Genomic DNA, 125,735 nt, shown 5'->3' on the forward strand with positions numbered 1-125,735 from the left:
CTGAAGTTATGAAGTTTTATTATGGCAAAAATCTATATAGGAGACAAAACCATAACTATGTACCTTGAAGAGAAGTACTTCAGAAAGGAATATTCTCAAAACCAGGTTTCTGTATTAGTACAGTGACAAGGGTGGCAGGGGAGAGGAGGGAGGAGGCAGTATTGCACTTTGGTTTGAGACCAGTAGGACTGGCAATTCCAAGGGGGTCATTGTGCAACATGATGGACCTTTAAAGAAATTCATAGAATCCTCCTGCATTTACTCATATGATAGTTATTTATTTGTTTGTTTGTTTGCTTACAAAAACTTCTTTGGGTAATCTCCTTAGATGTATTTTTTTAAAAAAATGTATTGGCAATATTTTCTTTGTTTTGTGCAGGAGAATTGTATTTAAGTCACAACCATAATATTAAAAATAACAATAAAAAGAAAAAACCCAAGCTTTTCCCCTGTCATGCTAGTCAATATTTTTTATTTGGACAAAACTGGAATAAATACTGAAGACTGTCTTATGAAATGAGATCTAGGACCTAAAGGTCTTTGCAGTAAAGTCAAAATTATGCTCATAAAAACTTCTTTTACTTCCAGAGCTTCTCACAGTGAAATATCTTGTGTATCCTAACTGATTTTGTCTTGGGAATCTAATCAAGCAACAAACCCATTAAAAACACCATCAGTTCAAATAGAAAAATAACCTTCTATGGAGAAGCTAAGGATGGTGTAATTCTAAGAAAAACTGCCTGTTACAGTGAAAGAGCTGCAAGATATTTGGAAGGAGTGAAATACAGGACTTCAGCCAGAAAACTGGTTGGCTGCAGCAGCAGCGAGTGCATGATATTTCAGTGTTATTGGCCCCTCATAGGAAGGGGAGAAGCATTACTTCAATATGAAATAAAGAAGCTGTAGCTACGAAGATGTAGTTTTGGAGAATGATTATGACTGATAATACTCTTGATCTGGTCAATTGACTATTCCATTATAGAACATGATAAAAAGTAGAATTTTCTCATTTCACATGCAAATAGATGCATTGCCTCAACGTCTTAATTATCTTCAAAGTGTCAGGAGATGCTCTTTTTGTTCCTTAAAGGAGACCTTAGCTACACAGCTCCTGTGCAAGGATTCCTGTTTTGTAAAAGAGAATTTTTCTATTTAGTGTAATAAAAGATAGCAATTCCTTTGGAAGATTAGGAAAAGCTTCTTTCTTCTTAGATTGGTGCAATACGCTGACTTTATTCTGATGCAGGGGGAAAAAAAAGGAATTTAGTCTGAAGATGTTATTTGAGCATGCACAGTGTGGAAAAAAAAGGTATACAAACATTTGTCCTTATGTCTTGCTAAATTCTTGTCCATGCAAGTTGCTATTCTCATAAGTCAGATAAAAATGTGTAGAACAAGAGTTGCAAAACTGCTTTATTTTGGAGCAAAATATAAAGTCCTAAATCAAAACTCTGTATTTATTTTTATAAGTATTGTTGTTATTATTTTAATAACTTCCTACTTAGCAATGTTATTTTCTGCTGCCTTATGTCTAAAGGAAATTGAAGCAACAAAGAAAGAAGATATATTACAATGTTGGTTCCTGTAGTGGTTTGGTTTGGTTTGGGGAGGGGGGGTGTCACTCCAGTTCAGAGAAAATAGTTTCTAAGTGTTTCTTACAGCAACTTTAATATGAGTAGTGTTTTGCTACAAAGTGAAAAAATTGAGAGGAATCATGGCTGTAAATCTGGAAAACAATAATTAATAAAAGCAGCACTTCAACTTAAAATAATTTTCGTTACTGAACCTGCCAAAGGTAGCCCAGAATCGTTAACTGAGCTTTGGGTGTTTTATACCTCTGTATTCATTTAAAAATATATCATCTGAATGACCATAATTTTTTTGTGATGGACAATATGATGGTATAATTCTTTTATTTTTGTTTTCCTATTATTTCAGGGAGTGCATTTTACATATTTCTATCTCCTCTGTTTTAAATTAATTCAATTGTTTGGTCAAGAAACTTACGTTGGCAACTGTTATGAGTGACACATACCAAATATTGGTGTGGGAGCATAACATTGATAATAACACATTTTGCGTTGTAGTCAAGGAGGGGGTGGGAAGGGACCCTTGGAGGGAAATGCTGCAATGCTAAATGGAAGAATTACCATCCCAGAAAAGATAGTAGGTAAAAAAACAAGCACCCTACAAAGAAAGGTATATCCCAGAAAGCTATCTCCTGAAGGTGTGAGGCTATCAGACTTAAGCAATAATTGTCAAAAGACAAACACAGTTACATTTTAGGAGGGAAATTAAAACTGATAAAAATGGTCTTTTAGTTATACGATAAAATGGTGTGTCCACACTTTGACAATGAGGATGAGATTAGAGCTGATCAAGATATTGCTCCTGAACTGAAGGAATACATTAACTCAGTTTTCAGTAAGGGTGATAACATGGAGCACAAGGATGGAGACAGGATAACTAGTGGAAATGGAAATAACTGTACCTGAAGAAAACGGAAATTAATTCAGTCATAATAAGGATGAAGGGGAGATAGACAATTTCCATGCTAGAATACTGAAATTGCAATGAAACTGCTCTTTGAAAAAAATATATTAATAGATCTATCAGACTGGATGTATTATTAGATAAGAGGTAGCTAGCAAATATACTGAGGTAGGAAGTTATTGGTCTATTGTTTTGACTTAGAAACCTCTAAGACTACAACAAATAGTCCAAGAAAAAAAATTTAAAGGCTTTGAGGCGGGGGATGAAAAGAGGATTACTCAAGGCTGATCATGCAAGGCTATATTTATTGTAGATTGGATAGAAAAATGCAAATATGAAACTCATGCCAAGAAAGTTGACCTGCATTTTCCAGCTGAGATTGATTCTTATATCTAATATCAGCATACAAATCTGTAGAAGAAAAATCATTACTTAAGTAATGTATTCTTTCATGCATACATTCTCCTTAAGACAATTACTTCTAGGTCTTTTAAACTATTTTAGACTAAAAAAGAAGTAGAGAATTAATACAGGTACACTTCTTAAGTCTTGCAACTGCAGAACGTCACTTAGTTCTACTTCCATTACCACTGTAACTGTTTAATTATTAAAATAACTTTAATTGTTGCAGGCCTAACTCATATGTTTTAACTTAATCTCCACAGAGGGAATTGCAGTTCTGACAGCTGTGCTTGGGTAGAACTATCTGCAATTATTAACTGCTGTAATATGTATACTTTTTTGGACCCCCATGTCAATTCAGAGTATCAAAAAGAGAAGTAGTTTGCTGGGGATTTTTAGAGCAACTGTAGTACAAAACATGCAAAAGCTATTCTACTTTTTTGTCAAAAAAGGCAGTTCCACTTCCAAAGGGAACAGTTAACACACTTGTAATACAGAGCCAAGTGCAAGTTAATCACAGTCCTTTAAAACTGCACGTAGCTGACTTTGCTGTATGCAAAAGTTATTATAACAAATATTTTTCCATTTGTCTCCCTCATTTTACAATCAAATGTCACACTTACTCTGTGCAGGAAACTTTACTTTTCTTCAGAAAGAGGAAAACAAGGGAATGCCTTTTTCCTGACTATATTGCTCTTTGTATACACTCACAGATTACAAATACTGATTTTCCTTTAGTTACACATTACAGATTTCCTGTTTTAAACAGACTTTTGTGCATTTTCTTTTTCTCAGAAATTAAGAATTTTCTAGTTAGAATAAATCAAATGTGTTTTTTGAGCTGTCTTATCCTATGCAATTCTGTGCTTACAGATTTTGGTGCTACCCAAGTTCTCTGACATGTATGGTATTTTGACATCTCTGTTGTCATACTTTGACATATATAGTACTAAACACATGAAGAGTGCTATGTCTTCCAGCACATTACTACTTCCCTCAGGTTCTGAAGTGGATCTCATTCCGGAGCTGTTCATTAAACCATAATATTTGCTTTGAGCTGTTGCTTATTTATGTAAGAGGCTTAAACATGTGCCACTGCAGTGGAACATTTTCAGTTGACCTTAAACTGCATCCATCTTTATAATGTGGCTCTCTAAAGATGTCATATTTTATTTCTAATTGTGCACGGGGGTAATACAGTTCACAGATAACCTAAATCTTGAAACCATAAAACTTCTTCTGTGAGCATTCTGCTGCACAATGCAAAGCTCAGATTGTGCTGGGGACACCACCTGGCCATAGTAGATTAATGATAGTGTGGTATTGCTTTAGAACTGGCAATTTACTAAAAGGTGGGCTCACAAAGGCCCATACCTCAGATATGGCAGAACTAAATATTTAATTCCGATGAACAGTTTATGCTAGTTGCAGAGCAACTTTTGTTAGGTAGGCTCATTGCATAAAAGAACTGCCAGACACTTCCAGTATATTCACAGCATTTGTATTCTTTTCGGCTTTCTACACAATTTTTATTACCCTTCAGCACCTGCTGTTTTTCATATGCAGATTTGTTGTTAAGTAATTCATGTCCCCCTAAGCACTGTCTTTCTCTCTGTTCTGCCCCATCCACAACTGCACAGCTTCTCACTTTTTTTTAATGTAATGTTTTATGTAATTTAAAAATTATGAATGTGATCTCACATGCATGTTAGGGAGAGTCAAGCTGAAATGGTTACAAAAAATTGTAGTTGCAGCTGTTTGTTTTGTTGTTTTCTGTTGGGTTTTAATCTGGTGAAGCTTAAGTTTAAAAATCCACAATTAAACTAAAAACTTCTGACAATGAGTGCTGTATCATCACTTTCCAGTTCAGAGAGGTACATGAATATTCAAACATCCATTTGTGTTCCCTTTAAATTACTCTCATGCATTACTTTTTCATTAATGACTCTGCAGTTATTTAAATTTGAAAAGGCAGCTTCACGATTGTTTGATAGAAGGATGTTAACTTCAAGAAAAAAAATCAATACATAAACAAGATTATAGAATCCCAGTATACCAGCCTCCTGATGAAAATGAAATGGCAGATGGCAGTTGTGTTGATTAGCAGTGTTCGCAAACCGTGACTGCACAATGTGTGTGAAAAGGATGAAGAAACAGTCCACAGGGCAGATGACCAAATAATTAAAAAATGTTTGTTTTTTCTTTCATTCTGAAAGAAACCCAAATTAACACTGAACTGCTCTCTGTTCAACAGAGGGGAAGCGAGCGAGAAACAGGAGTTTATCTTTTGTTTGTAACATTTATGTACAGAGGACATCTAACCAGCAACACAAGGTGTTCACAATATCTCTATGAAAAGTAGTGCTGCTAAGCCATTTTTCACTCAGTCATTTATACAGGATTAGTATTCCCAGTGTCTAAGCAGCAGGAGTGAATAATGGACACTTCCAAATAATATATAGCAGAATATATACCAACTTACAGATAGCCAAGTTGTAGATGGTGTTACTGATTGAAGAGTTCTAGGAAAATTTCTGTTTTGTATTTATTTCCCTATTTCCATTTCTCACCACCTAAGTGTCAGTCTTTTGCTGTTATACGTCAGCGTAGCTCCACAGATCTTAGTGAATCTAAGCATATTACCACCAGCCTCGTATGGAAAGCAGCATCAGATATTCTCCTGAGTTTTCTCACGCCAAAATTACTTTTAGTGGAAACTGTAGCAAAATAGCTCAAATATCAGTACTGGTTTTCTGCAAACTATGCGAATTAGGAAATATTATTAAATTTATAGATGTGAATATATGTAGCATTGGTATTCTTCCTCTATAATATAATATGAAAATTGAACATATCATGAAACTCCAGTTGCCTGTTCAACTACCATGAAAATGTGTATCAGGTGAAGAGACTTCGCTGCCTCACTTGTCAGGAGCTATTAGCCCTTGCAGAGAGAATATGGCATCTGCTTAAGCTGTTATGCATCTAGTTTAAAAAAAAATATGCTGAACAGATAAAGATTTACCCACATACTATGGAGAAAAATGGCTGGGGTGTTCTTACAGTATTTATTTTGCTTGTTGCATTTATTACATTGAATATAAAAAAGACAATATGATGAGGGGATGGAATGGGATGTCAGTTACTAGTACACAACATTCAAATCCATCTGTGCCATGGAGAACATGTTAGACTATGTGTAGGCTGAATTTTTTAATTTTGTGGTTTTACAGATTTAAATTCGATTCCATTTCCTAATACTAGATATTGCTTTCTGTGTAGCACAGGCACCCTAAAGAGACTGAGTAAATGAGGAATTGGAGTAGGAGAATCCCAGATTGTTTTGTTATGAAATATTAATGAAAACCAGCTCACTTACTTAAGGATTTGCATATTGTTATACTAGCCTCTTCCTCTAGGAAATAGTCTGACTTTGTCATGAATTGATAGCACATGAAGTCTTTGCTATCATATGCATGTTGCAAGCGTGACAAGTTGGATGAAACACGCTCATATGTGAAATTATGGATCAGTCCCCAAACGTCTTCAATTTAAAATGCCTAAGTCAACTTCCAATTCAAACAATACACTATAGTTTTACTAGTTAGAATTTTAATAAGGAAATAACATGATACAGTCCAACAATGTACTGTGCATCCCAAGTGGAAGTGCATAAAATATAAAAATGTGGTTAAACCCACTGCAATGAACCGTTTGGGTGCCTGTGTTCCATCTCCCCACAGCTGTGTGGGTTAGATGGCAATTTTTTTCTTCTGATTCAGCTGCTGATTCCTGTGGCTTAAAGTGTGAATTTAGTTACAGTTTTTCTCACATGGATCAGCATGAATCACCAGCATAACTAAATTAACACTTACAGCAGAAACGTGAGCTAAATATTTAATAATATTATCTGTCAGTAAAGGAATGGTATATCCTCATTGTGAATTAGCCAAAGAAAAATTAATATACAGAATGTTGAATTAGTGAGTACATTCACAGATATATCATCTATATCATCATGGTATATTGCAGATATATCATAGCATCATATCTGAGAACACTGGGAAAACAATTACTTTTTAAGAAAGTGCAACTTATTTTTACTTTAACTTACCTAATGAGTACTAAGCTATTATAGGATTTTTTAATCATGTATTGGGGAACTAGAATGTATCTTATAATGAAAGAAAAATAACTCTGACCTAGTTTAATCATAAATTATACAGTTTTGCAGTTTTCTTGCTATAGCTCAGCCATAAGAGCTTTCCATCTACCGTAGGCTATTAAAAAAGCTACTATCTTCCAGGCTTGGCAATCACGTTGAGATTTAATGCGACTTTGGGAGGTATCATATAAGGTAAAGATTCTATAATAACTCTTTGGTCATCTCCCACCTGGTATTTGCTAGTTCTCCAATTATTCATTATTGCATAATGAGCAGCACAAGCAGAATGGATACATTCAGTCAGGTAGCACAGAAAGTGTCTCCTGGTTACCTTGCAGGGAACAAGTATTTTTGTTTTGTTTTTAGGAAAAGTTGCCAAATGGTTGGTTTTCTTTTCAGAAGGCTGATTTCCCCCACCCCAGTTTGTCTAGGAATGTACTGGAGGTTTCCTATTTCAGGTGGGATGAAATCCCCCACAGTGTCCCTTAGCTGTTATGTAGCACTTGACATGAAAGCATAGTCCAAGGTTTACCTGAGATTCAAACTCTGAACAAACTGGAGCTGTTGTTTTTGCACCGGGCTTGTACCTGGCCCTTGCTCTTGCTTGCTGGATTTATCTGATTTTTGTGTCAGAATGTGGCCATATTGTAGTTTGAGAAATTGAAAGATCTGGAAGTTTAGTTCTGTTTATGGCACAGTAATACTGTGCCATAAAAAGCAGAATCTTGCCCTCGCTATTGCGCTGAGTTCCCAGCAAAGAGCAAGATCTATGATTTTGTAGAAAAGTTGACTGTCTAAACAAAAGTGATAGACTGTATCGACAATCTTTCTAAGGAATATCTCTTCTGCAGTCCAAAGTGGACTGGAAGTACAGATTCAGACACTTTTATTCAGAAGAATTATTAGCTTGTGCCTTGAGTATAGCTATTTGTTTGGAACATGACTGCACATATGTTAAACGTGACACCTAGTAACACATGCCAGTTTCAGGTCTCTGCTGATTTTTAACAGCCATCAGAGAGTCAGAGTTATGGGATAGGTGGTAAAGTGAGAGCTCTGTATTATTCCATTGTGAGGCACTTCTGATTCAATGTGATGGCAAGAACATTAAATTAAATTCTCCTCTCATTTTCAGCTTTCTGAACTGCTTGAGAAACCTCAGATATTAGTCAGAAAATTGGGATTCAGCAGATAAGGAACTAGTACAACAGAGTACAACATGGTAGCAGTCATTCAAAACGAAGGTTGGAACAGAGTGTTTTATTATTATTATTATTATAAGGTATTTGCCTTAAAGATTTTTCTTAGTGCTCAAAGTTGCAGAAAAGGGGCTTATGTTTGAGTTCATCTAAGGTCAAAAACATCATTTTGTGTGCTTTATTTGCAAATAGTCTCATTTTCCAGCTTGAAGTTTGGTGAATAACTCTCTTATTTTTTTATTGTGCCTACGTCATGCTTTCAATTTTATTTCTGTTAAAAATATTAAGTGGAAACGCTGTTATTTTTCTGGAAGACTGTGTGGAACACAAACCTGATATTCCAAATTGAAAGGATATCTTTTAAACTAATGAGTATATTTATTTGTGAATGAGTTCAGATGACTTTACAATATTTGGCAGAGTTAACCACAGAATTTCCAGGAAGCATATTGCACCAGTGTGACAAACTATAGCTGTACACAGGCATCTAAAATTTCTAAAACACACACAAGCTTTTCTGTATGCTTATGCTCTATAGCAAAAACCTTTTACCAACATTACATGCATGTGACTATTACGATTTCTGAGAAAGCTACTAACACATATCTGGGAGAAAAATCTGCTCTTTAAAACTGAAGAAAAAAATGTTGCAAAGGATTTTGGAAGCTTAAGTGCAGCACTATATCATCCAACTTGCCTGCATGGTCCTATTTGGTGAGAAAAAAATAGACCAATATAAACAGAAAGATTGGAATTCTCATTTATTTCATGCAGAAAGATTGTAAAATCATTTCCAAAAGCAACGTGAGCATAATCCTGTCTGTCTTTTGCTGCCAAATAAACTGAGACACTTACTTCAGTGAGAGATATGCTTGCACAGAACAGAGAGCTGAATCTGCAATCATGCGATTTTATTATATAAAACAGAGGTTTTAATCTTTGTCTATAAAGGGTTTATGTTAAATGTTCTTTCAGAATGCTACCCAGATAAAAAAATGGGTCACTTTCCCAATTAACTTTAAGGGTGAATGGTTAAAATAACCATAAAGTTAATGGGATTGAAAAATCAGTACTGTTGCACGGGGCTAGTTTTGGGGCTCAGAGGGTCATACTCACAGGGATTCTGGCATTTGAACTGGTAGTTATGTTTTGTTGTTATTGAAATACTTTTAAAACCTATGCTTCCTAAGTACAACTATGTTTTCCAGTTTAGGTGCTTGGAGGTGAATAACTAAGTTTTTTGTCATCATAAACTGTTTTTTAAATAATAAATTGTCTTTTTAAAATCATAAACAGCATTATATGCTTCATCTAGTGTGTTTTCTGTGCATAGGTATTTGCATAAGTTATGCAGGTCAAAATTGCAAATTTTTTTTTTTTTGTCACTTTGTTTAGGTTTGAATTCATGTGCAAATCCTAATCTCAGAAACCTGTATATGATTCTGTGTGCTGAGGCTAGACTTGGACACACACTCTCGCTAGTTTCATGGGAAAAGTTCAGCTTGAAAGTGAGAGCTGGCTCACACGTCAAGCCTTGCCCTTCAGACAGACAGTGTGAACACAACCTTTTGTAACCTCCTGAAAAGGCTGTTTTCACAATCACAGGAAAGAATAAAGACAGGACATTGGAGTATTTTTGTTATATTTTTCTTGTCAAACTCCCACATTAGTCAACAGAAATTTTCCCTTGTGAATTGATGGATTTCCCCCCCCAACCCCCCTACTTTTGGATTTATTTTCTTAACTGTGTGAGTACTGCTCTCTGACTCTGGACCTAAGAGATGTTTCATTTCTTGTTTTAACTCTGGTACCATTTTTGCGTAACTGGAATGACTGCTATATTTGCCTATGTACTTATTTAAACAAACACAGTTAAGACTATCACAGACTGACACATTTTCAGAAATAATATGAATCTATTGGGAAAGCAGTTGCTGTATGGATAAACGGGTGAATTTGCTGTTTTCTTACTGTATTTTTATTATATCTACCAATCTGTCTTGTTCTCTGCCGTTTCTGAACATTTCTCAGGAGTCTGACCCATTCCAGTAATAGAAACTTCTCTGTTGTTGAAGAGTTTTTTGTGACCAGGAAAATGTGGGGGGTTTAATATGTTCTGTCAGCAGTTCAAACTAATGTAATATATTTTTGTAGCAGAAAGCATTTAAATTTTAAAAAGTTTTGCAGCTCTTATGGCAGAGGACAATCAAGTTTTCCCTGAAATGGCACAGACTATAACTAGCTAGACTTACAGAGTAAACCTGTGGCTGCCTTAAAACAAATAAAGCTGCAAAATGGAGAAGAATTGCATGGTTGCGATGATGAGCCAGTTCAGTGCAGTGTTTCAGTACTTGTAGGCATGTGTGTTGCAGATGAAGCCAACTTCTTAAGCCTTTACTCAGGCTCGTAGTTTTTTAATACTATACCACTTTTCCCAGAAGCCCAGTATAATGCAAACAGTTTGCGCACACCAATCCATAAAAATGCTGGTATAAAATACTCCTCTGAGCCGCCAAAATGGCACATACGTATTTTCACCAGAATCTGTACCAGCTATGCTGTTGTTCTGGGCCTCTGCTGAACAGCAGCTCCTGGCCTTGCTGACTGTGCCAGAAAAAAAAATGTTACTGAGTGCTTCCTTTGCAGTGCTAGAATTTAATCTTCATTGTCTGTCAGCAATGTTGTTCAGTCTTGCTGTACAGAGTATATGTCCCTTTTACAAAGAGTCTGTAAATACTTGACTACAGATTCTCATCCCCTGTTGTGAAAACTGGTCTTTCAGGTTTTTAATTATGTTACTTCTATGTCTTTCATTAAAACGGAATAATTGCTGCAATCCATTTTTATAATCTTGTGGTTTTCCCTGGAGTCAAACCCCAGAGTTTTCCTATCTGACCTCTTTGTAGATTGTTCTCTGGGTAGTATAACAGTAGTCAATATTTTTTTGCACAGTTTTTAAAAGGGCACACTTTAGCTTGGTACATCCATTCAGGTTCCTATATGTCTTTGTTTACACAAAATCAATTTTTATCCTTGTTCAGCTTTAAAGTAGGCCAAGTCTACCTTGTTAGAGCAACTGCTAAAAGGTGTCTGTATTTATTCACCATACTGTGTCTGTATTCTTGCTTGTTCTAGAGGGCCCTGTGTGGTGTTAGTAAACAACATATTTTCTTTTTTCAATATGTTTTGATGCCAAGCCCACTGCTGGAGTTATGTGCAGTGGATTCACAAGGAGATATTGGTGTCTCAAACTTTTTTCCATCACTTTCGCATCTCTCACCTTAAAGTCCGAACTGGTGTGAGGATCACCCTAACAGAAGTCTGCTCTAGGAGTGCTATTGCATCTCTGCCTCCAAGCCATCAGCCAATGTATTGCTGTAGGCTCCTGCTGTGCTAATGTGGTTACCTAGCCTCATCTCAGGTAGCTCATATGCAACTAATTTTGACATACTTGTAATTCAACATATAGCTGTACCTGCTGAGATCACTACCCTGAGGCTCTGGGCTACAGTATCAGCTTAAGGCTGTAGGTTACATTTTAGGGTCTGGTGAGGCAATAAAAGGATATTACCTTTTAGGTAACAACCTACATTTATTATAAAATATAAACCTAAAGGTTTATATAAAATCTTATTATCATAATAGAAAAACTGTTTTTAAAAAAATAATTTTGGGCCATCAGTTTACTGCCTTAGCCTCTGACTTTTTGTTAGTAATCAGGGAAATTTTGTGCTACATTTGTACTTTGTCTGTTTTTAGTGCATATAATGCAGTCATGATTCTGGGTATTGGTTCAATAACATTATTCAAAATTAGAGACTTCAGAAGAAGCTAAAGAAATAAAGTGAAATATAATTACTGTACATCTAATCAGTCGTCCAGTTCTGTATATGCTGTACCAAAACACAGAACAGAGTCGGTATCTCTTTATCTATGGAGGACACTCTGCAGACATTTGCAATCATTCCAAGTATTAGCATGTAAAATTAGCAAAACCAGAAAGACTACAAATAGAGTAAAGGTATTACCCTGCAAGTAAAATGAACTATTACTGTAGTTATTTACAAATATAAGCAAGTAATTACCCTGATCATAATCTTTTAATGATATTTAATAAAATATTTTGCTTTTGCCTTCATACTTACTTTTAAATAGCTGTCTGGTTCTTGGCCTGTGCTCTTAGCTGATGGTACTCTGTTTCTGTTTTTATTTTGTTCTGCATATAGTAAGTGTGTTTGGAGCGGGGTGTGTGTGGAGAGCCATTACTGGAGAATTGCCTTCCTTGGCATGAATAAATCACAACTTGACAGGGATGGCTCTCTTGCTTCTCCACAAACTATGGTGTTGATGCAGGAGAAAAGGTTCTTGAATTTCTACAATTTCTAGAGAGTTTTGTAACTCTTCTTAACAGCTCAAAACTAACTACTAAAGTCTGAACTAGTCTGTGGAGAATATAGAGATCTGGAGAATGTAAAAGTGAAGTACAAGTTTACGTTTTCAGTCCTTCCATTCCCTGCCAAGTGCTCTTCGTCAGAATCCAAGAAGATGCCTTCCTAAAGTATCCTAGGCCACAATGCAGGTGGTCCTTAGGGATGGCATCTTTACGCACATCCATTGTAATAAAGTTCTGAACTGTCATGTAGCTATTGTTATTTATGCTTTATTTTTCTTATGAATTTCACACAGATTATTATTGCCTAATTATATTTGCAGTTCAGTGCTCTCAAGAAATGGTGTGGAGGTAAAAATTAATTTATGTACCTTGATGATTTTCTCAACTCTTTTTAAAAATTTCTTTTCTGTTTTCTTGTTTTGTTTTTATAAACAGCTGTGTGAGTTGAAACAAGAGTATGTGAAGAAAAAGAAAGTTGATACATAAAAGACTTACCATGAAGCTTTCAGAGTCCAACTGGCTGAAGTAGGATGGGAGAAACTGAAAGTTAATTCACAGGGCTATGCTGACTGTAGTTCTGCTTCTTTATGAGCTGGTCCTCATCAGTCACATTTATTGTTAGCAATCTAAGCTGCGCATGTAGTAAATTAACCTCTTTTCAATCCTCTTTCACTAATCTTTTACCACACTATCTAAATGCATAAAATGGGTATTAAGTAATATATATTAAAATTTTCAAGCAGAATCCTTTTATATTCATATATCCAAAATAAAACCAACTTCTTGGTTATGTTCTGAATAAAGATGCTGATGTCTTAAATCATACTTCTGACACGGTGCCAGAAAATACATTATTTTTGAAAAGAATTAGAAAACAAGCTTGTTTCCATTTCCCACAGCATATCACAGGGAGAGACAGCTAGCATCTCTCTTTTGAGAGCACTGTCTGATAGCATTGACACCTGAGCACACCAGATGTCCTTTTGGATACCCAGAGGCAATAAAAATAAGATATTCACCTACTTTGAAAGACAAAAAGTAAGAAATAGTTCTCTCAAGTAGTCAGTTTCAATATATTTGAAGATATTTCTGTAAATCACAGACCTTTGATTTTTTTTTTTTCTAAGTAAAAGAGACCCCCTAGAGTACATCTTCCACAAGACTCCTACCACCTCTTCTGTCAGTGAAATATGATTTATGATGAAGATGAATGATCACAACAGCATTTGAAGCCAAGTCAGTTCTCTCTTTCATGGAAAGTCTTCCTATTCAACAAGTATGCAACCATGTGCACAATGCTATCAAAAGATTTAGTGGAGTTTTTTATCTGCCTAGAATTAGATATAACTCTAAGCGATTAAATGAAGTGGATTTAAGACTTGAAAAACATATATAAGCCAGTCATACATTGAAATGGCAAAACTGTACATGGGCCTGAGCTATACAGATCTCCTAATACTTGCTGAAGCTGCCCATTTCACATTGGATCTGTAAAAAGAAATGCCACCAGAACCTTAAATTGGAGATTACTTTCAGCTCCCTTGCAAGCCTCTCTCTCACTCTGTGACTCAGATTTTGCTTGTCTCTCTCCCTTACTTGCATAGATTAACCTCTAACAAAAAGACTGAAAAAGATGAGTAACCTTCCCTCTTACTCTAGTAAATGTGACAAAATCTTCTGCCAAGAACGGCTGAGATTACCTGAAACTGTTGAAGGAGCTTTACCTTTTCTCAATACAGCACTACTCTTGGGAGCTGCTGAAGGAAACGGTATTCCCTAGAAATTGTAAGCTTCTTTTCTCATTATCACAGGCAGCAAAGCTTGGCTTACAGAAATGAGCTATGACATGAGGTAACCTTAGCAATGAATTTCTATAAGTTTTTCTCATCAATGAATTTCTGTAAGTTTTCCTTTACGTATTTCATGGTCAAGGTCATGCCTGTAGGGGGATGAATAAGCAGAAATACTGTGGAACAGCACCCACAGATTTAAATCAAAATTTAAATTAATTTAATCCATCCTACCAAGATGGATTAGTCTGGATAGCATATGCGCTTTTTTTTTTTTTTTTCCGAGCACTAGAAGGATGAGAAGGTGAATAGGAAGCAATTCTTACTTTCCTTTCAGATGCGAAAAATAAGAGGTATAAAATGAAACTAGCTAATGGTAGATCCGAAAAAAATGAAGTCTGGTGGTCCTTTATAAGACAGATCATTACCTGCGGAGGCCCATCTTTTTTTGGAAGTAGTGTTGAGCTAACAGGACTCCTATTCTAGTATGCCTGTTCTTCTCTGCGCCATATGAAACCAACCTTTAAAGAAAATTCCATTATTAATTATAAGCCCCTTTGCAGCCCAAAACCTAATGTCAAAGGTGCACTTTCTTCCTATTTTTGTTTTCAAAGTATAATTATGTATGAGGTTGATCAATTCCAGTTTCTAAGTAACTCAAGTTTCTTTTGTATCTTATGCACAGGGATCAACAGAGCATTCAGCTCTCATAAATGTACCTCTTCAGACACAGGATGTTCTGAAATTTTGAGCTATATGAGGTATTTTAGACAGCTTGATTTTTAATAAGCCTATTTTGCACAGGAGATGTGTAGTTGATTTTAAAAGGATCCATTTTAAAGAAAAACATTAAATAGCTGTAAAGAAAGAAACTGTAGAATGTATGGAAGTAATCATAATTTCATTAATTTGATAATGAGTTCTTTGAAGAGAGGATATTCTGTGATTTTTATATTTTGATTAAAATAACAGGGAGACCAAGGTCCATCCTTCCTCTTGAGTCTTCTGCCAGCTGTTGAGTTTTGTGGGACCAGCCAAGTTAACCCTTTCCCATATAGTCAATGATAGCCTTTTGTGCCTCTGTGCATTCGGTCTTACTGAGTTACCGAAGTGGACAGCCGGGGGCAACGATTCAGAATTTGCTTGAACTGCAGAGTCTGCAGCTCACATAAGAGGTTTTCTGTAAGTGTCCCTGAAGCCAAGGTATTTGAAAAATCTTCAATCAAGAGAGGCATCAATGCTCCCAAAAGACATCTGCCCTAGTAGTACCTAAACATGTAATGATTCCTATTCAGAAACGTACTACCTGACTCCACTCAAATGCGCTGTGTAGTAGCACTGCTGTAATAGTACTGCTGCTGCCAAACATCATAAATGAATACTATGAAAAATGTCTTAGGTGTGCTACACAGCGCATGTAATCAAACCGTGAAGGCCCAGATTTATTCATGGAAGAAAAACATGCATCACAGGGTGTTAACTGCAAAGATACCACCTCTGGCTGAGAATTAGCCTGAGCCAAAGTTTGTTGAAGACAGGAAATGTGTTTTGATGCCACTTGTATCAAAAATGTCATTGATGATATCACAGATGGATATCATATCACAGATGAATAGTATTCCAAAAAGTACATTAAATACATTACTGTATTAGGATCAGGTTTTGGTTTTCATTTTCCTGCTTTTCATCATAAAGAATATTACATGACAAGTTTTTGTATCATATTTTCGTGCCTGAGGCAGGTAGTGATCTTGCTTGCACAAGTCACTACACAAGTCACTAGGGACTCCATTCTTCACCAGTGTAATCTGACTTCTAGAATGAATTCATAGTCACTTTCTCTGCTACATACACTTAACCTGAAAGTTTCATCTCCTTGACAGGTGGCTTCATGTCACTCTTCTTCTAAAATCTGCTAAGTTGAAGAGATACAGTTTGATCGCAATTTTATCACTGCTAATGTCAGCAAATAATATTTCAGCTGATAAGCCTGCTTCAAACAGAGCGAGACCTCTAATATTGTTTGCTAATGCAGTGCTTCACACACACAATCAGTTAAACATCTGTTTTTCCAGTTGATTCATTAGCTATCAAATATAGATGCTCTCATTTTCTCCAAAGCTTGAATCACACTTATTAAAAATCTTCAATTTTCCATAAACAGCAGGGATAAGTGAATTTGCAACAAGTCTTTACAATAATCCTTCACTTTTATTCATTCATAGTATGATTTTTTTTTTCACCAATCTTTGTTTAGTTGTTTTTTCTCTCACCCAAATTATGGGAATATTTCAATAATGCTTGAGCTAAAAGTAAATGAAAACAAAACATAATAAAGCATGGCAAAAGTTACACATTCAGCACAGAAATGAAGGCAGGAGATTTTACAACAGATCACTGCAGAACCAGGGTCCTCATTAACATGTATAGACTAATAGCCAGGAGATGCCACTAAGATTTTGAGACCATAAACTGTATTGCGGTATTTGTATTATAACTTAAAAACCAGAGAGACTTTCTATATAATGTTGTGCAGATAGTACTGCGAATACCAATAAGGGTTTGGAAAACTAAATAAGTTTAAAGGCAATGTTGATGAAGTATTTAGTGGGTACAGAACAAATAGCTGCTGCTGAAAGGAGTATTTTTAGTCAAAAGTCTAGATCAGTGGTTTCTGTTTCTTAGGTTCTAAGAAAAACACGGAGCTAAAATGATCAAATAGAGGAGGAGATTGCATTTAGTTCAATTATAGGAGATTTCATGCCCTTATTTATAGAAGGCCAGTGTAAGTTAGACATAACCAAATTTAAAAGGGATCCATGAGATACAAAGATTATTTTACAGTACAACTGCATGATTTGAAAGTTGAATTTAAGCCTCAGATTCACTTAGTAGTTCTACATGCAGTCCCAAAGCAATACAAAAATTTATGCCAAAGTCCAGAGCTAAATGTGCTTTCCAAGAATCACCTAACATTTAAAGTTCCATGCCCCTGAATAAAACAACAAGACAGTTTCCATCCCACAGGAGTAACGTCTTTCACAGGTACCTTCACATTGAAGCCACTGCTGAAGTAAGCAAAAAAAGTTCTACTGTATACAGTTTAAATGCTTTACAAGCAGTGATCTGAAGACGCTTGTCTCTGAGACTTGTGTTGATTTCTTCCATGAATTCCCTTCTATTTCAGGATACTTCTGTGTCTGAGTTCATATGCCTTTACAGAGTTTTCATGGTTTTCATTGTGGTTTAATTCCACTCCCCAGAAAAATGAAGAGATCAGCGTGAGCTTTTTGCCTCGTTCTTTAGTGATTGATTTTGCTTGATCCTTATGCAAAGTAAAGAAAAAAAGTGGTAGATCTTAAATTTGATGCCAGTGATGCTGATGTAAAGTTTAAATACTCAGATTCAGACCTTGGCTGCCACACATTTTCTGTGTGATTTTAGGCAAGAAGTTTATATTATAACTCAACTAACAGTCATAGTGCTGTCTCATTGACTTTGATGGATTTTGGATCAGAATCGCATCCTCAGCTGGTATACTTTACAGCACCTTCACTGGAGTAAAAACAGTCTTCATCATGTGAGCATAAGGCTGGTTCTGAGTTAGCAAACCTCCACTAGGGCAATGATAAAAATACATCTCTTGCTTTGAAGAGGCAGTAAACGTTATCTAGAAACACATAAATGCATTTCAAATAAGAGAGTCTACCTGGATTCAACTTTCCTTTTCCTTTTTACTTCTTTCCATACAAATTTGAGAATGTGCCTGTGAGAAATTATCCATTAAAGTTCCTTTCTACTTCTTTACAGTAAAATTCTAATTAAAAAAAAGTCTTGCCTAAATTAAAGTGTTGTTTTCTGATACCTCTGGTGATGCGGAAATTGGAGCTGGTTTATGCTCTCTCTCATCCCTTCAGTGTTCTAGTTATACAAGAGCTAATTTGTGTCAAAATGAGAGAACTGATATTCTAGCCAGCTCATTAGGTGCAATTAAAAGAAAACTATTCCTCAGGGTCAATGAAAATCACTACCAGAGAAATAATTATTCATGTTAGAGGACTATCTTCCCTTAAGTATAATAATGTTGTATTGGTGTGTATTCTTCCTACACTTCTCACAGTTCTATTAGAAACAACACACAATGAAAGAACATTCACTTCTTTGAAAGGAACTATTCAATCTAGCCTTCTGTCCTTTTTTTTAAGTAGAACCTATCTACCAGAGTAGAAACCTACATTTAGGAAGCCAGTTTTAAAAAATCACTTAAGTAGTTTTGTAATTCAAGATTTTTTTAAAGTGATCAAAAACAGACCATTAAAGAATATAGTACAATGGCTGGCTGAAGTTAACAACTGTGTATTCTTATACAGAAAGATAAAATTTTGTGGTATAGACAATATTACAAAATATCTAATATAATGATGCTTGAAATCATTAATCTGAAATGATTCCACCAGACAAAATTATGAAAGTTATGCTGAAATTAATTCTTTTGAGACCTGCAACCCTCTTGCTTTTCTTCAAGCACAGAAGTATTTCGAAGCCTGCAAGTGCAGAGGAAGAGCTTATGTATTTCTGTGTATGCAGATCAATCTACTCCATCCATCCTTGCAGCTCTGACATGTGCCACAAGAGCCTATTTTTTTTCTCCTTTTTCTCAGATATTTAAAAATGGAATGAACAGATTTTCATCATTACGTTCAATATAGACTTGTTTGTTATGATATACTATCAAGTGTTTTGTCCAGTTTCTATTAAATGGGCTGCAGCTATTTCCTCAGGGAGACTATTTAGAATTCAGCAGACCTCAGTTTTAGTAAAACATTCCTAATGTTCATTCTAAATGTTTCATTTGTTTCACTCTACTGCTTCTAAAATTGTCCTCTTAGACCTTTCTCGATGATGTCCAGTGCTCTTTGGAAAAAAACATTTTGTGCCTCCTTTTTTTTTTCCTTAATCATACAGAGCATGCTTAAAATTTAAAGTTCTTCCCTCCTTCATGTTGTAATCCAGTGTTCCACAGAAGAATGACAGGTAACTTTACAGAACTGAAAATAATTGCTGCGATACGTTAAATACTAAAGTGTAATTACTGTCTGAAAGCTACACGAAAACCTATTTGATCAGTTGCTTCTTTGCAATGAAAGACTCACTCTTTCCAGAACAGCAAGATGACTTAATTTGGTGTATAATAAAGGAAAATATTCGTAAGTGACAGGTTGGGGGTTTTTTCTTATTGATCAAAGTTGCAATTACTAGAGAAAATAGCTTTTTGATCTCCATTAGGGTGCAAGTGAAATCAACAAAAGTTAAAAATGACATGATGTTATTTTTTTTTTGCAATGAAATGGACTAGCAGTAGCTGTCAAGTTTAGCAGTGAATCATGCTCTGTTACACATACAGAAATCACTCTGTCCTTTAGAAATGTATGCATGACAAGTACAAAACCCAGTAACATAATATCTTGAGAGGTGCTGTTTCTGGTGTTCATCTGTTAACCAAGTGCTCTTCAGGTTCTGAACTTTTCTTTAGGTATATCAGTTAACAGATTTTTACGCAACTTGTGTATGGTCATATTTTACCTCAGTTTGCACTAATCAATATCACTGTGCAAAAGCTAAATTAGATGATTAATATTTTATAAGGCCCAATATGTATCGTACACGTGTCCTACATAAATTTACAATAGGTTAATCTAGATATGTAGCTTTAAAGGAGCAGTGTAATTAAAGAGAGAATGCTTTGCCCTATGTTACCCAAGGCAAAGTTTTTTAAATTTAATGTCTACTTTAGCTAGTGAGCATGAGGTTTAGTTTCATTGGCTCAGGCTATCACACATTTTCTCCTAAATCTAAACCTGGGATAGCCTAGAAACACTCAAAATAAAAAATGATAAAAAAACCAAACCCTCCATGCTCAGGATAAATATGAGTTATGCTCACTCCTCTTTTGTTCCTATCAAAAATGGAAATTCATTTTTTCAATTCATTGAATATATAATGCTCTAGAGTAATACAGCAATATAGTCCACTGTAGGATCTTGTAGGCTCCTAAATTTTCTCATTCTGGCAGCAAATAAAGTTGTACATAAACTTATCCTGACTCTTTCCTTAAATCTCAACATATTTCCATATTCCTGGTCTTATGGGAAGGCATTTCTAGGTTATTCTTGCTCTTCTCATTAAACATTTCTTCTAATACTAGATTACTATTTAACCATAGATAATTTATATTCATTTGTTCTTCTGCCAGCAATGTCCAACATCACTCATATGTTGATCACTGTTTGTATGCCTTATGTATAACTCCAGTGAGTCTCATAGTGAAATTAACAAAAGTTTAGCACTTCATTATAAGGTTATATAGAAGTTCAAGACAAGAAATGAGGATGACAATATTCAGATACAACTATAGAGTGTATTTAGATAGGCAAAATAATTACTGATACTAGAATGCATATTGTATACTGGATCACTGAACTGAGTTAGCCTTTAAAGTGTTTCTCTAAAATTTCTTTTTTTGTTGTTTATCAAGTTCAGTTCACATCATAGCTACAAAAACAATATTTTGGCCCCATAAGAGATCAATCAGGAGCAAGAACAGGTGACTCAGATAAATGAGAGGGGGAACCAGAACCCATTGATTTTTTCCCTCTGAAGTAAAATTATTACAGGACTAGAATGTAAGTTGGAGGCTTTATAGCTTTGAGAACTCAGACTACACCACATTAAGAGACCTTATAGTCGTAATTAGACAAGAATGAGAAAGAGGGAAAAAGATGGGTAAACAGCAGCAATAAAAGTGAAAGCAATTCAGCCACAATCACTCAATAAATTAGTGGCAAAATGAGGGATACAGATCTCACAACCACTAATGAGCTATTCATTAAACCAGACTGTGTTTCAATTTATTTGTTTTAAATAAAACTCAAACCTAAGATATTTGTTGCTGTCAAACATGTGCCTGTGTTCATTTCCAAAATTATTTTGGTTGAATTGCCTCAGCTTTATCTGTAAGTAGTTTGTGATATTAGCACCATGCGTCCCAAATAGAGATACTCAAAGAAACTAACATACACGTTCCATGAGCTGCTGCTGTTGGCAGGAAAAGGGGTGGGGGTGGATTAAATAACATGTAAAGTCTTTGAATTGAAATTACTCCATAATTGCTTAAGCCTTTCTTGAGACAGTGACATGGATGAAAGAAATCACTGGAAATCTAAATTCTGGGAAATGGTTTCAGTAGAAGAAAACAAACTTCAAATATATATATATAAACTAGGATGTTAAACTGTAAAATTCCTTACTGTATACCCAGTTAACCACTTTGCCATCTACATAACTGTTCCTGTACTGCTAAGCTTTGTATATTATAATAAAGCAACGATAAACAAACAGTAGAATAATAGTAGTAAGAAGATTATGTACTTATACAGTGTTCTGTATACTTTCTTTCTGTGATACTCTATGTGTGCCTGCCTACTATTATGTACCATCAGGATTAGCATTATTAACATTTTATCAAGTCTTCCGTTCTCAAGAGATTAATGAGCTGGTATCTAGGGAAAATGCTGAAACAAACCAAGGAAAATTCATCTGGAAAGTAATACTAAAGAGATTTCTTCAGCAAATAGTGTTTTGATTTGGTATGGTATATGTTATTGCTAGTTAAAGAAATTTATTGCTCTCATGTAATGACAGGTCAATGGGAGAACAGGTTTATTAATTGAGGCACAAAAAATTAAAGCAAGAAAAAAAAGGTAACATTTTTGTTTTCTTTGTAACTTCCAAGTGAGTATGTTTCATTAGTAACTGCTTTTTCATCTCATAATGTAAAATAGTTTCACAAAGATAAATCAGATTAAGCTTCATCCAACCATTCAGTGCATCCACTTTCAAACCCAATGAAGATTCTTTGATGCACATCACACTCGTGCTTAACTAATATTTTTGCAAAACATTGGATAATACAAAATATTTGGTGACGTGGAGGGACTTGTAGCTGTGGACGAAGCACAGAGCTAAGGCTTTTAGGTCTATTGCCAAAATGTTTCATGTAAAGCTGGCATTTGTCTATCTGTAAAATAACTGTATGTTGGATATATGCAGTTACAGGGCAAATCATGGTCTATAAATGAATGATTTTCCAGACAGTTTCAACATGAAAAAAGTAGAAGGCTTAGTGACTTGAGAGAGGAGCTCTTTGTGTATGCTCACAATTTTCAACCATGTGGTTTTTTACAAGAAGCTAAAATGGTTGTCCTAAAGATACTCTTTAATTTAGAACTCTGTTTTGATCTGATTCTATTAAAATATGGATACTTGAGAGGAAACTCTTTGAAAAGGAGAAAGGTTGTGGTGGGTTTTTTTATCATCTGATAGTATCACTTGTGTCTTGTTGAAAATAGACTTTGCACGGCAACAAATATTTGGTTAATCTGATTTTTTTCCCCACATTGATCTAAAAAAAGTCTAAAATTTTTCTTCTGACTGCCTATTTTTACTTAGTATGAAGTAGAGTAATTTTGAATCAGATCACAAGAAGTGAATCTGTTTTTTTTCCTCTCTATCCCATAAGAATAACATTCTGAAGTTTTTATCTCTTTTCTATTCATTACGGATAGCAAATTTAGAAACAAGTAGTTATTTATTATTTATAATTACAGTCAATATTATTTTTGTACCAGAGATTCACTGTGTAGCACATAATTTTGTTTGTTTCTTGCCCTTACTTTGGCTATATTCTTTGTCCTATTATTAAAACAGTTTTATTGTAAGTGGAGAAGAGTCCCAGAAGTTGCAAGCTCTGTTGGAAAAGAACTTGCTGTGGTTTAATATAGTAGTGCTTGACCTTTCTATACGTAGCACAAGTGGGGGAGCAAAGTGGTAGCAAGAGTCACAAATTACTGACATTTCTCCTTTTAAAAATTTTCTTTCCATTAATGCATCGTTCTCCAGAAAGAGAAATGTTCTGTTAGTGCTGTATTGAAGGTAAATTACTTAAAAACTGAGACTCTTTAGTTTGAGTCACTGTTTTGTTTTTGTTTTTAATTAATCCTTGCCAGGAAAGATAGGGAATAGATGGTTATGTCAATGGAAAACACTACAACGTCTTCTGTTCCTCAGTTCCTGAGCCAGGATCAGTGATTGCTGAAACCATCAAGAAGCCTATGAAAATATTTGCCCTGGAAAGAGGTTAAGAGTGAGAAAATATTAATGTGAACTTTAGGCAGTGAAGAAACTACAGAAAAAATCAAGAGTTAGCCTTAATAGAACTGGAGCATTGTCTAATAATTATTCTGTTTCTGTAGCTTACTTCCACAAACCTTAACCTAATAACATGCCTTGCTTCTCTTGCCCTTTGCCCCCAATTTTAGTTCCATTATAGAACACAGATGCATGCTGTAATAAACAGACAGAAAAGTCATACCTGGATATATTTCCTTTCTTATATAGCCTGACTCTCATGCAATGTTTTTTATCACTCACTTGGTCTTTTTAACTCTACCCGCTTTTTGTTTTGTATCACTGTGCTCCCTTCTAGATGCATATAGGCTGGATGAAATTTAATACACAATAAAGTATTTTGTCCTTATTGAAAGCATTTCAATCAATACACGATTAATTGAAATTCTCAAGGTTATGAACAGTAGGGCAAAAAGTCTTTATGCTACTTATAGGGCTAGGAGTGAAAACTGCCCCGTAGAATTTACAATATGATTTCACAGAAGATTAGAAAATGTCTCTCTCTTAGGGTAGCCATGGTATTGTCTATAAATTTAATGCAGGTATATCAGTCTTTATTATTACCACTTTACAAGTCTAGTTGGGGATGTATTTAATACTATATTAAATTTATTTATCCTAACAATAGAGTAGAAAAATAGGAAAGTTATATTGTCTTCATTTTGCCAGTAGCAAACCAAAATGCAGAGTGTATGTCTTATCCCACACAAAATAATTATGATCTCAGTTAGTAAGTCTGTGGTGTCATCCTAACCACAACAATGACTTATTCACTGCATTATCTATTATCTTGAAAGACAAAGAAAAATAGGACTGAATTTTCTTTGCTTTTTAAAAAATTAAATAATAGCAGTTTTCCATTAGGAAAAAAAGGACCTTTCCATTGACGATGAAAGAACTTTGGATGAAACTTTAAAAGTTGATTCTTCTCTTCTAATATCTCATGGAAAATGAGGTGGCTACTTCTGTTTTCATGCAGCATAAAGAGAGGTTTACTTTAGCTTCCAGTTAAAGTGTGCATAGGTAAGTATAAAAAATACTTGTTAACAAGCAGTGCTATTAAAGACAGCACGTTTGCCTTATAAATGCTACTATAAATCCCTTGACAAAGGCAGAATTTCAGCAACAGTGATAGTATCTCTTGTAAGTTCAGAGATAAAACAGATAATGTACTGCAGTCTAGGCAGAATTTGGTTTTACGCTAGATAAGCAAGTTTGCACAAAGTTGAGCCAGCCATTTGTCCTAGTTTCAAATTATTTGCTTCATTTTGAATGCCTATCAGTAACTGATAATCATTTTCAACAACGAAATTTTCACACAGCATTTTTCCACCAAATAAATCCAAAGCCGTGATAATTTGTACTCATTATAGTACACTTTTCTGCTAATGTCAGAGAGCTAGTTAAGCATTTGAAATTATACCAGCATTATGGTCCATAAAGAGGTGTACTCTAACAGCCTATCATTCAACCTTTAATTAAAACTCCACAGAGGATATGTTTTTCACCAATATACTGATACACAACCAACATTTTAGGCAAATGTTCCCAACCTGCATAATCATCAACTGCTCTTAGTTCCAGATTATTTCAAAGGGTCTTATATGGAACCAAGAACATCTGAAAATCACCAGTTACTAGCCAGCAGAACAAAAGAGATTATTAAATTGGCACGTGCTATGTTGGACAATAAATAGGTTGATTTTATTGCAGCAACATGGGCTTAATTTTTACTTGCATTTACCTTACACTCACCTTGACTTAGTAGACACCTCAAAACCCAAGATATTTATTTTACTCCATTTAATGAGGCTTTCATTTCTTACAGAGGAGAGTCAGAGTTTCTTTACTGTGTATATACCCTGTGTGTTCACATGGGGTGTGTAGTACTATCTAATCTGGAATAACTGTGGTATTCGCTTGCTCAGCATCCTACATGCCATCTAAATTGGTAGATGTACTCTGTATCAGAGATTGCACAATCAAAAGCAGAGCCTTCTCTGGGGGAGGGATTTCAGTAAGAACCAATAAGGACAAGTCGGCTGATGGGATGAACCCTTACAGGGTGGCCTCGTTCAATCTGAGCACTAACTAAGTAAAGCAAAACTGAAGGGCAAAAAATTGAGGACTACATTAATGAAGCAAATGTTCATCTCAAGCACTCATGCTATGAAAAACTAATTTCTGGAGAGATGACTTCATGGATAAAACTGTAACAACTGTAATTTTATCCTTCATATAGCTAGTCTAAATATAACAGAGACTAACAACGACTAAATAGCTATCAATAGCTCCTGTTAAATGAATTGGGCAAGAATGAAGAGTACTGTGAAAACAATGTGGTCCTCACCCTCCATCAGCTTCAAAGACAGAGGAGTTCTGTTCCTTAAGACTGCCAATCTACCAGTTTTAGAATAAAATTTTCATTGCTGTTTCAAAACATAATATGAAACTAAAGTTCTATCTCTTTCCTCTTTTAGGTTGTATTTATTGTAAAATTAGATGGCATTATTTCTGTAGCATGTACCAAGTAATTTGATAACATTAACTCATGTTTCCCACAGTGAAATATATGGATGCCACAAGCATTCTCTTCTAACAAAGTAAATTCTCAGGGTAAAAGCAGTAATACTTAAACATACTGAGAAGCAATATGAAAGACATAATTTGTATTTATTATTCTTTGTGTGAAACCAATCAAAACTAGCAGACACAGCAAAAGTGGCCAATGGTGTCAGTGTCGTAATCAGGAAATGTTTGGGGAATGAAGAAAGACACAAACATATTTATTCCCCATTATACTCCGATCAAACTGTTGTGATGATGAGCTCTGCACATACAGAAGAGGATAAATACATTAAAAATGTGTTTTATGATGGGCCTTTTCCATGTGGCATTATAAGTATTTTATTAGTAAATAGCCCTTCCATTTTAATTTGTCTGGGTCCCACAGCAGCATTCTTTTACCTTTATTTCCACAAAGATATTAACATTAAGGCACATTTTATTAGCATGAAGCTACACAGATTTTCAGCTTTGGATTAATGTGTGTGCTGCTTGCATTTAGTGGTTTTTTTAACAGCTTGTCTCTGCGATACGCATTGTATCTAATGGAAACGGAACAACTCATGCTTCAGCTCAGAATGCTGGAGACTAACATATATAACTTTGCTGCTTCTAACACTGCTCAGGGATTCATTATATAGCCCTCAAAATACCCACCAGTTCTTAAGAAGTGGAAGTGAACATGTTAAGAATATGGGAATCAAACCCGCAACTGGAGAAATGAAAATGTTGGCAAATACCTTGCTACTGGAGAGGTCATTATTAGTCTTCCCTACATTCCTTTGTACTCTATTAAATGTGTCAAAAATGCAAGAAAATTATCCTCAAACTGACGAGGAGGTTTATACTAGATGTAAACCCAGGTTGGCAATACAATTTTCAGTAAAGAGTTGGCCATGGTGAAAATATTTACCTTATGCCACTGGCTAATTGAGCTACAGTGGTAGCTGTCATTTATGCTCTTGTGTCTTGAAGTCAGTGATTCTTCAAGGGCTCACAGATACTGTCAGAAAAAGGGAGTGAGCACACACTGAGTAAGATTATCTAACAAAAATAAATTAATAAAGCTTTTAGGGCTCAAATGTGTACTTTGCATGGAGAAGAATAACATGGATTTTTTATTTATTCATATGTTTTTACAGTATTTAATACTGGGACTAACAAGAATTGATTAATTTTGTCATGCTCTTCACAGCTTGAGTTATGGGAGGTGACATGACTGAGAGTTATATTTGTTTTATGTGGCATACAGGCTTCATGAAAAATGGCATAATATATTTTACTCATAATATGATTGTAAACAAATACTAGTTATGAATGTATTCCCTGTGAGGAAAATGTGTATAGAGTCCATGAGGGGGAGGATTATTGATTATTGCTAGAGCTGGCAGAGAGTAGCAAGTATGTTAAATAAATCGGGAATCCATTATACCAATGCATTACTGCCTCAAATACTTGCTTGAATTTTTTTTTTTCTGAATAGTATGATTGTTGCCATCAAGATATTTGTCTTATTATTTATGTGGTGCTTTCCCCTCCTTTACCCTTAGGAACAGTTTGCAGAGCCCTCAGGGAAGTATGTTGCCTTCTGACCAGGGAGAAGGCTGAGAGCAGAGGTCTAGGACTGAGCACACTTTCTAGGAGTGGGACGTGGTGGTGCAATGATAGGAAGGTGGTTTTTTTGATCCTCAGAGTCTTCTTTCTGTCCTGCTCACTAAAGCAGCCAAAAATCAAGGCACAAAGAGAGGACCTCTCTTGCCTTGTTTTACAAAGCGGTCTGCATTGCTCTATCCTTCATAGGGCTCCTCTTGTCCCTCCATAGGGAGGGGAGGGTGTTGGGCCCATGGCATCCACCCTCATTACATGGCTGCTGTGCTGGCTTGCTCTTGAGGTCAGACCTGTGCCCAGGCGGCATGAAGGCCAGGCCACTCACAATGTCTACAGGGAACCCCACAGGATGCACACTGGCCAATGCTGTGAAACATCCCACTTCTTACAGGGTGCTTACCCTGGCCACATGGCCAGCAGGCAGGAAGCCATGGGGGTAAGGGTCTACCCTGTTTACAGGGCAGACAGTGGGTTCCAGATTGCTCAGTGTCCCCCTCCAGTGAGGACAAAGTGATATTATAGGGTTGTCTCTCTCTCCAGGCAGCACCAGGAGCAACAAAGCAAAGGGCCAAAACCAGACCAATGCCCCAGCCCTGATTACAGGGTGGGTCACCTGGCTCAAGGGCAGGCAGGCCATCAGTGGGGCCAGTCATGCTCTCACGTGACCTGTGCCCCGACTACGGGCCAGTCCCTGTGCCTCAGTGCCATTCACCTTTCTTCTTTTTGCTCTGCTTTCTTACAAATTTTCTTTCTGTCTTAGCCCCATATTTTCTTCTTGTGCTGCAAGGACAGAAAGTAATACAAATTTTAAGTTGGGAGTTTAAGCCTTACTTTCTCAATTTTGTACGAATTATTGCTTTCATAAGTATAATTCAAAATTCTTGTCCCCAGCTGGTCTGAAAACTCTGATGAGATAAGTTTCTTTCCTTGATGCAGCATTATTTCTTTCTGAACTGTTTCAAACAATGAGGTATGGCTCTTGATTCAGCTCTAATTTATTTTACCTAGCACCTGGAATTAGAACTGTCAGTAGTAAAGAAAACTGCTTTGGCATTTCCTACCGAAATCTTCATCCTGTCTCCTGCTTTAAAAACTTATCAGCCTAGACCTGTCCCCTTACACACTAACTTATATTTCTTTTCCCCTTTCCAGCAAAGATTTTCCTCAGCCTTTTGCTCCTATTCTTACTGTTCTTCCTTCACAGGCTACCTGTTCCATGCTACCCCTTCATCCAGAGGATTCATTAGATTTCTCATATAATTCTTCAGATCTTTTTGCCCACTAAATCGGCTGGTATACTCTTTATATCAATTATGTACTAGCTTTAACCATATGTTAACGGTTTGTATGTTGTTTGTTTATAAAACCTACAAAAAAGAATGCTTTTGCAGCCCTCAGATAACTTGGTATTTCCTGCCTAAACACAGTACCACCAGTTACTCCTGCTCAAAACACTCTGCTTGCTGCACAGAAGTACCTCAGGGATTCATATTCAAACTCCACTGCTGTCCCTGCTGAGGAAACTCAGGGCTATCTGCCCAAACCCTTCAGCTCTCCTCACTGATATACCTCTGAGCCTCACTCAAACTCTTCTGCTGTCCTTGCTGAGGCAAACCATAGCTTTCTGCCCAAAACTTTCTGCTGTCTTTCCAGCAGTACCTCAGGGCTTCTCACTCAATCTCTTCTGCTCTCCTCACTGAGGTACCTCAGAGCTTTATGCCAAACCTTTCTGCGGTTCTGCTGGGGTAACTGAATGCTTCTTTCTCAAACTCCTCTGCTACCCCCGCTGAGATACCTCAGCTCTTCCCAACAAAACACTGGAACTGCTTTCATCAAGCCACCATTTCACCATGGTGTTGTACCCACTCAGACATAGCAGTGTTTCTTACCTAGACACAGGAATTTCCTTGCAAAAGTACCTCTGCTCTCCTTGCTGAGATTCCTCAGGAGTTCCCAAACAACCCTTTCTGCTGTCCCTGTTGAGGTACCTCAGTGCTTCCATGCCAAACCCCTCTGCTCACCTTGCTGAGGTACTTCAGGACTTCCTGATCAAACTGCTCTGCTTTCCTTGCTGAAGTAGTTTCCTACCAAAACACAGAGGAATTGTCCCTGAAAATGTATCTTAAGGCTTCCCACCCAAACCTTTCTGGTCTCCTCCCTGAGGTACCTCAGGGCCTCCCGCTCAAAATCCTCTGTGCTCCTCACTCAGGTACCTGCTGAAACTAAGTCCATATGCTGCCATGGAGGATAGTACAAAAATCTTATTTAGTTTCCTTGTTTCTCGTCATTTTCTTCAACTTTTTCATCACAACAAGCATTATGCTTTTACTTTGATTTTCAGGCACACATGCAAAGGTATTCACTTAATTATTTAAGTACGGAGGATTTCTCCAGACTCAACTCTGGCAAGATAATCACTAAACAGCAATTCACTCCAATGCATGCAAACACAAGTGAGTGTAAAGCATTACAATATCATCAGCACAACTGCAATTGTGTCATTATTTGCTGACCAACAACAAAAAAAAGTGAGGTTCAAGACATTATTCCCTCCTTAGTGTGACTTAAGTCAGGATTGTTGGGTATTACTGAGCCAGTTTTCAGTTATCTGACCCAGTTTTCCTAAGAGTGTAATTTCCACTCGCCTGGCAGTGTATGCTCTCTGGCACATTCAGCCATTTTAAAGACCTAGGCAAAAATATATGTTTTGTTTCCCTACATTGAAAATACTTTTATTTGCAAACATGGAAATACTTCTATTTGCAAACATGGAAAGCAAAGCCCTTGTTCAGAACAAAGAACCCATGAATGTTATCTTGTTTGCAGATTGGACAAGAGGAAGAGAATGTGGGGTGAAAGCAGGAAAGGGAGCAAGCAAGGCAGTTGTCTCCCTAATGTCATCTCAAATATTTTGGAGATCATCCTGAATGGGCAGGAGAAAGAATCAAGCCCACAGGCAGTGATAAAAATGGAGGAAACAAGGAGCACTAAAGGAAGTTTAATTATGTAGTTCAAGAACTGGCTGAAATTAATTTTACTGAATAGCATTTGACTACCTCTGGAATACTCCTCCACTGAACTGCTTCTAAGCAGAGCTGGCCTGTAACAGAGACCAATGACAGAATGTGCTTTGAGCATTATAAACAACCATAACACATTATGACAATACCACCTAGGTAGTGGAGCCAAACTGACTGCAGCTATTAATGAGATGTTATTAGTGCTCTAAGATATGTATGAAACCTCAGTCATCAGAGTACTTATAACACTTCAGTTATTCATCAGACATTTGAGTGCTGTACTCCACTGTGCTAAATGGTGTCACCTGAAATGTGTTTGCAGGAAGCAGCTTGCCCCTGTGGCATGGTCAGGATCACACTGCTATGTTGATTGCTGTGTTGATATTCATGTCAGGTGAACTAATTATGGCTCACAGAAACTCAAGAGAACTCAGGTGAAAACAATAACAGGACAAGTCAAACTGAGCCACATAAAGTAATGTAACTGCTACTGTATTCTTTGTTCTGTATAAAACACACCATCTTCCCAGAGGTGTCAAAACATCTAACAGTCTTATTCTGTCATTTGAAACCTTGATTCGTTGAAAAATAACCCTTAATTCTGTGAGAAAAGGATCTCTGGTTTACCTTTTTGCATATTTCATCATTTGGTCCCTTTAATTGGAAGAGTCTTACAGCCTACACCTAAGGCATTGCTTCTGTGACCAGGAAGGTTTTGCCTATTGAGCTTGAGCCATTCTTGGCTAGGTGTTAGCTCCCTTAGAGGGAGATGCTTCCAGCCTCTGTAGGAGGATCTGTATCGTCAGCCTCCCTGCACCAGACTACACAGGTGGATCCAGCCTATAACACTTCCCGCTTTCCTCCTCTCTTGCCAGCTTCAAGTCAGTCATGGTGGCTTGCCTGACTCTCCTGTGTTCATGCTTGTCTACGTACAAATATTATTATTTTTTTGAGCTTTATTGCTTCGTTTATATTGCTCAGCAAGCAATTTGGCCGATACTTTTTTGCCTGTATTGTTCCAAACGAACGGGCCGGTTCGCTCAGAGGCGCCCTGAGCCTGAGTGGCGGGCGGAGGCGCGCGGCGGCCTCGGGCGGTGCCGGGAGGGAGCGAGTTGCGCAACGCGCCCGTACTGACTCGAAAAGAAGGGCAATTTTCTCAGCACAGGTGGTTCAGTGTCAGCAGTCGGGGAGCCTCCTAAATACAGGATTTCCCGTCCATGAGTAATTACGGTAACAGGGGAGCGACCGTTGGCCGCGCGAGCTGCAGCGCCGCACCCGGGCGGTGGCCCGGCGCTGAGGTGTGCTTATCCCGACTCTCTCTGAAAATCTTTCGGCGGCCTCAAAAGCGGATGCTTTCGGAAATACTGCACTTAACTTATGAAAAGTGGGTTTGTTTTGTGTTTTCTGTGGGGTTTTGTGTTGTGGGTGGTTTGTGTTTGGTTTTTTGTTTTTGTTTTTTGTTTGTTTTTTTTTTTTTTTTTAATTTAACTTTTAATCGTGGATTGCTTTAAGTTCAGTAGTCTTCCTTTCAGGTTAATAGTTTTATGGAAGGAGCAGGGCCAAATAACGAGTGACCTACCGATATTGTGATCGGCCTTTTCCTAAACTGGTGTCTTTGCTATTGCATTACACATATGCTGGTGGAGGAGTGTCTGAAATACTGGCACAGTCACAGCTGATGGGCAGATGGAAACCCCAGGGACTTCATGTGTTGTGTTTATATTCAGGTCAGGTTTGCATGGATATGGGGGCTTTCCAAAATATCGGAAATGCTAGGGTCAACTTAGAGTTGTGACAGACTTTGTTAGCTGTGTTCAGTGACTTAACTGATGAGGGTAGTAAATACACAAGTTTTTAAATAATTCAGAGTGCGGCGTGTGTTTCATCCCGATAGGAGAGAGTGTAGAATTACGTATAGTTGGGAATAAGTTATTAATGAAGTGATTACAAAAACAATGTCTTTGTTCTGCTTTGTACCTCCTGAGAACTATTAGCTTCTTTGTGGCAGGTGGAGAAGGAAAGGGATGTTTTCATTAGTGGGTGTAAACAGTAGCTGCCAGCATTACAAAGTGCTCTTTGGGTATTGTAGCTACAACGTATGTATTGCAGAAGAGATAAGGGATTGTAAAGGTCGAACAAGCCTGCTCTGTGCATCTCTATATATCATCACAGTATGTTATGAATAAATTAGAGTAGCAGCATCTGTTTGCCATACAGGTAAACTGCTAAATAAACAGCTTGAAGACAAGTAAAAATGCTTCTGCTGGGTCTGCTTTGAGTATGAAACCACCTTTTTGTCTAGGTGTTGATATTAAAAAAAAAAACCAAAACAAACAACTAATAACCCACATGAACATTTGAACAATTTTAAATATGCTGTCAGGAATACTTCCAGTATATAAACTAACTTTGTGTGTCTATAAGTCTGACCTCAGTCTGGGTTAATGGGAAATGATAGAATGAATGAAAATTTCATTCATACCATCAGATGCAACATAAGAGGCAGTTTTATTCCCTACATAGTTCTGAAAGACTAGGTGTGAATGGTAAGTGCGTTTAACAGAACTGTGCATTGGATATGGTTAACTCTTAAAACGGAACAGAGGATTGATTAGTTTCCAAGACTAGTAGTAAAACCATTCATAGAACAATGGCCAGGCAGTGTGTTTAAGGCTCAGGATTTTTTTCTGTGCCACCTTTAGGTCCCGAGGCAGCCCATGAAAGTTCCTTTCCCTCCAGGCTAGCCTGTGAATGTCACTGCTTCTAAACTTTCTCTTGAACTTTGTGGTTACTGAAGATCAAATGACAGACTGACAGCAACACTCCTAGGAGCTTCCTCCAAATGCTATGATGGGATTAGATAATGATGCTTAGCAGATTTCTGGTGGATCCTGCTGGACAGAGTTGTTAAAGGCTAAGTGTTGCACAGTGGTTGTTCCTTTGTTTTTCCCTATCTCTGCAGGAGTAGAAAAGACTGCATAAGCAACATGTATCTCTTCTCCCCCTGTAAAAGTATACAAAAATCGATGAACATTGGTTTCATTGCTTCTGACCAATCCTGAGTATATGGACCGATCCATTCTTTTGCTCTCCCTTCGTGGAATCTTATTCAGTTGTGACTCTAAAGCTTTGCAAATTTAGGTATCATGGCTTATTTTCTCCAAAATGTTAGGCATAGCCAGACTGACCAAAACATGGTATTTGTAGAGTAAAAAGGAAACAAAGCATGATTTTTCAACAGCTGTTATCACGCTACATTTTTCTCTTGCTCAGATTTGGCTTTCTTTTTGTATCAGTGACCTTTTCAAGGCTTTTCAGAGAAAGGGTCCATGAGCAGTGGAAAGAATTACTTATTCACCAATGGTATCAGCAGTACTTTGTTCAAGGGAAACAACTATGTTACAGTCGGAGAGCAGAATTTTACCAAGATACTGCCTTGATAATTAATATGATGATTTCAAATTTAGCCTCTCTTCTGTACTGTACTGCTTTACCATTAACAGACATGACTGTGGTCAGAAAATTGGTATCAGAAGAGGCATCAAACTTCAGTCTGAGATTAACACATTAGATAGAAGTAAAATCCTCCCAAGTTGTATCTGAATGAATAAATTAAATTTTTACATCTGGTAAAATAATTCTGTATTGAACCGTAACACTTTTGTTCTGTAATTAGTTAGTAGAATGGTGAAACTTTGTGGATGACTCATTTTTTAAGAGTCATCTGGACAGGGTGCTGGGCCATCTTGTCTAGACTCTGCTCTTCCCAGAAAGGTTGGACTAGATGATCCCTGAGGACCCTTCCAAACTGGGGTTCTGTGACTGGCTGGAGGGTTCTGTGACTGGCTGGAGGGTTCTGTGACTGGCCGGAGGGTTCTGTGACTGGCCGGAGGGTTCTGTGACTGGCCGGAGGGTTCTGTGACTGGCCGGAGGGTTCTGTGACTGGCCGGAGGGTTCTGTGACTGGCCGGAGGGTTCTGTGACTGGCCGGAGGGTTCTGTGACTGGCCGGAGGGTTCTGTGACTGGCCGGGAGGGTTCTGTGACTGGCCGGGAGGGTTCTGTGACTGGCCGGGAGGGTTCTGTGACTGGCCGGGAGGGTTCTGTGACTGGCCGGGAGGGTTCTGTGACTGGCCGGGAGGGTTCTGTGACTGGCCGGGAGGGTTCTGTGACTGGCCGGGAGGGTTCTGTGACTGGCCGGGAGGGTTCTGTGACTGGCCGGGAGGGTTCTGTGACTGGCCGGGAGGGTTCTGTGACTGGCCGGGAGGGTTCTGTGACTGGCCGGGAGGGTTCTGTGACTGGCCGGGAGGGTTCTGTGACTGGCCGGGAGGGTTCTGTGACTGGCCGGGAGGGTTCTGTGACTGGCCGGGAGGGTTCTGTGACTGGCCGGGAGGGTTCTGTGACTGGCCGGGAGGGTTCTGTGACTGGCCGGGAGGGTTCTGTGACTGGCCGGGAGGGTTCTGTGACTGGCCGGGAGGGTTCTGTGACTGGCCGGGAGGGTTCTGTGACTGGCCGGGAGGGTTCTGTGACTGGCCGGGAGGGTTCTGTGACTGGCCGGGAGGGTTCTGTGACTGGCCGGGAGGGTTCTGTGACTGGCCGGGAGGGTTCTGTGACTGGCCGGGAGGGTTCTGTGACTGGCCGGGAGGGTTCTGTGACTGGCCGGGAGGGTTCTGTGACTGGCCGGGAGGGTTCTGTGACTGGCCGGGAGGGTTCTGTGACTGGCCGGGAGGGTTCTGTGACTGGCCGGGAGGGTTCTGTGACTGGCCGGGAGGGTTCTGTGACTGGCCGGGAGGGTTCTGTGACTGGCCGGGAGGGTTCTGTGACTGGCCGGGAGGGTTCTGTGACTGGCCGGGAGGGTTCTGTGACTGGCCGGGAGGGTTCTGTGACTGGCCGGGAGGGTTCTGTGACTGGCCGGGAGGGTTCTGTGACTGGCCGGGAGGGTTCTGTGACTGGCCGGGAGGGTTCTGTGACTGGCCGGGAGGGTTCTGTGACTGGCCGGGAGGGTTCTGTGACTGGCCGGGAGGGTTCTGTGACTGGCCGGGAGGGTTCTGTGACTGGCCGGGAGGGTTCTGTGACTGGCCGGGAGGGTTCTGTGACTGGCCGGGAGGGTTCTGTGACTGGCCGGGAGGGTTCTGTGACTGGCCGGGAGGGTTCTGTGACTGGCCGGGAGGGTTCTGTGACTGGCCGGGAGGGTTCTGTGACTGGCCGGGAGGGTTCTGTGACTGGCCGGGAGGGTTCTGTGACTGGCCGGGAGGGTTCTGTGACTGGCCGGGAGGGTTCTGTGACTGGCCGGGAGGGTTCTGTGACTGGCCGGGAGGGTTCTGTGACTGGCCGGGAGGGTTCTGTGACTGGCCGGGAGGGTTCTGTGACTGGCCGGGAGGGTTCTGTGACTGGCCGGGAGGGTTCTGTGACTGGCCGGGAGGGTTCTGTGACTGGCCGGGAGGGTTCTGTGACTGGCCGGGAGGGTTCTGTGACTGGCCGGGAGGGTTCTGTGACTGGCCGGGAGGGTTCTGTGACTGGCCGGGAGGGTTCTGTGACTGGCCGGGAGGGTTCTGTGACTGGCCGGGAGGGTTCTGTGACTGGCCGGGAGGGTTCTGTGACTGGCCGGGAGGGTTCTGTGACTGGCCGGGAGGGTTCTGTGACTGGCCGGGAGGGTTCTGTGACTGGCCGGGAGGGTTCTGTGACTGGCCGGGAGGGTTCTGTGACTGGCCGGGAGGGTTCTGTGACTGGCCGGGAGGGTTCTGTGACTGGCCGGGAGGGTTCTGTGACTGGCCGGGAGGGTTCTGTGACTGGCCGGGAGGGTTCTGTGACTGGCCGGGAGGGTTCTGTGACTGGCCGGGAGGGTTCTGTGACTGGCCGGGAGGGTTCTGTGACTGGCCGGGAGGGTTCTGTGACTGGCCGGGAGGGTTCTGTGACTGGCCGGGAGGGTTCTGTGACTGGCCGGGAGGGTTCTGTGACTGGCCGGGAGGGTTCTGTGACTGGCCGGGAGGGTTCTGTGACTGGCCGGGAGGGTTCTGTGACTGGCCGGGAGGGTTCTGTGACTGGCCGGGAGGGTTCTGTGACTGGCCGGGAGGGTTCTGTGACTGGCCGGGAGGGTTCTGTGACTGGCCGGGAGGGTTCTGTGACTGGCCGGGAGGGTTCTGTGACTGGCCGGGAGGGTTCTGTGACTGGCCGGGAGGGTTCTGTGACTGGCCGGGAGGGTTCTGTGACTGGCCGGGAGGGTTCTGTGACTGGCCGGGAGGGTTCTGTGACTGGCCGGGAGGGTTCTGTGACTGGCCGGGAGGGTTCTGTGACTGGCCGGGAGGGTTCTGTGACTGGCCGGGAGGGTTCTGTGACTGGCCGGGAGGGTTCTGTGACTGGCCGGGAGGGTTCTGTGACTGGCCGGGAGGGTTCTGTGACTGGCCGGGAGGGTTCTGTGACTGGCCGGGAGGGTTCTGTGACTGGCCGGGAGGGTTCTGTGACTGGCCGGGAGGGTTCTGTGACTGGCCGGGAGGGTTCTGTGACTGGCCGGGAGGGTTCTGTGACTGGCCGGGAGGGTTCTGTGACTGGCCGGGAGGGTTCTGTGACTGGCCGGGAGGGTTCTGTGACTGGCCGGGAGGGTTCTGTGACTGGCCGGGAGGGTTCTGTGACTGGCCGGGAGGGTTCTGTGACTGGCCGGGAGGGTTCTGTGACTGGCCGGGAGGGTTCTGTGACTGGCCGGGAGGGTTCTGTGACTGGCCGGGAGGGTTCTGTGACTGGCCGGGAGGGTTCTGTGACTGGCCGGGAGGGTTCTGTGACTGGCCGGGAGGGTTCTGTGACTGGCCGGGAGGGTTCTGTGACTGGCCGGGAGGGTTCTTTCTTACAGTCACTTTGAGGTTCCCCTGCCTAAGTAATGAGTTTCCAACTCCAAAATATCTGGTCTTTACATATAACCGTTTATGCATGCTATGACTAACATAATAAGCCAAAGTGAAATTGAAAAAAAATGGCACATCACTTGTATCTCTTACTTCATATGCTTTGTTAATAAATACACAATGGTTCTGTCATGTTTTGAGAGCTGCTTGCCACTGCTGATACAGATTTCTTGATTCAGCAGCTGATGTCTATATAGCATAGGTGTAGGTAGGGTAGCAGGAGGATGGAAGAGAGGAGTGTGACTTATGGTTTTTACTGCTGATCATAGTCATGTAGGAACTCTTTAGAACGGGGGTATGCAGAAAAGGTATATGGGAGTTTCAGGATATTTCTGAAAACAGTAAGGAAAAAAAAACCCACTGACAGTTACTGTCAGGATGGTGAGAAAGGTATGTTTCTGCTCATTTTTCAGCTGTAATTAGATTTAAAACACCAGTGTTTTCTTTGGGGTGTTGTCTTTTTAGAGATTTTGTAGTGGCAGATGAGGACTTGCAAGGTTGAGAATTGAGTCTTGACTGAAGGTAAATGGAGAACAAAGATAGACTGTGAAATAAGGAGAAACTGGGAACCAAGCACAATAAGGTAGGCAGGGGCAGTGACCTCACCAGAACCATCCCACAGTATGAAAGTAAGGCAAGCAGGCAGCCCTGGTGCTGGCAGCCAGGGTCAATGAAAAGATTCCAGATCATCAGAGAAGTCTGTGTTGATGAGGCAGTTGCTAGGTCAAGCTGGGAAGTCTGGTCAGCAAGATGGGGTTGGGATCAGGTCTGGAGAGATTAACCAGGGTCAGATACAGCCCAGTGATTGCCAGGCAAGTTGCATAGTGCTGAGGTGGGTGTGAGGTCAAGAGAGAAGTCAGTATCTGGGATCAGGGGTCTGGATCAATGTCTGGTCACAGGCATGGCTGCAATACTGCTGTAGTGTAGCTCAGGTGGAGGCCAAAGGTAAGAGCTTCAGCTTTAAAGCAGCTTCCAAGGGAGAAGGGCAACCCTCACTGAGGCTTCTATCTCCTATATGAAGAATAAAGAATAAAAAATTATTTTCCAGTACCAATATGTAGTTGGTCCTGAGAAGATTTGAAACCCTGTGTCAACAGAGCTGTGATCTTTACTTGATTTTTGACAATACAAGCTAGGCAAGACTTAAGCTCTAGATTCTGATCTATGAGTAGCAAACACTAGGAATAATAACTCACTCTGCAGTACCAAGCAGCTTCAGGGAACATTGAAAAAGAAAGTGGTAAATGAAATATCCTATCTGAGCTGTCTGCAGTGAGAGTTTGACAAATGAGAACACTAGTTCTTTCACGATTGGAAAAACAGTGGGAGGTTAGATAATTTCAACTTCAGTGCTGTTGGCTCAAATCTGCTTGTAGTTACTTTCTTGTTTCCTCTCAGCTTCTCAGATGAATGGCTACATATGTGCCAGATGTTCTTTTCTACCCTGAATATATAGGGAAGTACACAAAAGTAGCACACAGTGTAAGACGAGTAGGACATGCAGAATGGGCCAATCGAGAAGGAAGAGAAGTTATACGTGTAAGATGTGATATTTGGAAGGGAAGTCAAGTCAGAAAAAGGATAATTTATAAACAACCAATTAAACGAGGCAATTAAGACATTAACTTAGCCTCCTCTAGGTCTCTCAAGATGAGTTTATGAACCCTCTGAGGTCTATAGCTATGCCAGATTACCACAAACATTTTAATGCGTGGTGGTTGTCTTGGCTATTTATATAATTCATGAAACCAAATTGGCTTTTTTGCAGATATTATGCTTGAGCAGGGCCAATTTTTACATTTGTCTTTATAGGGTGTATTTGGAACATATAGCTGTCAGTTCAGAGTTGGCTTATGTGCTACACTGATAAAACAGGTTATTGAACCAGGTTTCCAACCTGTTGTAGAACTATAGAATGGTTTGGGTTGGAGGCGACCTTAAAGATCATCCAGTTCCAACCCCCCTGCCATGGGCAGGGACACCTTCCACTAGACCAGGTTGCTCAAAGCCCCGTCCAGCCTGGCCTTGAACACTTCCAGGGAGGGGGTATCCGCAACTTCTCCGGGCAGCCTGTTCCAATGCCTCACCACCCTCACAGTGAAGAATTTCTGCCTTATATCTAATCTAAATCTACCCTCTTTCAGCTGGAAGTTATTACCCCATGTCCTATCACTACACTGCCTGATAAAGAGTCCCTCTCCAGCTTTCCTGTTGGCCCCTTCAGGTACTGGAAGGCTGCTATAAGGTCTCCCTGGTGACTTTTCTTCTCCAGGCTAAACAACCCAAAAATTCTCAGCCTGCCATTATATTGAGGTGCTCCAGCCCTAGCCCTTTGTGGGTCTTCTATATAAATTAATATATATTTCATTAACTTCTGCTTATATCAAAGGAGCCAGACTGATTTATTCTAAAGTGGGTCACATTTTTATACAATTGAATTATGTAGATGGCCTTTTTGTCTACACTAGTTGGTAAAAAGTGCTGTTTAAATATATCCAAAATTGCAGGGGAGAGCTAGTGCCATTATGAAAAACATTATGACCCAAATTCAGGTTCACACAAGTAGAGGTAAAGCAACACCACAGTAAATACCACCTAAGAGTTGAGGGAATTCACCATTCAATTTCAAACTTGTTATGTTCTATAGCTCTCAAAAAATTATACATCTAGAGTCTTACCCTATGTAGGTGGGGTATGACCAAAACACACAGTTGGGGAAACCTAGAAAGATACCTAATGTAAAATGAACTGTTCAAGATCAGCCATGTCTTTTTGAGTCAGTAGGGCTTGAAATTTACTTTATTATGGATTTTTTTTAGTTTCTCTGATTTTAATGAAAATATTGAGCTACAGTTTCATTTAATACATGTAGATCATTACAAATGTCTGCATTTTGATGTATTGCTGTCTGCCTGTGGAATGATCCATACCACAGTGTTCATGAGCACTATACCTGTACAACCTATGTTTTGAAGTCCTTTGCTAACAACCTTAATTAATCTAGATGTTGCCAAATGATGCTCCTCTATCTAATCTAATGACTCATTCATACAGCCTGACGCACTCCCTGTGTAATCAAGTATTTAATACAAGTATAAATAAGTATAATTTTTATACATCAACCACAAGGTGTCTGATTTGTGCCGTCTACTCTGTGTTGCTGGGAGAGCAATGCACTTAGAACTAGTTTTGTTCTGAGAAAGTTCCATTTTTGCAGCTTCATTAAGCAATCTAAATAAGTTTTAGGCTCACCTCTAGGTTTACAGAAGTTTGTAAAGATCAGACAGTAGTTAGTAGACTTTACTACTTACCCTTCTCTTCTTTTTCGTAAGAATTAGTTTTCTCTACTACTACCAATTTGTAATCCTATTTTTGCCACTAAAATATGTGACACCTAGTTCAGGAAGACAGTAGGAAGCAAAAGTGAACACTAAAGACACCCTCTAATCCAAAAAAAGATCTCTGAGGAGAGGTGGGCAAATATAGCTGAAGTTCTGTCAAGGGAAATGACTGATTTGAAAACCTGCACAGGATGAACAACTCTTTTTTCAGTGTGGTGGCATTGCCAAATTTAACAGTATTTGTTTATATTTTCTGAAGGCCTGAAGATAATGTCCTTTCACGTTTAGGGAAGGAGCCTGCTTTAGCTCTGAAGCCACAGCATGGTCTCTATGGAATTTGTATTCCCTTTTAAACCTGTCTTTGTATGCTGCCTTACTGCATCTTAATCATGTTACATTTTTTTTAAAACTTCCAAATTAGCTACAAGTAAGAGGTTAACATTTGGAAGATGGTGGGTAAAAAAAGAAAGAAGCCATGCTTTACGTTTTAATCAAAAGAACATGCTGAGTGAAAGGGTGGTGTACCTCTTTGTGAAGAACTCCAGCGTAAAGAGTCTTCCTCTTTGTGTGAATTCTACTTCCTGTGCAACCTACTTCTTTCTGAAAGTAGCTTAACCTTGCAATTAAAGGAGAGACAGAATAAATGTCAGTTTCTGTACTGCTTTTACCACACAAACTTCCTGTTCTTTTAGGAACTTAATGTATCAGTCATATAATTTCTTTCTTGCTGTTTTCTTGTTAATTGATGGGTAAATGTAGCTAGCTGTGTTTCATTCTGTGGGTTTTATGATGCACTGAGGAAAAGCACATCTGTGGCTTGCAGTTTACATTGCAAGAGGAGGGAGAGGCAATTTGATGTTTTGCATGCTTTGGTCTTTGTTCTGTAATGACTTTTCAAATGGATGGAGCTGGGATTCAGGGACTAAGGGGTCCTTTCCCCTTCGTGTTTTATGTTGTTCAGTTGTATTACAAGGTATGTATAAAACTTTGTTTACAAACAGAAGCATTTAATTATTTATACATGTTTTTTCTGACATAAATGAGGCACACTAAAAAAATTATCTTTAAAAAAAATTTTAGAACTATTAAAGTCGTTTATTTTCTTACTGTAACTTGTTTTCTTAAGTTTCATAATTTTAAAAGGCTGTATAGAGCTTGGAAATTAAGTGCAAAGTGTTAGCATTACAGGAAACGGCTCAAGCTATGACTTTTACCAAAAAGTATGTTCATAATTGCAAACACTTTAGAGTTTTTTCTATAAATAATCACTAATGTGGAATTATTATGTATTTTTTGAAACCAGAAAGTATGGATTCATCCGGTATTGATTATCATGTTACCACATGTTAATTATGCCTGGCAAAGATTTTGTTCTGTTCCATTATATGTTTGTGGAGAAGCTAGTTAGTTCTGCTTCATTTCAGCAAACTGGGCTGATGCCCAGAGAGCTATTAGTAGCTGCACTGTCATAATTTATACTGAATAGTGAAATTTGTGATTATCAGGATGAAATGTGCAACCTGGAAGGGGAATTCTTGGGGAAACATGTTTATGTTTCTTTTTCTTTGTAGTTATGCCATATTCATGACAGCTACATTTTCACAATTTATGTTGTAGTTCCAACAATTAAAAAAATACCCGTATATTTTGCAACTTCAGTCTTGGCTATAGAACATGGCTGTATGAGAAAATATATTTTTAATAAGTACCTGAGGAAAACACAAATAACGAACTTCAGTCTGATTTCTGATTCAGCTAGATTTCCCTGAAGTGTGCACAACCAGGAAGGCTATCCATCTTCATGGGTAGCTTTGCTACAAAGTTACTTTTTGTTTATCACTTTTTTAAAGAAACAATTGTATTTCAGCACCACCTACAGTTATTGAAAGGAAATACATTTACATCTTTGACCAGGATAAGCAAATGGATTCCATATTTATGTAAAATGATACTCTGACAATTGCATAGTGACTCCTACATAGATTTTGAATTTTCAATCTCGGGTCAAAAATTGTTATAATACACTCTTTTACTGAGGAAATATTTAGTATGAAACTGAATGATCAGAGGGCATGACAGAAACCTTCATGAGATGCAGTTTTCGAAAATAGTGTAAGTTTTGCAAGGTACACTTTTTTCTGTGAAATGAGGGCCTGGGAGAAAAATAGAAAGCTTTTCATAGCGAAAATTTTTTTTATTCATAGATGAATGTTATATACTTTAGGAAGTGTGGGGTTTTAAAAACACAGAATTCGTGTTTAGCCTTAAACTTACACAAACGTGGCTGAGAGTTCTTAGTACCTAGTGCAAATTTGATCCAGTTTCTCATATGGAACGACTCACATGTTGGCATTGGGCAAGAGTGGTGCAGTTACCGGTCTTTCAAATGAGCAAGATATGAGGACTCAAGGTGCCAAGGTTTCCCAGGGAAAGTATCTCAAACGTAACAAGTGCATGAGTTCTTGTGTTTAAAAATAAACTCACACACCCTCCCCAATCCCAAACACCCTAAAAAAAATACTCAGGTGGACCAGTGCTGTTAAGCAGTACATCACTAGGAGTGTGTGTGTGGAAAACAGAAAGAAAAGGTTCCTGACACACTCAAAATTGCAAGTCCTACTGTCTTCATCTGAACTTTTCTATCTCAACTATTTCACCGAAGAACTTCATTATAGTTTGTACTGAGGTCTCATTAGAGAAGCTACAATACAAAGCTGCTGTTTAATAATTCTCCCTTCCATGTAGTGAGGTCAAACTTCATTGTAAGCAGAGCACAGCAGGGATTGGATAAGGCGACAGGAAAGCAATGGGAATATTAATTAATTTGTAACATAATCTTGTGTCACTGCTAAGTGATCACTGCAAATTGATGTACCTCATCTCTTGGCTTTTCAAAGGCTGTGCTCTTGGCATTGTCAGTTGCTGTTCCAGTCTAGGATTGGAGGAATTGAAAAGGCGGCTTGTCATAATCTTTACAGAAGGCATGAGCTGCAGTTGATGAGGCTTAACTGCTCTGAGTCTGTAAAAAAATGCGGCTGGGTAGATTTGACTTGACTTTGGTTCATACTGCACAGCTTCTACTTCCCAACACTGTTCCATGCACTACCTAGCTGAAGTTTTTTTCCCTACTAGCATGGTATGTTATTTCCATGCTCCAGGAGCATGCTTCTGTTCCAGTTTCCACATGAACAATAAAATAAATCTTGTACTACCTCACTTCAAAAATGTAAAACATTATAGCTGTGGTTATTTATCTTTTATAACCTTTCTACATATTGTTATTCCTTGACTGTTTAATATGTCTTGACAAGATTTTATTATATAGTCTGTAAAAAGTCATTCTAGTTTTGATCAAGAATGGTGCATCTCAAGCAAGAAAATTAAGAGATAAATTAATTTCTCTTCTCCTTTAAGATAATATTCAAATTTTAAACTGAATACAACAATGAGCTCTGTCAAAGGAAATCAAGCCTTTTCTGGTTGGTTTGGGGTTTTTTGTTTCAATTTTTTTTTTTAAGTTTGCTACTAAAAAAGCTTAAGGTGAAATGATATTCACCTTATGGGAATCGCTTTTTACCCAGAAAAAGTCACGAGGCTTCCAGATACCAGTAATGTGTCTGGAAACACATTTTTCACCCAGAAAAATTCAGTGTAACAAGCTGGGTGATTTAAATGAGTAAGCCAGCTAAACAGAGACTAGAACTCAAGGTAGTAAGTGATGTAACTCAAGTGAAACAAACCCACTTTATTTCCTGAAGGAATTCAGTCAAACAATCACATGAAAAACTAGTGTTGTGCTTGAGGGTAGACGGGGATAAAGGAAGAATGACCAGTATTCTGGGTGATCACAGTTGGTCATGGGTTTTACATCATATGCTCGTTTGTAAGCTGGTTATTTTCTCACTTTGTGGCATTCCAGTCATGGACACCATTCAGCATACAAAAAGCAGTTGTTGGATCACCAGTAGATTTTAATTTTGGTCTTTGGTAGAAGGGTAAAATTTCATTTTATTTAAGTTGGAAAAAACTTTATGGAAAGGCAGTGCAGGTTATTATTCGTCATTGCCAACTGTTACAAATATGAGCCAATTTATACAGGTAAGTAGATGCAGCAGTCTCCAACTCTTCAAAGAAACCAACCTTCCCGATAGTCTATTTCTTCATGCAGCCTGGAACACATTTCTTTATCCAAAAAATAAGCAAAGAGATCATATTTGGCTTTTGTATCAGCAGATATAAATACCTCAGTCAAATTTGACAGAGTCTTGCTATTTTTTACGTGCCAGGCAAATGACTGATTTGAAATAATCTATTTTCCTGTGGAGCAGGTTTCAGTATAAACAAAACAACTTCCAAAATGCGAAGAGGCTTTAAGTAGCTGTTACCCGGTAGCATTTCTTTTATGAGCAGTTGAAAAATTTCATAGCGCTACAAACAAAGCAGTGCCTGACGGCAGTGGTTTGTTTCTGTGGTATATAGTTCCAAGCTCTGTGGAAAAGTTTCTAAATTCAGGCACTTCCTTTGTCTGTCTCAATATTTAATGGGTGCTGGGGAATCCTTGCTTTTTAAGTCTGCCAAGCTTATATAGGAAAGCAGCTTCTCTGGAGTGAAGAGAGCAAATAGAGTGTGCCTACCTTCTGTGAGAATGAACTCCTCAAAGAGAGAAGGCAGCAAAGGAATTTAGAATAGGAAAGGATATTTTTCTGTAGCGTTCTTCAAGGGGGTGGACGCGGAGGTAGGTCTCCTTTATGCCAAGTACTTGGATTGGTTTCCTTTTTCCCATGTCTGAATGTTTTAATCCTTCTTCAGCTGCACTAAGTAGAGAAGAAAAAAGTAGCAATAAATTAAATGAGACAATTCTGCTGGAGTAAATTGGCAGAGAGCTTCTATTAGTGCAAGGTTTTTATTTGAATTAACTGTTCAAAAGCTTTTTCTATTGTTAACAGGCATGATCAGTTTTCATGATAAAATTTCAGTATTATGATTTCAGTAAAATTCTGGATTGCTAATCTGCCCTTCAGCTCTAACCCACAGTGAGCTCTGCTCTGACTGACCACTACACTCACACAAAAGCTCATGGGTCTCAGAGCTCTCCAGAGACAGTCAGATGAGACAAGCTGCACAAAAACCCAGGCAGATTACTTGCTAGAGGGTAGGAGAAAGACAGGATTATCTTGTAATCACTTTCAAGAATCAAGTTGCATTAATAAACTTTTTTGAATGAACAAGTTTTCTTGATGTATTTTGCTGGTACTGCAAATCTAATAATGTTGATACTGCATGTTTAATAATATCTGTTGCTTCCACCTAAGAAAGCTAAGTTTCAATAGGTGGCCGCTTTATCTATGGATTGCAGTATTGTACTACAATTGATTTGGTTTTTTTTTTAATGTGCTTTGAAGATACTTAGTATGTAATTGAGGTTCCAAAATCTGGTTGAATTTTCTGGCTTTGTTTGTTGCTCTGCTAAAACAAATTTGATGACAAGTCTAAAGTGTTCATTAAAGCCTCCAAGAAATAATAGGTGATAAATATATTTGGGTTTAGATTAAGGTTTAAAACTGTATCAGCCAATCCCATCAGCAGTAGTTCTCCAGAGTTCCTCTGTAAAGCCATGGTCTTAGTGTACAAATAAGGGAGAAGGAAACAGTACTTGAGGCAAAACACTAATGACAAGTTGTTCTATGAAGGTATTATTAAGAAAATAAGACTGAAAGACTCAATTATTTTAGATTGCAATGATGAAAGAATGGGCAATCCATAAGATTAACCAAGGAAATATTTCCCTAAAAGAAGAGAACAGAAAGATATGTTCATTCAATTTAGATAGAAGAGGAATCGCAAAAAGCATAGCAAAAGCATATTGAATGAGAGTGATTTCGAGGAAGTCACTAGAGGATTTCTATTTACCATTTCACATTGGAGAAGAATGTAAATACAACCTCAGAGAAGAAAGGATATAAAATTTTATTTGAAAGTAAAAGACATTTATAAAAGTTATCAAGGTTATTAAAAGCAACCAATTTTTTGTGTGTCAAAGACGCAGAGAAGTATGTTGCCCACAATCCATTCTGTATCATCTGTATTACATACAGCTGTCACACTTCGGGCAGAGATATTTGTGAGAAGGCAGCAATTTTGGTTGTCTTGACCTACATGTATATCAGAAAAGGAAGGTCAATAGCACAGCTGGCTACAAACTGAGCAGATGCAGTAACAGGATTAGCTTTAGAAACATTCCAAACATTGTCTTGTCCAGCAGGAGAAACTCAGACCACATTAAGCATTTTGGGGATTGTGTTAAGAGAAAAGATACAAAAAGTTACTATGCAAATATAGGATGTGGTGATGGAAACTGCCAGCAGAAACTGCCAAGCTTGAGCTGAAGATTAGGAAATTGGTGCTGTGAGCCCTCAGGCTGCATAAGGCAGCCATTATCTACCCCATTTTTTGTGTCCCCATTCCATGTTTGCCTTAACTCAACTCCATTCCTGATACCAATGATTGTCTGTCCGTCCCAGACACCTGCCCAAAGGGGACAGCTTTCCTGTCCTGCATTTTCCATGGCAGACCCTGTTCTTTCCCATTCTTAGGATGTCTCTTGTTTTTTTTTCTTTTCTCACCCTAACATTAGTCCAAGGCAGACAGGATGTAAAAGGACACTTTTTTTTGCAAGGTGGTTATTAATTCTTGAGACACATGCACTGGCGCTCAGTTTCCATTTCAGCTCCCCTAGGTATTCTGATCACTTCTTTACTATTATCCATCTCCTCATCGTTCTGTCATGCATGAGGTACTCTGTGATACAGTTGCCTGTAACCCGTGCCAGTCTTTCACCAAAAGATGTCTCAAGAGAAATAGGTCTTTGATAGTTTCTGTTCTTGCCATCTTTATAGTCACACCTGAATTTCTACATTTCCATTCTCCAATCATAACAGTAAATTCAGGCAGAGGGAGGCAAAAGGCCACCTCATTTTCACTAGCTTCGTTACAACTTCTGATTACTTTTAAACCTGTTCATCACCTAATGCTAGAAATGTGAATATAAAAAAAAAACTGAAGTTGTCTCATATAGTATGTGATGATATTGCTAGAACTGAAGAAAAATAAAGCTTTAAGTATTCAATACTCTCCTGTTACAGCTTCATATGATAAGTTTGACATATACCAGAGAGCAATAAGTTTTGCTGCTGTAGACAAATGATTCCTTTGAAATCATGAAGTACCTAGCTGGAGGAACATGCTTCCTTTTCTAGCTTTGGTTAAGTTATACTGTTCTGGAGGTTAAGTACGAGCTCTAAAGAAGCTTTGAAAGCAGGAAAGAATTTTCTGTGTTGTGTAAGGAATAGCAGCTTACAGATGTTTATCTGATAACTGAGATGAGTTTCCTATTTAATTTTTTTTTTTTTAATTTTTTTAATCAGAATTTTGTTCTGCTGTGACAGGTGCAAGCCCAGACCTTTCGTGTTGCTGCTGCTGTTACATTTCTAAGTCACAGGACAAAATGACAAGTAGACTGGTAAGTAGAGTGCTTGCCTGAGACCATTTTCTCTTTTTCAAGCAAGGCCCTAATTACTGAGATATTGGCATTTCTGGTATCTGTCCTCAGTTTCTTGCTTTCCACATAGATTTGATTGTGGGGTTCTATTGGTATGTTCCCCAAAAAAGTTTAAGTTTTAATGGATTGGCATTTTCTGATTGAAAGTTGTTTCATGGTAAATCATCTCTATTCATACAGCATATTCACATTTAAAGGATGTTTTCCTTCCCAAATCTGTATGTGACATTTTAGGTGGTTGTTAATCTGTATGTAGATGTGATTTAATAGCCTTGCAGAGAGATTTTATTTTTTTAAAGAACATCATTAATAAGCTTACAGTGCAGAGCAGCTGTACAAAGCTTTCATCCTGATGCACAAAGAATGTGAAAGTTTATCTTTATTTCCTTTTTGTGGTAAGCTCTTTAACTTGTTTGTGTTAAAGCATACTTCAATAGCTGAAATCAAAGTAAGAATGTTTACAAAACATAGCATCAGTATCCTATAGCAGTCTTAACTTCAGATTTGTACTGGGAAATATAGAATTATTATGGAGTTTTAAGTATTATAGCTTGCTTCTTTGGTGGTTCTGTGGAATCTGTACCCAAGTGAAAGTTGCAAAAGGCATTGATATATTTCTGTCTTTCCACAATTGCTTAATGACTCCTTAATGTTTTATTCCAACCAACCCAGGTAAAATGCCTGTTGAAAAGTTAGTGAGCCTGTTTTATTGTGTGGTCTGTCAGCTGCATCTTGCCAGTTAATAACAGGGGGCAAAATCACTCTATCACAGAACAGCCATTCAGTGGACATTATTTTTGACTCTACTGAATTGAATTGGTCCAAAATCCCTACTTCAAGCTGTACTGCTATTTGAGCAGTTGAATTCCAAGGGATTTTTACTCTAGCCTGTATAGAAAATGCAGAAAAAAATGACCTAGTAACAACTTTTTTGTGTAGCTAGCACATTTGTCTGGCTCTTACCAAAAAGAACCTTGTTGTTTTTGGTAAGTTGCTTTGAAAAATTATTAGGCTTTTATTTTATTAGGCACTGGAAGTGCCACTCACAGTACTCCTGGTAACTTTAATTATTAGCTGGTCATTGTTTGGGGCGAAATCAGCTAATAAAGATCAGAAATGAAATAATTTGTGTTCTAATAAAAATCAAAATTGTGTTGTTTTTGTCCACCTATAATAGCTTGGGAAAAAAATTGCAGATAGCTGACTTCATAGCAAAGCTATCTTTTTGGGAGCCAAGAGTAGTGTAAGTAGAAGTAAGGTACATGTGGTGAGGATAATGAGCCACCAGATGTATTTATGAAAGTACACTGGATGCTTTTCATGATTTTGTCTTTAAATCAAGATTAGATATATATTTCAAAAATATTGTATGTCCAGTAATTGAATTTAGTAAAAGAATTGACAAAATGACATGGTCAGAATTATACAAAAGGACGAAGTAGATGGTGAAAATGGTGTTTTGGGTTTTTTCCGTTTTTATCTGTTAGTCGATAAAGCAACCCTGCAAGATTCTTCTTGGAGAACGGAAGAGAGAAGCTGTAGTGCATGTTTCAGTTGCAAAGAAGAGGAAATATGCTTTTCAGAATTTAAGCATGTGAGGGTTTTTGAGTACACAACAGAATCAAAGAATTTATGAAACTGTTTAACAGTGGGAGGGAATAGTAGACTCCTTGGCTCAAAGCCCCAAACCAGGGCTCAATCTGTGAAAGGTATACTTTACTGGGGTTTTAGAGGTCAATCTTGCTTTCATTTCAGTAGTTGAGTAGAATCTGACTAGCTTTCTTGTTTCAAAGCCAGTTTTTCAGTCCTGTCACTCAGAAACTGATGGGATTGAAGACTAGCTGAGTTGCTTTAGACAGACCTATCTGCTTGTGACTACAGGGGTCGAGCATTTCAGCAAAAATTATTCATGTGCTTCTGTAATGTTTTTTCACCTCTATGTTTTGGTCATGTTCTTATACCAGGATAGCAAAGACAGACAGTATGGTAGTATTACACACCAGGGTACATACATATCTGCCTTTAGCAAATCATTAAGTGACCTCATCAATGACTGCATTGTTCTAGTGAAAGTAGTGACAGTGGAGTTTAAGTATGAGATTATTACACTGTTAAGGTTAGCCATAAAAAGGAACAATAAAACACCAGGGAGGAAATGCCTTTATACCAACTTTTTTCCCCAATACCTCAACTTTTTTAGTGATGACAGTTGGTATTGTTATCTTCCTTCTGTTAATGTCATCTACCTGCTTAGAATAACTACTGGGCTTCTGCAGCGTGTTTTTTTTATACTTGAATAGCGGTTGTGTTTTGTGTTCCGAGTCCTTCACGTTCTCTGCTGATACTGTTGAATTGGTATTGTGGAAAAGGATGATTTGAAGCAAAAGCCAAAGTGTGGTACAGCTGATAATAAACGAGAAGAAAACATAGAGAGTCAGTGTGAAGCTGGTGCTATTATTTGTATTCCTTTTTCCCATTTTTTTCAGGTTGGAAATCTGTTCTTCCAGGTTTCTTCATTCAGTCTATGCTAGTGGATTTTGCTCAATACTGTAGCATTCTAAGAAAAGAAATGTGCTAATCTGCTTTAATTTTAAGCCTTCAGTGCTCTTGGTATGCCATGCTTACAGACAGCTTTCTGGGATTAGGATTGCCTTTCCTTTCTTCTGGTCTGTAAGTGGTGGGTGAGGCACAAAACATTTTCTCCGAGTATCTCAGCTGAAGCTACTTGTCGCAGCGGTTAAAATTATGACTTCTATTGACAAAATTTAAGTAATTGTTACTGTTCTTGTGACATTTATGTCAGTTTGCACCATTGCCAAGTTACAAGAGGTATTTGAATAAAGTAGAATCTTCCTGCTAACTTGTCTGAGCAAAGGTGGGAAGAAATAACTCCAAAATAACTTTTAAAGAAATAACTCTAAAGGGTTTTTAAATTCTCTTTTTAATGTAAGAAATAGTGTATACATAGAAATAGCATACAGTAAATATATAGCATTTAGATGGTATGTGATATTCCTGTTAAAGCTTACAGTAGCATTGCAATCAAATAAATGTTCAGAACTCAAAGGTATAGTCTGTAACATTTTCTCAAACATATTTATGAATCATATGAGGAAATCCACATCCTGTGGAAATGATATAAGTAATTACTTGTGTGTTTGTATGTTGGAAGGCAGAAGGCTTGTGTAAATGCACTTTTCAAAATATGCTTATAACACTTGATCTGCATTTTAATCATTGGTTGGTTTTCTAGAATTAATGGACTTCCCCCCACAAAGAGATGCCATTTAAGACTGAGACTGAAATTGAAGTAACTGATTACTGGTTTTCAATTTACTTCAACACTATCTTCAGCACGTACACTGGCTGCTTAAATACTGAAATATAGAAGTATATGGGGACAGGCATTAAGTCTTGCTTTAAAATTCCAGCTTTCATTCTTGACCTTGTAATTTCTTTTGCTATAAATTAGCATTAGTACATAACTTCTAATGTAATTTAGGTAAATCAAATGCTGAGAGTTAGTTGGAAGTAATCAATGATCTGTGGACAAAAAAAAGGCCATTTAAAAAATTTGGCCCCAATTAACTGATAGTCTATTGCTTCTCCAAGTATCAAGGTGTTTTATAAGTAATTCAAGTTTTGCATTTTGCTCTGGTGTTAATTTCAAAGTCCAGTGACACTGTAGGTAAACCCTGAAATTAGCAGCATGGATTGCATTTTAATAAGAAAATTACATTCCAGCCACACAAACTGTAACACAGGTTAAAACCCTGCAAGCTGGAACTTTTCAGCTGAACTCTATAAAAATAATGATGATAAAAGACCAGCTACCCCAGAAGTTTGTCCCATGGATGTGAGCTAGAAGAAATTTTCTTTTTCTGACGTGCTTTGTGTATCCTGAAGAACTACCTTTATTCCAGTTTCAAATATTCCAGGTTTAATTACAGGCTGCTTGTTATCTGTAAGGCTTAAAAACTCCATATTTGCTCGAACTTGTGTGTGTGTTAATTTCAGTGACTTCTTGGGAGTTTAAGGAAAAATTATTGACTCAATAGTTAGAATTATCATGGTCAAATGTAAAAATAACCTAAAACTCACCTCGAAGAAAGTCCAACTACTGTTGCCCGAGTGTTGTCTTATCCCATTGACTTAAATTTTACTCTTAAACTATAGTGAAATGATACTGTTGCTACTATGTTGTCATTGCATCTTACTAAGTATTGGTGTTACTTGCTATTGAGCTATAGTTTAAACCAGTTAAACATACTATATTATCATTCTGAAATTCCTTCTATAACAAGGATTGGATTTCTACTGGCACCATTTCAAGCATGTGACCTGTTTAAGTGTATTAAATTGGGGGAGGATAAACTAACATTAACAGGCTTTTCCGTCTCTACATGTTAAATGGGTGCAAAGAAGAGGAAAGAAGGATTTGTTCTCCCTAGTCAAATGCTGTAGTCAGTAGTAAGGGGAATTGTTCCTTTTTAGTATCATGAATAAGATGGATGCCAGATGATATGAGGAAACATCACTGCAGAATTTAATGGTTTGTAATAAGTGATATTTAGTTATAATAGCTGTTCCTGCAGCATTATATAACTGTGATATCATTTGTTTCTACAGATATTTTATGTGCTGCTGTTATTGTATTGTGCTTTATTTTTTTCTTTGGACAAAAGTTTTTGCTGAAAATATCACTCTTTGATTTTCTGTCAGAAGACGACAGGTTTGGAAAGTTATTGAAGAGACAGTGGAGAAAGGAAGAAACATAAAAACATGTAAGCAGTCAAATTATGCCATTAAAAACTAAACGAGAAATTAGCAGCCCTTACTTTTCATAGCTTTTTTTTTTTTTCCCTAACAGATGAATACAAATGTCTGACACAGCCAAAATGCTGGTTGAGGCCACAGTGGCAACGGGGAGTTAAATGGTCCCTCTAGCATCAAGAATAAAAAAGATAGCCAGCAAGAATCTACGCCACTTTTCTAACTGAAACCAGAAGTACTCCTTTTCCTCAAACTCTCTGATGCCTCGTTAAGAACAGATGTTGCTGTAAGTGGGGTAGGAAGGGTCCTGCTGGGGAGCCTGTGTAGGATCAGACCTATGTAATAAACCTTGTACTGTAGTCCATGACTGAGGAAGAGAAATGTTGGAGCCTTGGCTGGGAAGTAGCCTGTTCTGCTCCTGGTTTGATCTCAGTATTAATGAGGCTTGAAAAATGGTAGTTGTGTTGTAGAACTCATCATGGCTTTTGGCCTTCTAGGAGACATAGAAATATTTAAGATACCACACTCCCTGTCTGTAAGCTTGAACCCTTTATGTCAGCAGGATTTGTCAGTATCTTCCCTTTTCTTAGACCATGGCAAGCAATGATGTTTCTTTATTCATTGTTTGATGATCACTGCGACTCCTTATCTATAATTAAATGCCTAGCAATTAAAACATATTTCTCTCTGATCATAAAAGTGTGTAAGTTGGTTCTCAGCCAACAAAGCTGCTATTACACTGATTCGAGAAATTTGCTGTCATTAGTGGTGACAAGCCACAACCAGTGAGACTTTGCTTCATAAACGTGATGTTTATTGAAGTTCACAGTATCCTCTACTTAAATTGTGTAAAGGATCCAGCAACGAGTTAAAGGTTACGTTTTAGCTTGGTTGTGTGTCAAGAATGTAGTTCTTCATAACCAGCCCGCAATGTGAGCACATTGTTCAAAACATCATTTGTAAAAATAACTGGTTAGGGCATGTGGGCCTAGTTCTCTGCTCTGCATTGCTGAAATAGGTTGTGTATTTGTACAACCTTGTGGAATTTGTGGAAATGAACATCATCTCATTCCAATGAAATAGAAGCTTTCCTAAAGTTCTGCTGCAGTTGTCCAGGACTGTGCCATTATGAGCCTCCTTTTTACTTGGCTTGAGAGCTGTGGGACACAGAATTTATTTAATTCCTTGGCCATCAGAGTGGTCTTTCTCATTAAGCATGCAGAAAACAGTGCATGGGCTCACCCTCTGCACAGTGACAGAGTTGACTTGCTTTGCTTAAGGGTAGCTCCGTTTACATCACATTTTGTCTATGAATAAAATTGCTTATTATTGACCATATTCCATGCTGACTGAAAGCCTGTGGTGCAATTCTTACTTGCAAATACTGTTCGTGCAAAGCAGGTGTATTCTGTACTTTCACAGCATCAGATAATGCTGAAGGGTTAACTTCTTAATTCATCAGTGGTTATACCTTATACTTACTGTGATATCCATGGTTATTTTCTTTTCCAACTTTCTCTCTAATTTATTTTGTCTTATAAAAGTTTATACTGTATTACCAGCTAGGATAGCTTGTTCTATAGCTTGTTAAAGAATTGTATCTTGCTGAAGTTGATCTTAAGCTGGTCTGGGTATTCAAAAGTCCTGAACTGATACATGGTTTCTGAAACCCCTTGTAGTATCCCTGGAAGCACCGGACACTTAGAATTCATTTTGAAAAGAAGCAACATGAAAAATCAAAATAAGTATATCATTAAATTTGGAGGTTTTTGCTTTTTATGATGCAGCAGCCATGGATAAACAGGGCACCTCATATAAAATAAAAAACATTCCTTCTTTCATGTATTTATTTCCTCTTTTCCTTCAGATTTAAAACTATGGGCAGGAAGTTAGTCATTCTGCTAAGACAGATGTTTCTCTTCTTATTCAGAACAATAAATCCTCCTTGTCAGCCATGAAATATACAGGCAAATACAGTAGTGACCATTGGATGTATCCTGCAAAACACAAATGGGTTATAGCCACATTAGCTGCAGTACTCATTTAGTATTTTCTTTCTGTTGTCTGTGATTTAAATGATCTGAATGTCATCTTAGAAGAGGAATTGCCTAAATGTGTACTGCAGACAAACCCTTTTATTCACTACTATTAGACTAATAAATGATTGTTTCTTCTTTGTGAAACAGTTTTAGTGATTGAACAGAATAGGTAATAGAATATAGTAGTGAACTAGAAAAATAGATCTAGATCATACTGGAAGATAAGTGGTGAAATGCCTTTTTTAGCTAATTCTGCAACTGGTTCCAGGGTAGGAAAATCTGTAAAATCAATTACATGTTTTCTTTCAATATTATGTCAGAAATGTGGAATCATCTTCATTTCTCTTCTGCCTTTGAATTATCTTAAAGTTTTGCTGGTAAGTTCTCAAAATCATAGAAGCTAGGACCTTGTAAGGGGAACCAGTGTCTTCAGGATTTCTTTTATTCTCCAATAATATCTGTTCTCTAAACAGAGGTTTCTTGGATGCATGTTATTCTGGATGGATTACTTTTGGTGACAACTGTTCCTAATACTGGAAAAAATAGGAAGAAAGAGGAAATAAGGAAACGATATTTCAGCATTCTGACTCAACGTGACCTTTAAACATTATGACCTCCACTAGCATGGATCACTAAATACTGGGGGTTTGTGTTTAAATTTGTACATAAAGCTCATGGAAAATGATCCTGCAAAAAGTGCTTTGCAGAATGGAAATTATGTTAATGCAGAAATCCCCTTTTGTCGGAAGAACTGGTGGATGTTCTGTATGTGGCATTTCTGTTTGTGCTTTTAAGAGCCATGAATTATAATGTGGGGTGGGTTTATAGTCAGTCATTACATCATGCATGTTTTCTGTGGCAGATTCCAAAGTATAGTCAGAAGCACATGTTAAGATTTGAGACTGCTTTTTGTAGAAAGCATTAACTATGTTGCAAAGAATTTAATAATAATGTAGAAACAAATTTAGGAGATTAATTTTATATAATTTATATTTATATAATTTATATAATTTTCTGGCGATAGTGACCAAATGAGTAACTGCTTTATTTGTAAAAAGATACCAAATTTCCTCTAGAAAGCTTATAAAGCAGTCAATATATTTTTGAGTGCTCCAGAATAGAGCATTCTGTGAGTGTAGAGCAAACCTGAGCGTTATTTACTGCTGAGGTCGGCTGAGATACCAAGTCATCAGGTTTTATTTTAGTTTTCTTTTAGTTTTGTTTTCAAAGGCTTAAAGCTTATACCAGTGGCAGTAGTTAAAACATAGTTCCTTATCAGGTTATATTATTTTTGTCATTCCAGAAAAAATGATTGTGCTGTAAGTACTGGCTAGAGATTCTGCATACTTTGGGATTAATAGGAACTTCCATGTCTATGGAGAAGTTGTACCTTGTAGGTTTCTGTATGGTCCAATTTACTGAAACACCTCTGTACTTTGATTAATAAGTTTCATTCCAGAAAGATATAGGATATGCAGATGAAAAATTTTAAAGTATTGAGCAAATGCTACAGAACTGTGATGTTAATCATTTGCATAAAATACAGACCATGCACTGGCACAGTCCAACCCTTGGGAATACCTCTCCACCCTCTTGTGGATGAGCTGCTTTTCTGAGCAGTGGACTTAAAAATCTGCCAGAGACAAACACCTGCAGAGATTTGCCTGAGGATGTTGGAGTATCTCCATGCCCGTGAGGTGGTAAATATTCAGCATTCCACTTTTTTTAAACTCTACTTGTTTTGGAGGAAGAGAGGTGCTCTCACAAGTAGCCACTGTAATATCAGAGTACTAGTGTCGTTCTTTCGTATTACGTATACTTCACAAAAATATACTTGGTGGAGAAGTGACTTTTTTTTTGACAGCCATTGCTTAGTACCACACACAGAGAATATTTGCTGTGTCGCTTATAGGTGGTCAACCTTTTAAAGTAAATCTGAAAAAAAAAACAGTTGGGTTTTTTTTTATATTTTTGAAAATCATAGTACCTAAACAGAAAATCTGCATATATCAGTGAGTAAACAAATCACAAATCCTATTTTCATCTAGTAACATACTCCACTGTTTAACCTTAGATGTGTATATTCTAGTAGAGCAGGTTGTTTTTTTTTTTCTGTTTTGGGATTTGTGGTTTCTTTTTGTGTGTGTGTGGTTTTTTTAACCTAATGATAAAGCTACACTGAGAAGACTGTCCATTTTCAAGTCCATTTTGAAATAAAAGGAGAATTGATTCTTTCTAGATGCTTTGCAAACATTAGCATAAAGGTCCATCTGCAAGCTAGGAGGATAGCTCTAGGTCATTGTACTCTGTACAGCCATGCTTATTACAGAGCTGCAATTACTTTCTTTGATTTCAGAGGCACAAAGAGTAGGCTGGTATGCAACAATGAAGGGATAAGTATCGTTTTCCCTCTTTAATGGTAGTAAAAGCTACCATCTAAGTCACAAATGCTTCTGCAAAATCATTAGCAAGTAATGAAATTGAATATTGTGAAGTTTAATGCATTTTACCAAAGAGCAGTAATCAATCACCAAGAAACTGTTGTGATGTTTGATGTTTTAAGCACACGCCCCTTGATATCCCGTATGCATAGGCAAAGTATTTACTCAATAGATCACTTAATTGATTATCCAGTGCCCCTTTAATTCCATAAGCAGGAAGAACTGGTAGAGTATTATTCACACAGATACTTCGTTTAATAATTTTTCTGCTGTCTATTGTGAACAAAGGGTTGGTAGTGGAGGATGAGATTTTGGTAAGAAAAGTAATTTTTTTTCTGTAAAAATCAAAGGACCTTCGTTTTATCATGTGAATCAGCTACATTTAGCAAAAAAGCAGTTTAGTGTCAGAAAAAAAATGCTGTTTACAGAGGGGACACCTAATTTAGCATGAATATTTTTATTTCAAAAAATACTTACAAAACCTCCCTAGGGATTCATCTTTAAATAAACATGTCTATTGCTTTGGGCAATTGTGACTTCTTTCTGGGTTAGTTTTTTTCCTTCTGCTTTCCAGCTGGCCTGTCCACCTGCTTACAGTTTGTATCCAAAAAGCACAGTTCAAAAACCAGTAAGATTGTTCTTTTTTATATAGAACAAAACAGTCATAATAATGCCTGTGTTCTTCATTATTTTTAAAATTTTGTCATAACCTGAAAAAAAAACCCTCAAAATCACATCCTGATCAACAGAACTGATTGAACTTATGGTCTTTGTGCTAAGAAACAAAATTGTATAGTAGAATCAAGGATTGAAAATGATTAACTAAATTACTGTATGTTCTTGTGCATATGTTATGACGTGTTATTTTTTCTCCTGAACAGCTGATTACTCTGAAGAATACTGATTCACTTTCTTGTTAAATTTGACCTCATCCTCCGTTCCCTGCACTACACTAACAGAAAGGAAGTAAAAAATTGAATTGTAAAAATGCTTTTTGCCTGTATAGACATCATTTTACATCTCTGGAACAAGGCCTGAAAAACTTCCATTTTCTTCTTCTTGCATTTCAGTGTATGAACAATTCTATCCCTATGCTGTGTCTGTAACCTATTCAAGCCTCTTTTATTTAGAAAGCATCCACACTTCTATTTGTGTCATTTCAGCAGTAAGTGAACAAAATAAGAGGGAAGTTTGACATCTGTCACCGCTGATTAAATGATCAGAGTCATACTTTGTGGAGCTGTATGAAATGGTAGAGCAGTGCAGTTAAAAGATTTCTGTATTTAGGTGCACTATTGGCACATGGTTCCCTTCTGCAGGTCACAAAAGGAGAGAAGTTATTTCTTTAAAGTTCAACTGAAATATTTACACCAATTTAGTCTGGAAAATTAACCTAAAGAGCTTCTGAGAATGATTCGCCCTCAAAACCTGAAGGTCTTCTGTCCTGACAAAGTGGGAAATACACTGCATAGTACTATAGCTCAATCCTTACAATGCTTCATATGTGGCAGACCTGTGACATCTTTCTAAGTACAGAATGATACTGCAATCTCCACAGTGTCTGAGGAGAGTGCATTGAATTCATCGTGCTCAATGTCTTGCAACAGTGCTCTTCCAAGTACTCACCTGGCACTTCTAGTTTATACAAGAACCCAGAAGCACAGAACTGCATGTACAGAAATGGGCATGTAACAAGAAAAGATACTCAGCAAAAGTTTTTCAGACTTGAAAGAATACACATTTTGTCTGATGTGTCCTTTTATTTTGAATGAACGTCAACCCAACTATACATATATGCAAACATTAATGTGCATAAAGAGAATCGTGATAAGAAGCATGTGTACTAGTCAATGGCTGTATTTCTGCACAGCAGATCAAGTTTGCATTCTGTTCATAAAGACACATGTATTAAAATAAAACCAACCTCTCATTGCTGGAGGCAGTAACCTTTACTTTGCAGCAAAAGGTGGTGCCAGTTAGCTTCAAATTTTACACTTGATTTATTTTGCTGCTTTTCTCAATTGACTTGCTCAACTATTCATTATGCTTCCTTAGCTGATGTTCCCTTTGCTGAACTGGCCTGCTGAGACCAGTGCCACTCCTCCAGACTCAGTGAGTGTGCCCCATTGAGTTTAATTTTACCACCATGAGTCTGGTTGTGTTGTAAATGGTGGCTAATAAAGATTAACATAAGATACTCTGCTTTGAAGATCACACAGGCTGGCTGGTTATTTTACTAACCCTGTTTAGATTCTGACCCATGTGCACAAGGAACAAGATCTCACTTCACAACTAGCTTTTGTAAAATCGAACTGGAAGAAACAACCGAATGAGCAGAGCTGCCTTAAAGGAAGTTGGTACTCAGAATCTGTATCTCTGAATATATAGCTTTTCTCTTAATTTTCATTCCTGGCTGAAATCTATCCATGTCAGTGTATTCCAGAATTGCAGGACAGGGTGAGGGAGGGAAGTATATAACAAAAACGCGGCTTTCCATCAAAAAGATCTGAAATGGACAATCTTTAAATCAGTCTAATAGTAACATACTTGCTTTTGCATGTATCTTACAAGTCAGCCACATATTCTATTTAAATAATTGTAGCATTTTTTTTATAAGTAGCTTTGGTTTCTTTTTATTTTTATAAAATTACAAGGTATTTGAAGGAAAAATTGATTTGGTCAAATTTTATTAGAATTTCTTGATACGATGAAAAGCCATCATAAACAGGTACTTTGTATCTATATATCGGCTATTTTTCCAATGAGCAATGAAATTTACAAAAGGGTATTGAATGAAAAAAGTCTGTTGGGGTGAATATTTAAATATCTTTAAATATGGCCCAATAGAGCGCTCTGGTGATGGTAAAATACCTTTGTTCAGCTTACATTTAGTTATTGAGAGGAACCTATTTCAGTGTTTGAATTATTGCAAGTAGTTTGTATTATGAGCTTCCATGAAACATAGGTGTAAGCAACTGCAACTTGTTTGCATGAGAGTTATTCTGTGAAAGAAATTTATATGCTTCTATTAGAATAGTTATCTGATGTATTAGAGCAGGGTGTGTGTATTAGTGTCTTGGCTCTGGGCAGGTTTTGTTACCCTGCAGTAGTGTAAGGAAGCAAAAGTATCACCCCTGCTATCCTACCTGCTGTAGAGAAATCAAGCAAGCTGTCAGGTTTCTGCCAGAATCTAGAGGAGATTTGTATGGTGCTAGAAGGAGATGGCAGAGGATCAAAGGAAAATACAGAGTAATTCTTAATCTTCTTTTACCAACAGTACATGAGCTTTATGGAAAATCCTCCTTCTCCACATGTTTTCTTACTCAAATGGGCTAATTCAGGGAAGATGGAGAGAGACTTCAACCATTGATCCAGGTTCACAATGATATTTAATGAAAATGATGCATTATTAAAAAGCCTCACAAAATCAGTGTCAGAAGGAAAGGTCATCTGCAAAAAACATACCTCTGGTAGGTTTGGTTCAGAGAAGCATCCAAAAGTGTGATGGGAGTTTTTGCTTTTATATTGTCTTCCATAGTGATTATGAAAAAGCTCTTTATATGATCAGAATATTGTAGTGGTAGATACTTGCCATTTACAAATTTGTCACTGAGAAAACTAGGATTTTACGGAAATTAAATTGGGATTTTTCCATAGAAGCCACACAAATTTCCAGATATTGTAAATACAGCTTTTGTGAATATTCTGAACAGTTGTGTTGAACTGTGCTGTGCTAAGGATATACTTACTCCCTGTGGAGCACTTATAAATACTGTTTTTTCTGTGTGAAACAGGATGATTGAGTTGCTGTTCATCTTCCATAGACTACACTCTCAGTTTCCTCTCTGACTTGTCCCTTGGTAGTATCATGAGTAAATCTTTCACATGAGACATCATTAATTTAATTCATTCCTATTAAGAACTATTATGGATACAGTTTCAGTTGATTGATTCATCCAGTTGCTGACCAGACCAATATGTCTGAACTTGCTAGATGAGGCAAGAATGCAGCAGTAAGTACAGTTTTATGTAGCAACCTGTTATGTGTTCTTCTCCTTTTAAAAGTACTTCCTTATTCCAGTGTTATTGCTTATGTGTTTAGAGTTAAGCACATGCTTAAGTGATTTTGCTGGTCAATATCCCAGATGTTTACTCTTCATTTTGAAAAGATCAAGCCCAAATGGAAAACTTTTGTGAAAGGCATTACGTTCCATTTCCTATGTCCTGAGACATTCAGTCTTGCAAAGGATCTGTTTTGGGTTTTTGTTGCTTTGTGTGCATGCCATGAAACTGTTGCACATAAGAGATGTTTTGAATCCTGTGTATTAGTTGAAGTCATTTTGCTACTAAAGAAAGGAACAAATTATATTACCCAGTAAATAATTTGATACGTAGCAGTCATCTAAGGTAGCTCTTACCTAATGAGTTTGAAAGGGGTCTCCCACCTAGAGTAGTCACAGAGGACCTGTGACACGCATCTTGTTAGTATCGCATTGTGAGTTTCAGTATTCCAGTGTACAAAATATTCCCTGTTCTACAGTCTTCTTTTGACTGGTAAGCTTTAAAACAGTATGATACTGGACTTTGAACATGCTTTTTTCTTTTTTTTTTTTCCCCCAGTTTGAATCCAGTACTTCCCCCTTTCTTGAAGTACAGACTGATATCTAGACTTCCCACCTGTGTCTAATCTGCTCATTATTTATTACTTATTCTCTATGACTGGAAAAAACAGTAATAATACTGGAAGGCAGCATGAGCTTTGCTGAAGACAGATTATGAAATTGCTGGTTGATCCAAACACCGACCCACTGTCAGTGAAGGAAGAGTTAGTACATGAATTACTACAGGAGCTTGACCCCTAAAAATCAATAGGCCCTGACACCACCCACCTGAGGGTGTTGAGAGAGCTGGCTGACATCATTGCAAGGCCACTCTCCATAATCTTCGAGAAGTTGTGGAGAACAGGAGATGTCCCACAGGACTGGAGGAAGGCAAATGTTACCCCTATCTACAAGAAAGGCTCAAGGGAGGATCCGGGTAACTATAGGCCCATCAGCCTTACTTCAGTCCCTGGTAAAGTTATGGAACGAATCCTCCTGGGGGCCATCACAAGTCAAATGAAGCACGTGATTGGGAAAAGCCGACATGGCTTCCCTAAGGGCAGATGGTGCTTGACAAACCTGGTGGCCTTCTGTGACAAAGTGACTTGCCTGGTTGACATGGGGTGGGCAGTGGACATTGTCTACCTGGACTTCTCCAAGGCCTTTGATACGGTTCCCCACAGTCTCCTCTTGGAGAAATTAATGCGTTATGGCCTAGACAAGTGGTTTGTGCAGTGGGTGGGGAATTGGCTGACAGGCCGCACCCAAAGGGTGGTGGTAAATAGCTCCTTTTCCAAGTGGCAACCTGTCACTACTGGCATCCCCCAGGGATTGATATTGGGCCCAATGTTATTCAATATCTTTATAAGTGATCTGGATAACGGCATCAAGTGTAGCCTGATGAAGTTTGCTGATGACACCAAACTGAGTGGGGAAGTAGACACTCCAGAAGGGAGAGCTGCTCTGCAGGAAGATCTGGATAGGCTGGAAGAGTGGGCCAGCAAGAACCATATGAAGTTCAACAAGGAGAAGTGTAAGGTCATGCACCTGGGAAAACATAATCCAGGAGTGCAGCACAGGCTGGGATCCACCTGGCTGGAGAGCAGCTCTGTGGAAAGGGACCTGGGGGTCCTGGTGGACAGGAAGCTCAACATGAGCGAACAGTGTGCTGCTACGGCCAAGAAGGCCAACAGGATGCTGGGTTGCATCAAAAAGGGGATCGCCAGCAGCAAGAAAGAAGTCATTATCCCACTCTACTCAGCACTTGTCAGGCCACACCTGGAGTAATGTGTACAGTTCTGGTCCCCGCTCTACAAAAAGGATGTGGACAGGCTGGAAGGGGTCCAGAGAAGGGCCACCAAGATGATCAGAGAACTGGGAAGCCTGCCAGACGAGGATAGGCTGGGACTGCTGGGTTTGTTCAGCCTTGAGAAAAAGAGGCTTAGAGGGGAACTCAGCACCATGTACCAGTACTTAAGGGGCAGCTACAAAGAAGATGGAGACTCCCTTTTTACAAGGAGTCACATGGAGAGGACAAGGGGGAATGGACACAAGTTGCTCCTGGGGAGCTTCCGATTGGACACCAGAATAAAATTTTTCACAGTGAGGACAGTCAACCATTGGAATAATCTCCCCAGGGAAGTGGTTGACTGGGCCACAGTGGACACCTTCAAGAGTTGTCTGGACAGGGTGCTGGGCCATCTTGTCTAGACTGCGCTCTTCCCAGTAAGGTTGGACTAGATGATCCCTGAGGTCCCTTCCAACCTGTGATTCTGTGATTAGCGTTCTGTCATGTTGTAAAGAAACATGAATTGTCCCTAGGTTTTTGGAAAGCAGGAACATGGCAAAGGGCAGACAATTGTTCTGTGCCTTCTAGGAGTTATGAACACTGTGTACATCATTGCCCTTCATTCTCTGGTAAGCACATGCACTGCAATAACTGTCACACAGGAACAACTGGCTGGCTTTAGTTGTCTAATGACTTCTCAGGGGAATACTTTAAGAGCTTGCTGAGCTTAGAGATGTCATCTTAGATACTGGAGAGCAGCTGAAGACAGCCAAAGATTATGTAGCATTTCCCAGTTTTCACTGCAAGCCAGTGAGTTGGTGAGGAAGCAGCCAGCCCCAGGGAGTGCAGGTCTTTATCACAGTAGTTGCTGGTAATGCTTTGTTTTCTTTCTTCGCAGCCCGGTAGGGCTGGGAAACAGGTTTACTGCTTACATGCTTGGATTGCCTTTCTGTGTCTGGTGTAGACATTAGGAGTCAGCAGGTGATAGAACAGAAATGACAACTGGGGCAAGGACACTGAGAGCTACTCTTGGCAAGGGGGTACAGCGCAGTGTTGAGGTGGGGTGAACAGAAGGAAGCAGGTCTGACACTGCAGCAGCAGGGGCTGAGGGGTGCATACAGGTTTGGCATGTCAGCTGGTAAATGCTTCATTGCTAGCTGCTCAGACTTACCAGAACTGGCAGTGGATAGTGATGTCCTCACTTGCCAGCTCCTTCATTTACTCACACCCCTAAAATATTTTTCTGAAAGCATATTGTGAAACTCCTGTTGTTGTTCCTTATGGCATGTTTTGAGTATCTCCTGTACCTTCTTTATTTATTCCCCAGCCATACCATAGAGGAAGATTCAACCTGTGAGAAGTTGGTATATTAAAAACACAAAATAGCACAGAAAGTGACCTGGTTTCTGTTCATAGGAGCATCTGTAACTAGTGTCTCCCAGTCAAATTTACTACAGAGAAAATAACCTTCACTTCTGTTCATCATTTGTGAAGACTCTGACTTTGTAAGCTACTTATGCACATGCTTAAGTTACTAAATTTTCAAAATTATGAACATACAGACTGGTGTTTCTCTTACTGTTCAGCTTTCCTTCAGGCTTGTTAAGGCAAATGGTAGGTGTTTTATTTTTGCAGTGATTAATCCTTGAAATTTATTGCCTATATTAACTTACCAAGAAAACTATTTTGGCATGTTTTTAGAAATTTTATGTTTATGTTATATGTGCATACATGTACATAAATAGGTATATAATTCTGGTACTGGTGTGTCTGTATATATATGTGTGTTTATATATGTAGTACCAGAATTAGGTACATTGTGATATATAAAAATATATTCAGAAATAAAACTCTTCTCAGAGCAGCAGAAACAAAGAACTAAGGGCACATTTTAAAATTAAAATAGAAATAGAGTTTTAAAAATAAAATGAAAAGCCACTGGTAGAAGAGTCTTCCCTGAAAGCATAAATTATCCTCAGGCCTGAACAATTCTAAGTACTCCACCTATAATAAAACTCTTCAGCCTGAGCAGGAATGCAATCCTTTAATAATAGTGAAGGAATAAAATACATACAAGTATACTTGCCTCCTGTTTCCAGATAAAATACTGAAGTTTAGTGCTGCAACAGTGACATCCAGTGACTAAGCCAGTTAGTTTTAGCTGTGTTCTGTATTTGGAATGAATGCTAAAGGACATGGATGGTTAAAGGAGGTTTTTTTACTAAGATCCTTAGTGAAGCACTGGACTCATTGAGAGGATAAACAGATACTGCATGAGAATGCAAAACATGATAAATAGCTAATCTAGAAAAATCATATAAATGTTTAATTAACCCATATCTGTTTCAGAATTAGACATTTGCTGAGCCAAGTCGGGAATAAATTATTTGAAAGCAAGTACTTTGTCCAGTGAGGCAATTTGTTTAACAAGACTATGCAGCATTTCATACCCTCTTTTATTATAATATAATTCAGTAGGTAGTACTTCTATTATATTTTGCTTCAGATCTGCCTCAGTTCTTTCAATTTTTATCAAATGAATGAAATAAAAGGACCAAAAAGGATTAAGAAACCTTCCTTGTGTAGGGAAGGTAACAAAATGTTTACCGCCCTCTTATGTGAGAAGTCCCTATTCTGTTTGGTGGAAGTCAGTATGAGGTTTATAATGAATTCAAACCTCATATAGCTTCTGGCTCTATAAACGAGTGACATCTGGTACTGACCTGATCCCCTACTTCCTCAGTTACCCAAAAGGTTGGAACTGAGTCTTGAAATCTCCACATTATTCAAAATGTTACATGATATATTCTGTATTTTCTGATTATTGTAATTGTACTGTAGAAGTAGCTTATCGCTGCACTTCTCAAAAGCATGCTCCAAGTTGCCCTCTTTTTTTACTGTTAAGAAATTGATGAATGAAGTATATGTAAGCTCATAAGCAAAAAGAAACACACATAAAAATTGATTAAAAACTAAAAGCATGGTTTTAATAACGAGCTTACAAGTTCATGAAATAGAAATCATTATGTGTTCACTTGCTCTAGATGCAATATTTGTTCTAGGCCTCTGTCTCAAATTACAAGGAAGTGGAATATTACATCAGACTTACTCTCAATTTGTTTTTAAAGTGGTAAGGACTGAAAGAATGGGAAAATTGAAAAACATTATTAAAAGGATATATATGGTAATTTCTAGAGTATTGCAGAAGTAAATTTACTGTGGTACACCTTTCAGCTCAAATGAATGGGCCACATACTGCACCAGAACTGTGGTCCACAAGCAGACCCAGCTCACTGAATAGGCTGAGGGACTAACGCTTGTGAGGCACTGCATTGGATAAGTATAGGTAGTTTATCATAAAATGGATTCTAATGAAGTACTAGTTGAACAAGAGCTCTGATTCAGCTCAAGTTTTCTAGGGAAAAGCTTTTTGTTTCAATATTGCCTTTTTGTTTTAAAGTTGATTTTTTTTTTCTTGAAAAGCAGCTTTATAATAATAATATTTTCAAAAGACTTGGAAAGGAAACAACTACCCAGCTTACAGCAAGAAATGTTAAAGTGTCACTTGTGTCCTTTGGCAAGTGGTTTGACCAAGAAAAGAACAAAAATTTAAGTCTGAGTCACAGTTGCATTGCTTCTCCCTGCTTGTTTTAAGCAGTTTTCAAATTACTAAAAATATTGTGTATTTAAACCCCTTTAATCTGGTATCTACAAAGTAATGTTATATTCTGCTAGTATGCCAATACTGGATTTCTGTAGGATAGAAGATAGCGTTCAGCTTAAAGAAAAGAATAATTTTCACAACAAAACAATGACCTTTTTGTTTTAGTCCTGGATTTGATGGAAGGATAACTAAAGAATACAAACTTTTTCCAGGAGCAAGCACAGCAACATCAGCTGACTGCCGAACCAGTGCAGTTTTGCTGGACAAACAGAAGTTTAATTTCAAGAGAACCAGTTGCTCAATGTAAGACAACTGGGCCTGGAAACCAGAAAGGGAGATGCTGAATATATTCCTTGCTTCTTCTCAAAGGGATTTGGTAGTTCAGCTGGGGAAACTTTTCAACCAGTAAGAAATTGATCTGATAATCAGTTTCCTCTCATCTATCACTGCTTCTTTTCCTCTTCTTGCCCCTAAAAGAAAAAACAAATTAGGATAATCCAGTTATCCAACTTACCCTTGTTAGCCTTGCTAAATGTTTGACTTTCAAAGCAGAAAACCCTAAGATGTCTGTGATAAAATAAATTTGGGTGTAAAGCCTGAGAAACTTGGAGATTCTCTCCCCTTTAAAATTGTTCCTAAATTTCCATTAGTCAACTTCAGTAATGACTTCTACCTTTGAAGACAGAAACAAAGCCTGTGTTTTTAGGGTTTCCCTGTTGTACTATCTCAATATTCTGTGACCAGCAACAACAGTCACCCTCTCTGTTCATTCTAATTTCAGTCATTAGAAAACACTTGAGATAGCCAAGAAGAACATTTAAGAACAGGAAGGTACAGGAAAGAAGGACAATAAGGGGGAAGAGAGGAGGGTATTATACAGACAGGTTTTCAGGGGCCAGCTTCTGGGTTCTGATCTTCCTTTTCCTGGAGAAGATCCTTCACTTTCACTTCCTTTCATGTATTCTTAGGTGGGTTTTAAATATTAAATGCTATAAAGATCACAATAAAAATAATACAACAGATATAAAGCAGTAATAGCAAAATATAATATGGTAATAGCAAAAGCATTTGCAAAACACTTATTAAACGGAACTTATGTTCCTCTTTGAGAACCTGGTTGGGGTTTTGAAGTTGTATGTCATCAACATGTAGATGCCCTCAGCTGGAAAAGCAGGCATATACTTCAGTGGCCTCAAAAAAATCAGCTAATTTTAAGACAATGTAATACTTAACTACAAAACTCGCTACTAATAGTGCACATGTGGAGTCTGTGATAGGTAGCTGACTGTCCCCTCCTGTAAGGGTTTGCTGTGGCATGCCATTGTACATAGGAAACAGCAACTCTCAGTGCTTTCAGAAATTCTGCAAGAGCGGCAACCTTGCACTGTGTAAGATGATTAGTGTCTGTGCTGAGGAGAAGGCTATTGGGAGCCTTTGCTCTGTATGGCGGTAGTGACTGCTACATCTTAGCCCTGACTTTAAACTCACTGGGGCAAGCCAGCTACGCTAGCGGTATTTTTCCCATAAGCCTGCTATCTAGTTCTTTGTGAGGACTGAGAAATGTGCATACATTTTCATCCAGTTCAAGTACTAAGTAGAAGTTCTAAGTTATGATGTAGTTTGTTTAAGACAGAAGACAGAAATCCCTTGGCTCTATGAAAATTTTTATAGAACTAAGCAGTGGAAAAATGGAGTGTCATCACTAGGGGGCAACAAAACATCATAAACATCTATGTTGTTTAAGACCAAGCAATGTCACACCCTCACTGAGAGAGGCATTTGCATTATGACCTGAAGAACAGCTTATGTAAGCAAATCCTTTTGTGTTTTTTCCAACTGTGTTATGTAGTAGATCTTGCTTCAGGAATGATAGAGCTCAAAAAAATAATATATACATTAATATGCACACAAAACTTTTCATATAGTTTTGTGCTGCTTTATCTCTGTTCTGGTACAATAAAACAATAACAAGATCGGACATTTGCACATCATTTTCATTTCTGAACACCATGTATTTAGGACTGTGATTAAGTATAACATATTCTGCTGAAGCCCGTCCACTTTGTACAGATGAAGATGCACAGTATAGGAGAATTTGAATTTGAAGTTCATTGTCTTTCCCTCCATCCATTTTAGTCTTGGCATGACTGCCAGCTCAAACTGATGACAGACGTTCCACAAGACAGTGATGCTGCCCCAGTCCTCTGAAGTTATTGGGTTAGTATTAGCCCTTGTCTTCCATTTTCTTGATGTCTTGCTGGCACTAACAATACTCACAGTAAATTTACCTTTTCCACACTGTGGTGGAAACGTAGGCTGTGGTAGTACCATAGCAGATGATGGAGGGAGGAGGATGGAGTATCCGACCTAAAGTCACTGGTGTGAATCAAGTCTGTTGTTTTTGACCTGTAGGTTGTAAGCATTTTTCAAATCCTAAGACTTTTACAGTTAGGATTGTTATTCTTGCCTACCTTCTGCAGACCAGTAGTCAAGACAGAGCTCTAAGCTGGGGGGTGTCCTAGGATACATAGCACATTCTGTTCCATTTTTCCTGTTTGAAAAATTGAGCTGTCACCAGAAAGAGGTCCATAGTGAGAGCCACACATTGAGAACCTGGAGTTGAGGGATTTTTCCTGTGTTCAGATCATAGCAAGTGTGCCTCTTCAAGCAGTGTGTGTTTGTTCATTGTTTGTAATGATGTTGACTTCTCACACAAAGCTTCCCCCATTTTTTTTTTTCCATTCCCTGATCTCGCAATTTGTGGGTAGTAATTCTGTGCACTGTCAGAAGGCTAAACTCTTATCACCTCAGCTTTGAAATCTCCAGAGCCAAACTACCTTTGAGTATTCCAAGAATTTGTACAAGGCATTTTTTTCTATGGCATCTCTGTTTTAGTTTACTTTAGCTGTACTTCTGCATATATCTGGTTACTGATACATAGTAAGGCATAAAGGTCATGCAAAATGGAGGTGTAAGTAAAATTTTTTTTTTTTTTAATTGAAATGGAATAAAAATTGTGCTTATGTCAAACTTCTTTGTGGAAGTTCTCAGTGATAGAAATTATCTGGAATTAATTCAGTAGCCCTGGTCTCGTCTACTATCCTTCAGACCTTCCTGCTGGACCTTCTCTGCCCCTCTCCAATCTGTGATGTTCTAGCATTGTAATCCCTGAGTAAAGCTATCCTGGCTATAGGAGAAGGGTCATATAAATGCTCTCTGGACTTTCCTTTGACTGTCGAACCCCAGTAAACTCAAAATAGGCCAGCAGAAAGCAGCTTGTAAAGAGGTCTGGAATATTAGGCTTGTACTGGGCCTGCTGGATGCCAGTGTAATTGGTGAAAAACAAGCAGAATTTGGTAGCTAGCCTTCTGGTGTATGTACTGCAAATAGTCTTTTCTCACACTGATTCAATAACATATACAGCTCCTACTATTCCATAACTGGCCAGAGCTTGACTCTGTGGGTTGACGTCAGAAGTTATGTGAAATGGTCATCTTCTGAATTGTAATCTTCATATTGGCAATTGATTCACGTAGCACATGCTGTACCTAAACATGAAGAGAGAACATAATGATAATGTTACATACTCTAAGGTTAGAAATTCCCTAAGTGAGGATGCCTGAGTTCTTCAGAACAGCAACAAAGCTTAGTAAAAGTAACCACAGTTAAATGATCTCTTAAGGAGAAGCTAGGTTGGTCAGTTCTGTTTTGAGAGATTTCTAGACTCCCCTAGGACCTTAGAAAAGTGCTTTTCAGGGACTAGTTTTAGAGCTCACAAATTCGTCTTGCTGAGCTCAAAAGCTACTTCTGAAAAGGAACAAAATTTTTTTTTTTAGAATTGTAGGGACTTTTTCTGCTGTGGACCTGTTGACAACTGTCTTAAGCTATCAGGAGGTTTCAGGGCAAGCCAGAGGCTAGTGTGATTATCTAGGCCAGGTCATAGCTCAATGGAATTCTTTGATCCCACTGAAGGTTCAAAACAGTTTTGTTTCCATCTTCAAAGTCTGAAGGTTTTTATTTTATAATTACAGTGCAAAGGAGTCCAGAGACCCTCCTGACAGCTAAATTAGGAGGACTGCCTATGGGAACTGGAGCGACATTAACAAGATATAAAGCAAAAATATTAATCTTAAAATGAAATACTATTCCCTTTGAATTTTTCTTTTGGATATGTGCTCTTCATACACATGCTGGTATTTTTACTCTCATCCTGTTTTATTACTTTCCAAAGATTTCTTAATCTAATTTTTAATCAAAGTAAGGGGTTTCATTCTCTTACATGTCCCCCAAAATACTTCTCTTATATGTGATTTTCAACTTATTTGACCATAAGAAGACAAAATGTGTTTTAAGACTGTAGCATTTTCTTTTAAGACTGTAGCATTTTCTTGGTTTTCATGTATGTGAGGACTATTTCTTTCAGAATTACTTTATTATTTGACAGGACAGGGGCAATGGGCACAAGGCAGAACACAGGAAGTTCCACCTAAACATGAGAAAAAAACGTCTTTCCTGTGAGGGTGCCAGAGCAGTGGCACAGGCTGCCCAGGGAGGCTGGGGAGTCTCCTTCCCTGGAGACATTAAAACCCTGCCTGGACATGTTCCATGTTCCTGTGCCCCCTGCTCTAGGTGTGCCTGCTCAAGCAGGGGGGTTGGACAAGATGATCTCCAGAGGTCCCTTCCAACCCCTACCAGTCTGTGACTCTGATTTTACACATCAAATCTGAGTGACTTGAGATTTTGCAAGAAAGAAGGAATGATGCTAACATGTTATTATATGAACTTTGAAAATTCTTTTTTGAATATTCATTTTTTTAAAAATATAGATTTCTCATTAAAACAAAAAATAAAAGCTCTCTTGAAGTTTCAACCAGGTCAAGTCCCTAGATTATTAATATATTTTCATGTACTGATAAATTCAGACCGTTCAGCGTCTGGTATGACTCCTCTGTAAACCTCTCGTACAGTGGAGCAAATGTGAAACTCTCTCTGTTCATCCACACAGATGCATTTTAAGAAAAGCAGAAGGAAGAAGTATTTCATTTTTTTTGAAATCTAGTTGGTTTTGTTTCCATTATAAATATACAAAGTGAGAATTCTTTAAATCCTTTTGTCATTGTAATAAATTTGTTTTGGGCTGTCTTACTTGTGACCCTTTAAGAGACATATGGATAGTACTACCAAATACTGGTTCTTAACACATGGGCCCCAAAATATCTTTTTCAGTGGATTGGTGTCTCACAAATGACAGACTGACCATTTCGAGTGAACCAACTTTTCCTGTGCTGAGTTGCTCCTCACTTTATCTGAGCTAGGAGTTGGTAGTTAGTAACTGCATGGTAGACACCCACCCCCAGCATTTAAACTGCCCTTTTACTTTGTGAGTGCTTCTAGTCCATTTCAGGTCAGTTAATCCATTTGGTTATTGACCCAGTTGATAGTCAGTAGACTCAGCTGACCACTGAGTTTGCCCTGAAAAGTATTACAGACATTCTTACAGTCAGGAGCAACAGGCAGGAGATCCAGGAAGGTGCCAGGAGCACTTCTGTTTGTGTCAGAGGTAGTTAACCTGTCAACTGACTTTGAAAAACTTCCAATCTGTTTCAAGATGATGATGAACAGATGAATAGAAATCTGCAATGAAAGTGATTTAACTCACCTCTTTGTCTTTGCCCTGAAATAATTACAATTAGTTAGAGCTACTAACGGTGTAAGTCACTGTTCTTCATCTATTACTTCTGCCTCTGTTGCTGTTTAATTCATTATCTGGGAAATCATCCTGTGTGTCCAGGACTGGGATTCTGGTTGTCAGTAACTACATCCACAAGCTACACGGTCTCAGTCTTACAACTAGAGTCCCTGTTTTCAGCCATGATACTCCTAATGATGCTTAACTTTAGCTTTAGCACATACTTGCATGATTTGTAAATAGATGGTTTATTCTAGCTAAAGGCAGAATAGCCTTTGTAGTACAGCTCCAGATACTGTCAGGAATGCAGCCCAGATCTAGAGTGAAGAGCATGGCTTTATTTAAAAAACAGACGGACGAACAAAAACAACAGTAAACTAAAACATATCTCTTTTAAATAGGGTATTAATATGGCTTCTTCATGAGCCATATCAAAGCCTGCAAGGTACAGTGAATAGAATATCCTACAGACTGTCATCTTTAAAAGTGCATTTTGTTTTAGCTAGGGCTGTTTAGAAAATAGTTGCTCTAAATTGCAGGCAGAACTGAAAACTTTAAGCAGGAAGCTGCTGCTGCAGATCTCTGACTTTTACCGAGTGAACCCATGTGCTCTACAAAAAGCAAGAACAACGAGTAGCTGATTAATCCACAGGCAGGAGCCTGCTCTAGGCAGATCAGGTTGCAATCCTGCCTTTGTAGCTTTACACCCCACCCCTTCAACGTGAATTAGTAGGGGAGGATCATATTCAGCACTGATTCAAGAATTCTTTCTTTCTTCAAGAACTGTTGCTAGGAGTTGGTGAGTACTTTGTAACAGACTTTCAGTTTTACATGAGATCTCTTTTTTTTTAGCTGGTAGAAAGGAGTATCTACTGTTCTTCCCTTTAGAATGTGATAGATGCAGTAGTCAGATATTTAGATTCAAAGTCCAGCGATGAGTGCTGCGAAAGGGAGACTTTTTTTCTCTGTAAATTTGAAACAGTAGGACAATGAATATGCTTTTATGATTACTACTACAACTAATCTTGGGTTGTCAGAACGTCAGGCTAAGGTATTTTGAGCTCCAAGGCAGTTCTTTGAAAGAAAGGCATCCTAAATGTGAACGTGTTAATTTTGATAAATAGCTGGAGTATGAAAAAAAGCTCTTGTTTTTTAAAACAATTTCTCCACTACAGTAGCTCTAAGGGAGTCTTGATTCAGGCAGAATGGTCTTCTAGGCTATTTCAAATCCTTCTAAGGCATGTAACATTTGAAGCAATTAATATTTTGAGAAGTGAAGAATGATTTAGGAGAAACAAATTAAGCTGATGCTACTATAGGTCAATTTCACTTACAATGTATATCAAAATTCTCAAGAAACTAAAAACACTGGAACAACGAGGAAGGTAGTGAATGAGGCTTACCGTGTTGCCAATGTAACAAAGAAACATCACCACACCCCTCCCAAAACCCCAGAATATTATTGGTGATTTTTGTAATATTTTACTTGGAAAAATTGACATAAACTTCATTTTCAGTAACTGTGTAATGAAAAACAGTTATACTAGCTTGTATTTTAAAAAAAGTTAGCTAAAATTTAAATGACTTTTAGAAAAATCTAAATACGATTTAAATGAAAAGGCATGTAACAGTGGGAGCAGTGGAGTAGGGAGAACAATAACAATTTGGATGGGGGAGAGTATGTGAAAGGTCAATGTGACTCAGTACTCTAGAAATTAGTCACCAAAGTACTTCATGGAAAACATGTAAAGATATAAACATTCCTTCCTGAATGTCTTATGGACAGATGCAAAGACAGGAAGTCCAGCTGTCAGTACAGATATGAACTGCAAAGGCATGCTGTAGGAACTGCTAGGCGCCTACTCTGAAAAATTGTCAGCCTTTTCCCTCTGTAATCTTCTGCTCATTCTTTAATTTTACTAGGAGAGAGTTTGTGATTGTCTGTGAAGGCAGCAAGTATCTATATCCACAGTAAATTAACTTGGATTGTTGTTCAAGCTGAATTTGAGAATTGTAATCAAGTTTACTTCGTATGTAATGTACACAATTAGGGCAATATTTAGGGGGTAAAGATGATTAAAACACATTGTTCTGTGGCCTTTTCTCCTGTCAAATATGTCCCACATGAAAGGGTTCATTAAAAAGTAGTCATGTAGGCAATTGGTTGATAAATCCATATCTTTAAAATTTTTAGAACTTTTATGCTGGAGAATCTCCAAGTGTGCTTTAAATTGACTTTCAATAATCTTTATGTTTATCCTTATGTTGTGCACTGTACAGTTTATAATCTGGAGATTTAATGCTTTTCAATTGCCTGGTGTAGTTATATGACCTTTTAAGTGCATTTAGCCTTTTAGTGCAGTGCCCACACTTACTAATATTGCTGCTGAAAAATCATCTAGCTCATATTCTAAATGCAGAATAACGGTAAGCTAAAGGTTTATGATCTTCTTGACACAGGACAGATAGAATAATTAATGGCATTTAATTTATCTATCCTTAATCTCATTGGAGAGTTAATTTTGAGTCTAATGGTAAAAACTCATAAATTGTTGTCAACTATTTTAGAGCTTAGTGTCGGATCTAAAGGGAAATGAGGGAGAGTGTACGAAGAGGAGACAGAGTTTCTGTCAGAGAGGAAATTTTAAGAGATTGGGGAAAAGTGGCCCAAGAAATGGTGTGTGTAGGAAACAAAGCAAAGGTGTAAAAGAGCAAGCTTCCTAATAGGCTTCCAGAGGACATGTCCTGAGTATTTAGTGAGATTGAAATCTCACCTCTAGCTAGGCCAGACCCACGGTCAGAGAAGGAGAGTTACTGGATTCCAGATCTAGCTTCAAGGACTGTTTATATGTTTCTCCAGTGCCCCTTCCAAGTTAAGTGCATAAACAGGAACAGATACCAGCATTCAGATTGTCTGTTCTCCAGTACAAGGGCACTGATACACTTTATGCTATTTGTCTGACTCTGTGGATCTTGAATTACTTTAGGGCAGAGAACACAGATTTCTCTCACAGATATATCAATGGGATTAGGGTAGTTTCTGGAAACATGAATATTAAATCTCGTAGGGAAAAAAGGAGACATTGACACAATCTTTAACATTCCAGGAAGCTGCTTTAGCATCCGCATTTTCTTTGAAAAGATTATTCTGACAATAGCTCTCTTCTACATTTTCAAATAAAATGGTAGCTACTTGAAGTGCTTTGTAGCTATAATGATTTTGTTGGTGTGCATTCAGTATATTCTGAGAATGTCTGCCATAGGGAATCAGAGCAATTGTACAGGAACAGGAAAAGAAATTTTAAAATTAAAAAAATAGAACATCAGCAGAGCATGGGAGCCCCAAGAATTATGTGACTGTCATATCTCACAATTTTGGAGCAAGCTGTTTAAAATCTATTTAATTCCAGTACTTTCTATTGCTCCTTGTTTGGGCTACATTCTGAAGTGTCGTGTTTTCTCTCGAAGAACTAGGAGAAGCTGACAGTTCCTAAAGAAACCAGAAGTGGATAGATGTTTCGGTAAGGATTGAAGAGGAGATCTTGAAATCTAAAGCTGTTCTTCACACTGAAACAAGGGAGAAGTGTCTTAAAAAACAGGGAGAAATTACCTACTTCTGTGTTTCTCTTATGAAACTGTTTTTACTTTACAATAGGGACAGAGTGTCCCTGGGGACAGAATGAAGCAAAACCATATGGGGAATTGTATAATTCCTTTCCTCTCATAGCTATTTTACAGCAAAATAGACTTATTTTTAGTACTTTTAATTTTCTCTCATAACTCCTTTGTTCTGTTTCCTTAATTATTTCCTGTTGCTGTTAATACAGCTGTTCGCTTTCCATCTTTAGTATTGTTGCCATCTCCCCCGATGTGTGCAGTTCATAACTGATTATACCTCTTAAGTTAACTGGTTAATTTGACTTACTGTTTAGTGAACACATAAAACTAGGCATTTGAACATGTTGACCCAGGATATGATCTGAACACAAGAAAGTTCAACCTTCTTCCAGAAAATAGAGCATTCCAAAAGAGCTGACTTCAAAACAATTATATTGAAAATAGCAATTGCAGCAAGTAAATTAGAAATACAAGTATTATATGAAGGAGTTACTTAGCTGGTAGCTTTTATGAAATCACAGAAAGGCTTGTGGCAGAAGTGTATTAGCATTTTCTGTAAACATTTTTTACTTTGGCCAAGAAGCAGTCTTTTTCCTTTATATTCCTACAATCTTTAACGTAATGAGGTCCTGGACAATGACTTATTCTTTCATCAGTCAGAGAAAAGGTAGTGTAGAAAGATAAGGCTGAACTTTTGTGTTCTCTGAGACTCATCTGATGAATGTTCTCAGTCTGCAGAAGCTGGCACCGCCACCAGAATAAGCAGCACTATCTATACTATGGTGGGAGATGAAGGGAATGTGACCCTTTATTTTCTATGGCAGTGTTATTTTATGTGGTTTTAAATATTTGTAAGGTGATAATTTGAAGCAGTCTGAATCTAGGGATGTTCCCACTGAAGACAATTTACAGCATTTCTGACCTGTGTAATGATCCAAAGCTTGTACATGTATTGCAGTAAAAATACGTCTCCAGCTGGCAAGATGGACAGGGTGAGCTAAACTTGCTTGACAAAGCAAGGAAACTTGTATTTTGATTTTTGGTACGTGTGCAAAATGTTATCTATGTGATGATGAGGTTACAAAAGGTTAATAGTAAGGTATGGTCAAAATCAGTCACAAGAGGTTTCAGTGTGGCAGGTAGTTTCCTCCTATGCCTGCCTGTTTCAGTAAGGAAGTGACAGCTTCACTCTAGTGAAATGGAGTACTTGTGTTTCTGTAGTGTGTACAATGTGAAATTATACACAACAGAGTTGATAACAAATATACAGCACTGAAATGACTCTCTCCTTTAGAAAAGAAGGTTGTGGTAAGTTAAATGGCTTCTAAATACATGACTATTTATTAATAAACACAGCTGAGATTTGAAAACATACACTACATTTTTCCAGTCCAAACTGCTAGAAAAACAGGCTAGGGCTTTATACTGCTAATGTTGGGACTGCCATGCTGTGTTCCTAAAACCAAAACTAATATTGTTGCTTGCCTGTTTTGCTAGTGGCTTTTGTGTTCTGAGAGTAGCTGTTATTAGGATGCTGAAGGCATTCCCTGTTTGAAAATAGGATTATATGACCTATATTTTTGCCATAGACAGGTAGTTTCTGTCCAGGTAGTACAGGTTTGAGTGTGGTGGATTTGGTGTTTTGTTTTTCAAGATTTATGAAACTATGTAAACTAGTAATTTGGTTTAGTCTACATTTTAAAAATATTTTGCTAGGAGCAAAAGAATATATTTCCTTTCCCTGTTGAAAGCTACATAACAGCGAATACAGGCTGCTAATTTGGAGTAGAGATTTACTTCAGACTGAGCCAGGTGAGATGGAGAACTCAGTGGAGGAGGAGATTAGGATCCAGAGTTGTGTCACAAGAGAAGTTGAGTGGAGACAAGATGGCAAAAATACTCAGTGACAGGTGTGAGCTAACTTGGAGAAGGGAATAATAGGAATAAATAGGTCCTGGAGCTAAGCTGGGAAAATGGAAAACAGATTTAAAGCACAAGTGAAAGGAGTTGACAAAGGAAAGTGAAAAGGCAAGAGAGGTCTATAGTTATGTGAAATAAGAAGGGTGTTCTTGTGGTAGGCTTATTAATTTTGGGGTTTTTGTTCAATTTCAAAACATATCAAGGTTTTCATTTCAGTTAGTTTATCACTTGTGCTTGAAAAGCAGCATTTACAACCTTAATGCAAACAGAACCAAAGTGGGTTTGTTTTTCTAAATTTTCACTGCCCAGTTTTCACTTGGGAATTTAAGAGGCTGGAACAGTGCGACAGTAAGTCAGCGTTTATGTTAAATGGTGAAAGGTAGGTTCCAAGGAATTGCAATGAATAGGGATTGCATGGCACAGGAGGGAGATAAATTGAGGGCTGTGGGGGGATGGATTTTCATGGATTGTGCTTTTAATCAGTAATGTTTATGTGCTGATGATCCACAGTAGACTGCCTCCCTTTTTACTGAGTTACTGTGACACTGCAAGTCTTTGCTCTGGCAGAAGTCAGTTTGAATGAGGGGCCAGCACTGACTCTGGGACTTTTAAAACTGGGGTATGTATCATCATCCTTTGTTCAGTTTACATCAGAGCAGAGGTGATAGAATTCATACTTACTTCATTCTCCATACTTACTCCAAAGTAAATGAGAAAACATGGTGCTTTAAACAGTTGCAAGATAGCACGTGTAATAAAATACTTTTTAAGGGAACTCACTGACTTTGCCAGTTGGGAGACAATGCTACAGGTATCTCTGTCATACAGTCCTAGTAAGTAGGACAAAATATTATAGGGCAAATATAATGCCTATGAAGCATAGTGAACTGAAAAAGGTCTGCTTTTATATCAGAGGTGCTATAATCCTGTCTAATTAGTCATTTTTGTCTTTAATTTTAGGCTGTGCTAAATTCAACCTCTGACTATGCACATCCTGTCTCCTATTCATTCCACTATTTACTTATATCCATTGCCTTTTTTTTTGTGTGTGTGTGTGTGCTCCCATTTCCTGGGCTGTCAGTGTGAATGAGTCACTTTTGCTGCCATTACAATGTCACTCTATGCTGTTTTCTAAAGCGGTCTGGTTTTGGCTGCTACTGGAAATGCTAGCTTTTATTTTGCTTTTTCCAGTTAGCTAGTTAAAGATGAATACCATGCAAATTCCTTTATGTAGAGATGTTTGCTGCTTCTAAACATTCTGGTAACTATAGAAATTGGTGTTGATGAGACTGCTAAGTAAATATATATATATGTATACACTCAGAGAGAGAGAGATATATACACATGCGCACACATTAAAGATCTGACTCCAGATGCTGCAAACTGCATGGAGAGCACACAGAGTTTTATACTTGTCTGTAGGAAAAAAATCTTGAGAGCTTTCTCATATTTCTGTGTTTAGGTGGCAGGATTAAAAAGGCCTGGTTATAAGACCAGGTAATAAGGATCTATTAGTGAGAACTTCCTGGATTGCTTGTGGTCTGCTTTGTCTATGTATATTCCAGCTTGAGGGAAGCTAATGGCATTATTCACAAAGGAAACATTTAATTAAACCAGTAAATAAATCAGTGTCAATTATTACCCGTAGACCTTTGGTCCCCTTTGTCAAGTAACTTAGATGTTGTCTGTTACAGATATAAAAATGTCTCATTCAAAAGGTAGGTAGTTTGGGAGAACCAGAGTGCCAGTTCGGAAGGAAATGTCTTAGGAATTGATGAAAATTGCATTAACGACATTTTGATGTAGAGAAAAGCTGGTATTAATGTTGGACTGATCCTTGGCTGTCCTAAATTAGAACCCTTCTGGAGTAAGGGGCTAGGTATACTCCCAGAGGTTTTCAGAATTTGGCCTAAATAATCTAACTGTTTAACACTAATTATTTAAACTCAAGACATTTCCTGTCTTTCCCATGAGACAGGTTTTCACACGTGCGCATTTGATATTTTACTGGGCTAAATGTCATAGATGAAGTATTTTGAATTGTGCTTTCCATATAAATACAATAACAAACAGAATGTATTAATAAAGGAAATAACATCAATGTCATAAGAGGCTTACAGTTTTAAAGTTCTGTTTCTGGGCAGCTGAACATTAAATCGGAAAACTTGGACTTTTCTAGAGGGATTGGGTTTTTTAACTGAAAAAGCCGTGCCAAGTTCACTTTGATCTTGGATTTCACTCTTCCTTTGGGAGTTATAAGAAATAATTAAGCTACAGAAGGATTTAAGCATTTCAGTACTAAAACCTTCACCCTCTTTGTCCCACCTCCACCCGTACCTGACACAATGTTCTGGAAATGTGTGACCTTGGGGGAAGGTTAGCAAGAAGATAGAGGAGATTGTGTTTGGTCAGTAGACTTTGCAGTAAAGCAGATACGCAGTTATATAGTGTTAATTTTTCCTCTGGGGAAATTGCCCAAGCATCAGGAAGCCCTACTTTTCTTAAGATAGGCTTTTCAGGGAAATGTAGGAGTTGAGTGGAAGACTAGAAATGCTATACCCTGGTAATATTTTTGTTCTCTGTACAAATGCAGTAATTTATCCTCACAGTCACACAGTGACAATTATATATGGTAGCTCACAAAGTACAAAATTCTATTTTAAAGAGTCACCTTTAAATGAAAAATAGAAACTTATTGAGGATTTCCATTTCTGGCTGATTGTTTCCCATATTTTCCTTCTATTTGGGAAGAGGCGTTTGGGAATATTGGGTGGTAAAAATGGATTACTAAATTTTGCAATCTAAATCTACACTCTGTAGATTCCTGGAAGAAGGAACCAAGACCTCAGCTGGAGTGATCCAAAAGCAAATTCAAATAGAATTTTTCTGAACTAGTGAGAGTTTTGACATCATGTTTGGAAAACTCAAATATAGAAAATGAGAACCCAGGGGCAAACATGGAATTAATCCACGGGCAATTGAGATCAGGGATAATCTGCAAATTCCTTTATGAAGGGTCACAACTGTGCCAATGATTACATATTAAAACTTCTAACAAAAACAATGTACTTCAGAAGTTGCCCTTTCCCATGTAATTTCAAAAACTAAAATTGAAACTGTGTTTTGTGATTTTTCATTCCTATGAACTCAAAGCAGCAAGGGAAAGTGTGAAAGTTTAGGATCCATTATCACTATCTATGTAAGTATCAGATCTGAATATTTGATGATATTTCTGCTTTTATTCAGCATAGATGACATCAAACTATCACCACGTTTATTTATATTAAAATCCTAAGTACTTATTCTTATGCAGTAGTTTGGAATATTTTACTTAATATTTCTCCCCATACAATTTTTCTTAATTGTGGATTTATCTTAATTTTATTTCCTGTCAAACTAACATCATAACTCAGATGTGTCTCAAACCGTAAAGAGATTCTTAGATGACTTCAGGTTACCTTGCACAAAGTTTTTGGGGGTTTTTTTTTCCCTCTTTTAATGCATGACTGGACTTTTTATCAGGGATGAATAAAAAGATTTGCTGTAACTCTTTCTCTAACCTTTGGATAAAAAAGTAAAATTCTTCCAAGGCCACTTACCACACAGCTTTGCATGGAAGAAAAGCTGGTATTAAGCCAAATGCATCGTAAGAGGCAGTCTGTTTCTGGCAATCATAGAACGGACTATGAAAGTTGAAAAGACATGTTGTTACCTCTATTCACTTCATGCAGATCTATAGGCAATAGGTCTCCTTTTAAAGCTGTTTTCTTGGTTTATTTTGGATTTGTGTTATACTCTTACATGGTATTATTTTGATATGTTAAAAGCTTTGCTTATTACATATGTGATTTATTTCTAGCATCCGAAGTTTAAGACTATTTTTGCCAGATAGTATGTAAAGAGATCTCTTCCTGTGGATCTTTTGGCATTAAACTTCATCCACTTTCACAGAAGCTGATCAAATTCAGGGCAAACTTCCTGACACTGTGACAGTAATGTCAATGTTGGCCATTGCCCTTGGTCTGGAACAGTAACTTTGCTTTCAATTTAAGTTACAGTATGTACTGTTTTCAGGAAAAAAATGAAGAGGGAATATCTGTCCTTTGATTGGAGAACTTGAAAATTACCTGATAATGACAAGAAATGCTGAGACTATCCCAAAGAGAGCATGCTAATGCTAGTGTCGCATGCTGTAACTCAGAAGTATTCGGTGGATAGCAATGAGCATTTCAGTAAGACTCTTCCTTTCCTCTAACAGTGTAATATTTTAAAAAGTCAGTGATGAGATAACATTGGGACTACATCTAGGAGGAGGATGGCATTAGAAAATGGAAACAATTAACTAGCACATAATTATCACATATATGCAAGAGACTTTCAAACAGTGACAAAAAAGTAAAGAAAATGACAGCAGACAGGGTACACAAGTAAATGTAGACAGTAGCATTAATTAATGTAATTAAGTCTGAATGTCTGGCATGTTAGAGTTAACTGAAAAATACATAGCACAGTGCCATGGTTTTTTTCCCTCTGTGTTTTAGTGATATTGTAGGGATATCCTGCAGTCGGCCAAGCAGCCCATAAGTAATTCCTTCAGTAAAGAAGTGGGGGAAAAACTACTTATGGATTATACACTCTGAATGGAGCAAACAGATTACTAGAAATTTGTAATTGGGAAAGGGGAAAAATTATACCTTATTAGATTAAGTTTTAATATGTAAAATGTATAGGAATGTAAAACTGGAGTTCCAGTGAGAAAGATGAATAAGGACATGCCTTCTGTTTCTTTGAAAAATCAAGGAATCACAGCCTGGTAGGGGTTGGAAGGGACCTCTGGAGATCATCTTGTCCAATCCCCCTGCCTGAGCAGGCACACCTAGAGCAGGGGCACAGGAACGTGTCCGGGTGGGTTTTGAATGTCTCCAGGGAAGGAGACTCCTCAGCCTCCCCGGGCAGCCTGTGCCCCTGCTCTGGCACCCTCACAGGAAAGAAGTTTTTTTTCTCATGTTTAGGTGGAACTTCCTGTGTTCCAGCTTGTGCCCATTGCCCCTTCTCCTGTTGTTGGGCCCCATTGAAAAGAGCCTAGTCCCATCATCCTGACACCCACCCTTTAGATATTTATAGATATTTGTGAAATCCCCCCTCAGTCTTCTCTTCTCCAGGCTAAACAAACCCAAATCTCTCAGCCTTTCCTCATATGGGAAATGCTCCAGTCCCCTGATCATCTTGGTAGCTCTCCGCTGGACTTGCTCAAGCAGTTCCACATCCTTCTTAAACTGGGGGAATCCAGAACTGGACACAGTACTCCAAATGTGGTCTCACCAGGGCAGAGTAGAGGGGGAGGATAACCTCTCTCGATCTGCTGGCCACACTCCTTTTAATGCAGCCCAGGAAATTATTGGCCTTCTTGGCCACAAGGGCACAGTGCTGGCTTAGGGTCAACTTGTTGTCCACCAGCACTCCCAGGTCCTCCTCAAAAGAACTATTTTCCAGCAGATCAACCCCTAGCCTGTACTGGTGCATGGGGTTGTTCCTCCCCAGGTGCAGGGCCTTGCACTTGCTCTTGCTGAATTTCATGAGGTTCCCCTCGGCCCAGCTCTCCAGCCTGTCCAGATCTCATTGGATGGCAGCACAGCCTTCTGGTGTATCAGCCACTCCTCCCAGCCTGGCATCATCAGTGAACTTGCTGAGGTTACGCTCTATCCCATCACCCAGGTCATTGCTGAATATGTTGAACAGGACTGGACCCAGCACAGACCCCTGGGGAACACTGCTAGTGACAGACCTCCATCCAGATTCTGCTCCTTTGATCACGACCCTCTGAGTTCTGTTGTTGAGCCAGTTCTCAATCCACCTCACTGTCCACTCATCCAGCCCACACTTCCTTAGGTTGTCTGTGAGGATGCTATGGGAGACAGTGTCAAATGCTTTAGTGAAGTCAAGATAGACAGCATCCACTGCTCTCCCTTCATCGACCCAGCCAGTCATGCCATCATAGAAGGCTATCAGGTTGGTCAAGCATGATCTTCCCTTGCTGAATCCATGTTGACTATTTCTGATAACCTTCTTTTCCTCTACATGCCTGGAGATGATGTCCAGGATGAACTGCTCCATCACCTTTCTGGGGATTGAGGCAATGCTGACTGGCCTATAGTTCCCCAGGTCCTCCTTCTTGCCCTTTTTGAAGACTGGAGTGACATTTCCTTTCCTCCAGTCCTCGGGCACCTCTCCTGTCCTCCACAACCTTTCAAAGATGATGGAGAGTGGCTCAGCGAGAACGTGTGCCAGCTCCCTCAGCGCTTGTGGGTGCACCCCATCAGGGCCCATGGATTTGGGAGGGTCCAGTTTGCTTAGGTGATCTCTGACCCAGCCCTTCTCAACCGATGGTAAGACTTCCTTTCTCCAGCTTTGTCCTCTCTTCTGGGGGCTGGGATGCCTGAGGGCCAGCCTTAGCAGTAAAGAACGAGGCAAAGGCGGCATTCAGTAACTCTGCCTTCTCTGCATCCTGCGTTACCAGGGCCTCTTCCTTGTTCAGGAGTGGGCCCACTGTGCCCCCAGGCTTCCTTTTACTGCTGATGTATTTAAAGAAGCCCTTCTTGTTATCTTTGACCTCCCTTGCCAGATTTAATTCCAAGTGGGCCTTGGCCTTCCTCGTCGCATCTCTGCACACCCTGACAACATTCTTATATCCCTCCCAAGTGGCCAGTCCTTTTTTCCACATACTGTGAACCTCCCTCTTCCATTTGAGTTTCTCTAGAAGCTCTTTGCTCATCCATGCAGGTCTCCTGGCTCTTCTGCCTTACTTCTTCCTCCTGGGGATGAACCGATCTTGAGCTTAGAGGAAGTGGTCCTTGAATACTGTCCAGCTTTCTTGGGCCTCCCTGCCATCCAGAGCCCTAGCCCATGGGATTCCTCCTAACAGGTGTTTGAAGAGGCCAAAGTTGGCCCTCGTGAAGTCCAAGGTTGTAGCCTGACTCACAGCCCTGCCTCTACCTTGCAGTATCCTAAACTCGACCATCTCATCGTCACTGCAGCCAAGGGTACCCCCAAATCTCACATCCTCAGCCAGCCCTTCCTTCTTTGTTAGGATAAGGTCAAGCAGGACATCTCGCCTTGCTGGCTCCTCCACCACTTGCATCAAGACGTTGTCCTCGATGCTCTGCAGGAACCTTCTGGATCGTGCATGGCTCGCAGTGTTGCTTTTCCAGCAAATATCAGGGTGGTTGAAGTCCCCCATGAGGACCAGGGCCTGCAATTGCAAGGCTACTTCCAGCTGTCTGTAGAAGGCTTCATCAACTTCCTCTTCTTGATCAGGCAGACCATAGCAAACACCCACAACAGTGTCACCCATATTTGGCTGTCCCCACAAGCTCTCAACTTGTTCTCCTTCCACTCCAAGGCAGAGCTCGATGCATTCCAGTTGCTCCCTCACATAACGAGCAACTCCCCCACCTCGCCTTGCTCGTCTGTCTTTCCTGAAAAGCCTGTAGCCATCCATGACCACATTCCAGTCATGCGAGCTATCCCACCATGTCTCTAATTGCAATCAGATCACGTCCCTGTGACTGCACACAGACCTCAAGTTCCTCCTGTTTATTCCCCATGCTGGGTGCGTTGGTGTACAGGCATTTCAGAAAGGTGCTTGAGCACACAGGTGTCCCCGGAGGGGTGTACGAGGACCCACTATAGCCATGCAAACCCTTGAGGTGGTTGGTCTCCCGGTTGCCATCGCATGAGGCCGCCACGGCACCTTTATCACTGCTCAGGTTGTCCTGTCTTATTCCCCCATTGTGTGTGATGGCATTAGCATTGCCAGTTTGTCCCCCTCTCCCCGAGTTCCTCAGTTTAAAGCCTTCATTACCAAGTTTGCCAATACCTGAAAATACCTGAAAATGAGCAATTGTAGCTCTTGCATGTTTTCTCAGTTTACATAATGTTTCAGAATGTGTAACAAGTTGGTTTCTATTCCAAGAGTAGTTATTGCATCTCTGGTGGAAAGCAAAAATTTCTGATTTTGTTCATAGGAGTAAAAAAGAATATTTGAGGAAAGTTTGTTTAAAAATCATGATTAATAGCACAAAAGGAGATCTGAATAATTTTGCCAAACATTTTGCCAAACCTTATCTGGATAATGGAATTTATATGTCAATGTAGAAATTAAGCTTAAACATTCAGGTTAAATGAAATGAAATACAAATGCATTGTTTTGTTTATTTTGGCAGGAAAGCATTATGATGAAAAAATTAGTGCTGTCATATTTTCTGGCTAAAATAGAAATTCCTTTGATCCCAAAATTTTGTTCCTTTACAAAAAAAAAAAAAAAAAGAATGGAGACATCTCTCAGTGTTTCTCACTAAAATATATACTGAAGCTGTCTAAAGGGATTTGTCAATTAAAAAAATTATCCAAGTAAGTAGCGCTACTCATGGTCTGTAATTTCACCAAGACTTATTTTTAAGAGCATGTTTCTTTTTTACTACACTTGCTGCAAGTTAGAAAAACTCTGAGTATACGGGAAGGAAAAACTGGTCGGTTGTCAAGAGAGAAATGGAAATTCTGGCTCTGATTTAGTGTTGAGGATATAACAGCACTTTCTGGCTCTGGCACAGTTCAGAGTGGCTGTGGCAAACTGGTTAATCTCTGTGCGAATTTCACCTTTCTGAGATGTCATTGCTTGCTAGTGTTTTCCTAAATACCATAGATATGATGATCTCTAACTTCATAGGGAAAGATACATCACTCAGAGAAAAGTTTAGTCTGTTAAAGATGACTTCTGTTAATGTCACCTGCCACTTCAGCATCATCTCTTTAGCCTTCCTACTATAAAGCTGTACCCCAAGCACAGTGACAGGTCATCTCCTCTCCTCCCATAGGCCCTCCTGCCCTCACTGTTTTAGGTCATGCAGACATGCTATCTTCACAGGCATGTAAACAAAAACATTGAAGACAAAACAGTGTCTGAAACCAAGGAACTTCCTAGTCCTTAGATCTTTAATTTCTGTTAAGATTAATGAGACAAAGTTTAGTATCGTACTTTAATTAAAGACGATATCTATGATATCTACAGGGAATCTATCTCTTGGTAGCTAAAGCAGACACTGAGCCTATTCTGTAATTAGAATTCAGAGACCCTTAAGGAACTTTTAGTTAGTTGGAAAATACGTATTTCTAAAGACGTTAAAGCAAAAGTTTTCCAGAGGTGCTCTCTTGTGTGCCTGCATAGTCTCATCTTTGGCAACTTGAATATGCCAGCTGCCATGGAATAGAAGTATTTTCTTTGTGTTAATGACTATGATGGCACTGATCCTATGATAAAAATAATAGCTGTGCACTTAAGTGAGGTATTCCATATTAAAGGGATCTACAAGATACAAAATACTTCTCCAAGCATTGAAGCCCATGTTGCAAAAAGTTCACTGACTCCTGTGAAAAGCAACTTACACCAAAGTCCAGAAACTTGGTAATTAAAAATGAAGAACTATTTGTTAAAAATAAAATCCTGTGTTTATGGCGATGAATCTAGGGTCTGCAGACAGAGTAAAACTTATTTGGAAGGATTGAACATGCCAGCCAACTGTACATAGTGTAAAACTGATTGGGATATTAAAAGTATGAAGTATTACATTTTATATCATTATGTATTCTGGGAGGTGATTTCAATTGTGGCTTAAAATAAAAATAATAGCAGTGCCTCTAATCTGTAGTGGAGATGGGATAGGAGACTTGCAATCACCTGAGCACAACTATAAATCTTGTCTTGTTTTTCACTGTGCTTACAATATAATTATACCAACATAACTCACATTATTTCCAAAGCTCCCATTTTGTATATCTACCCCTATGGATATGCACTACTCTGCTAATGACTTTTGCAGAGTACTCAAGGAATTTGATTGAAGTGTATGTTGTCATTTCTATGTTATACAGGAAAGATGAAAGGAAGGAAGAAGGGATGTTACTTACCTTTAACCTTCATCTTGCTGTTCATCTGTATCACTGGGCATGCAACTACTGACTTAGATGATGGTGAAGAGGAGGATGTTCTGGGTAAGAGATTACAAAAACGACATGTAAAACTGTCTCAAATAACAAAACTCACTATGTTAAAATGCACTGTAGATGTGATTCTGTACTTGAGAATTTTTCTGGGAAACTTCTGAAAGTGGAACCAAGCTGCAAATGCACTGGTTTCTAACTGACAGGGATATGCTCAGAATTTTGCATTAAGCTCCTGCAAAACTGCCTTCTATGAAGGCTTCTGTTTCCCATGCTTTTTGGAACTTCTAATCCTAACCAAACATTGTGTTAGATACCAAGATTATTCCCTTAAAGCTCTGCTTTAGGACTCCTGGAAAAGTTCAGTGTTTAGGGAAAAGTTCATACAGCTGGTAAACTTGGCTTTTATCTCCCCATGCAAATGGAGCAGAAACATGGTGAATAACATTGTAGACTGATGTTACTCTGCCCTGTGCACGGCTCTCTTAAGGTCCTAGTTAAATTGCAAAATTTGGTCTAAAGATGATGCAATTACTACCCTAATTGTTTTTCTGGGCCTTGAAGAAGCTCTTTGTATAACCCCAAGTGATATGATATTGCTGGATAAATAAAAACTCACCAGTTAGAGATTTTTGTTAAGAAAAATAATGTCAGAAGTGTGAACTTGGGGGGTTCTTGGGTTCTCACCATTGTAAGATCATTGTTTACTTTCACTGCCTTGAAATTAAATAAAGTGGATCGAACTTCTATACCGGATATTTTATTTTCTTCCCAAATGATTTGGAGAAAGCAGATGAGGCAAAAATACACTTTTTGGGCCATACTAAAATATTCTTCTTTCCTTTGAGAAAATGATTTACAGTTGTGATCTCTTTTTTAAGCTGCAGAGAACTAGGCAGTGGATACTTCTCCCGCTTGACAGGTCTGATTTTGAAGCCTAAGTGGGAATGCAGCTATGGGCAACCTTATTTTTCTGTTGGCACACTACTTAATCTGCCCATATTTTGTCTGACTTCCATCCAGATTATTCTCTATCAGTCTTTTGCAGCAGTATTCAAGACAAAAATATTAATTGTGCATAATCACGGCTATACTACAAATGAAGCTTGTGCTTTAGGACTTTGTCACAATTAGTCACTACAGTTTAAGTGTTTAGCATGGTTGTATAGTCAAGACACTTTCATGCAGAATAAATTTGTTTCTCTTTAATACTGAAGTAAATAAATGCCCTTCTTGTTTGAGGGCAAAGTCACACTATCTTTGGTCTACCCTGCAGACCTTAGTTTTATAAAAATCCTTAGCCTAAGCTTGCAGTTCATGAAAGCCAAATTGTCTTGCTTGTTAAAATAACACACTTCATCACCAGAACAAGGAATCTGCTGGATTCATTTTTTTCCTTTATTTAATTACTTTGTTTATACAAGACAATAAAAATATCTCAAGAAAATTAAATAATCTTTTTATTGGGCATTATTTTATCTCTGATTATTTTACAACCAGTCATTTAAGGTTATACAACCAATAACTGCTTTAGTATGAGGAACAGTTCTGAACTTTTGGGCTTGTATTCCAAAGCATACATATTTTACTATAGAACTCAATAAATTTTAGGTATTACAGGATAAAGTAAATTGTGTGCATCCATTATTCATAATGTCATAATTTTGGACCACATTGGATATAAGGTCTTTGTAAATCTTAGAGGGTTTTTTGTCTATTAGTATTTCATTACAGTAATAATTAAGGTTGCAAGTCAAGTCCAACATGATAAAAAGGGTTCTCAATTTGTTCTCTTCTGGTGAAAACTGTCATTTTTCCACCAATAAATAAAGGTGATAACAAAGTTAAAAGATATGAAAATAAATAGTTTGTGTATATTGTTTAGTAATACCTTATGTGGTTGGGAGCACTTTAGTTGATGTTCCAAAGCTGAAGAAGATGACTCACAAGCTGAATGTGCTTTTTATTCTTATGTGAAAGTTTATCAAGAATAAATGTGACTGCTTAAAGAAAGGGTAGGAAACACATGGGTAGGAAGAGCACTGAACAGTGTGCGGGTGGGAAGCTGTCAAAGTGACAAAGATGGAGAGAGAAGAAACATCTATTCATTAGTGACAAGGTGCTTAGCATTGATATCGCTTATCAAAGAGAGACATTTACAAGAAAGCCTGGAAAGATGACAGCATATCTTTATAATTAAGGATAACCACAGAAAGTCATAAGGCTGACAACCCATAACCTAAGCAAACAAAACTAGAAAGTATTTCACATAAAAAGTCAGAAATACTCCTGACCAAGTTTTATTCTCCCAATTTAATTCATGTAGTTCTGTTCTGAAAGGCAACTGTGCAATAATACTGTTGTCTTTCATATCTATTGTGCGGTAGGTATAATATAGAAAGCAGTTAACTTTCTAATTAAAAGGATGTATTTTTAACAAACAGCCCTGCAGATTGTCCTTAGGAGTCTGAAGGTCAAGCTAGAGTCTTGTATTACACGTGCAGCCAGGGGAAAAAGTATTGGTTTTACTTGTATTCAGATAAGAGGATTAGAGATATTATTCACCACTTCTGGTTTTGTAATATATTGCTTGTTCGTGAAGTGGTAACAGTGCTTTGCATTGATCATATAAGATCCACGTGCTCAGGGCTACAGCATGATTTACTGCAGATTATTAAAACTCTCTCAATGAAATTTCTGCCTATTAGTTGATAGTAGCTGTTCATGTGTTAAACAGCCATGTCTTGAGTTGCAAAAGTTGCCATGTGAATAACAATAAATGTGAGAATGACTGTGTTGTGTAGGAACAGTCTTGGCCCGTGTCCTGTTTCTGACAATTGCCGAAAGTAGTAAGACTGAAGGAGTGGAGGAAGAAGGTAGTGACATAAGATATAGGCATTAAACTCGTGCTCATTGTGAGCTGTTTCATCAGCATTGCTTTGCACTTACCATAAACTATGGAGTGGAAAGATTGTTAAGACACAGCAGTGGACACTTGGTGTCTTCTGTTATGAAAACCTATGTAGTTGATGTAATAAAGTCATTAAATTAAAAATTCAAGAAGGCAGGGAGAAGGAGAGGAGGGGAGGTTTTGCTCGCTTTATTTTGTTTTTAGTATGTCACTTTTGTGTGATGTTGAGGATCAGCTGTAACCATTACTTAATATATTTCTAGCAAAACAAACTCAGTTTTCTTGGTCTAGGGTAGTACAGTCCTATAATTCTGTAGATGTTCTAAATTTATTTGGACCAGATGCCTAATTGGATGAGTAATAAATATCCAACAGGGCCAGATCCAATGTGGAGTATTAAACTGATTTTCCTTTTAAAACGACAAATGCAACATGCTATATACTTAAGAAGAAGAGTCAATGCATTCATAAATATAAGATGGAAAATAACTGTTGAAGCATTTGTATAACAAGGTTATATTTGCTGGAAAGTAAGTTGAAGTTGCAGAGCATTACAAAAATAATGCAGTGTTGTTGTAAAAAAACGCAAGTAATTCTGTGATGTATCAAGAAAAAACCAAAGTATAATTATTCCACTCTATTTGGCACCAGTGATGCCTCAAGTAGACGGTTATGTTCAGCACACTTTACCAGTAATCCAGACCGATAGGAAAAGATCCAAAGGAAAGTTGTAAGAGGGTTAGAAAGCAAGACCAATAAAAAGCTTGGATGAAGGGACTTTTTTTAGGATAGAGACAATTAGGAGGAGAAAAAAGTCTTCCAAAAGAAAGAAAGACTGGGTGGTTTTAAATTATTCTGTCTATGCACTGAAGGAAGTACAAAATTATTTAATATGTAGTAAAGAATATTTAGGCTGTATATAAGAAAAGGGCCTGTCATGCGAGAAGGGTAGTGAAATCCTGGAACTGGCTGCTTCAGGTTGTTGAGAATTTTACTTCACTGGAGTTTTTTAAGAACAATTTGGACATCTGTCAGAAAAGGTGTCAAGGTATTGATACCATTAGAAATGTGCCAAAACTTGAACGAGAAACTCCATTAAAATTCCTTCCAGTTTTAACTTCCCATGTTTCTATTGAAGGATGTTCACTGATCTTCCTGACAGACTTCTTCCCTAAATGTCATACCCTATGCTCTTCACACAGGACCTAAAATGTAGTAGGAACAATTTGTTCCAGTGTTCAAGAGCAGAGGGGGAGGCCTTATACTAAGAATTAATTTTCTCAGGGTATATTCCGTATGTGAAATGAGTACAGGCAGATTTGTATCCATGCAGATCTACTGGCCAAACATTCATACTTGCCTTCTCATCTGCTGCTCTAATCTGAGAAGGAAAGCTCATTCTATATCGTCTGTGTGAGTTAACTGTTCCCAGGTGAAAAATAATGGGGGAGAATTCTTTCACTTTTCCCAGACACAAGAATGATTCAGTTCCCGCAAATCCCTTTGGGACTTATTTCTTCAGAGTCACTTGGTTATTGTTCAAAGTTGGAGAGTTTGGCCCCTGGAGGTTTCACAGGGTATAGATTTTAGTCAAAGTATGGTAGCTTGCTAGAACTCCTAAGAAAATGAATGTCTGATTGCCAAAAAGTGTGACACAGATAGTCATTATGTTTGCAGCAGATGTCAGTGCATCTGACAGTGGTAACTGTGTCACTGTGACTGCAGAGGAAAAGCCTTAAGAGGTAAGAAAAAACAGTGATTTAGCTCTGTGTGTTTGATGGGAAAAAGGCTAGGAGTCCTTAGGAACCAGAAAGTTCCTAAGAAACTTAGCCATTTGTTGATCATGTTTGTGTAGTTTTGCAACTATTCTTGCACACCATTTCCGTTTTGGTAGCCCACAACATTGGTGTGGCATACTGTAGCAAACAAAATGAGCTGATGTAACCCCATGTCTGAAATTCCAGTAGTTAGGGAACTTAGTATGTTTTCACAACCTCTTCTAGGCTGAACTGGATCACTGACACAGGTCATGTAGGAGATCTCATTTCTTGTGCGCCAGCAAAATAACATGTTTATAAACTAGCTGCCAGCTCTCACCCCAACCACATGAGAGTTGGATCTGCTTCTGTGGAGCTCTGAATGTTCCATTTTACCATTTCAGGAGTTACTCCAAAAGTTACTGAAAACTTTCATGTTTTGAAGGCGCTTTTTCCCTATTACTGAGTGGGGGAATTCCATAGTTTCATTTTACAATGCAATATCCTCTCAACTTTTCAAGTTGAGCCTTCTTAAGTCCCTTCCAGAGGATTCCCAAACCCATTGGAGAACTTCAGACCTTTGAGGTCCAAATTGGAATCTCTTGTGACTTTGAAATCATAATTCTTCGTGGACTCAGGAAGACCCAGAGAAGGAAACTGGCAAGAAACAAAATTCAGAAATCTGTTTGGCAAGCTGAGCTCCGTCGGAAGTTTACTGAATCTAACATCTCTTAAAAATGTTTCTTTTAATTCATCCACATTTCCTATTAGATAGTCAATAATATTTTCAAATCTGTTTTCCTGTAAATATATGTTCACTAGTGTGGAAAAGAATCACAAACTATCTTATTTTAGAGACAATTTTATGAGAATTTTGAAATTAGTCCTCTTAATCTGTATTTTAACACCAAATTGTCCATTTTCAAAGATCTAATTGTGTGCTACAATTTTTGTGTTGATGGTAATTGTGTAATAAAGGTTATTTTTTAAAGGATTTAAAATCTGTGAGTTAAAATATTTTAGTGCTGAAAATTGTTTCTTTCCTGTAGGTTTAATTGTTATCAATGGCTCAAATGGAATAAAATTAGTAAACTGCCATTGACCATAGTATTTATGAGGATTTATCTCAGCTGTGCGTTTCATTTAAAGATTATATAAGGCCAATTTTATATGTTAAAATTAGATATCCGTAGAGCAGGTAGGTAGAAGTTATACCAATTTCATTTTTACCACATCATAAAGCCTGATTTTTGTGGATTCTTTTAATTAAAACTGGAAATTTATCTGGTTAGTATTAGGATGCCATGCAATGATCATGTAAACTCTTGTCCTCATCTTTATTTTTTCTCTGTTTCCTGGGCCACTGCAAAGAGCACTAATAGATACTTTTGTATATACATGCAAAGAGGCACCAGTGTTCTGGTTAGCTCCGGGAGAATGAGTGAAAAATTTCAAGTCGCCTTCTGGCTGCTATTGCAAGCACACAGCTCTGTAAAGCTTTCAAAATCCCTAGGGTAAAATATTTCCTTGGAAAAGCAAAACAGGAAAAGACATTAAACCATATATTGATAAGGGAACAGTATCATAAACTGGATCATCAGTCAGAATTTCCTTATAGACATTGACAGTGTTAAATTTTGCTAGCGTTCTTCTTCACAATATATAAGACAATATTTACAAAACATTCCCTGACCTAATAATGTATATTGAAAGACATAGAAATGACACAGTTTGAAAAGACAGAGTTTCTTTTCACCTTAACTTTCTAGTTGGGTACTTCTTAGCTCTAGAAAGCTCTAATGCAAGACCAGTGAGATCAAAGAAAGTAAGACAGTATGATGACCTTTAAGTTGTACCGGATGGGTTTATGTACCAGTAAAGTGTAATTTGATAGGGGAATGGTGCCCTCTGCAGGGCTATCTTGCTTACTTCGTCTCGCACTGTTTGCAGCGTCTTTAGGAGCTATGTTCACAATCACAGGTGCATGGAAGAGAGCATAAGGAACCCTCCTTCTCCCTTTTTTTTAGGCAGGGGTACTCATTGTGTCTTTGGGAGCTACTAGGATTTTCTCAGTGTGTTTGTTGTTCAGAATTGCTCACCAGCTCCTGTGAATAAGCCACTATCCATAGCTATTTAGAGTTCTATTGTTGAGGAGTTAATGATTATAATATGAGCTGTTTTGGTTGAAAATTGAAACCACACATTTGGTTTGATTGAATAGCATTTGTGTTCCAATGCAGATAATTATTTTCTTTTTACATCTGTGTTTAGCAAGTTCAGAGCTTTACAGGCAGAAGACACGAGCAACCTCATTCTGAAGTTATCCTGTGCAGTGAAGCAAACTAACTTCACAGTTATTCCACTTCTTCTCCGTATTACAGGTGCTGGTTTGCCACCACTGAAACTAGGGCATTCAGTCTGTGCCATGAAAGCAGATGAAGGTCCATGCAAAGCAATCCACATGCGCTACTACTTCGATATTCAAAGCCGCGAGTGTGAAATATTTGAATATGGTGGATGCCATGGCAATGAGAACAACTTTCTAACATTGGAAGAATGTCAGAAGAAGTGTGTGGTAACAGGCCAGTACCCATTCTCTTATCCTATCAGTTCTTCATTTGTATCTGTTTTTTCTCATCCTCAAAGTATGTTAAATTTGGAAGTAGAGGCCCTCTTCAGTTCCTCTTAATACAGTAATGTGATGCCTCTAATTATGTTCCCAAGTATTATAGTGTGTTGTAGTCATCTGAACTATTTTATGTTGTGCAAGCAAACATTCAGGATTTGGAAAGCTAAGTGTCACTTGTTTTAGTAGACCTGGGAACAGAGAGACCAATGCAAGAAAGCTTATTTTCTAGCTAGAATTTTTTTTTTTGAATGAGTTCTTAAAGTGAAATTGATTTTGAGGCTGGGCTAATCCAGCGGGTGGCACAGATGTTCTTTATTGCTTTCAGAGTATCTAACCTGGTCTTTGATCCCAGATTTCTCCTGCATATGAGAAGCTGGTAGCAGCTGTCCAAAATCTTGGACATCCGCTATGATTCAACATAATTAGAACTGCAGTAGCAAAGAATTCTCATTAAAAATGTCAGTTATAGCTATTTGTCACAAAAGATATGTTTTGTTGAAACCTCATCAGTTAATCATTAGAAAGAGGAAAATGAGATCCAGAATACGATACAGAGCAGAATATGCAGAAAGTGCCTAGCAAATGCTGTTTTCCTACTAAAAATGATCCTTGTATTTAGGACAGCCTTGTGAAAGTAACCAACTCCTGTTCTTCACAGGGGTGTATGACAGAAGATTCTTAAAATTGGAAGTAAATTCTAGTGCAGCTAGAAATTTTACAATTTCATGTTTTTAGAGACTGAAGGAATTCAAGTCTCATTGAGAGTTTCCTCTGGATACCTACTATGGACCTTGCTTTAATGGGAATGAGATGGAATGTGTCTGGCTGTGCAAACAGGAAGTGATAGTGAGGGAGGTACTGAAGGGGGGCAATAGAAGTAGAAAGAGAATGGCAGAATAGAGATCCTTAAAGCTGTGTGATAACCCTCAGATAGTATACCTACTATGTGGTTTTTTTCCCAAGTGACTTCGTATATTGGATGTTCATTTATTTAGACTTTGAAGAAAGATAGAAGGATTCATTATCAATAGAAGGCACTTTTCAGTCACTAATGCCTTGCCCAGCAGCAAAATATGTCATTAAGCATTACTGAGCTCAAGACAGTGATACTAGGCAATCCTGCAGTAGAGGACAGTTTACAGGTTATTCTGAGGATGGGCAACACAATCAGATGAAAATTGTTAATCTCTCCTGCCTGGTAGAGATGTACTCTGGTACCACCCTACTGCTATGCAGATCTTGGTAGGTGTCACTTTGTTTGCCCTATTTTCGTAATTTATTCTAGGCCTGGGCTTTTCCATAAAACTGGAAATCTGTTGATGTGCTATAGGCACTGAGATGGTTTGCAGAATATAAATTTGTACGTTCTAGGATTGGCATAGGTCGCTTTCAAGCACAGCAAGTGTGTGTGTGTAAATATATATATATTCTATATATATACACAAAAGTAAGACAAGATGATTTATAGCATTGTGCTTTGTCTGTAATAAATGTAAATGTCTCTGTTAGCTGTATCCCTTCCAGAACTCACATCTATGTAGTAGTTAGATCAGGCCTTAAACCTGTTACATTGTCTGTTTCACAACACATCTGTATTTCCTGATAAAAATTACTGTGAATTGTGTCACTAAATTTATTCTAGACATCAAAGTAATTACCTATCTCCCTTCCCAGTATCAGACTAAAGCTGGGGGTGATGTGCACATTACCTTAGGTAATATTTTAATAATATTTATTAGTTATAATGCTTCTAATCCTCAGAATCTGCAAACATTAACTGATCATACCAATATGCTGGATGCTGAAAATAAGCAATTTGTATCTTTCCTTTTTACTGACAGAAAAAGAAAGGTGGTAAGGTAACAGAAAAATACGTAAAGTCCATAGACTGTATTATATTCAGAGCAGGGTCTGTCTAGCATTTACTTGACTACTAGGTATGAGCAATTCTCTCCTGACTGTATGAACTATATAGTCTTTCTTGATACAATATTATGTAGTCTTAATACCTATTTACACTTCCACAAGGTTAATGAAGTTTTTCAAATAGTTAAAGTTGTTTAAAATGAAAGGAAAAATAACTAAAAAGTTTTTGCAGGTTCTGTTTCCTTATACTACTTTTCAGCCACCCATATAAGTAGTTGATGTTTCCTTGCAGATGTGTTTATGTAATAGAACAATTTGTTTGAATACATAGCAGTGCAACGCAACACATGTCATTGTCCAGCACAGGCTTTGTGAATTTCTCAAGTCTGTAATTCAGTTCTTTGACTTTTCTCCCTCTGTATCCAGTCCAGCCACAGCAAGGGTAAGAATAAGTGAGGATATATGTTTATTATACATTTTGAGTATGATAATTTCCAATGGTATTTACAATTTACAGAGTAAAGCATGGTCGCTTTTTTATCTACACAAAGTGAGTCAGAATAATGTGGCTGAATGGAACAAGGCCTCAATGGGTTATATATGTATAAATAATAGCAAAATTTAACCTAAAGTGTTGTATATGAGCATGAAGTCTCAGTGGTTAGAAAATACTGGAAGAACATCTAACAGAGAGAAAAAAAAAAACATCCTTCCTAAAAGGTGTCCCTGATCTTGATCCCTTTAGTCTTTCCAGTGGGGAGACTGCATGCATTTAATTTACTCACTAAATACTAATTCAAGGCATTATTTACCATTCACACCTCTTTTCTGATTTGCTGGCACCACCTTGCATTTCTGTTATTGTCCCTAGCACTACAGAAATGCATTCAGAAGAAAAAAAACAACAACAACAAAAAAAACCCACACAAATGTGAACCTTAAATTCTAGAATGAAAGCAGATTTCAGTTATTTTTCTAATCAGTTAAGTTTTGTTTTCAAGCAATTGTATGCTTATAATCATATCTGATGGAAAAAAAACACTATGAAATTTCACTAACAGCTTGTCAAAGTGAAAAAGATCAGATCACTCTGTTCTTTAAGTGAATGGCAGTTTTTCAGTGCATTTTACTCTAAGGGTTAATTTGAAACTTATCTTTTGATGGCTTCTGGCAAGATCCACTAATGAGTCTCAGAGACCAGATGTGCTCCAGTGAAGAAGTGGCATGAATCAGTCACAGCCTCACTCTGTTTTCAGGAGTCATATATGGGTAAACGTAATGCTAATGATATTAAAATAAGGTATATCTTGAAATGACATCACATTCAGGAAAAATTATATGGAAATCATAATTCCTTACTTATTAAATAACATAATCTAGCATTTCAAGCCAAAAAAAGAAGATGACGTAGAGAAAAGCACCTTCCTGAATATAAATATCTTGCCCTAAATGCAAGCACACACAAAGTTAATGTAATTCTGTCCTGCTTGGATCTGAAATGGGTCTTAAGCCAGCTCTTACTGAACTGGATGAGAAGGGAAAGGACTTTTACATCAGCGATTCAGTTTCTCTTCATGTTGAAGTCTCAGGTATTACTAGGAGTGCAGATTACTATTTTGGTGCTCACGTATGTGTATTTGTTTCTTTAGAAATTACTTAGGATAAAAGTTGTTTACAATATTGTTCTTTATCCAGACTACTATTTGTGTCTTGGATTCTTCATACCTGAGTAAAAAAAAAAAAAAAAAAAGTTATGAAAGTAAGATAGAATTCAAGTAGTATGTTTTTAAATCTTCATAAGAAACCACTGGATAGAAGCAGATGACAGTTCTTGGCCGAAAATAAAACAAAGCAGAAATTCATTACAGAGGAATGGAGGATCAGGGCTGTGCTTAACCACTATACAAGACTAACACAAAAATGCCATTTTTCTCATTTTCTACTTCTGATATTTTGCTCTTACATTCCTGAAAATTGTCCTGTCAAAAGTTCTAGCTGTTCATCCTTTCAGGAACTGAACCCTGTGATATTTAAGGAGAGCAAATAGCCTTGTGCTGGTTATAGCACAGCTTATAATCAGAAACAGATTTCAGATTCTTTGTATGAATGCCTAAGTGATAATTCTGATATCTATGTATCTGGGTCATTTTCTCCAACCAGAACATGCCAGTTTTAGTGCTTGATAGTAGAGAAGGTAGGGATGTGTTGTATGAGGCTTGAAAGGCAGCAGTTGGTCTTGCTTCCAATTTGGGCTGAAGGTTGCCACCCACCAAACTGGGTGTAAAAGACTTATATTTAGCGCTTCGTAATCATCACCACATAAAACTTTATGGCCAAAGAAACTGATGCTCTTCTTCTACTTAACCGAGCTTGGGCAGATTTTTGAGTGTTAATTAATATTACTTATTCTGTATGGTTATCCAGAAGTTGTATCTCTGTCAGAATTTAATAATGATATTTTTGTGAGCATTCAAGACAGATTAATATAATTTTAAGGAATTAAAAATTATTAAAATTGTGGCATTAGTATTTTGCATAGTTTATCTGATGACCTGACAAATGGCCCTTCTAAACTTAAAATTCTTCCTTTGTCATATGGCTTCTATAGGTCATAAGTTAGTATCATGGATTTAACTGATATCCCTCGCCTCCCTCTCTCCACCCCAGAGAACCAGCTTAAAAGTTTATTTCCATATTTATTACATTTTCAGCACAGAAATTAATGAAACTTGGGGCTGAACTCCATAGTCAATATATACATGTAAGTTTAAAAAATGAATGCTGGTAATAATATCATTCTAAGAGAACAACCTTCCTTAAAAGGCATTTTCTTCTAGTGTTTTGTTTAGAAAATTAGATTAATCTGTTTCTAGTTATGGCTCCACAAAGTTCAATGAATACAAGCTTTCAAGATAGAAAATGGAAAGTTATTTTTCTTGATTATCATTTGGTGTCAGGAAGACCTGGGATCTAGGTTGGGAAGACAGCTTTTTCTGTCACCAGGCTAGCTTTTGGTACTTTACATCTGGTATCTGGTTCTGGGTTTCAGCTGGACCCACAACATTTTTGCCATGCTTGGAGCAGGGCTGGTCTGCAGGACTGCAGCTGCCAGTATCTCATCAAAAATGCGCGACTTGCTGGTAATTTGGAGTGTTTGTCCTAAATTTCAGTTTCAAGGCTAAGACAGAGGGCTAAACTGAAAAAGGCAAGATTGATAGATACAGAATTTGGAATGAAAAGTGTTCAAGTCATGATCAGGTGCCGTGAGTGAAGATCTATGAAATTATTTCTTCAGTCTAATGTTGCTATTTTGACTAATACTGTTATTTTGATTCTGTCACATACGCTGGATCAATATCTTGGACAGATCTTCTGGACCAAATCCTGCACTGGCATATAATTGGCACAACCACATAGAATAAAACTGAAAGCTATTGAAAATCGGAACAGTCTACATCCTGATACTCAGCCCAAGTACAGTATTTGGCGTATGCATAACAGCGATCCAAGACTCTGTAAGGGTTGAATCCACTATGAGGAACTGGAACGATAAAGGCTCATTATTTCTGTATTCTCTGAATAACAGCAGATAAAATGGTTTGGCGGCACAAACAGTATGCTGTTGACCACCAGCCATAAAATAAAGTAAACTAAAAAATTAACCCTGTTTTGCCAATATAATTCAGTAAAAACAATATAATTCAGTAGGTTCTATTTGTTAAAGCTGGCTTTGTCTGTGCAGTCTTGTAGTATATGGTTATATTCTTCTTACTTACTGTTTCCAGTATTTAGTACTGCAGGAAAATCACTATTTAGTAACTGTAGAAATCAGACTGAAAAGACAATATGAGTGATAGGAAAATGCTTAAAAATAAAGAAAAATCTAAGAGATATTGCGACAGTTACCACTGTGAAGAATATGAAGGTCAAGAAAACTAAAAATAAGCTAAAGGGAATCTATGTGATATATATACAAATTCAAACATGGTCAAAGTGTCTGATTTTCCAATATTAAGCACAAATACAAGAATAAATGAGCCAACATGAGTGAATTGCCAGGCTCCTTAAATCAGAAAAACCTCTTAAAGTTTTTGAATGAATAAGCCATTAAAGACAGAAATGAGTAATTCCCAGAGTTCAGAGAGCCCAGCTACAGGTTGGCCACTCCAAGTCCTTAGACAGTGTTCAGATTCAAAATGCCTTGTTCTGACTCAAGTCTCCTAGAAATCAGCTGCATTTATAGTTTCATGTGCCTAATACTCACCACTTCAGAGAAGAAAAAATTACTTTTAAGAGGAGTTTGCCTATATGCTCCAGTGTTTACTGGATATGAGTAGAATCACAAATGTCATCACTAGTGCAAAGGTCCTACTTTTCAAGGCAGTGAATATATATCTTAGTCTACTTACGCTTCTAACATGGGAAAATACCTGCTAATAAAAGGTTCTGGGCATTACAGCAACTCTAATGTCTGTTATTTACACAGCAGATCTACTCAGAAATACGGTTTGTTTACAAACAAGGAATTAACTCAGCTGTGGATTTGGCTTTTTGACTAAAACCAGAAGCAAAAAGATACTGTTGACATGGTAGTAAGATTAAAACACTCTAGGCCTATATAAGTTCACAATAAATTCTTCCTGTTCTGTGCCAGAAAAGTAGAGAGCTATGCCAAAGTATGATTGCTGATTTTGGCCTGAAGGGAGAGCTGCGTGAAACTGGTGAAAAGGCCCAATATGAGTGTCCATGGTTTAGGTCATGGGATTAAATGCTGAAGGCACAGCCTCCTCCTACTTCCTATTAAGGAAGCTCTGGAAGATGTTCAAACAAATGATATGTCACTCTAAAGAGCATGTCCTGTCCTTAAATAATTATTTTTAAGGATGCCAGCTGCATTGTCCCAGAGGTGGAAGGAAAAATGTATCATGACAGAATTTATACCCGATAGATTTACCTTGAAAATGTAACACAGGCCATGCTTCCAGAAGAAAAAAAAAAAAAGAAAAAGCTGTGGTAGGATTATGATGCACAAGGGCAGTGCAGGTAACGTTAAAAGCTTATTAGTCATCAGCAGCATCTCTTAAAATAGAAGCCACAGAAGGTATATCACTATATAAAGGATGGTTAGAAACACTTGTTCTGGAATATGAGTGGAGAATAAACTGCTAATATTCCTTTCAGTTTTGGACTGTGAAGGGTTTGCTATAAATAGTGGAGGGGGAGACCTGGTTAAAATAGAAAATTACAGAAAAGGTGAGGATACAAATGGCTCAGGTATCTTCTGTTACTACTTCCATAACAAGGAAGGGCATAGCAGCAACTCTACTTTCCAGCTGGAAGTGTTCCTCCGTCTGTGGTCTTGCTAGTAGGTACCTCCAAGCTGAGATGGGGCGCAGCGCTCCTTTGTTCCCCATCCTTGCCAGCTGGGCAGAGCTTTATGTGTATCCCACACATAAAGTCACAGAGGAGCTGTAGTGAAGTCCTTTAGGTGTATGGCTTAAAGGCCTTCTGGGAAACATGGCATGAGAGACTAAAGCATGTTATTTAAATTCAGATTAAAATCTATGCTTCCCTTTGAATTCCCTTTCATTTCATGTTTCAGAGAAGGCTAGACCATGTTACACTGAGGCTTTATGAGCAGGTCTCTGGAAGACGTGTATCCACTGAAGCAGGAAGATCCATCAGCAGTTAAAAGTAGTTGTAACGTGCTACTGCTACTCTTAGCATGTACTGTAGGGAATTGTTTCCTTCTTAAGGGGGGCTGTGGTAGCTAAGATAGATGTCCAGGGTCAGGCAAATATACTGCTTCATTATAGTATGATTGATTGCCTGAGAGAGCAAAATGCAAAATAAAACTGCGTTTTCTTTCCAGCAGACAACTTCAAGCAGAGCATTAGCTGTACCACTCTACCCCTGCTCTCAGATGCAAGAGGTCAGTAGGCAAAGGAGAGTTTTAGAGAAAAGAGCATTTTATAATGCCATTAATAAAAGTACAAGGCTTATGAAGCAATGTGATTAAGATTATTTAGGGTAAAGACCAGAAGCTACTCTTTCATGTGCCATGCAAAATAGCTCTGTAATAGAAAATATATAAGCTATCCTTGGCCACTTTTCTATTTCTCAGCCGCTGAAAAATTTTCAGCCTTTATTACACATTGGATGAGCTGGTCTCCCCTTGGACTCCTTTGTAGTTTTATGATTAGGCAGTCTCCTAGAGGGAGAAGGTTTGTTTTCAATCACTGAAAAGGAATGTGGGGTTGAATTCAGATATCCAGCTTCTTGAGCAAGTACAATAAAACCCAGGCTGCTCCATTAAAAATTACAATAGCAACTTCATCACTGCTGATCAGGCAATAAAACAACAGTGCAAACAAGTTTGTCATGTATGCTACCCTAAAGATAGTTGGAGATACTGGTCTGAATGGGCTTTAGTATCATGAGCAGCGTAATGAACACTTTACTCAAACAGTACATAGCATAGCAAAGGGAATTAGATAGCATGAGAGAGGTCTTTATTGGCGACTAGACCAGCTCTGAAGCTGTGAGCAGTATCAGTAGATACAACATTTGGGTTAAGTAAATCTGCTAATTACTCCCTTTTTGAGGAGTAAGATTATGTAATACATGATTCTGGTTCCAGCAGCACAAAGAGGATTTTCTCTGTTCAATTCAATATTGGCAAAATCTGATTCCAGTACTTTCCATATCCTGAAGTTTCCAGTATAGCAGGTCTTCTCATACAAAGGAGACGATACTTCAGTCTTCCAGAACAAGCTTTTGTACTACTTCTCTAATAAGGAGAAGAAAGAAGGGGAAGAGATGTTGTATTCTTCCTTTTCGGTGCTCTTAGTCACTGCTAAGCACTGTGGTATCACAGGTGAGGCTTAACATGTCTGCTTTTGCTAAATACTTTTCTTTTTATTTATATTGCAGAGTTGCCTCAGAAGATGACATTAGCAAAAATTAAGAAAGGTAACTATGTTTATGTAGTCATCTAAGACTCTTACACAATGGTAAGGGATTTAGCTTCTTTTGATAAATTCTTTATGTATTGTTCCAAGCTATCTCCTAATAAAAACACGAATGTCATACTAAAGTGAGTTCTTACTCCCAACCTTCTTCTTCTGTATCCATCAAAGACTTTGAGGACAGCTGTGGTCATTGAAGACAGTAGCTGCAATCTCTTGTCCCCAAAATAAACACATCATTACACTTTTCTTCCTCTTTCTTCAGTAAAGAGAAAAGAAGGAGTCTGTGGAGATTCAAGCGTTACGTAATTAGCCGTGATGTGGAACTCTTATTGTGTGTTTTGAGAATAATCTAAATGCTTCATCCACTGCTAGCAAAAATAGGAAAAAATCACTCTGAAACAGCAATTTTCAAGCATTGCCTGTGTAGGAGCTAGCAGCAGTTAGGGCAGATCCCCTAATTACTCATTAAGCAAGGGGGCAAGTTTCCCACTCCTGAAGGGGCAGACTGTTTACAGAAATTTAAATGCCTGATACCCAGACTTCCTAAACTACCAGTGCTTAACCACTGAGAATCAATGTCTGTTGTTCTATTGAGGTAACTTACATTCCTAACAAGGATATTTGACACTTAAAATAGAGTTTGTAAGACTTATTCTACCCCACCCTCTCTTTCCAGATTAGAGACTTCCCTGGATTGGGCCCAATGCTGGTAGCCAGAGCTCCCAGCTCAAATCCAGACTTGAGAAAATCTCTTCATAAGCTGGCTCCTCTTTGTCTGCTTACCTTCCTTTCCTTACCCTCCTTCCACTTGCTTCCTCTTGAATTGGTGTGCAATTGCCTCCTCACAGAAATACCAATATTTGCACATACATTTTGAAATAGACAAATCATTTGTCTTTGCAGAATGGTATTCTGGAATATTTTCATACTGCGATGATGTTTTTCTTTTCCTGTTGTCTGCTGTCTTTTCCATTCTTAATGCATAACCCCGCCTGCCCTGTGATTCTATGCTATGGAAGTTGATTTTCCACAGATGCTGCAGACATTTGGCACTACTTCCTTTAAGGTCTGACCCTAGTTCCCTGCTTTTAATGACAAAACAGAGCATATCCTGTTAAACTGAGCTCGTTGCTATCATCAACATCATTGCATGTTTACTATTGTTTCCAATAATGTAGTCTTGAATATTGAGTCTTTGGAGAAAGACATGGCATTTAGAAGTATAATACTAGTTTGTATAGCTAGGATTATATTGCCTTCATGACCTCTCTCTTCAAAAGTAGCTATAAAAGTTAGTTGTGAGCTCAACTTATTTGGACTTAATTTCCTTTTTCTGCAAGAACCATTTTATTATAAGGATTTTCTAAGTGAAAAGCAGCTGTTTTTAAGAATCATTCATAATCCTGTAGTCTACTTTGTATACCCTTATTATCTGCCTTCTTTGCTCAGTTAATATATATCTAATAATCTTTTTCTGTTAGTTCACAATGTTGTGCAATGTTTGATGAAGGAATTGATTCTGTAGCTATTGCTGTCTGTGAGCACCTATTAGGTCATATATGGAATAGATACCACTCTGGTAGATTCTTGCCTGCTACCTGTCTACATAACTGTCTCATTTCTGTTCTCAGCTGAAAGCATATCATATGCCTTGCCCATACCTTTCAGAGTTGTTGGTGTATGTGGACTTAGTTTTGTAAAGCTATTAACACCAATAGGTGCTGCATTTGATTGGTAAGAAATGTGAAATAACTGAACTGTAGAAAACATATACTTACCGGCAGAGAATGCAATCTGTAGTGAAAAATCAAAGTTAAGCTATCCAGGAGCGCTTAGAATAGTTGATTTTGTTACTTTATGTGAGAATGTTTTAACAGTTTAATTTTACATGTGATCTCTGAAAATAATATTTTGCTGTTCCTGAAGCTTTATAACACTTGGTACAGAAAATACTGAAAATTGTTTCTTGGAAAAACACTAATTATGAGCTATTATGATGTTTTATATATGATGTGCACCAATTGAATTTAATAATATTGTTGTTCTAGCAATGATTTTTAACAGGTGCTTGTCTAAAAAAGATCTATTAACTTCTTTACAGCTCCATAATCTACTCCAAAAATGTTAGGGACTTCAAAGTAATTGTTCTATAGTAATTTTTATTAAAATGGCAGCCCTCTGCGCACTGTTTTAGTCTCAAGATTCTATTAAGTTTCACAGGTAAGGAAAGCCTTTAAATGTCACATCCAATATGATTGTCTTATATGATGGCTAAATACACTTTTCTCTGCAAGTCAGCTCAGTCAAGAATCATATTTCAAAGTATCTAATAGCAAAAATTTAAGAATACCTCCACATACATTTCATTATTGTTTCCATTATCTTCTTTTAAGTATATAATTTTGAGAAACAATTGAATAGGATGAGAAAGTGACATTTGGAGACTATTGTGTGTCTCTGTGTTTTTCTTCTCTGCCAGAAGCCATGGTATCATGCCTTGATATTCAGTCAAATTACACAGTATTCATTTGTTATCTACTTCTTGGTTGATATTGTAGTTACTGATTGCAAACAAGGAACTGAGACTGAAAAATGATAGTTAGAATAGCTGCTCTGTCTCTCAGTTTCCTGTATCCTTTTATAGCAGTAGACTGTCCCAGACAAAATCCATTGTTAGATTTTTTCCTGTTCTTTTTAAATAACTATTTCCTTTTTCCTTCTGTTTTAACATTGCTTTCTGCATAATTCACACTAACATTGACTAAAACAACTGCATAACTGACAAGAATGTGTACTTAGATTCAAATGATCCAGCTGAGATTCAAGTCTTGTTTGAATTCAGAGTAAAAACTGATTTTCTTCTTAGAGCTTCAATGTAGGAGGACACTTAAAGGAATCATTAGTCCTCATTTTCCAAGATATAATTTACTGGCTATTTGAAAAGAGGAAAAAAAGCAGTAAAAATGTCCCTGTAATGCTCCAACATAATATTGCAGTGTTACATGTAGAACAAAACCAGTACAATAAAGCAGCAGTTATTTTACAGTTGGTCTTTAGACCAAAGTTACAGGTTTATTTTATAAACGTCCTCCGGTTCTATTGTTGGCTTGGAATGTGTGTGTTTTTTCTTCCTCCACCCTGTTCATCATTTACCATTGTTCGTAGAAAAGCCCAGCTTCTGCTTTCATGAGAAAGACCCTGGAATCTGCCGAGGCTATTTTTCCAGGTATTTCTATAACAAAGAGACAAAGATATGTGAAGTATTCAAGTATGGTGGGTGTCTAGGAAACCAGAACAACTTCAAGAGTTTGGAAGAATGCCAGACTACCTGCCAAGGCAACTGTAAGTTGTTTTCCTCATTATTTTTAGTTTTATTCTTGTGTAAACAATGCTGTGTTTTGAAGGTATCTTGCATGGAAAAAAGGCAACTTAAGGTACCCTGAGGTGGCAATAACTTATATCTGAAATTAACATTAGTAATACATATTTGTACGTAGAAATACAAAAATGAAAAATATAAACTAAAAAAACTTGTAGATACTGTTAATTTTAATGAATATTACAGGACTCCTACATTTTTACTTTTCTCATGACAGTTAGTTGCCTGCATATATGTTAATTCTACAATCCCTTGCAAAATATATATTAAACCATTAAACCTGTGTGTGTAGAAAGAACACAATATTACTTTTCAGAAATATGCATCTTATTTAATTTATCTAAGTTGAAACAAACAGTGAGTGATCTATAATTTGAAACAGAATGTTAGAAGCGATACAGACACGTGAAGTAATTGAAGTAACATAAATTTCAACTGAAGAGGGGATTTAGTCCACAATGAGTAGTTTCCTGGCTGTACCTTGACGTTACAGTATCATATTTCTCCATTAAACTTGCCATTAGGGGAAAAATTTATAAAAACACTTTCTAGGACAGAAATTTGGGGAAATCTGGTTTGAAATATATTGTAAAAATATTGGTACCTACATTGAAGAAGGCAGAGAGTTTACAGTAATAGTGATTATAATGGCAGAGACCAAAGAAATGGACCTATTCTGGTTACAGTCTTTTTCTGTAATCTAAAATCTGCCAGCTGCTTGGCTTTATAGTATCATAAAATGTTCATATAGATTTTTTTAACCCATACATCTGAATATACTCTTTTCAAACGAAGTCTTGTAAGGAAAAGAGGTGCCAATATAGGAATTTCTGGTTTTGCTGTTTCCTTATTGTGTGTTGTTATCTTCCCACCAAAGAATTATAGGAAGCCTGTCTCACTTCTGAATGATTTGGCTGTGAAGCTTAGGCTACAAAACAGCCAACGATAGATCATTCATCCACTCCCTCATCCTACCAGTTCATATTAATTGTTCTATATCAGAGTATAGTAACTTCTCTCCCCTTCTCAGAGTACATCGTTTTGTTCATAGGATGAATACATTTTCCCACCCAGAGCCTCCAGACCCTTTTATCTTGCTTGTCTCTAGGGGACCTTTGTCCAGGACTGTTTCATAATCTGTCCTTTTGGCAAGGGGAACTTGATCTTATTCATATTTAGAAAAGGAAAGACCCATTATGGTTCTTTTTTAAGGATTTTTTTTAAAGTTATATGTCTAGAACCATGTGCTTTTCCCCTACCTTTGCTGAAGCATTTCTTCCTGGGCTCTGATACGACTTTTAGCTTCTGGACTAGAAGTTGCAGAATGCGCTTTCTTTCTCTCTTTCTTTCTTTCTTTCTTTCTTTCTTTCTTTCTTTCTTTCTTTCTTTCTTTCTTTCTTTCTTTCTTTCTTTCTTTCTTTCTTTCTTTCTTTCTTTCTTTCTTTCTTTCTTTCTTTCTTTCTTTCTTTCTTTCTTTCTTTCTTTCTTTCTTTCTTTCTTTCTTTCTTTCTTTCTTTCTTTCTTTCTTTCTTTCTTTCTTTCTTTCTTTCTTTCTTTCTTTCTTTCTTTCTTTCTTTCTTTCTTCTTTCTTTCTTTCTTTCTTTCTTTCTTTCTTTCTTTCTTTCTTTCTTTCTTTCTTTCTTTCTTTCTTTCTTTCTTTCTTTCTTTCTTTCTTTCTTTCTTTCTTTCTTTCTTTCTTTCTTTCTTTCTTTCTTTCTTTCTTTCTTTCTTTTCTTTCTTTCTTTCTTTCTCTTCTTTTCTCTTTCTTTCTTCTTTCTTCTCTTTCTCTCTTTCTCTCTTCTCTTTCCTTCCTTCCTTCCTTCCTTCCTTCCTTCCTTCCTTCCTTCCTTCCTTCCTTCCTTCCTTCCTTCCTTCCTTCCTTCCTTCCTTCCTTCCTTCCTTCCTTCCTTCCTTCCTTCCTTCCTTCCTTCCTTCCTTCCTTCCTTCCTTCCTTCCTTCCTTCCTTCCTTCCTTCCTTCCTCCTCCCTCCCTCCCTCCCCTCCCTCCCTCCTTCCTCTTTCCTTTCCTTTCCTTTCCTTTCCTTTCCTTTCCTTTCCTTTCCTTTCCTTTCCTTTCCTTTCCTTTCCTTTCCTTTCCTTTCCTTTCCTTTCCTTTCCTTTCCTTTCCTTTCCTTTCCTTTCCTTTCCTTTCCTTTCCTTTCCTTTCCTTTCCTTTCCTTTCCTTTCCTTTCCTTTCCTTTCCTTTCCTTTCCTTTCCTTTCCTTTCCTTTCCTTTCCTTTCCTTTCCTTTCCTTTCCTTTCCTCTCCTCTCCTCTCCTCTCCTCTCCTCTCCTCTCCTCTCCTCTCCTCTCCTCTCCTCTCCTCTCCTCTCCTCTCCTCTCCTCTCCTCTCCTCTCCTCTCCTCTCCTCTCCTCTCCTCTCCTCTCCTCTCCTCTCCTCTCCTCTCCTCTCCTCTCCTCTCCTCTCCTCTCCTCTCCTCTCCTCTCCTCTCCTCTCCTCTCCTCTCCTCTCCTCTCCTCTCCTCTCCTCTCCTCTCCTTTCTTTTCCAACTTTAACCTGAAATAACACCTCCATGTAAATTTATATGAATACCCAAGAAGAAAGAGTGAGTTAGGGGCCTTTGCCATGGTTTAAAGAGATCAAAGTTTTTACCTTAGTGATATGGAATATTTTTGATGTTTTTTCCTCATTTTTTTTCCCTTCGTTTTTCTTTTAGCAAATTTATTGCCAATTGTTCCAGCTGAAGAACATCCTAACACTGTGAACAGTAGTTCCCCAGAGGAAGAACACAACCAGTTTCCTGGGATTTTTGGTAAGAATTTTTTTTTTCTGTTTATAGTTATCCTTTTTTAATGCAGACACTCCTTGTCTTGTCCATTAATTTTCCTGTTTACTTGAAGATATGTATATTAGTTGAAATGCATAAGCACAGTAAATTCAGAGTCATTAAATCATTAAAACTAGCTTCATAGCCATTTTGTTGCAGTAATACATACTTTGAAAAAGGTTTACAATTGCAAATGTTAGAGTGTCTGCTAGTAATATAAAAATAACCTTACCAAACCGAGTTTGATTTAAATCTTACATCAGTAAAATAAAAGAAGAAAAAGAAATCCATCCCCAAGCTGCCTCAGCACATCAGTGGGACTTAAAGAAATGCTGCCTTTTACTGGTATTAATATTGGCATGGAGCAAGGCAAATAGGTGCCAATCACAGCTTATTTTCAGAGCTTTGCTGTGTGTAGATAACCCATCACTTACTGTTTCAGCCCTTTTTTTTTTCCTTTTAGTCAATTTGTTGCCAACTGCTCCAAATGACAAGTCCAACACTCCGAACAGTAGTTCACCAAAGGAAGAGCGCAACCAGTTTCCCATTTTTTTTGGTAAGAATTCACTTCTACAGTTCTTAGCTCTTGGTCTTTTATTTGTGCTCTGAATTACTTTTCCATTTCTACCCATTTTCCAACATATCTAAGACTAAAGAATGGGCTTCCATCTGTGTCAAATGTTTTGATAAGCAGAGAACGTCAAAGCAAAGAAATATATTGCTACTTACAAATCTTCCTTAAATATCAGCAAGTGGAAGACTGACCGTATCTTGTCCTTTTCTGAAAGTGTGTGCTTCCTGAAGGTCTGATAAATACAAAAATTTAAAGACCAAAAGCAGTGATGCAGAGTTCTTTTAGTCAAAATTAATGTTTTTGTGGGGATCTAAATTGCAGCTGATTTAAAGCTCCTTTTACCCTTTAAGAAAGGACCATAGTAGGATTTTGGAATATGGCACAGTATGTTTATCATACTAAATTCTTATTTTCACTAAGGCCATATTAAACTCAGTTCTTGGTCTGAGTACAATCAAAGTGAGTGTGAACTAATTTTGTGTCTGCTTCAAGGTATTTTTGCACTGTGTATTATAATGCAGACGAGAATCTGGACCTTTACCATAGAGGGCTAGGTTTTAACAGTTTCTACAGATGGAGGCTGTCCACTATAGATTGCTGGTACTTGCTCACTCTGTAAAGGGTGATTGAATTTGAGGCATGTCATTTTTATGATCCACAGTTATGCAAGAGGAAACAAGAAACAGTTGGGAAAAGCCTGAGCGTTCTTACCAAGTATTTCTTTTGGTTTTTTTTTCATTTACACTTACTTGTACTTTTGGGGTTTGAGTGATGGCTTACAAATTCATTAAGGCTTTTGTGTTTAATATGATCTGCAAGATAATGGGCATGTAGGATAACATTCCTGTGCTCTTCGCTGAGAACGATATGTCTAATAAATCTTGAATGTGTGTTGGCTCTATTCTATTTATTTTTTTTTTTGCCTGCACTGTGATCCACATGCACTGTTGGGTTGAGGTAAGTTTCTGTGAGAGTTGGATTGTTTGTTTACCACATACAAAGCATCAATGCACTCTGTTATATAAAATAACTGAATATAAAACAGTAAAGCTTTTGGCAACTTATGTCACTGAAAAACATTTGAATGATTTAAGGCCTGGTAATAAGTCTAGGGACATAAGAGTGTACACATTACCTGAAGGTTTTACTCATAGTATGAATCCCCTAATCCCCAAAATAACTAATCTGTACAAGCAAAGGGGCATGTTTCACTATATTTTCTCAGAGGAAACTGAAGGGTTCTTGGTTGTGTCAGCAATAGCAAATTTTCTGGTAGAGCTGATTTTCGGAGAGAGAGGTGACGGTAAGAGAAAAAGAAGACTCAAAAGTTGGTGGAAGAAAGGGTTGGAGAACAAGGATGGGTGGAATCAGTGTAGCTGGATGGCTCAGGTAAGAAATGTGACCTTGGAAGTACCGATGTGTTCAGTGGAAAGTCTGAAGACCCCACCAGTTCTTCCCTACTATATAACCTCTGTCTTGCACTAGGCTGCCCTGTGCAGCCACCTGCTGCCATTCTGTTGATCAGCCTGTACCTTTCAGGCTGCTGGGATGGGCTAGAATCCTGTGCTTTGTGCAATCCCACTACAGGGGGAGGAAAGAGTAGGGCCAAAGCTGACATCTGATTTCTCCACAGAGATGTGGAGAACATAGCTTCCATTCCTGCTATTACTAGAGGTCAAGGTGTAAACTGAAATGACAAGGTAGAGCCATCTCATACAAACATGTGCTGTGACTCCCCATGGCCCACTGTAAGGGACAAAAATCTGTGCACATATGAGGTCAAGATGGACTGTTTGGGATGGGGTGGCTGATGCCCGGCTTTCAAGCACAGGCAAAGTAGCTGTTTTGCCGCTCTAATGCTAATTTTACAAGTATATTGGCCTGGCTATGTAACTTTTTTATTATTATTTTTGAATACGAGACCACCATTAAAAAAAAAAAAGCACTTATAGAATACCTTACCTCACAATTGAAATGCTATTTCATCTTGATTTCAAGAAAAAATGCATATTATTGGTGGTATGTGTAGCTCTTTAATGATATCAGATTAATAGATTTCCAACAAAGTTCTTGACCTTCAGAAAATTAAACTCTTCTACGGCCAAACAAAACAAACTCTTTTTTTCTGCATATAAACATGAAACTTCCAGTGCTGTCTCAACAATGAACTTTCTGCAGAGCGTGAAGGTTGTTCTGGTCTTATTCTGCTGCAAGATGCAAAATAACTTTTATTCTGCAAAAGTTAAGAGAAAGTGAAGCCAAGAATCAAACTTTCATTTTTAGGTTATACAAAGTGATCTATGGTAGGAAATAATGAGTGCTATACTCTACATTTGATTTGTGAGATCTAAGTGGGGTGCAGGATCAAAAGTCCGTTTTCAACTCAGCAAATATGGGAAGGTGCACAGAGACAGTTCCTGTTATTATTTCTTAAAGTCAGGGCTGTATCTTTTGCTGATAGAAATTGACACAGTTCTATTCACTATAATGGATCTGCACCATTTTATACTGACAGAGTACTGTCAAGTGCAGATGACTCATTATTTTTGTAATAGCTTGTCTACTTGAAGACTCTCTTCTTTTCTCTTTGCTGCAACCAGAAATGAGATACTGAAGTCTGCATATATCAAAAACCTGGCAATAAATCTGAAGCTTCATGAATGTCACACACCTGCGTCTAGTGAAAGAATGCAGTAAGCATTCTGTCATCCAGCTCACCAAAATCATTTCAAGCTTCGTTTGTACTGTCATAATTAACAGTTCATTATCACACCACCCCAGCTAAAGCTGAGGGATAATTATTATTGTTGCAATGCAAGGTTGGGATTATTTTTTATAAATATGATTCTATACCTGAATATGCTTGTGTCAGAGATTCTGAAGCATGATCATGTCATCTGTTCACACCACAGAGGGGGGTGACTGGAATTCAAGAAAATACCGTATTATAAGAATTAAATCTTAAACCATACACATTCAAAGATTGTTTAGGTAGCAGTGAAGGCTAAGAACAGCCGCCTTTTTTATCTACTGCATATTTCATATAATTAGTTTACCTAATTTTTCAGAAACAAATTATCAAATATTGCAGTTTTAGGTCTTATTCTCTTACCAGAACAAAACCAGACCAAATGCCTGCATCATCAAGAAAAAGAAGTAACAGAAAGAGAACAGAAAGATCAATGCTGTAGTTTGCTGTAGTTAAGCCTGAAACCCATTTGAGAAGCTCCTGCAGAGCTAGTGGTGGGAGTTCCCCTTCTCAAGCTCCACTTGAGATGAGTTTCAAGGTCTGATTTCCTTCAAAAGTTTTTGATGGAATTAGCATATTTCTGAGGACTGGAACTTTGTATTTTCATTGTATCAGCATTTGCCAGAAGAAAACTTTACAACTGGAGATGTGTAACTCAGCTTGGAAGCCTTCATTTGTCCTTTGCCTGGATGAGCTGTAAATTCTTTTTTCCCATACCTGTTCATGACCTGACTTATGTTGCATATTTTTGGCAAATAATACAGCAAATCCAAGTCTATGAGCTTGCTATTAGATATTAAAAACCCGTTTAAATCAGATATTTTGGATAAACAAAATAGCATGAACACATTAATTTTTTGGTTCATGTGATCCACTTGATGTTAACATGTAATGAGTTATGTAATGTAATGAGTAATGCTACTTGCACTGTGGAAAAAAATGCTAACATGTAAACTAAATTGAGAAAAAAATAGAGTGAAAAACAGCATTTCTATGTCAAGTAGTCTCTCAATAATTTGATCTGTAATTAATAGACCTGTAATGACTAGATTAGGGGAAAATAGTTCTGGTAGTGGGATATCTATTGCTATTTTTTTTCCTGTTGCTTTCAGTGTGTACTCCTTCCTCTCTGTGCAGTTTTGTGGATTGTGGGATTTTTTTCTTTCCTTTTTCCGTCACAGAAAAAGCAGGAGATAAAACATTTCAACGACTCAGAAAAATGGGGTTGTAAAACCAAAACATTTGAGAAAGAAACTCAAGAACAGGCATAATATCTAAACTTACTATCACATCATATACATAAGTGCAGTATTAGAAGCTGGGGCTGAACAGAGAAAACTTAGGTGGACCATTTATTGCTCCTAGTGACTCTGTTATCGTACTGGCTCACAGGCTTACAGGTTGTCCTGCCAGTAAAGATATTGGGCTGGGCATGACACAGAACATATTTTATGTTTACAGTAACTTGAAGTTAAAAAGCCTTTTAGTGGTCAGTATATTGAAATTAATTCATAATTTTTATGATCCTCAGCAAATGGGAAATAATGATAAGTCATTTTATTTTCATTTTAATATACTGTTTTGTTTTAAAAATGGCTCTTACGTAGCAAAATTAAGAGGGTTTCTTCATGGGCTGGTTCCTTCTGTGAGTGTAAAGAATATGCAAATGTTTTGAAGATGAACAGGAATAGTGTTTGGTATCTGGGCTATTTATCTATCAATGATCTAGGCAAAGAACAATATAATTTTAGAAAAAGTACAAGAGGGATTCTGAATAGCATTTGGATGCCACTCTGCCAGTTGCATTATGTGTACATAGGTAGTCCTTATTCACCAGTAACCACATCACAGGCTCCATGGCTCCTCTAAAGCTTATGGTCATTGTGAGAACTCCTTCATGAGGGGACTCTGGAATGTCTCTGGAAAATTCTACATACCAGATAAGTAATTTACATTACAAAGTACATGTTTAAATGCTGTTATATAATTAACAAGCCTATGCTGTTTGGCCCTTTCATCACTGGCAAGCCTTTCTGCTTTGTTCTTTTTAGGTTCAGAAATTATCAGGTTAAAGTAGGTAAGCATATTTTTTTAATGTTGGTGAAGACTTGCTTTCAAAGCTAACATCCTCTACAGCTTGGGAGAGATGGAATTAGTTCCAAGCACAAGAGTTTTAAGTTAGAGGGGTACCAAAAGCATTGCATTAATTAATTTAACTACCATCCTCATTATAAATAAAAAAGTAGATTTAATATAAATTGTATCACATTGTGGGCTCTTACTCTGGATCCAGAGTGAACCTTACTCTTACAATAATGTCACAGTTATAAAAAGAAATTAAGTAGTGCTCATTTTCTAACCTGAAACTAACTTAATCTATCTTGATAAACCAACTCATCACTCAAGGTTTTGCATTTCGGGATTCTTTTGAAGAGTATGATGTTGCTAACACGGCTTCAAATATATTATTAATTTCATTTTGCTGTCTTAGTTTTCCATAAATCACCATTTTATTTCTTTCCCAGCAATTTTTCATACTTTTTCACCCTGCCAGTTCAGCTGTTATACTTGGCAGATGAAGCTTTTTCAGCAGGCGTAATATGTGTAAGACAAGTAAGATGTAGTGTGTTCTTTTTGGATATTTTCTTGTCAGCCTCTTGAATTGCCCGAGTTAATTCATAACTTCTTGCTTTCAGCAACTCATCTGCTTCCCACTTTTGTGACAACAGGCTGTCTTCAGCTCTGTTGTAACCCAAATTGTTCCCTAAAATTTTTACTTGGTTTTCCCTCTGAACCTCTTCTACCTGGCTTTGTAACTTCAAGAAGGCCATCTGACTACCCTCACATTTCCTTTTAATGCATTCAGATCTCAGCTATCTCAATTCTGCTACCTCTTGAAGGAGAAGGGTGCTCCTTTGGGTTCTCATAACTGATGATGTAATGGCTCCCATTCAGTTTCTTACATCCTGTGCAGCAATTGTGTCAGTTCTGTTTTTGTGTGAGAGTCACTCCAGGGTGATAGATGATGAAGTTTCTCCAGGTTTGGGAATTCTGGTACGGATTTGCTTCTTGAACTTGTTCCAGTGCCCAGATACTTCGGATACCTCAGGTTCATCTTCCAGTGTTTCAGTTCTCATACTCTCACTTGCAGCGACACTGAAGAAAAAAACTATCAGCCTACTCCTTGGAATGGTAATAACCTAACAGCAGCGCTAAAACACCAGCATCTCAGTCACTTTGTGCACTTACTCTTCACGTTCGATCCTTTGTTATTCTGCAAGTTACAAGCTATTTGTCGGTAATTGCTCAGTGTTTTCCAATAGACCAATTTCTATTACTGTGCTGGTTTTGGCTGAGATAGAGTTAATTTTCTTCATAGTAGCTGGTATGGGGCTAGGTTTTGGATTTGCTCTGGAAACAGTGTTGCTTTCTGCTTTTCTGCTTCTCACACCACACCACACCACCAGTGAGTGGGCTGGGGGCACACAAGAAGTTGGGAGGGGACACAGCTGGGACAGATGACCCCAGCTGGCCCAAGGGATATTCCATATCATATGGCATCATGCTCAGCATATAAACGTGGGGGAAGAAGAAAGAAGGGGGGTACATTTGGAGTGATGGGATTTTGTCTTCCCAAGTGACTGTTACGCATGATGGAGCCCTGCTTTCCTGGGGATGGCTGAACAGCCGCTTGTCAATAGGAAGTGGTGCACAAATTCCTTGTTTTGGTTTGCTTGTGCACACAGCTTTTGCTTTACCTCTTAAACTGTCTTTACCTCAACCCACGAGCTTTCTCACCTCTACTCTTTGATGCTCTCTGCCATCCCACCACGGGGGGAGTGAGTGAGTGGCTGCGTGGTGCTTAGCTGCCAGCTGGGGTTAAACCACAACAATTACTTAAGTCAAACTTTCTGTATTCATATGATAAAACCAATGTTAAGGTATTGAACCTTATGTTAGAAATGCTGGGTACTTTTACCTTTACCTTTATCTTTGATTTCAGAATGTCTAGCAGTAATTAGGAAAATTCACTTAATTATCATAAATATTTACCATGTTTTTTAAAGCTGTCCAAGTTTAATTTATTTCATTTTCTACAAACACTTCACTTGAAACTTCTCGAATTGTATTTGAATACTATCCCCTATTACAGATGTGTCAATTTTCTCACTAAATATATAGGAACTTGTTCGGTGTTACAAAAAATGTGTAGGCGTGGCATTTCAGGGCATGGTTTAGGAGACATGATAGTGTTGGGTTGACAGTTAGGCTTGATGATCCTAGAGGTCTTTTCCAACCTTAATGATTCCTCTGTGATTCTGTGAAACAAACTTTGCTTTCAGGTAAGCTTTTGCTTGCTTTTGGAATTCAAAGAGAGAATAACATTCGCTGTAGTATTTTTTGTAATCATAAAAAGGCAGATGTTTATGTAAAGTATCCTGGATTTTCAGGAGGGCAGAATTAAATTTGCCAGTAAATTTCATATAAATTTTGAAGTTCTGTGAGCTTCAAATCTCATTTACAATATCAAGGTGACAGAAAACTGGTAACTGCAGTGTTGTCTCTAACCCTGTTTTTCTTGGTATTTCTAGAACCACCCCCTATCCCTTCTTTGTGCATGACCCCTATGGACAGAGGACTTTGTAGAGCCAAAGAGTTAAGATTTTTCTACAACTACTCAACTGGAAGATGTCACCCATTTAGCTACAGTGGTTGTGGTGGGAATGAAAATAATTTCACCTCCAGAAAGTCATGTTTGAGGAACTGCAAGAAAGGTATGGGAAGTGATACTGCGACAAACTGTCGTAAGAGGCAAATATTATGCAGACTGAAGTATCCTTGCAACTTTTGGTAGTCAGTATTGGCCTGATAAAATGTAATAGTTGAAAGTCTTAGAAAAGTGAAAATGGAACTCAAAAGAGAGACAGAGCTAGAGAGAGAAAGATGGACAGTAAAATATGGTGTACAAGGAGAGAAATAAGACAACTTGGCATTGGTCAGGCATATGAAGACTTTAGGTAAGAGAGTGTTCTGTTTTCTTTTTTTAAGAATGTTTCTTGAAAACAAGATTTGTCTCTTATTTCTGATATCTTGGATATGTTAATCACACAGCATCTAATCTTACTTTCTTCATTTTACCTTTAGGATTCAATAAAAAAAAAAGCGAAAGAAAATTAATAAAAATCAAGAAGAAAAGAAAGAAACAGTCAGTAAAAGCTCTGGGTGAGGAAATCATCCCTGAAAGAATACAACTTTGATTTTTATGGAAATGTGAAGTAAACTACTATTCACCTGTGAATGAAATCCTTTAGTGTACACCCTTTAAATATATTTACTCTACTGATTATTTTGATTACATATTATTAAGCTGCTTATATTTTTATTATGTATTCCTCATTCATGTTAATAAACATTACCTTTGACTTTGATAAAGGCTCTTAAATTGTAGTTTCATTGTACATAATTGTCAGAGCTGACACAGGATAGAACAGACTGTGTAGGTGTATAACTCATAATGATTAAAAAGTAGACAGGATTCAAATTTAGTTTATTACCCCATTATTCTTTTCTGAAATCTATTTTTGTGCTAAAGAAACCATAATGCTTGTCAAAGAGTAATCACTTGTCAATCATAGATTAAAAGATAGGTCTATTGCTATAAAGAGGAAATAGACACTGGGTTTGTTTTAATCAGATTTATTTTAGGTTATGCAAGCTAGATTTAACTCTATCAAAGTGCATATAATTACACTACTGTAAAACGAATGTGAGATCAGAGTTAACCCACCAAAAACTGTAGAGAGAGTGTTAAAATTGTAGAAGTGTGAAGCAATGTGACATATATTTGCTAAGATTTAAAAATATATTTGCTGGGATCATTTATTTTTATCCCTGTTAGTGAACTGGATTTATGGCTAGCAAGTTAATAATTCCCAGAAATATATATTAAATTAAAAAAAATTCCTTTCATAGAAATAAATACAGTTGCTTTAGATATAACACTATGCTTACTCTCCAGTTGACTTTGAGAGGGTTTTTTGGTTGGGTTTTCATGGGTTTTTTAAGATTGACGTGAAACAGTACTATAGTTCCTGCCCTTCTCCAAGGCACCTATCCGATCTTGGGTAAATCTTTTATAATGAGATTTGTTTTAAAAGAAAGAAGAAATAATTAAAAAAAAAAAGTTGGTTTCCTATAAAGTTTTTTTAGAAGCACCTTGCTGCCTATGAAACAAAAGGATATTTTTGAAACTGTTGCCTGTCTTCTTTGATGTTGTAAATATTTTATGTATCACAGGTTTCCTCTTTATGCTTAAAACTACTGAGGATAGTTACACTGCTGTTTGTGAGAGGTCGTGTGGAAATACGTAGCTGAAATAGATGTGAGGGGTTGGACACTGCAGCAAGGAGCAAGGACAGAAATGACAGAATAATAAATGATCTGTTGGACTCAGCTGCCTTTGCCTGTGCACTATGAATCGCATGTGTGATTTCGGAAAACCTATGTGTTAAATGCCTGATGAACTTTGGACTAACTCCACAAAGAGTCTAAGTTTTACTGCTGAAAATGAAAGCATTTATACTTTCTAAATGTCTGAGTGAGGGGGTAAGTAAAAGTCACAGGTTTTTATACAGAAATACTATCCAAATCTCTTTTCTGGTGCCTAAGTCCTTTCATGACTTTTATTCCAGGATCTAGTAAGTCTGAGTTGAAAAATGCTCATGAAACTGAAATGTATGCCAGAAAACATTTATGCAGAGTCTTGTCATATAAAATCTAAGAACCACAGACTTACAACGCAATAACTATATAAATCAGACAAGGGCGTTTCTGACAGGAAAACTATAAATTCCATAGACTGCTGAAAACTAGTAACGTCAGTTCTCTACACAGAATTAATTTGGTATGTAGTTACCTGCCAGTTTCTCTTCCAGTTTGATATCTTTCCGTTCTAGTTCATCACTTCTATTGACCTTACTCTCCAGGTATTGCCTGTACTCCATGCACTAGGCGCTGAGTCTGTAGATGTGAGTTGCACTGCACAGGAGCAGAGCAGTAGATTAAACACTTGGAACAGCTGGAATTTGTCATTGCAGACAAGTGGAGAGCCCATGGTTTAAACTGCTCCCAGGCCTTCCCACTTGCAGCATAGCAACTGCCTTAGCACAGTAGTAAACATGGCCTCTGAAAGCAGGAGTTACCAACGGGCCAAACACCCCACTAATGCCATATTTACCCTGCTTCTACACTGACACTGGCTTGTGTCTGCCTGGTAAGGAATGCAGGTGAGTGCACAGGTGGCTGCACCTTTTCTTGTATAAATTTTATGATGAAGACAGTAAAAATATCTCATCTTCCATTCTTAATCTTAATGATTTCCCGTGGACTGCCAGTATTAAAACTTCGGTAACAGCTAGATTGTGTGATGTACCTTGGAGTGGAGACAAGGCTGAGGTATGTGCAACTTGGCTTCTCCAGCAGCTCAGTGACTCAGGAAAGACATGCTGAGTCTATGGTTCCAGATTACAGGGGGCAGGGGGAAGGTGTCAAGTGCTAACACATCTGCAACAGCCGCCTTCTGCCACTGATGTCTGGCAAATAGGCAGTACTCGCCTATATACCATGTTAAAATCCTTTTACACAGAAATGTGGTATTCCCTAGCATGATTTTGAGGTATTTGACCATGACTCCCATTAAACCAAAACATCTAGAGCTTTTATGTAGAAGAGAACGAAACTCACTCTTTAACAGCAGGAGTGCAACTTTCAGGTAACTCCAGTGTTTATATGACTCGGCGTTATTGGTGGCAGTGTTTCTTTAAGGAGAGTTTTTTCTCAGCATCAAGCCCAACTGAAGGTGGTGGGGACAGAGCTGTTCCTGAGGCAGTGTCCTCTGCCCAGCTGTGGCTGCAGCTCTAAACCTGGTCGTGTTTTCAGTTATGACAGGACTCTGGTCTGAGCCTTGCAGCAGTTGGGAGGAAGGGGAAGTTGTTTGCCCATGGTGTTTCTTAAAGCAGTCCCACCAAGAACACTAACAAGGATTTGTAAATTCTGTAAGTTTTATGAGATCATAAACTAGAACGATGAACTTTCTTAAACAGAATACTCTGAATGAGATGATAGACATAGAAGATAGAGAGGAAAGAATAGATGCATTTATTTACACGCAGATTGGCTTGTGATCACTGTATCATTTCATGGCAGTCTCTCTCCTTCAGGCTCACTCCTTGGTCCAGTGACTTATCCCTGGCTGCCAGGGTTCAACACCTGCAAAATCTACCCTGGAAGTCTAGGAAAGATCATCCTTTCTGCCCCTGCAGAAGCCTGGCTGTGTGGCTGCTGCCCGTTCTCCCAAGTGTCCTGCTTGCTGGGCTCTCCTGAAAGCTAACAGGGCCTCCTCACTGAGTGTACTCAGTTGCTCCCCAGGACTGTGCAGTGTTTTCTTCCAGAACTGCTGTGGCTAGGACAGGACTAACAGGTACTCCCCCATGCTGTCCCACCCCCTACTTATACTGTACTAGCAAAACTTCTCATGCATTTGTTTTATAGTAACAGTGATGAATCAAGTGATCCGTTGAGGGATCTCATATGTCATTGTTGAGACAGAAAAAGGCTTTAAAGTTATGGTATCTCAACAGTGTCTCTATTTCAATTGACTAAGAACATTACAAAGTGATTCATCTTTTATGTTCGTGACTTAGTGCAATGAGAATGAAGGCTGGAATGTTGTAGACTGCATAAAAACTGATCTAATTATAATCAGAGATTTGGTATGAGAGAGCACGCTTTTGGTATGTGTACTAGGTTTGGCCACCATACCAGTTATCCAGCTGTCTTCCTTTCTTGTTTTTGTACAGCTCTACGGTGCATTGAATTAGTTTTTCCTGCAAAAAGTCCAGACTACAGTGTGGTCTGATCTGATCTTCATCAACTCCACAAGAAGTTTCTTTTGTGCCCTTCTCCTTCATTCAGTTCTTTTCATTCCTGTGTCTTCAATATCTGCAGAACAACCAAATGCAAGAATAGGGAAAACAATCTATTAATTTCTCAAAGATAATTAAAGGGTGAATGTAGAAGGGGGAATGATTGAGCCATAACACAGGGAAAAGGTAGGGATTCAGATGGCAGAATGGTGAAAAGGTCAGACAAGGAAGCTATGCTGAGGCATTCCAGCGTCTGTACATTCCCAGTTAACTACAGTTCCATTCATCCAGTCGTTTAATTCCAGAATCTGCCCCGGTTGCTTTGGAGGAAAAATGCAGGGTGCTGTGAAGGGTCTCCTGTGCTATATGATGGAAGCCAACGAGCCAAAGCAATTTCACAGAAATTTGAGGAGTTTCCACGTATCACCTGAGATGTAATAACTTGGTACGTGCCCTTAGTCCATAAAGAAGATGAAGCAAAATGTCTTTGAGAAATATTATAAAGTCTTTTTATTTATTCTCTTTTCCTCACAGTTTTACTGATATATATCATGCTATAATATAACATTATAAATAATATATATATTCCTCTTCTAGTGATTGTAATATGTGATTTCACATATATACATACATATACATATATTTTATATATATATACTTTTTATATATACTGATGCTCCCTTTTCTCCTTTTTGCTTTGTCCCCTGCTCTTCTCTTTCCAAGTTGATTTGAGGCAGCATTCCTCCCTGCATCTCCAATCCATCTACTATTTCAAACCCAATAGATTTATTTACATTTTGAGAAAGTCTTCATCTTTCTAGATTCTACCTTTCAAACATATTAAAGTGGATATAGGGAGTATGTTTCATAACTGATTGCTTTTGGGGTTATCGTCTCTTGAGAAAGACCCAGGTTTGAGTAAAGTGGAATATATATTTATGGCTATTAAGTGTTTAAACATGAGCTGTTAATATTTTATTCATAGGCAATACCTTGCCAAGCATGAGGATTTTCCTTGGTTTTGTTTATCCCGTTATCGCTTTCGAACCTGTAGCAAGGCCGCACCGCAAGTCACCCGTCAAGGGTTATTTTCACGGGACCCTTTTGTCACCGACCGTGCGTGAGCTCGGCAGCCCCCCCCGAGGGGAGCACGGCGGGCGGGCAAGGTATTCTCCTTATTCCCGATTCCTCGGCCCGGCGAGGTGCAGGCGCTGGTGGGGGTCGGGCCGGGGGCGCGGGTGGGCGCAGCCCGGCCACCGCGCGCCAGGTGGCAGCGCCGCGCCGCGCACCGCGGCCCGCCACGCACCGCCCGTTCCCCCCCCGCGGCCCGCCCGCCCCCCCGCCCCTCCCCGGCCCGGCCCGGCCCGGCCCGGCCCGCCGCCCTCGGCAGGCCACCCCCGCGGGACAGGGCCGCCGCGGGACCTGCTGCTGCGAGGCGCCGCGAGGAAGGGCTTTACCGGCAATGGGGCCTCTGCTGCGAGGCCGGCGGGACCGGCGGCGCCGAGCGCCTCGGCTGCCCCGGGCACGGCCCAGCGCGGGCACTGCTGTGCTCGACCGCCTCTCCGGAAGGGACATTTGGGAAAAGGAGCCTACCACCACAGTCCCTTTGTTGTCAGGGGAGAGGCATCTGTCACAACGGCAGCGCTAGAGAGAGGGATTTTCGTAGCCCGTCATGAGTAGTCTCGTTATTTGCAAAACCGTATTTCTCCTTGACCTTTTCAGATCAGATCAAAGTTTGTGGTAAGAGATAGAACTAGACATTTTCTTTTGCATGGTTTTAAGCTTTCTTTGGTTAAAGTACAGTCAGTTGTGCTCACTTAGATGCCTTTTGAACGGCTCACGCCCATGCTCTTGATAACCAAGGCAGCCTCTATTGGTGTGATTTAGGTGCCTTTCAGCCAGAAGAAGGGGTAGTTGACACAGCGTGAGGGCCTTCTGCATCTTTGAAGTGTAAATTACACCAGCTGAGATGTCTCAAATACCTGTAGAGTAGGAGTAAGAAAGTTCCAATGATAGCTAAATAAGTAGGATGTAAGGCTTCTGAACTAAAACTTAAAAAACCCCAAACCCCACACAACTCCATGGGATTTGACATGCCAAATCAAACATGGCCTATGTAATAAATCCCTCCAGCTAATTCAGATGCCTGTCTTGAACACGTGTGCTTGGCTGGAATGCATGGATTATTTTCTAGGTTACAGTGTGTAGCATACAACATGTTGTAGTCCATAGCCTAGACATAATTGGTCTAAAATAATGCAGCCAGGCTCACTTCTGATGAAATTCCACTGCCTGTGGTGCCACCATTTATTTCAGAGAAGTTAATTTCATATTATAGAATCATATCATAGAATGGTTTGGGTTGGAAGGCACCTTTAGAGTTCGTCCAGTCCAACCCCCCTGCGGTGAGCAGGGACATCTCCAACTAGATCAGGTTGCTCAGAGCCCCGTCCAACCTGGCCTTGGATGTTTCCAGGGATGGGGCA

At 38.3% G+C, this 125,735-nt stretch overlaps 1 protein-coding gene across 6 annotated transcripts; it reads left to right on the forward strand.

The window, feature by feature from the left end:
* Positions 1–73,762: 73,762 nt before the first annotated feature.
* TFPI (tissue factor pathway inhibitor) lies at positions 73,763–119,748 on the forward strand. 6 transcript variants are annotated; one of them, XM_064452048.1, is made up of 11 exons: positions 73,763–73,967; positions 76,637–76,689; positions 88,634–88,753; positions 95,752–95,952; positions 103,738–103,797; positions 104,799–104,837; positions 108,002–108,178; positions 110,892–110,987; positions 111,466–111,558; positions 118,918–119,100; positions 119,471–119,748. In XM_064452048.1, exons 3-11 carry the CDS (start codon positions 88,639–88,641, stop codon positions 119,581–119,583), a joined length of 1,077 nt encoding a protein of 358 aa, XP_064308118.1. In that variant the 5' UTR covers positions 73,763–73,967; positions 76,637–76,689; positions 88,634–88,638; the 3' UTR covers positions 119,584–119,748. The 6 variants fall into 6 exon arrangements, 5 of the variants coding, with proteins under 5 accessions (XP_064308118.1, XP_064308115.1, XP_064308117.1 ...); XM_064452045.1 differs by lacking the exon at positions 76,637–76,689 and adding an exon at positions 79,016–79,085; XM_064452047.1 differs by lacking the exon at positions 76,637–76,689 and having other exon boundaries at positions 73,764–73,967.
* The last annotated feature ends 5,987 nt before the right edge of the window (positions 119,749–125,735 follow it).

The sequence above is a fragment of the Phalacrocorax carbo genome, chromosome 5 (assembly GCF_963921805.1).
Source record: "Phalacrocorax carbo chromosome 5, bPhaCar2.1, whole genome shotgun sequence".
Lineage (NCBI taxonomy): Eukaryota > Metazoa > Chordata > Aves > Suliformes > Phalacrocoracidae > Phalacrocorax > Phalacrocorax carbo.

Coding starts and splice junctions, on each gene's coding strand:
- TFPI (XM_064452045.1), top strand. Junction 95,953..103,737: donor GAAGAAGTGTGTGGTAACAG/GCCAGTACCCAT, acceptor TTTTCTTTCCAG/CAGACAACTTCAAGCAGAGC. Junction 111,559..118,917: donor CCAGTTTCCCATTTTTTTTG/GTAAGAATTCAC, acceptor TGGTATTTCTAG/AACCACCCCCTATCCCTTCT.